This window comes from Colletes gigas, unplaced genomic scaffold (genome assembly GCF_013123115.1).
Source record: "Colletes gigas isolate AHSC1104 unplaced genomic scaffold, ASM1312311v1 Colletes_gigas_Sc00021, whole genome shotgun sequence".
Lineage (NCBI taxonomy): Eukaryota > Metazoa > Arthropoda > Insecta > Hymenoptera > Colletidae > Colletes > Colletes gigas.
The window spans coordinates 4,552,269-4,696,447 of NW_025106650.1; the positions used below are offsets into that span (position 1 = coordinate 4,552,269).

The 144,179-nt window shown below is 38.1% G+C and overlaps 1 protein-coding gene across 1 annotated transcript; it reads right to left on the bottom strand.

Moving 5' to 3' along the window:
- Positions 1 to 24,308: 24,308 nt before the first annotated feature.
- Positions 24,309 to 84,376, bottom strand: LOC122401006 (brain tumor protein-like). Its single transcript, XM_043402857.1, has 2 exons — positions 84,131 to 84,376; positions 24,309 to 27,459 (listed from the first exon to the last, which is right to left on the bottom strand). The coding sequence occupies exon 2, from the start codon at positions 27,438 to 27,440 to the stop codon at positions 25,047 to 25,049; it is 2,394 nt and encodes a 797-aa protein (XP_043258792.1). The 5' UTR covers positions 27,441 to 27,459; positions 84,131 to 84,376; the 3' UTR covers positions 24,309 to 25,046.
- Between the last annotated feature and the right edge of the window lie 59,803 nt (positions 84,377 to 144,179).

Here is a 144,179-nt window from a genome sequence, read left to right on the forward strand (position 1 = left end):
CGTCGCTGTTCGTTTCCTCGCCCGACGAACGCTTTTTGAGTATCCCCTCCCTCACTTTTCTTTTGTCTCATTTTTTTTTTTTTCTTCCTCCTTCTTGTCTCCCGCAAGCATGAAACAGCGCTTGGTCAATTAGAGCTTACAATTCAACGTACAAATATAATTAGAAAAATATAGTCGGTAGAAGAATATAGAGATAGAATAGAGTTAGAATTAATGGTTCTTTTTTGTTATCGATTTAATGTCAATATTTTTTTTTTCTTCCCCCACCCTTCCCCATACCCACATTTTCGCTGGAACGTCTAAGTGTCGCCTTAAAAAATCTCGTAACTACGTGGTAATTAAGTGTAGACATTAACACCTAACGCATTCACGCATTAAAATCTCTCTCACTCCAACGCACCGTTCGCGATTCTTCAATTTTTTCCTTCGTTCGTCGCACGTTGGATATTCTTTTCTCGTCTTTTGTCGTCTCGTGTGGGATACGTACAGTGTCCGTGCCTAATTCGACGGTTAACCGCCTTATCGAACGACCAAAATCCTCCTCGTCTAGCATTTCGATAAAAGCTAGCGCGCAACGCTCGCTCCCGTTCGTCCATTTCGTTTCAGCCTCGCTTTTCTATCGAGACTTTTTAAAAATATGTCGACGTGGTTATCGTTCGGTTATTTATTAAAATTAATATGTGGAAGAGTCAAAGAGGTTACGCGTTGGATCCTCTTTTCTTTCTTCGATCGTGAAACATTTCAATCTTTCGTTCGAACGATGCAGAGATCAATCGGGGCGTACGGGATCGTCCAATAAGTTCGCGCGTTTTTCATTTCGTAACAAATTCCGTCCATCGACGATGGCATTTTTTTTTTTTTGACTAACAGTAAAATCGTAGACTAAGGTAGCTCCAAATTTCCAATTTTTCGAATATAATTTTAAAAAATTACTAGACTATATTTATTGTTTAAAATATAATTCAAACACGAACTTACTCGACGACCCGATGTACCAAAGGAAAATAATTACGCGTCGCATGGGAATCTCGTTTTTCTTGAGTTTTTTAAGCATCGACAAATTATATAGCGATTTTTTCTGAATATGTGAAAATAAATTTCATTAACGATTCGCAGGATAAAAGTGAAATTCGAACAGCATAATTTGTTGTGGATGTTCGTTATTATTCGAGTTAAGAATCGGTGTATAAACGGAAGAACTTTCAACGAGTCGATTTTTCTTCGTTCCTCTATCCTACGTTTATGGTTGACGATTTTAAGGTGGGTGTACGTTCGTTTCTCCGAACGAACGAGGATCGTTGATAAATGGTCGACTCTTATTGTTCCTTGATCCGTATCGCGTCGTTGGCGTTACGTTTTCGGGGCGTTAGGCTGGTCTCTAACGCGTAAGAAACGATCGGGTCACGAATAAGTATCAATTTCACCGAATCTTTCCCTTATTTCCATTCAGTCTCGAACGAACGCTTATCGTTAGTCTCATTCTTTCTACAATCTCGTTAAATCGAGGGGGTTTATTAATGTTTCAAACTTCCGTGAAATTTCACTTCCTAACAGATTATAATACTCTTGTTATATTGTGAATGCACGATTCTTTTAAATACTAGAATAACAGATATGGAAATTAACAGTTATTTCTTTGTGGCGACAAGTATTACTTTAACGTGATTGTTCATGCGTGTTTCAGTATTGCCCGTTTTTTTTCATTTCTTTAGTAACAAACGGGGGAGAATACTGCAACGTAACAACGAAAATTTATCGAACGTTTCCTCGTGGCATTTATATAATTAAAATATAATAAACAATGGCGCAGTAACTGTAGTAACGTAGGTATATTCGAAAAAGGTGTCAATACATTGCATTGATTTTGATTTAACGATGAGCGACTGGTTTACTTTTTTTTTTTTTTGTACTGTGTTAACGGTTTTGTCGATTATACTGTTTCATTAAACATATTTGTACTATATACACAGATAAAAAATTTATTTTAACTAGAACTCATCCAATGTTCGTTTACACATTATTTGTATCACTGCATTTTTATTGTTAGACTAGAATTCATACGGTTCAAGGTGTTCCACTGTTTAAACTCATTCTGTGTAAATTTTCATTCGATTCCCTTCCAACCATCAATTACGTAATAATCATTGTAAACATCATCCTCCATTACATTTTTCCATCTCTCGTTATACTTTATTACTTTGTGCAAATTTTTAACAACGCTTAAAACGTTTACGTTTTCATATATTAAACATCAGGAAATATCAATAAAAAAGTTATTACTTAGAGCTACGATATTTCGAATCATCTTTCGCGAACTAAAATTAAACACTTCCTCCGTATAATTTTAATTGCGCCCTGGCTTCTATGGTTTCGATCGTATTTCTATTTCATTTCGTCGACAAGCGTTCGACATAACTGGAAGTAAAACGTCGAGGGGGAACACTTGCATCCCTAAATCCGTAACTTTACGGTTCGATTTAATAAAAGTGTCATTGTGCGTCGGATTGGGAAATTAAATATTACTGTTTCGGCGGTTTTTTTTTTTGGAGAATTTGCGATCTTTTGACAATGTGGTTCTTGACGAAAGGAAAAAAATAAATGTTAAACGATATCAGATCTCTCGTCTACGATCGAGAATCAGAGTCGCGAAATATACTCTTGCAAGCGTAACACGTGTCATTACATCTCAACGAAATTGCTTTTTCAATACGCTAACAACATTTTTCGTATACTGTTCGATCACCTCTTCTAAATCTCTGAAAAACTGCACGAGGAACGAGGGGAGTTTTATTTTCAATCTTTTGCTTTCCTTGTGCGCGGGTATACTATTTTTGTACAAAACAAAATTTCACTTTCAATTAACAGCTATATAATAATATGTACACGATTGATTGCGTTTCACTGTTTCAACGTGACAAACTTTCCCTGCTTTTTTTCATCCTGAACAACGCTCTGCAATAATAATGTACAGTCACGCATATTCTGCATCGGGTTGGAAAAGAATGTTTTCGAAACAATTTGAAAAAAGGTATTGCATTACGATCTACCATCGAAATTCGAACCAACTCAAGTATTTGACGCTTGAAAAGAATTTGCAATCGATGTTTTAGAATAATCCTGATCGTTCCAGACCTTACGAAAACTTGCTCAAACCTTGTCAAACTTCATTCTTTAAAGTGTAATATTATAAAACTAAGCAAGATTAGCTTAACTCGAACGTTCAAGTGCTTGATTTGGTTCGAACGATTCAAACAAACCTCATCAAACGCGTTGGCAAGTACCTTTTTCCCGTGTGTTTCTGAACGCTTGGAAATACAAGATTCGAAGGAGACTGGGACAAAATATTTCGATACTGAAAGTGGAATAATCTTCCAAGTCGAATAAATATTTGATTTTGGACAAGCCTCTCGAATAATTCGATATTCAACCGATCATATTCATTCCAACACGTAAACTCACAAGAATTATCCGAAAATCCTCACACTATTCAATGAACGAACAACGCGTCTCCCCTCTGAAAGAGAACGATCTATCGTGTAAATGACAACAAACAATCGACTAATACCCTATTCGTGAACCTCGATAATATTATCATTCTACCTGCTGAGAGTCTTTTCGACGAACGATATTCCGGGTCTCTTATCAACCTGGAAATTCAACAAATTCTCAAAATTTACGAGTATATAAGGCATACGTATTGCCCAATTTTTCATCTCTTATTCTTTATTCTATTCTTACAATTCTCTAGCTGCACAAAGCACGGGAAAGCTTATCTCTTTAAACTAGATCTGTTACGTGGTAAACGTAAATTTTTAAAGCAATTAAAATTATTACGCAAATTACAATCACTTGTAAATCATTTTGCATGGGTATGGATATATTGAGAGATCAAATGAATTTGAGAATCCAGTAAGATCTTACTTTTCTGAAAGTTCGATAATTTTTTGAATTTCCGTGGATCCGATCCCTTGTAAGTGTACCCAGATCCTTCTTATCCCAGTAAAAATGGCAATCGTGGCAACGACCAACGAGATAACGACCAAAAACGCAAATGGTGCATTAATGTGTAGTTAAATACTTTCTACGACAATCGATAATAATATCATCCAGTATCATAATATTTAAATCTCTTCAACCCTTCTCGTTTCACGATTAAGATTCATGCTGCGAGCGTTTCCGAATTAGTTTCAAATATATACGAGTGGAATCGTCGAATCCATTACTTTGGACAAGTAATAGACACGCCGGGGAGGGTTCTCAAGAATACGATCCTACACTATGACTCAACTATTGCTAATCTATACACGTGACCGTGATCGTCCTAAAGAACGAAACACGCCTAACATCTACCGTTAAGAAAGAATCGAACGATTAATAATCCCTTACGTCTCTAATCGGTTATAATTTTACTCGATTAGTTTGTCTAATTAACGTGGCTCTAGTTTAAAAGAGGTTCGTCGAATAATCGCGTCCGTAAATCGATCGAGACGCTCTATTTTTTTTTTTTTTAATATAACAATTTACTCACACTCGTATTCATGTATTACAATTGGTGATGTTTGGGAAGTAGTTTGTTTTTTAATTATTAACTGATAGAGAAATATAATTACAAACAGTACAACAATAATAAATTACCAATCAAGCGGTCACCACCCCCATCCTATACTGCACACGACCCAATGATGCTGCACCTCGATGATCGAATGAGGATTGGTGTTTCCAGGGTGAATACAATCGTTGATGAATTATGTATTTAATTTAAACCCTTAAATATCTCAATGTATGGAAAAATGGATTTATACCAGTTTCAAAAACAAGAAGGAAGCTTCCTTTTATTTATAGCGAATCAGCATTATAGTGTACGAATACGAGTGGGAGTAACTGTTTTTATCGACGACACAAAAGAATTCACCTCTTCGTTTCAGACGATTATCGCGGATTTAATTTTTTAACGGTTTCGACAAATTTCTGTTTAATTTTATTTCGAAATCTTCGAAGCCCTTCATGCCTAACGCGAACCTCTTTTAACAGATTCGTGGGTGCAATTTTGTGCAGTCGTGTAACATATGCAACGACCATCGTGAAATTTATTATCAATACAGCATCGTTTCCTTTATTTTTATCGTCTATCAAGCGAAGACGTCAACAATGGTGGCGATTTCAAGGTGCGGTCTGTGCGAAAAAGTGCATTTTTAAAAGGGAAACCTTCGAAAGCCATGCGCGCGAATTGTCCAAATATTCGAAATGTAAAAGCCGAAACGAGTTTCGTTAAATAACCACCTCTTCGATTAATCGTCGTGGAAAAATTATAAACGTACAAACTGCTAAGTACAGTTGTCCTTAAGTCGAAAAAAAATATTAAAAGATCAAACAAATGCAAGGTGTGTAATATTAAAATAGAATCGTCAGAAGACCGTCTTCGTTCTTCGAGTCCAAGTATCTCAGAAAATTAATCTTCCCAAAGTTTTCTCATCGCTGTGTAAACTCAGTTTTGTTTGGCTGATTGTAACAGCGGTTGTATACTAATAAGAAAAACCGCGTCGACAAAGATTTGCAAAGAAGAACAGCGCGCGATTCTCGCGAAAGACGCAATTATTAGACGTTCGTGCCGACATTAACGGTACAATTCATTTCATCGAACAATAATAATGATCGAGTCTTCCCCGTCCAATGAATCCCGAGAGATAAAAGCTATTGGTCTTACGAGTACACTCAACAAGACTTTACTATCATTACAATATTGGTGTTCAATTACAGTTCACGTTATTTCCGTTCGTTTTCGGCTGTCTTACTTTCTTTATATAGTTCAATTAAAATGGCAGACTAATTGGCCTCTTACGATTAACGCTAAAACACATCTCTACCGGTTACTATCGTATCGATATCGATTAATCGCGATATTTAAATCGAGATCTTTAACGACACAAGGATTGGCCGAAAGAAACGTCGAAAAGCCTATATAAATGGAGCTCGAGAGGTTGAGAGGCTATTTAGATTTTCTTTTCGCGGTGTTTCTTCGACGAACGATAAAAAAAAGAAATACTCGAACGAACCGTATAAAAATTTAAACGTTGAATCGTTCAAAATTTACTTAGCGTTCTCCCAGTGTCCGCTTTCTAAAAGAGAATCGAAACAGTCCGAAAGCAAACAGTCGAAGAATCTGACCTTGTTCGTCGTTAAAACTAAAAAAAAACGCTGGAAAAATAATCGTTATAGTACATTAATGTTTAACGCGTATCGAACCACCTATTTTGCGGTGGAAACCACGAATATAGGTGGTTTTACTTTCACTCCGATATTTACAACTGTATCTTTAATCCCTCGAATGATTCCACACTCGACTAAACGCTACTTATCGATTAACTGTTAAATTTCTTTGATCATGCGTGCGTCTGTGTACGTTTTTTTTTTTTTGTTTCATTATCGTTAGAATAGTCGTGTGCTTGTTTATATAAATATCATGCACGATAATATCCTATATGTGTGTATATAGAGACACGTAATATTCGAGTACAAAGCGAAGATACGATATTTAATATCTATAAACGATGGTTTAAATTACGCTTATCGATAACCGGTGTACGAAATAATCGTGAAAGTGTACGCGGAATTAGGCATGACGAATTTTTAATTAAAAGAGAAATTCCTTTTGTTTTTATTTCGAACGCAAGAAGCATTCTTCCCGTTCGGTTCGACGGTAGCTTTTAATTAATTAACTGTGCTCGCGAAGTCTTCTAAGAGAACAGGCGACAGATAGAGAGTTTAAAACCCGATCGACCAACTATAGAGCTCGCGAGCGAAGCAAATTGTCGATTCTGCTCCTATCGAACTTTACAAATGAGTTGCGTTCGAAGTTAGGCGTGCACGTAACGATACGATTGGTTCCTGTCGTTTCTTCGACTTCGATTGTTAACGATTTAAAAAATTTCATCGATCGATTAAACTGTTAAAACGCGCATGCATAATCGTCGGGTTTTATATTTATATGTAACATTAAATATAAATTATTGTACTTGCTGTTGTTACCGCTATTATTACTATCATTTAAATCTAACATTACACATAAATATAAGTCTATGTTAGATGTTTTAAGTATTCTACTCGGAGTACCTATTAATTAGAGTTTACAGTAGTGGCGTTTACAAATGCAAGCGAACGGTTCCGTGTTTCCTTGTTTCCCGTTTTCCGCGCGTTTAAATGAAAAATTTCTTCCGTTATTCTCTTATAGGCATTTTTTATTTATTTATTTGTCTCGTCACATATTAGTCCTTAATTGTGCTTTATTGTGTCGGTTGGCTGTCCATTAGTCGGTTCTAGCTTCGTGATTGCACGTGATATTGACGAAAGAATCATGGTAAATGGAAAATTAATTGCTCTTCTTGCTCATTCACGTAGAATGTTAAACTGCGATTTGCAAATCTCGTATTCTAGCCACAAATAAATTAATACAGTTGGGGTAAAGATTTTCAACGTTTAGTTAAATACATTTGTGTTTAAATCCACGTATCTAATAGTATTTCTTATCTTCTTATTCGTGTATTTATCATTGAACCGAACGAACGAAATTCGTTTTATTGCTCTGCACAAATCAATCGATTTTACTCGAAGCAACTTCGACACGTGAACGAAGAACTTTACAGGGTAATTAAATAGAAATTAAGCGGAGCACAAGATTTTTAACGTCGTTCCTGCTCGCAAAATGCCCGCAATTAGGAAAGAAACTTCGACAGCAAAGAACCTCGTCGAATCGATTTTCGTTCATCGATGAAAAATTACTCCGGCCATTTCGACAGAACGAAAGAGATAGAAAGTAATTATTAAGTAATTAGAATCCTCGCGTTTCCCTTTCAAAGACGTAATCCTACAGGAAAAAATTTGCTTTCAATTTGGTGAATTCGTGTAAAACACAAATTGTCGTTCTACGTTTTTATTAATAATATTTGTAACATCTCAGTCACACGCGTAACGTTACAAGTTTCTCGCAGATTGTTGGGGACAACGATAGAACTCTGCTTTTGTTGTTTTAGGTTTTCTCAAGGCCTTCCGTAAGCGTTTGGAGCAGAACCCCTAAACAGGGAACGTTTCTTTTGAAAAGAAGAGATATAACATTTGTTTGAAACGTGTCTTCTTTGCTTATAATTTAGGAGATATTTCGTGTTGACAGAAGCACGAAAGAAGGTTTTCCTATTCCTAACAAAACAGTTTTCATTTTCTCGTATATACGATATAAACGTATCGATTCGATCGATACTTGCCACTTTAATACGCGTTTCGAAGTTATCTTGTCTGAAACTAATTAATTCAAGCCCGCTTTAATGAATTAATAAATCAAATAAACATCTATGCTTCGAGTTACTTGTCTACCAAATCACATCACGATTTATGTTTTTCACTGTTACAAGTATTTTAATTCCCAAGCATTTGCAATGGTAATTTTTGTAATTGATGCTGTCGATTCATCCGGTCATCGATATTAATATTCACCAAAAAGATAATTTAACACAATTTTTTTACAGTCTTTTGTAGACTCGGTTGGGTAATGGTTATATGCTCAAACTGACCGTTTGAAAATGTTTGAGCACGTTTTCCCGCGCTATGAGGATACTAAAGCAAAGCACTGCGAGCAAGAGAAATAATTAGTATCGTACAGAAGAGATCATATTAGTTAAAAATTACTCTATTGAAAATATCTGAATTCTTGAGACGCAGATCGCGAACAAATACGATAATTTTGGGAAACTTCTTCCTGAAAACGTACAAACGATAACGTTTATTCAAGATTCTCGTTCCCTTAAAGAAAAAAAATGATCAAACAACGTCGAAATAATGTCTAATAAAGTATTGTAAACTGCACGCAAAAGACAGAAGACTTTCGACGAACATTGTCAAATCTCTCGCGACCAGATTCACGAAGCAACGACCGACGACAGCTCGTCGTTGGATCGACAAAGTATTTATCGAAGATGGCCGACGTTTTCGAGTTTCCACGTCGACCCTACGAGCGTGATCGAAAAGATTTCAAACGAAAAAGATACTCATCGCCTTGTCTAATTCTCGTCTCTCGCACGCGTACACATACACGCAAACTCTAAACACTTTCTTTCGTCTGCCAAGAAGAAGCAGAAGCGGTGGACGAATGATTTCTTAAGTGGATGCACGTTAGAAAGTACGTTTTTTTAAGTGGTAGAAAAAACACGCCCGGAATAAAAGGTTTCCTTAGTGGTGCAAAGGTATTTTAAGGTGTTACCCTTGTCTTTGATGTTCCCTAGAGTAATTGACATGAAGATACTTATGCTTTACATATTACCTCCCTCCTAGCAAGCCTCGAAAACCTCCCATTTTATCAAAGTTTCATTGTAAAACAAACAAGTAAGCCGAGAAGAGATCCTTAACAGCAATCGTTCTTCCAGCCTCGCAGAAAAAGAAGGAAAAACGCGTCGATTCTATCGTAATAATCGCCATTGTAGCTTATCGTCCGAAAGATACGTCGTCGTCGTCGTGTTTGCGGAACGTCCACCGATAAACGAAACAGGTGTCCTTCACTTTGGAACAAAATCGGAGTCGTGGAAACTTTATTCGCGAACAATCAAGAAAAATTTAAGCAAGTTCTAATCCGTTAACAGATTTTTCAAATTCAGAACAGAAGTTTCACGAATCGATTTATCGTTCGCTAATAAAATTTGCTCGACTCTAGTCCACGATGGCGCACAAATTATGGCAGTTAGATGTTAACGCGTCCTCACGCTTTGCCCATCGGTTTGCTCGAACGTCGTTTCACGTAGGAACTAGGTGCAAGAACGATAAATCTTGAGAAAAAAGTTATGCAAAAACCTAATTAAATGTGGAACGATTCGACGAAAGGTAGCCCGAATCGAAGGAATCGCACGCTGCACAAAACGCAAAGTAAAAAAGAATACAAAAAAATGAACGAACGAAATCCTGATTTTCAATGTTTATTCAATTTGCGCACAATTCGGCTGTATTAATAATAGCGGTTATAAAAATACCAATATTCTATAAAAAAAATAATACTAGTCGTAAAAAGTACACCGGTGGTGATAAAGTTGCGCTGTGTATCGACGATTATCAAACAACGATTATCGTGCGTCGCGAACGCGGTTTACCGGCGTACTTTTACACCCTGAAATATAATGTAGCTTACTTTCTATAAAACCTGCTTACTTCTTTAACAGTCGTAAAACGAACGAAACTTGCTATAACACAATGTCGGTTGCGTGTTCATCGATTTCCCGCTACGAATAAATTTGTCGAGTCTCGTTAACAGCGTCCCCGCGAAAACGGGGAAATCATTACATTACACACGACGACGATACGCGTATTGTGCACAGTTGGAAAGACGGCCAGTCTTCGGGCCGCCCCCCATTCGTCGCCATTGGGTGCTCGACGGTCCGTTACGGCCAATAACAAACGACGACCGATAGTATCTGTGCGTGTAGAGGCGTGACTGATCCGCCAAGGCCAATCGTATCCGCGCTCCTTTCACTTGTCGTCTTTCCAGCTCCGCGCGATACATCGAGCTAGTCGAGTCGGAACAACGATCGAGCGCGAAACACGCAACAGCAAGTTTTAGCATTCCTATCACTTGCCGTGAGCAGCATGGTACAACCAATTACAATAACGTTATTAGTATTCTTTTTGAAATATTCGTAATACGCTCGCGGCAAGCCCTATCCTCGAATCGTTATTGCTTCACTTGGACAAACGGAACGTTGGTCGTTAAACGACAGGGAACACGATCGACTAGCTTCGTTCCGGAGACGGGCAAAAATAAAGACGATTCTCGATTCGTTGTTTGGTAAATTGAAAACTACCGTCTGAATTTAAAAAAATTAGTCGATTTATTGGGTTGAACTTTTTCCCCGTCTCTGGTCTTATATTAATTGGTATACTCGTCCGAATATTTAAACAATGCAACGAATAAATTCGAGGATAGATTCGTGTGCATGCACTATGTAATAATTTATAAATTTACCGTAGTACCTTAAAAACGAAGCGTTTTTTTGTAGTTTCAACATGGCCAACGATATATCGTGTTTGTCAATTGGGATAACAACAAATTAGATGCACGCGATAAAAGGGTGTTCGTATCATCTACTCTTTTCATTTACATTTTCACCAATGCGACGTATTTTACGGAAGATCGACGACGAATTCTTTGAATTTATGGCTCGATAAATAACAACGATAATAGTACAAATAACGAACCGGAGATAACTAATCGTGTGTGCTGTCAAGGTATTATTTTTTTTTTTTGGTCCATCCCGTCGATTTTTGGTCCAATCGTTCTCTACGAGCGAAAATCGAAAAGCAATCGAGATATAACACCGGGTAAAAAAGTAATTAACCGAATTAATTAACCATTTGTGGACGTGTGCCAGGGTATTCTCGACCGTTTGTTAACTTAATTCGATTTCAGTTAGATAATCTCCAAATTCCTGTCCAATTAAGGGTCGTAACGATTCAACATGGCCGCGTCGCAACTTTCTTCGAACAGAAAAGTTAACGAAAAATTTCGAATAGTTTCGGCTCGAGCTCCGAGTTAAAATGTCCGCAAACGGTTGAAAATATCGTCTAGGGGAAAAGTCGTTAACCATGGGCAATTTATGCACAGTGTGCGCGTGAGAACGTTTTGGCACATGAAACGAAAAAAATAAATAAAGAGGATTAAGTACAAAGTTGTTCTCGAATTGACTGGCGTTAATAAACATCGGTATGGAAAAGCGTAGGTTGGCTTGATTCGTCGACGAACGCGTGTTAAGTACAACGTCCACGAGCGTGGACAGGTTTCGAGGTGCATCATCATCGGTGGACGTTACGGAGACGGCGGAAGAACGTCGAGGATCGTGCGATCGATCGATCGATCGTTCCGCGGTTAAAATGAACATCGTCGGTACCCCCGGCGAATTGTTCGGTAATAATGGCAACAGCGACGATATACGAGAATCAATAATGTTAATAAATAGTAAGTATAACCTACAAAATAGATTTCTGTTCCCAGGTTTTATTTATTTTCTTTTTTTTTTTTAAATCGTCGCGCCCCCACCCCCCCTTCTCCCTGTGCTATCAAGCTCGCACACGATACGCGCAGAGGTCTTGGTTGCTTGTCTCGTCGTTTTTTTTTTTTATTCCGTGTTATACCGTTAAAATTTAAAAAAATACATATATATTCTCAACCGGACCGCGGGTAGCGACCTAACTATTTTTATTTTGCATCATCGCTCTCCCTTTTCGCCATTTTTTGGTATTTCGTTTTTTTTTCTGTTTTCATGTAACTTGTCATAATAATAATAATAATAATAGATAATAATAATAATAAGAATAATAATAATAATGGTAATGACAATGATAATGACGATGTTAATAATAATACAATAATAGCAATGTCAATCATCAGATAATGATCGTAATAATAGATAATATAATATTTATATATATGTACACATAAATATATATAAATATATATATTAATTTAATATATATGCTCATGTACATACGCGCGTACATACATGTACATATATAAATATAAATACGCGCGCGCGGATTACATGTTGCGTTACATCGATTAGCAATTAGATATGAGTAGAAACTTTATGCGTAATATAATAGCGACATTAATAAGAATTACGAATTGCGATGACTGAATTGGCAACCCTTGCCGATCACAATAATGAGTAATAATAATAATAATAATAATAATAATAATTAATAATAATAATGATAATAGTAATAATGACAATAGCAATTGGGAATAATAATCATAATATAATTGCGATCGTTCAATAATAAATATAAATTACTATCTGCGATAAGTACTTACAGCAACGAGGTATCGAGGGATACCGACGATTAATCTAATAAATAGAAAAATTTTTTATAAATATCGACAATAATAGTAATAATACTCAATGCTCGCGAATGGCGACAAAATTCTTAATAGAGAGAATGATTAATAATAATGTTCAATAATAAAATGATATTTGGCAAAGTATCATTGCTGACCGATCGTGACAATCGTCAATTCGATAAATACGAGATTGTTCAATCAGAATAATTAAATAATAAATAAATAATAATAGCGATACAATGATCGATGAGGTTCGAGAACGTACACGAGGAAACACGAAACGAGAAGCTCTAAATATATAAAAAAAAAAAAAAAATAAAACGTTTCTCCCGTCGTTCTGTTCGTGCACGTAATACACGGTCGTTTCGCGTACGCGTCGCGTGTGTGTTCGTGTGAACGTCCTCGCTCGATGACTTAGATGATTCGATAAAATCGCGCCTCGCGACTCCATGCTCGACCGTGGTACGTTCAATCGTTGCACGGGTCCGCAAAGTAATGAATTACAAAGAGAGGCCATGACTAGACATTCAATCTTATAAGACGGTACATTCCTCTATCAAGACTCACGGGTTACAATAAATAACAAGATGGCGAGCGAGGCGACCAGAAAAATTGACCGACAAAGGGACGCTCGACGCGCGATATCCGGTCGGTCATTGTTCGGTTTCGACACCCAAGTTTTTTTTTTTTTTTTAACTTTCGATTGGGATCCCCGCGAAAAATGAAACCGACTCTCTCGTTTCTCTCGACGAAAAATTAATAAATCGAAGGTAGAGTGGTAGAGGGGGGGATAAGTGATCCGCGATCACGATTACAAACATCATGGAAATACTGGAAACTGTTTTAACCGCTACCGTACATATCGTATTAACGCGTTTCTCTCCTTCATTCGTCGTATCTCGGATTACATACGGCTCCCCAAATGTACTCGCGAGCACGTTTACATTATCTCGCCATTTTCGCCCATTAGTAAAAGCTACGGTCTTAAAAACGAACGACACCTAATCCTATGAAATGTGTACCTTAACTTTAACGACACACACCGTACTACGTGGCTGGTACAATCAACGGATTCTACGACAACCTACTCTCGGCTTCCACCCATCTCCTCGCTCTTCTCCCTCGGATACGTATCGGTTTCCGCGTTCTTCCGACCGCCATTACTATCGAAAGAAACAAATCGTCGCGTCTCGTTATATCCATCGAACCCGGGGAAACGAACGAGTCCCGATCTCACGGATAAATCCTCCATGACACAGCTTGGTTTTCGAAACGCCATCTACCTTTTTTTACCCAACGTCCGCCCACCGGCCCTCGAATAAAAAATACACGTTACCGTGATTTTCGAAAATTCCACGCCCACGATAGTCTTACCCTACTTATCACTCGCGCCACTATCGGGGCTTACCATCGTTCACCAACGATTCTTACGATCGTGTAAAGGGTCAGGGATATAATGTACACGAACAATACGAAGAATGCAGAGGAATTCGATACACTCTACGCTGCCACGAAATACAAGAATAATTTTCTACCTCGTTATCCTTGATAATCTAGATATTAAAAAATATTTCCTTCAAAGTTTCAAAATCGTGCTCGATCCTCTTGGAGGGGCGCGGTGACAAATTCCCGATGTAAAATCTTAAAATGACAGCAGTCGCCGATAAGAAGAAGGAGAAGGTATACGCTCTGTGCTCGAGAAAGCCTTGTAGTCTCGAACAACGTCGGAGACGTTTTCGCCTTTCGTCTTCGACGAACGATTTTTCTCTCTCGGTTGTGTTCCTTCGACCCAACGATCCCGACGGTGGGGAAAAAAACGCTCCGGAAAACGAACACGTTGAATACCTCGCGACACACAATGGTGGACAAACGCTGCTAATTACCGAACAAATTGCTTGGAACGATCTTTCTTGCATGCATGTTTGTATACAAGAATTCGTGTCGTCAAAATATAGAATGACGGAGAAAGAAAAATGTTCCAAAGAAAAATTCGAAATAGTCTTTTCTACTATCAAAATGGGTGGCGACCCACTATGGAAACGAAATTTAAAACAATTACAATTTGCGATAGAATCGAATGAACAAATAGCAGCGTGGGGAAATGACACAGAAACGAGTATAAAAGATTTGTAAACAGGCGTGTAGGATAATTGATCGTTACTCCTCGATGTTGATAAAAATTAAATAAGGCGTTGTAAATAAATGTGAATGCACCAGAAATCGATGCGAGCAATTGTTTCGGTAGTTACGTGCGTTTGTGTGCGGAATTCTGTCCGCCATTGCAGAGTAGCGCCTCGACAGTAGACAGTAGAAATTTAGTGGAAAGGTCAGAAATTTTCCACGGTAAATATTATTTTCGAAACAAACAGCGTTCGAATCTCGTACTTCCGGTACCATCGAGGCGTTACCGTGGCCTCGTAAGAAAATGGCGCTTATTTTCAACGAAACTTGAAATACTTCCGAATAACGATGATTTAATTGTAGTATTGTTATCTTGCTGATACACCTTGATCGAAACGATCGATGCACCAGGAAGGTTCTATTTGGTCCAGCTTCTTTTTTTTTCTATTATTAACACCGTCTCTCGTATCGAAAGAAAATTCCAAAAATTGTCGTTCTCGAGGTTTCTTACGTGGTCGTCGATTATTATCGGTAATCGAGAAGGATGAAATCGAAAGACACCGTCCGCAACCACAGACTGCTTTAACAGTTCGATTAGAACAAGCAAGAAAAAACCCAGACCGATAATTTTGGAAACTCCGAGCCCCTCTTCGATCTCTTCTCAGTGCATTGTTTTATTATCGACCGCCGACTGATACGTGTCGCGTGTACTTATACACCATCGTAGTAATCGTAATAATAATAATAATAATAATGATCGTAATGATATACGTGTACAGTAATAATTAATACGTGTATACCGCTTACGGTCTAAGGACACGATCGAACGTGAAACGCGTATGGTTTCGTTCTCTCCGCCCGATCGGTTTTTCTTTTTTAATCGTTAAGTTTCGTTCCAATCGTGTAATATTTCACCAGTGTTAAAATGTCGTTTTCTCGACTATAATACGATAACTAGGCATGCAACAATATCGGGAGTAATTATTTTTTTTTTTTGTTCGAGTTAAAAATAGTGCTCTCAATCGTACTACCTGTCTTTCTTTGGTATTCTCTCTCACCCACGCCCGTTATGCATTCGTTTCTTCTCTCCCTCTCGCACACACACAGACACACAACACTCTCACTTTCTCTCTCTCTCTTTCACTCGCTCGCGTCTCTTTCGCGTCATCTCACTTTAGTCGTCTCTCTGTTTTTCGTTTCATTTTCATAAAGTAACATTAGTTGGGCCCGGGGGAGAGTTTAACGTTTAGTTTTCAATGTTTTTCTCTCTTAATTACGCACAGAGTCGTCGCACGCCGCTATCAAATTCTTGTCCGAGTGAAATGTTTTCTTCGCTAATGTCGATGATTGTTCTTTTATCTTTTTTCGTTTTTCGATCTTTTTAATTTTTCTTTTCGTTTTCGTTACGCTCCGTAACACGTTTCTTCTCGTTTTGGAGCCGAAGCGATCCGTGAGGAACCACCTCGAACGAATGTTTCCTTTTCATTTTTTATTTTTTTTAAATTTTCGGTAATCCGTATCACGTTTGCTCGGCATTTTCGAATGCCCGGAAGAGAACGAATATTCGTTTCTTTCCCCTCTGTCGTGACCCTTTCTCTCCCTCTCTCTCTCTCTCTCTCTCTCTCTCTCTCTCGCTCTCTCTCCCACACGATCTCTTTCTCTCGTTGCAGCTTCTGTCGCGATTCTCGACGATGCTCGACGGCACTCGCCGCAAATACGCACACTGCGAACGTACAAAAATATATATTACGCGACATCTATGATCCCGCTGTAGATTTCTAAAAACACGTTTTTTTTTTTTCTTTTTTCCTCGCCGTTATTCATCCATTGGCGATAAACGCCGCCGAGCATCGCGAAACTTTGCGCCTCGACTTACAATTCTCGCTCGCGAACGCGAGATTCCGTTTCTTCTTTCGCGGTTCAAAAATCGATGGGATAGAGGCAATTTTTGTTCGATATTTCCTTTCCACGTGGATCACAGAGGCAAAGAAAAACGTCTGACCGTCGAGGTATTACGTTTCGAAATAAACAAAAATGGCGATGAGATTTAAAATAAGCTTACTAGGATTTATCGTCAATATTACTGTGATAGATACAAAGCTTGAGAGCTCAAATCAATAACAAATTAAAATAAATATATAATTGCTAATCTCTTTTGCAAATATATCGATTATTTTTAAAACTGAGATTTATGTACTGTGTTCCAAGTTATTTTGCAAAATTGTCGTTATTGAATATCTATGAAGTAAGACGATGTTAAAAACTTATTAACCGGTTTTAATATAAATGTTAATCGATACCGTCGGAGAATACTGCACGTTTCGAAAGCTCGATTTATTAAGCGATAGCCGCGTCGAAAGAGAATTTCAAACGCGACGATCTACGATCGTCTGCCATCGTTTCGAAACCAATTGCATTCCCCTGCAATACCATGCTGGGGTTTTTTCGATGCAAAAACCATGCACGTTCGCGGTCGATGTCGTGGTCATTGTCGAATTAGCTCAAAAAGCGCGCCGTCGCGCGAAAAAAAGTAATCCAAAGTCTAGACTAGGCTGAATTATAGTTTTGTTTCCACGAATGGCGCAAAAGCACCGGAGAGCCTCATTGTTTCGCAACTCGTAAAACTGAAAATACTTAATACGCTACCGTATTATTATTTATAATACACTTTTCGGCCTCCTGTTTAATTCTTCTTCAAGTAATTACAAACGCCAGTACATCAATACAATAAGTGGTTTAAAAAATGTTTTGTTAATTATAAATAATAATAAGTTTGTACTAACTGCTTACGCTTTGGTCTTTTAATTGTGCAAACATTAGCTGGATAATTCTAAGCACTTAAACCGACGAGTGATTTTAAAATAATACAAAGTAAATTTACACTTTATTTGCATTATTTTTTCGTCCTTGTAAAATTTCTGTATTTGAAATTTGAACAAATTGAACGCGATGGCGGATAATAATATAATAATAATTGTAGGGTACGAGCAGCTTTTCTTCCCCGAAACCAAAATGGCGTGGCTGGACGAATGAAAGGTTAACGTCGCGTCGAATATTCGTCACGTGGAAGGGAAATAAAGGGACAATTATCCGGCGAAGTTGTAGCAAGGAAACGTCTTGTAAAAGGGTCTCGGTTTACGGAATCGTTTTCGTTTTTAGCGTTGCCAGTTCAGTGGCTACGCCATTGTTTTCGTTCGCAACGAGCGTTTCCTACCCTCGAAAAGGACTGACCAACGTTAACCAAGCATGAAATAAGACTGGCTGCGAGAGAGCTCCACGATCCGTCCGTTTTAAATTCTACAGGGCCTTTTAGTATCGCGCTGAACGTCGAAAAAGACCCTTCGCCTTTCTCACGGTCACGACTGTATTCTGGCTTTCGACCTCGTTTCGAGAACCTCACGAAATTCGATGCTTTCCCGCAAAAATTCGATGCATTGTTTTCTGGCAAAGTTGCGCGTAACGTTTACGTTATATATATATATATATGTTACGCAAAAAAAGAAAAATAGGATGAGTACAAAAACAGAGCAACGCCAACGATTCGACCAGAAACTCTCGGTCTTTGAAACGAAAACGCGTTTCAAAAAGCATGTCCATACGCTATTATTAATTACCAAGCTGTACAAAAAAAAAAAAAAAAAGACAGAAAAGAACACAGTAATTAACTAATACATCGCTAAAATGGAATGTTTGTTTTGGGATCGACGAGGAATGTTTTCGAATGTTTGATCCAGGCTGGAGCAACGAAGCACGAAACGAGTATAAAAGTTTAAACATCTGTGACCCGTACGAAGATTGTTCGAATAAGAGATTAGCTATCGTGATGTGGTAAACGAAGGTGCAACAATTTTATTTAAATTGATATTTGCGCGATTTGCTCGAGCTTAGAAACGAGGAAAAGGATTGTTCGTGGGGGGTGGGGGGGGGACAAATATGGCGTCGGAGTATTATTTATCGTACTAGAGTGAGAGAAAAAAATAAAGTGAGACCAAAACCAACCGGTGTCGTGTAATGTGAACTGAAAATATTATTAAAAAGCATTTTACAACAAAATATAACTAAAAAAACAAACAAAAATACGATTTACATTTAAATTAAGAACAATTGGGTTGTATCGTCTAAAAATAATAACATAACAAACCAGTACAAAAAAAAGAGAGAGAGTCGCATGTTCGTTTCTTCTTGTGTTGCGTTATTCATATTTCTGGATGCAAGGGGCGCGCGCGCAAACAGAAAACGCACGCACGCACACACGCACAGAGACACGCAGACTCGCACACAGTCACACACGTCTAAACTTCGTTTCTTACTTTGGGAATAATGCGTATCAAAGTAGTTATGTTGTTTCTTTTCTTTTCTTTTTTTTTTTCTTCTCTTTTCACTTTTCTTTCCCTTTTCGTTCGTGCGTCTCTCGAGAAAGACGGGAGTGGCGAGGAAAGAAAGAAAAAAAAAGAAAAAAAAAAAAAGAAAGAAAAAGAAAATTGTTGGTGGTAGTGACGGCTAGCTGGCAAGGTGGCATTGTTTCTTTTCGACTTTCACATGTTTTCCGGGTATAGAATCGTCATAAACGTAATAATATTAATACAGTAACTAATAATTAATAATAATAATAATAAAAAATAATAATAATACGAGTAATAATATTAAGATTAACTACGAATTAACACAGGCATACGCGATTTAAATACTAATGGACAGATACGTCGTAATGCGATCTCAATGGAATAAACACTATAATGTATCGTTTCCAGAGGAGAGGGCTTCATTATTACTTGGACGTTCTTTCAACAAAAAAGACTTCTTCGACAGACGTGGAAAAACAACTTCGTCAGAATCGCATCAGTTAGAAGAAAGTAACTTTTAAATAGGAACTAAACAAATATTAAATATCGTCTTTTGGTGGCATGATTTAACAGAATAACGTTAAAATTTCAATACGTTTTCACCAGAGTTTGAAACCTCCTCAGAAACCACTGTTTCGAACAGTTAATACGACGGCCCTTGATCAAACAGTTACGAATAATAATTATTTGGAACAATCGTCGCGGAGAACCAAAAAATAGGAACGTATCGATTTCGATCGTGACTCTATTATCGACTCTTTAAATCGAAACGTGCATAGAAATCTCTGTATCGATATTATAATCGTTCCTAGCATCGATTCCCTAAACAGACTGTACAAAAATCGAACCCTGCGCGTACCATTAGTACGATGTTTCTCCATAATTTCTTTATAAACAATTAATTTCATTTATGAACAAATAAATAAATTTTTGCTAAATGTACAAATTTTTTAAACACTCCTCGTAGATTTCTCATAAACGAACGAATGGATGTACAAATTTATAAATATTTTCGTCAGTTTTTCTTTCCAAAGACGCCATCGATCGGCTCCGATAGCTCTTTAAACGTCGATCGAGAAAAAAATCATCGATGGATATAAAAACAAAATGGTAAAACAAAGTCATAGTAGCGTAAAAGATTTTGCAAAAAATTTATAAAGAATTTATATAGAATTTATAAATTGATGTGCGTATAAAAAATGTATAAAAAGTTTACGAGTCTACTTGTTTACAAAAAAAATGTATAAAAAGTTTCTACACAATTTACAAAAACTATAAAATTATTTATAAATCTGTTGAAACGTTGCGTATGTGGATGTTTGTGGTGATAATTTTACCGGACTATCGGACATGCATCGATGGAAACAAAAGCTGACGAAAAGCTTTATTTTATAAATCTATTCAAGTTTAAAGGGGTACTCTACATTGAACCTTTGAAACAATCGATTTTTCTTCTTTTTAATTTCCTTAAACGTATTTGTGGGTTCCTAAAAATAATGAAATTATACTTGTTCGAAGCTATACTAAACTTTATACGCGTTTTTCTCGAAACTACGTTTCTCAGGATGGCGTCCAAGATGACCAATTGCAACCAAATTTCGCACGAACATAGAATCGTTTCCATTTTGTTTAACTCCATAGACAAAAAAAAAAAAATGTGACAAAAATCGATAACGAAACTTCAAAGAGCTGCCATTTTTGTAATTATCAATACTTCTCGTTCGTTCTGGTTCATCAATGACAACTATTTCTAATTTTTCGTGGATACATATAAGAAAAAATACTTAAACGCTTATTGCAAGAAGTTTTACAATTTTATTGCCAAAATATCCCAAAAATAAATAGTAAAAAAAATCGCGTGTTACCGTAGAACACCCCCTTAAGTTAACCTACCATTCCACGCAGGATAGACTGTTTGAAACAGTTTCATAACTTCGTAAGAAATCGGTGGTACGACTATAATAATCGATAGACGATATCAGAATCGAAGTTCTCTTTGTTCGATTCTCGGCCTGACGGTTTCCAAAGACCGCTAACGATACTCGAATATGTTTTCAATCCCTGGTTTTAACCGGCGATCCCTTTCCTCGTTCGATCTTTTTACATTCCCTCAAAACACGATCTTTTTGCCTATGGTTCTTATTCGTCTGTCGAGCATGCGTCGCTTGAAAACTGGCTAGAATACTGCAAACGTGTAACTGCTACCGATCACCGCGAGATTTCGACCGGCGTTCCTCAACGGTCCGGCATAAATCGACGAACCCGACCATTTTGTTATTTTTTCCTTCGACGCGACGAACGAACGAACAGACTGAACGGTGCTGTCGTCCATCCAAAACGTAAAATCAACGTGTCGAGAAAAAGAAAAGAAAACAAAACAAAGTAACGAAATTGTCCGGTTGCGTCGTCTCGCAGTTTCGAACGAATAAGCAAGAGATCACCACGATCCACGACTCAGCCGAGTAAAGTTTATGACTAAAGCGCATCCGACGTTAAAAATATTGGTAAACGCGTGCAAGCAAGAACCTCGATTCCGCATAATCAGCGATCGTTGACGCCACGACGACAAATTACCGAGGATCTTCTTCTCGGTTCGTTTCTCTTCCTTCAGCGACCGTGCTTTCGAAATGTTTTTAACGGTTCAAAACGTCCACAAAACTAGAAATTATTTCACAGCGCAGAAAAATATACGACTAACAATTTTCACTTATTAGAATAATTTTTCTATTTCCTTTCTAGGGTCTCGCGACTTTGAACGTAAATCTGAAACTGTACGATTCGAACGAACGACGACGTATCGTTGAAGTTTCGCTCTATCCAGTTTACGGAAAGATTCGATTCTTAATAATCGTAGAAATGGTAGCGTTCGAGGGAATGGAAGATAATAACGTCAAAAATTGTACAACTGTTTTTGTGAAGCACAGAGCCAGCGACTGTCGCTGTCTGCGCGTGGCTCGAAAATTCTGGACCGGCTCGTTCGAGGCTTTCCAGAATTTTCGAGCGTTACAAAAAAAAAAAAAGGAACACGGCCTGGTACAAAGTTTGGATACATTGTTTTGCAAGATCCTCGTAGTTCGTGGTGTTTCTTTGTATTTTTGTTTAAACCTTTCGAGATCGAGGAACTCAACGGCGCCAGCTAGCCTCGTTACATACCAAAACACGGCGCTTCGCGAGAGAATGATTTAGGTATTTTGCATCAGAGATATGCTTAAAAAATCGTAACACTTTCTTCGGCCCCTGGCAACGAGGCACTTAAATAATGAATAGATAAAAATAAAAAATCGTAATAATACAATAATAATACATACATACAATAATATTAATAATAATGTTGTTGATGATGATAATAATAATAATAATAATAATAATAATAAAAAAAAATAATATTGTAATAGTAAACATGCATGAGGTCGCGTCGTAGAACCCCGTGAGGCTCCTGTCATTGTCGACTCATCCAACAAAATATATTAATACTATACATTCGAATTCAGAACACTATCGCAAAATCGTTTTTTTTACTGGTCATACTAAAGAAAGAATGATCGTGTTTGGAACAAGGAAGTGGTCGATGGTGGGCGGTGAATGATCGTGACGGTGGTTGGTACGGTTGACGACGCGGGTAGTCATTCGGGTGGTGGTTTGTGCGTTTGAACGGGGGGTTATCGAGGATAAAAAGAAATCAATTGTACAAAACGCGATGGAAGAAAGTAGCAACGAAACCGGTGCGGTAAAGGAATGGAAAGAGCAAACGGGGATACAGCAAAGAAATTAATTTTTTCACTTACGTCGTTGCTAAAACTCGCTAAGACTACTCACTACGTTAACACCACTACGATTAAAGTAATGTCAGATCGAGAGAGAAGAATGAGAAAAGAAGAACGTTCGCGTATTTTCGAACGTTTAATGGGATCCACGGACCCCCGCGGAACCGATCGATCGAGGAAGACGAGAAAGAATTCCGACAAAGACGTACCGTGCTCCTCGTCCTTCTTTCGCGCATTCTCCCTGAACGCTCATCTTCCCTCGCGACGATCGATCGTCAAAAAGGGGGGAAAAAAACAAAATTACGGACAGCACAGGGAGGGGGAGAAGAAACACAAATTTACGCAACGATCTACGTTCGCAAAGGTGAAAACAAAAAGCAAGCATTATTCGTGGATAAAAAGAAAAACATAATCAGAGAAAATAAGAAGAATAGATTGTGAAAAGACAGCGCTAGGACTGGTCGGGTCCACTGTCGGTATTTTAAATGCACCTTGTGGGTGAATCTCCGTCGAAGTTGTCGTTGATTCTTAAAAAAAAAAAGTAAAAAAAAAAAACAAAAAGAAAACTCGTGTTCGTGTGCGTGTACATATATAAATATAAAAGTCATCTGCTTAACCACCTAGAAAAAAAAAGGAAAAAAAAAACACGCAAGGACGAGGAAGGGTTCAGGAAGAAGGACATCGATGCAGCGTTGATCTGTCCCTTAATCGCAAAAGTCGTTTTTTTAAGCGAAGGGTATATATAACGGACGTTCCTAGCAACCGTGCCGATCGTCATATGGCCCTTCGAACGATTGATCGTTAACTTTTTTTCGGTACTATTCGGGCACGTGAGGAAGAGAGAGCAAAGATTCAAGCTCAATTACCTCGCGAACTCTGTTCTCGTTCGCCTCGAGTCTTTAATGTCCGCCGAGCATCAATTAAGCCGAGTTTTAAGTCCCAAAGCGAATTGGAAGGATCGACAATCAGAAGAATCGTGTTAGATGCGGACGGGGCACACATTCGTTTGCACAACCCAAGGAAAAAATGCGTGTAGAAACGTGATACATTCGAGGTGTTTACGAAACAAACGTCCCTCGCGGGCTTTCGATCGAGAAGATGGCGAAAAGGTGGTGGACAGGAACGAGGACAAAGGGGGAAATTTAAGAATAGATTCGCACGGAAGAAGGAGAAAGTAATAGACGATGGGTCGAAGGTTTTTGGGGGAAGGGGGGAAGTGGAGTGACTAGCGGCGGCGAGCTCTACAACTAAACAACAACAACAGTATTTTCAGTTATAACAACATTAACAAGTAAGTTTTCCGCATATATGCGCTTACACGTCTCGTGTGTCTTTCCATGTTTTAACGCGTGCGCGTGTACGTTGCGCACGCGACAAAATCGGGCGTTTTCCGAGGTCGCCTGTGATTTTTTTCATTTTCTTTTTTTTTTTCTCTTTTATCATTTTCGTTCATAATACGAGCGTATCGCACGCGCGCGCGTATCGCGCCTCGAAGAGAATCGTACGCGCGACGAGTCACGCGAGCGTGTGTGTGTGTGTGTCGTCCCTCGCGTTTTTCATTTTTCGTATAGTTCCGTACCTCGTGTTTCGTTCGTTTAGAAAATGTGTTCGTCCGTTCCCGAATCCGGACGCGAAACGAAACGAGCGTTCGACCATTGGATTCTCGACGACTCTCGATCGACGTTGCGCGATCGCTCGCGTTTGGTATCTCGCGATCGGCGTCTCGTAAACGGGAGTGAGGTGGGTCGAGCGGGCGAAGGTGGATAGGCGAAGTGAGCACGAGCAGTGGTAGTAGGTGGGCGAAGAAGAAGATAGGCGAGTGTAAGTAAAAAAAGATCGATGAGATCCAGGCCGTTGGCCGGCCGTCGAAACAATGGCGGGAAAAGAAACAACGACAACGATGATCACAACGATGATCGTGGATCATTGTCGGCGTCGCGGCGCGTCGTTGCTCTACATTCCGATCGGCGGTACTTGTACGTAACGATAAATGTAGAGTCGGTAATCCTTGCTGGCCAACACGACCGATCCGTCGTCCATCAGCGCCACGTCGAAGCACTGCGCGTGCTTCACTTTGCTCTCAAGAGCCGACACCAGCTGACCGTCCTGCGTGAAAATCGTCAGATTGAAGTTATTGTGATTGTCCGCAATCAGTATCTCGCCCACGGCGTTGATCCCCACACCGATCGGGTAGTTCGTGATCCCCTCGCCGCCGATCTGACGCAGATACGCCCCCTCGTAATTGAACACCTTCACGCAATGGGCGCGATTGTCGCTAATGAATATCTCCTGCTTGTCGTTCACCACCACCCCGTTCGGGAACTCCAGATGCTTCGAGCAACCGAACTTCTGCAGAACGTTGCCAGCCTGATCGAATATGATCACCCGCATCACTTTACACTCGACCACCACGATGCGTCCCTTCGAGTCGACGGTCACGCCGCGCGGATGCTGCAGTATGTTCGCCCCGAATTTACGCACGAATTGACCGTACTGGTTGTAGATCTGTATCTGATGGGTCGGCGAACGCTCGGTCACGATTATGTCGCCCGACGTCTTCACCACGGCCACCCGGTTCGGATAGAGCAACTGGCCGTCCCGTTTTCCGCACTCGCCGAATTGAAACTTGAACCTGCCCTCCTTGTCGAATATCTGTATACGATGATTGTTCGTGTCGGCGACGATTATGTCGTTCTGCGCGTTCACCGCCACGCCCGACGGTTCGGTGAACTGGCCCTCCATCACCCCGAACTCGCCGAATTTGCAGTGATAGATCATCTTCTGTCGCTTGATCTGCGACTTGGGCGGGAATATCGCCGCCGCGGACATCAATTTCGAGGTCAGGTCGAGGACAGAGTCGCCGGACGCGGCGTTCGCCGCCACGACCACGGACGCCGGCATCGAGAAATGATCGTTCGTGGTGACCACCGGGTACGCGTCGTTTCCGCCGTTACTCCACTTCTCGTACGGGTTCGCGTTTATTCCGTTCAAGTTCAAATCGCTGATCGTCGTCGAGAACGGACCCAGGCTGTTGGCCGAGCTGAAACGTTTCGTAATCACGCTGTTGTTGGCGTCGAACGACGATGGCGAGGTAGACGAGGTGCAGTTCGAGGTAGAAGATATCAGGCCGTTGCTGTAAGGACGATCCAATAGTAGACCGCCGAGGGATCCGGCGCTTCCTGGGCCGTTGTTGACGTTGCTGCCGTTGTTACCGTTGCCCGAGAGGGCCGTTGGTCGCGCGATAGGCGGTTGCTTACCGATCGGTCCGGCGTTGCTCTCGTTGTTGCTTCGAACGTAACCGAACGTGTTTCGCACGCCTACCTGAATCGCCTGATAATTGCTGACAAACTCGAGATCGACCGTCTGATTGCCCACGTCCGGCGTATAGTTCAGCAACAACTGAAGCTTCGTGTCGAACAGCTTCTTGACCATCAATACTTCGGTGACGGTGGTGTACTTGGTCAATCGTTCGACCAACTCGCAGGTCTGAAGCATCTTGTCGGCCATCTCGTTCTCCTTTTGCGTGAGAATCCCGAGGGATATCTGTTTGGTGGAGAACACCGACTCCAGCTCCTTCAGCAGCTCTTGCTTCCGTTCCTCGAGCATCGATCTGTAGAATTGGAAAGTGTCGTTGATCTCGTTCTGTGCTTTGTGGTACTGTACTTGTAGACGCGCCGCGCCGTGATCGGCAGCCTTCACCGCGGCCTTCACGTCCGCCACCTTGGCTCTGCACTCCTGCACCACTCTCGTCATCGCCTCAAGCTGCTGGGTGCCGACCTCGGAGATGTGCGCACAATCGTGCAACGACCCGGGATGATCGGTGATGGTGCACTCCTTGCAGACCAGCACGGTGCAGGTGCGACAGAAATACTTCAACAGTTCTTGCTTGTGACGGCGACAGAACCACACCTTCTCACCGTTTCCGTTGCCGCCGTTCGCCACCTGGCTGTTCTTTGCGATTTCGGTGCCAGCCGAGTTAGTAACGGTCTCGAGCTTCGAGTCGTCGAGATTCAGGACACGGTGTCCCTCGAAGCAGTGCATGAATTGATGCGCCATCACGCAGTTCGGGCAAAGGAAATTCGCGCAGTCGAAGCAACGAGCCACAGCGTCGGACTCGGTGGATTTGCAGCCGGTACAGCGTACGCCGCCGGCGCCTCCTAATCGACACCGCGGGCAGGGCGCCTCTCCAGGTTTCTGTGCGTCGAGACAAAGGTCGCAGCTGTCGACGTCGCAGATCGCTGAGTCACTCGCAGGCGGAGAACTGCCGCTCACTGTAAGCGGGGACAGCGAGGCCAGGGACCCGATGGAATTCGCGCGCGATTCCAGCGAGAGTGTCGGCGAGGCCATCTTCAGTCAACCGGCATCCCTGTTGACAGAAAAATGCTTCATTTAATCTAATACTTCGTCATCCGCGCGTGTACAGCAGGGTGGGGACCTTAGTTATGCACTTGGTGAACATATTATCTGCGATTTTTTGGGGGAATTTGATGATTGAAAAATAAGGTCCACCCTAGTGTACAGTCACTTCCACTCGTACGTTCGTACACCTTAACGCTGGAACTATCAAACTGGTCAAAATGATATAAATATTGTACAAAATTTACTCGACTGGATTTTTGCAAATTTTCAGTGGTTTTGTATAAAAGAATGGATAAATATTTATTTCCATTATATTACACGTTTCTTCAACTATCTATCGTTTTAATTTCTTTCGTACAAATAAATACACCATAAGTGGTGATCCTTCTAATGTTAATAGCGATTAACTATAATATAAATAGAAAAAAAATTTGTTTCTTACGAATTGAGTCGTTGCTTTTGAAACTAGAATAAGTTTGAATAAATTCAAAAGGAAACTCGTCAGCAGTTCGTGTGTGATCACTGAAGTTAACTTCGTTGGGCGAAACACACTGCGTATTTGTTGATTTGTGTACTGTTTATATTATTTATATCTCTCTATCAGTTTTGTAATTGGGCGTTACTTGCTTGTTATTGTTTAAAACAAAAACAAAACATTTGATAAAAATAAATGGAAAGAATTCATAAGGAAGCAAGTTTTCATTTATAATGAATCGCCATTATAGTGTATGAATACAAGTGAGAGTAGCTGTATGTGTTAACTTTAGACTACACTAGAATATCCCCTCAAGAAAATTTATAACTCTGGTTGTAACAGTGTTCCGACCAGTGTTAACGAGTACTCCAAGGGTTAAGATTCAAAGATTTGTGATTAAAAACTTAATATGATATTGCTTTGGTATTTGGTTCGATAAATGGTAACGGTACAGTAATGATTCGTAAAATGAACGTTGCTTTGGGGTGTTGGCCTGTCCATCTTTCATATAGCGAACGTGAAATTCAACATCTTTTGGAAGGGATATAAATGTTCAATTTACGAATCACGTGTTGATTTTAAGAATCATTACTGTAATAGTCAATTGGTCATCTGTTTAAATATTCACTCACGGTTTTCGGGACAAAGATGACATAAATATATAAACAAAGATATGTTGTCAAGAAAAACAAACATACCGATTTGATTAAAGTTTTGTTCCTAAATAAGAACGTTTTTGGGTAGAAAAAGACCAGAAGAGCGACTGAGGGTCGAAGATGATTTGACTATATTTTCTACTATGGAACTAGAAAAATTAAGTTTCAAGTTGAGACGTTGAGGAAAATAAATTTGGGTTCTTTAGATTAGAAGATCTGTCTTTAAAATATATAATCCAAATTTTATAGTATCTTTATTGCTCTGTTATCTTTAATTCCATTCTCACGCGTAATGGCGGCGAATTTAATAAGCTGAGGATTCCTGATATTACCATTCTCTTAAATATATAATATGCTAATAAACACACCACGAATTTTAATTCCCAAAAAATTATAGAATGTACTTAATATGCAAAGTATAGGAAATACTTAAAGTAAGGTATTATTATATTTATGGGTTAAGACAATCCTCTATAAAGTTCTCATTTCATTAATTCTATTAATAAAAATCTGAATTTGCATAAAGATCCGCAGTCTACTAATAAATAAATCTTCCAATATATGTTAATAATAAAAAAGGTATCATTCAAGCATTTAACCCCGAGCGTCAAGGGGTTAACGTACTAAATTCGTAATTGGACGTTCCACGGAGAGCGTCGAAGGAAGAAAGTTAATTTCCTTGGGAAACCCGTGCCGCGGCAATCCCCCGTAATTGTTCGACGAGGCCAATGGAAGAAGCACGGACGCAAAAGCGCGCCGATCATTGGTCCCCGGCTCGGTTGGCATTCGTTGACACTTCACCCACGGCGTTACAAGCCGGAAGCTGTTTCGGTCTCGATGCCGTCTGCGTCTTCGCCGGAGGCTCTCGACTCCCACGCGCTCCCACGCCCGTGGATCCGTTCCCGCGAACGATTTAACGATGAAAGGATACTCTCTGTCCCTCTCTAATTAAATCTGACCGAACGAACGGTCATGTTTCACCTGAGTGCTCGTGGGTAGATGGACAGATAGAGCGAGAGGAGCCTGGCTGGAAGGAAATCGCCACGGCGGTGAAAAAAGGACGGAGATCGGTAGCCCGAGAGAGTCCCAAGGTCACCGATGCGAAGGTTATCGCACTTGCGCCGCCTCGCCGGGAGGCAGAATCCGCGCGGCGCTGCATTTCGCGCAATGACACGTTCGCATTTCCGAGCCGACGACGAATAACGCCGCGCGATCCAGAGAAAAAGATTAAACAGAAAAAGAAAATTAAAAGAACCAGACGGCGCAGAACGATCGAACGAGCGGAACAAAGACCGTCTCGACGCTCCAGGAAATACTCGCGATGTCGGGCCGCGGCGCTCTTCCCGCCGCGACGAGGAGATGCATTCGTGCAAGAATTTCGATCGAGTCCTGAGATAAAAGGCGAATGCTCCTGCGGGAAGTACCCCGTCGGACCCGAGGTCGCCGGAAAGCTACATTTAGCATACCGAATGTGGAGGAACGTATACTCTTCCAGCGGCAACGGAACACGCAGTATTTACAACGATCGCGTTCTTTCGCGTACAACCGAGCATATTTCGAATACCGATGTTACCCAGCGTTATCAGATTCGCGAAACAACAGGGGGGAGTATCGAAAAGTTTAATTCGAAATTGAAAATGTATTTTAAGAATAAGACGCAGGTGTATCAGCTGGAATAGTTTGCGTGGTTGCTCGATGTATGTAACTCGAGTTTGACTTCCGGTACGTTTGTCCACCATGTAACGCGACGACCGCGTGTTTTTACGTTGTTTTGTTTTACGTTCATTTATATTATGTTCGGCCACCTTTGGGGAAAATTTTAATGGAAGATTTTAGAGAGCAAAAGAATACCAATTTGTTGATCGAGGCTTTGTTAAGAAGTTACTAACGTTTAAAGTTCCGCCTGTGAAACGGCAATCTGCGAACAGCTGCTAGTGGTTCTCACTCAGAAAACTGTAAGGCTGTCGATACGTCAGTAGGCAGAGTTTATCATGCTGTATGAGAACCACTATCATGCACACGCAGCTGTTCTACAGGCCAAATTTTAAACGTTAATAACTTTCTAACGAGACCTCGATCAACAAATTGGTATTTTTCATTTTCGTCTTATTTTGGCCTCTAAAATCTCTCATTAAAATTTCTCCCAGGGGTAGCTGGGCACCCTGTATAGTATATGTACTAAGATATCAATATTGCAGATTTAATTTGCAATGTAACTTAACTAAACACATAAAGAATAAATTGAAACTTAACGACTATGTCGAGTAATTTTATCTGTAATCCTGATAGGGAGAATTGTCTGCACGTTCATTGTCAAATATGAACATTGACACGCAAAGAAACTGAAAGAAAGGGTGTTTGAACAAACAAAATCGAGTCACGAAGAATATCTTGAACCGCGAAAAAATTGAAACGGGCAACGTTGGGAAAACGTCGACAAGGTGGAAGAGAGGAAATGATAGGGGAGTGGTGGGAGAACGACGAGAGAGAAAGAGAGAGAGAGGAGAGGCGGGCAGGCAGGGTGCGTACACCCCGATCGATGAACGTCGTTCAGGGGTCACGTTGCTCCCCTCTCGCCCCTTGCCAACTGCTGGAGCCCTGAAGTGTATCAACTCTCTACTCCCCATCACGTTTCTCATCCACAGGCTGCCAGTTCAAATAGAAGCCGCGCGCGCGCGCGCGTGTGCAAAAAGCGTACGTATAGCTTGTCTGCCACGATCTACGACCTTGGATAAGAAAAGTCTGGAATCAGCCTCGTAAGTAACGGAAAAATTTCCTTACTCATAGACGGTAGTAACGGCCGCGCACCGCGCCTAATACGGTATACGCCAGCGACGATGAATCGTCGCGCGACAAAAGGATAATGATTCTTTGCGAAATTAACTATACCGTCTTTCGTTAAATTACAATCTGGCGAACACTGTTGCGAGAATATTCTTTCCGTATATTAGTAATCCTCGCAAGAATGTGAAAGGAACGTCAACTCCTCCTCGAGGGAACATCCAATATGGCCGCCGATGTTCCCGAAGCGTTTGATCGCTTGCTGTGCGTACGGTTTCTAACATAACCTATCTAAAGTTAAATTATTCGAATTATTGAAATCTATAGATTTTTCGAGATCTGAGAGAAGAGTAAGAAATATTACGAGTATAATTTTTACATACGAGGACATCTCTGGATAATATGGCCGCCGATATTCCCGAAACGTTTGATTGTTTATTGTATGTAGGGTGACAATTTCTAAATTAACCCAGCTGAAGTTAAATTACTCGAGTTTCCTACAGAATGGAATTATTGAAATCTAGATTTTTCGGGGTCTGAGAGAAGCGTAAGAAATATTACGAATATAATTTGTATAAACGTCAAGGGCATCTCAAGACACGGAAAGCTGACGGTGTCTAATTCGTGTAAAACGGAGGGAAGAAATTTTGCATCGACTGGAAGAAAAGAGGAAGGAAACACGAGAATTTAAAGTTACTACCGCGAGATCCTCGATTCAGTGAATAGGTACCCGAAGGTGAAACGACTGAAATCATTTATCGTTTCTCGTTAATAGAATAACCAGTTGTTGGTAATGCAGACGGTGCAAGATCCCGAGAGCGGTAGACATCGCTAGTCGGGTTTCTTCCTTTTCTTCTTTGCTTCCGAGGAAGAAGATAGCCCCGTGTATCCTGGGCCCGCGCGTTTTTTATAACAACGCGGACCCAGCGTCTATGTACACGGCAACGGCATTAATTCTACTGGCTGTCTAGGCGATCGGATCTTCTCGGGAGGAACACTCAAGGGCGGACCATAAATCTTGTCGTCCCTCGCCGGGTCACCTTTGTAAGCTGGTACCTAGCAATCGCGCCTAAGTGCATCGAGAAAATCACGAGAAGCGACAAGATGCTTTGCACGGCCGTGTATCCTTTTGCGCATAATTGCGCGACCCTCGGTGCAACATCATAAACTGACGTCAACGTATAATTACTTTCGGTGACGAGTACGACGGACGACGTTCATTCTATCCAAAAGAACGCAAACAACCGACCTTTTTCTTTGACAATACTTGCTTCTTGATAGACAAAAAATTGTACAACTTTTTTTGTCGAAATTCCTCGCAAGAAATAAAATATTAACCCTTCGCGGATAGACGCCAAAGAAACTGGAATATAACATAGACGATTATCTTTGAGCTTAATTTTTCAAATTCAATCTGATAAGGATTTAGGAGCCTCTATTATTTTATGAAACTAATAAAACCCTCTGTACAAACAGGTGGAGCTTTAAACCTTGGAAAAGATGATTATTTTTAGCGAAGGTAGTATGCATTACGTTTTCGGATTGCTATCCAAACAAAGGACTAAACATTAATCTGCAAACATTTGTCGAGCCTTTGACCTTGTTCTGCGCGATTCTTTTCTACCCCAGAGGTACACGACACGCGTGAAACGAACTGTATTTGTTTAACTCTGTTCGACACAGTTTTACTTTTCCCTGGACACACACGTTGTAAATAAACACGATTGCGCGAACGTAAACAAATGGAAATGGAACCCATATTGTATATTTCATTAATCCCGTTGTATATTTAGGATATTGCGTTCCAGACGCGCGGCGATCCTCCCACGCTTTGGCGGGAATCTTTGCAACGTTGCATTTTTCCAAACGTTACTACCTTTTCTCGTTAAGCGTCATTTCACGACCTAATAAATGGAGAAGGGTTAACGACGGAGTATACGTCTTGAGGTGGTTTTTCCAACTCGTAAAAAAGAAAGTAAAGTTCGTAGGAAATTATTTATCGAGGCGAAATTTTCGCGAATACCTTAATCGAGAAAAATAATCTTAAGCCTTCGAGAGAGAGTCGGGGGACGAGACAGGGGGTGGCAGATCATCGAGAAGATGACTACTGTTGCCGGGGAATAGCGGCAGGTTTTCAAGCGAAGACAGCAACCCTCGGTTGAATGCACTGTAGAAAGGGGTGGCGGACGGCGCGTCTGGTTTCTATGGAAACACTGCATCGACCATCCCAACCCTTCGACCGGGGTTCCAACGAGGGTCGAGTCCGTCACCGTTGGTGGTGGAACCGACGGGGAAGGGGTAACCGCCCCTAGAGAACGGTAACTGCCGGTGCATCGCCCTTCGACGCAACGCGGCAATGCGTATTTCTAGTTTATAGGGTGATCAAAAAGTATCACGGAGTATAATAAGCCTTCCATTCGATCCCTCGCGGTTTCATAGCTACGAAACCCATCAAACACACGATCGATATTTTAAAAATCATCTTTTATTACTTTCAAAAAGATCTTGCGTTACTAACCCTTTACACTCCAACGGACGCTGTTACGGCGACATACATAGAATACGCCACAACTCGATTCAGGGTTTACGTATAGTAACACGAATTAAAAAAACAAATCAAGAAATTTTAAGTTACAAACATTTTTATATTTCCCGGGGGAAGAAAGACAATTTTAATATTAGTTAAAATGGCGCAATATTTCTGTATTTCAATTGCCATCTTTTACACCCCTCGATTCAGCTAAAAGAAGATTTATTCAACGTCATTGACAGCCGAAAACCCGGCAATTAATTTGCAGACGGGCTAATAATAAATCGAACGTCTCGGACACCCCGATAATAATAGTTAAAAACGGATCGTTCGTTCAGATAACTCGTTATTCGCTCGCGAGGAACAACGAAAATTTACTTTGACGCGCGTCAGCAATTTCGATGCAACCGAATCGCGTCCACGATGGTTCTAATAATAAAACACCGGCGTCGCGATATTCCGTGTTCGTTTGTTTTTCGTACGCTTCGTTAACGCGATTTACCAAGCAAGATTCGCGAATCGACGATCGATGGACAATCCACTCCGGCACCGGCGTTCGAAGGGTGAAACAAGATGGAACCGGACGGGGGAGAATATCAGACCGTTTCCTGCTGTTCGCCGCAATTGCGTTCGCAGAGATCGGTGGCAAACAAGCTTTCGCGTCTGTGCGATGTTTCAAAGCGGGAAGGAGGGGCACGAATAATGGAACGAAATAAAAATGGAACGAAGGGGGACAGGATATACCGCCGTCTGCACGCGGACGCGGTTGCAGAAATAAATTGCACGGCTTTACACGGTACCGTAGTTAGGGCAAAAATTATACGAAGCTACGTGTGCATGCGTTCGGTAGCCATATCGATCGCGTCTGCAGGTCGTGTCTGGATGGAAGCGGAAATAATCGCGGAAATCACTTAACCCCCACCAAACCGCCCCGGGATCGTATCCATCGGCGTCTTTAGTTCCACATTCTCGGAAATAAATTTGCATTACACGATCACCGGCGCATCGGTGTCACGATTCTATTCCTTTCTCTTCGTTAGGCCAATCTCTACAGGTTACTCCATCAACTGTACAACCGGAATACCGGAAGTCAGTCGGAGTATCGGAGCAAGTTTCGACCATCTTCTTGGCCAGACATCGACTTCGACTTCTACAGAGGAGTGTGACAAATAATTCGATAAACTGTCAGCGACATCCTCGATCTCGTACATTCCATTTTACGTGGGCAAAATGTCGCGCTATAATGGAACTTACAATATACTTTGAATCGAACGTTTGTATAAATAGACTGTTGGGTTCGACTTCTTTCCATCGAGGAAATCATTTGCTTCAAAGAGATTTAATTTTTAAAAACATTTCACAACTTTAAATATATGTACTTTCGAAAAATGAAAAGCAAAAGAAAGAATCCCATTAAGCAGAAATTTTCGTCGTGGTGGAGTGGTATTGGTTATCGGTGGGAATATCTGTGCGATTAGGTGAACGAGTGAAACGCATCCCGGGGAGACGTAACTATTTTCGCTGGACGATAGGCGAAATGGGTAAGATGGTAATGGAAGATATCGATCCGTCGTGAAACCAGATCCACGTGAACTCTTTTAACCGTAACCGATAGGATCTGTCCGTAGCCAGTACTCCCGGCGTGTTTTAGATATTTCGAAATTAATCGTCGGTAACCTGAAAACATTTCTTGACCGTGAGAACCGTCCAAGATAAGATCGCAGGGTTCGGTGCACGCTTTCCGCGTCGTCGAACTCGCGCGAGCATGACGCCGTGCCGCGCACGAGAGCGAGAGCACAGCTTTCCGGAAGTGGCGCTCGTTCCGCCGTAGAATGGTTTACGAGCGGCGATGTTACGACGCCAAGCACCGCCTGTGCGCTCAATGTACCCAGGGGTCACTGTACCCGGCGAACTTTGCGATGCCGGAAGGTCGCTGTAACGCCACGCGATACGGAAAATCGATTCTAGCTAGAATCCCGATCCTCTCTCGATAACTCGCAATCTACCTTCTCCGTGCACGACTGGTCGCCGCGCTTCGATACCGTTTCGCGTCCCGGACTCCCATCATCATCGCGGTAAACATAGCCACATCACTCATACATGGACGACAGGGATTTACCATTATGAGACTAGACAAATTAATCATCGAGTCGAAAGAAACAAACTTAAATAGGATTTGTGAATCTTGGCTGGGTTCTAAAACTATGTACTGAAACAAATTTTAGGTTATGCAGTTTTCACTCATATATAGGGTGTTCGGCCACCCCTGGGATAATTTTTAATGGGACATTCTAAAGCACAAAATAAGACGAAAATCAAGAATATCAATTTCTTGACTGAGGCTTCGTTAAAAAGTTATTAAAAAATTAAATTAAAAAATTTCAAATCATTCTGAAAAAATTATTTTTGCTTGCGGCGGTCAATTGCAATCATTTTTGGTGAATGCATATAATCCCGAAATCCTATCCACTTTCGAGAAAAAAATTCAGGAAGATATTAAATTTGTCGACGACAAAAACAATTTCAAATCGTTCTGGAAAAATTATTTTCGTTTGCGGAGGTCAATTACAATCATTTTTGGTGAATAGACATACCCTCGAAATCCTACCCGCTTCCGAGAAAAAATCCAGTACTGGCGGAACTTTAAATGTTAATAACTTTCTAACGAAACGTCCATCAACAAATTGGTATTCTTGATTTTCGTTCTATTTTGGCCTTTAGAATCTCACACTACAATTTTTCCCCAGGGGTGGCCGAACACCCTGTATACTCATGTAAGTGTAATAATATCTACCACTATGGAACTAGACGAATAAATGTTCAAATTGAAACGTCGAGAGAAACAAGTTTGAATAGGATTTGTGAATATTAGCTAGGTCACGAAAATAAGAACTGAAACAAATGTTAGGTTATGTAGTTTGCACTCATATATGAGTCACAGTATCTACCACTACGTGACTAGAGAAATAGATCTTCAAATTGAAACATCAAGGGGAACAAATGAAAACGAATCCAATAGGGAAACCGGAAAACTGATCATTTTTTGTAGCACATTAGGTCACCAAAATGAAAGCGTTAACCCTTTGCTTGTGACTCCTCAAACATCTGCTAATTATTTTACCTGTATGTTTAATATAATTAATATTAAATCGATTGGGGTTCGTATTACACCGAAAATCGTCAACGTTTGAACGAAAGCTCGAACGTAATTATTCCCCACGCTCGAGAGAATATAAAGATCGTACGGTGTATTTAGTAAGATATACGAGTGTTAAAAGACACCGATGGAAATTCAAATACTGACGTAACTCCATCGACTGCGACCTCGTCGTCGTGCTAGCTCCGAACGAACACGTTCGTTGTAGTTTCCGCTACCCTCGAAGTGGGCAATAAAAGAGGGAAGCGGGAAGTTAATTTTTTTTATTAGCCGCTACGTGAAACAGAAGTACATAGTATATACTAGGTATATCTCTTCTTGCCACGTTAGACTTCTCTCTCTTGTTCGTCGGATCGAAACTTTAAAAAGATAGAGCGGCAAGAAAAAGAGAACGAGAGGGGATCGAAGAGAGATGCAACCATTGAGAGGACAAGATAAAGAGAAGAAAGGTTCAAGCACCATTTAACCGATATCTGAATCATCGCGAAGCGACCGTTACACGACGATTCGTTAAATCATACCGTAATGTCCGTGGGTCAAATTATTGTAATGGTTGTTCGTAGAAATTGTGTCTACGGCGAATTCCCATGACGAGAGAATTAATTCTTTGAAGATACGAGGCCTTAAACTCCTCGTATGATTGTCTAAAGAAATCTAACATTTCTGTTTACAATATCTCAGCCCCCCTCCCTCCTCGAGCTGTTCTAGATCGCCATTGATCGTACTTAGGGCATACATTGACCTTTCTAGCAACAAATTGTATCGGTTCGAGCAAACAAAAGTTGTAATTAATATCGACCCGCGACATCGATCAATTTTGCGAGGGTGTTTGCGTTATATCATTGAGAAATTTAATTATGAGTATAATTTTAGCGATACGCGCGAATGTAGACATAGAGTAAAGGACTCGTTTACCGCCACCCTAGATTGTATCATTCAAGGGGTCACACCACGATGGAAATGAAAAAACAATCGAATTTTTTCTTATTTCCCACTCTTTCGTGAATTTTAATAATCACGAACTACAATTTTAAATTCGTTTTCCTCGAAATTACATTTTTCAAACTGCTGGAGCCAATAGCTTCAGGGATTTTAATCCGATTGACTTCAAACTTTCATAAAATTTGTGTGATTAGGTTATCTAGCCATGCACGCAGGGGTTTCGCGATACGTTAAAAACTTTTTCTGTTGAAAATATTTTTATACGCAATTTTTTTTTGTCAAAAGTCGACATTTCATTTTCAACCGTACCATTTCTACAAAAATGAATATTAAAAAAAATTCCACGTACTCGGCTGGCAAATTTCATGTAGAATCGGAAAAATTTTAGTTTTTCCACCGGTAGAGAGGATTACATGAAAAGGTGCAGCAACGAATTCAACATCACAATTTTATATTTAGAAAAAAAGAAGAAAAAAATACGCACATATTTTTTAATAGTTTATAGAATACAGGCCCATCATGAAATTCTTCGTGCTATATGATTTCAAAATACCGAATAAACCCTCCAGGATAATTATTTATCATTTTGGAAGTGTGTAATCGTTTATCTAAGAGTTGCACGTTTAAGTGCAGAAGGCTTATGAAACTCATACTTTCTATTATTTTTTGGTGCATAATACGAGTCACGATAATTAAAGAGCACGTAATAAAGTTGTTACGAGTCAGTTACAGTAAAGCAAATGTTAATTAATATACGTAACAAGTTAGTAATAAGTAATAATCAAGTCGTTGTTCGGATACTTTCCAGTACACGTGTAGATAGAACTTGTTAGGGTACTTGCACGCGCAAGAAGTCTTGTATTGTGTAATGCCTCCTGTCGTATCGATTGCGCGGTCTATAAAGATGAGTGTCAATGGGACGCCTATAGATACAACAGGGAGAAGAACGGAAATGACTAATCTTAGAAACGAGCTCGGAATTGCTTGCTCGAGTAGAATTTCAATTAAGACTCGTCAACTAATTAATGAGTTCCGTCGAAACTGATTAATCATTTTTTATTTGTCTCCTCCCTTCCAAACGCATTTTTAGAAGACAAGCTGCTTCATCCGTCGTCTTTTCAACTCGTATTTAGAGTCGAGTAAAATTTATTCCTAACAGATACAAATTCTAGATGCGTCGATCAGCTTTCGTTGGTTTAAAAAAAATCCGTTTTAATTTACGAAACACCAACAAAAGTTGTATCGTGAACGTTTATACGAATCGAGTTTGACATGGTAGACTTCGTGGAAGGGGTTAATGGAAATAAATTGTTAGATCGTCGTTTCACGCGTAAGATCAGTGTTACTGCTGTATTCAGCGGCCACGAACGAAAGCCTAAAACGAATGTTGCGGTATCGAATTTTCTGGCTCGAGCAGTGTGAAAAGGATCGTCAGAAGACATGCCGCCGTTCGTCGTTCTCTAGCCGCGGCCACAAAGGGGTTGTAGGATAGGTTGGAGCGGAGCAAACGAAGGGATGGAAAGCTTTACAAGAGGCTTCGACGAAAAGCGCACACCTGTGGCGCGCCTAACGATTATATACCGACAAAGAAGGTTTTGTTGTAAGAAAACTCTGTATGTGCTTCCACGGCTACGCGACTGTCATTCCTTTGCTACAAAATAACGTTTAAAGCAAACTTTTACAGGGAAATTCAATTTGAAAATCTATCGAGCACAAACTGAAATTTATTTAAATCAAATAACTTGCCTATATTTGGCGACAGAAACAAATGTGTTAAACAAATATTACAACAAGTATTTCAATCGACAACGATAAATACTATTTTTGACAAAGGTTGTACGTCAAGTTATTTTCATCCTGAAAAACGATTAACAACACGAACGACGAGCATACAAATTTTAAATTTCGTTCGTGAATAAATTCGATTTCGTTCGTCAGCAGTATGAATTATAATACAAATCACATTTAGATGACGTAAATGAAACACGACAAGAATGAATTCTAACGGCCTAATGCATGTAATTAACGTCACGTATGTTCCCGTATTTCATTAATTTGTGATATACTGCGTATGAAATATTTTGCATAATCAGATACTCTAGTTGGTTAATTTCTGCAGAACATTTGATGCGTTTAACAAGCTGTCTGAATATCATGATTGTTAAGTGAACGCAGCCATATATAATTATATTACCCGCTCGAAGGAAGAGACGTGTTTTAAATATTTTTAAATTACATATTATCGCGGCTCGTTAAGAAATTTTATTAATTCTTTCATACCACTAAAAATATACGAATATTTTTTGGAAAAGGGGGTTGTAGGATACTTGATTATTACAAAAGGTAGTCATGATTCGAGAAGGGTTGAAAAATACTGCTCCGAAGTATTCTTTTAGTTCGTTATGGATCATATAGAGATTTCATTTTGATTTTAGTGACAAAATTAACGGCCATATGAGTTCTATGATTTTAGAAATTTATGTACGAATAATATTCAAATTAATTCCAACGAATTTCCATTAAAAAAACATTTGAATTTGTATTAAAACGATACCCAACATGACGCAACGCGATTAACCAGAGCTTCGAGAGTCTATTGCTCGTAAAAATGTTATAAAAGATTCCTTCGATTCGCGTTCAGACTTTTCTTAGACTTGAACTTACGCAAGTCAGCTAAATAGAATGCCGACGAAGAATTGCAAATACGTTTCCAACGGACTTTTCTCCGTCTCATTCTTTTCATCTTTGACGCGTTGCACCTGTTCGCCTTTGTCCGGGACCTTCATTTTCTTAAAACGCGCTCCAACCAGCGCAAGGGAAAATCTCGAACAGTTATTCGCGGTCCTAACGTGCGCATTGTGTTTTTAAACAGCTTGGAAGCTGCAAATAATAATCGCCAAAGAAAGAAACGATTTTAAGAAACGAAAGATACCGAATATTATACGTTTGATTCCGTATTGTTGTTGTTTTATTTCATAAATACATATTTATTTAAAGAGAAAAACTTAATATAAATCAAAGTACAGATGTTTAGTATCTCGTCTCTCGACACTCGATATTCGATTGTTCTCGATCATCGTTGCCAACCTTGAAACAACAAATCACCGCTTAACGCGTCACAGAAGAATTCCCCAATAATTCATACATTTGAATTTAGGAATTTTTAAAAAGCTTGTAAACTGCATTCCTATTTACTATGTATTTTGCACATAGATCAAAGCAAGAAAGCGGACGTGTACGCCAACCATAAAGCCTCTTTCCAAAACCACGAACATGTTCCCCTGGCGGATCGCTAATAAGCAGTTTTAGAATCAGAATAACTCTCTTCGTTGTTCGAATCATGAAACAACAAGTATTCAAAGTTCTCAAACACTAAATTGATACACCCCCTAGCCAATCATGGAATAGTTTGATAAGAAATATTCTCAACTTTCTTAACGTTAGCACTTATTTTTTTAACATCTGAAATTTCCAACGTACGCCCTCGATCCAGGGAGCTAATTTAATTATAATAACTCGATGCTTCCTGGGGGAACTCAATGTTTTTCGAGGAAGGGGCAGGTTCCCGAAGTCGAAGTCGAAGTCGAAGTCGGTGCAGATTGCTTCCATAAACTGTTCTTGTCCGTGGCTGGTCGATCGATACTTTCCTACTTGGCGTAAAGGACGCGTTGGCGCATAAGATGCACCCACGCACCTTTTCGAAACGATCGGGATTATCCAGTCGCGACACGACTGGCCGGAAGATATCAGAGAACGCGGCATAAATCATCGCCTCGGAGGAACGTTTCATCGATTAACCGGTGTTCGAGTTGCCTGGAAGGGCTCGATGAGTCGGGATCGTCGTGGCCGTCCCTAGGAACCGTCCCACAAAGGGTCTTGGGAGTATCTGCCACCCCTATGTTCGTGCTCTACGGAACGAAAAAAAAAATAAAAAAAGGGGGAAGAGAACACGGCGAGCACCGACCTCCTTAACGGCGAGAGAAACGTAATACGGAAATATGAGGGAACATTGTTGGATCACCCGCATGCGTGTCCTCCTTACGCACAAGCCTCTGTGTGCGTGCTTGTTCACGCGTATGCGGTCTTTAACGTCGATATTTACATGCGAAGCGTGAAGGTAACGCGACAAAGGGACGCGATAAAAGGAGCTGCTCAAGGGGAAGAGATACGAGAAGACTTCGAGGGGTGGAAAGAAAAGAGGAGCTCCTTTTTCATCTAGTTGCCATTCGTCGTTTTATATTTAGCACTAATGGCGCGCGAAACGATAGTCTGTGGCACCAGGAAATCGAACAATTCCGTAAACAGGACTCCGACAACTTTAAATAAGTTCCTTCCTTCGACTATGAAACGATACTTTACTCGGGCATTCTATACTTTTCGATACAACGGGGGAAACGATGCCACTTAACCCTTCGACGATCCCACAAAGTTACGCGTCAGCGAACAGAGAATAAGTTCTTTCTTTTCGAAAATTTCGTCCATAGTTTGGGAAAGAATATTTTGGCCCAAAGGGAAGATGTGATTTTACTCTGAGAAACGTTTCAAATTCATACGGCTCCTGAAAGTTTGAAACATTTTTCACGGAAACGAAACTGCCATACGCTTCAAGATTAAACCTCCCTTTCGCCTACGACCCCCATAAAAGTTGTGCAATTTCCCCCCCCTCGTAAAATAAATAATTCTCAGGTTGTCAACGCGGAAGGAAATAAATTTGTTACGAAGCTAAGTAAAATCGGAATTTGTGAAATCAAAAGTCGCCGAGGAACGTTTCGGGTGGGAATATTATTGGGGAACGAGTCTCGTTTATGGTTTTCTTGCAGCGTGAGTCTAATCATTTACGCGTTGGCAACCGAACGATAGGGAATGGCGCGAGAAGATTGAACAAGTAATAGTGGCGAAAATAAAGGAAGATATATGAGGAAGGTAACGCGACGAGTAGAAGATATTTCACCCAGTTACAGGAGCGTAGCGGGAAATGAACTCTCGGAGTGAACTCTGGTGCCGTCGGCGAATCAGTGATGTCATCCTCCGCAACACATCGACACTCTATCCTTTCTAGGGACTTTCAAGCTATTGTTCTTCTTTTACCGGTTCCATCTCGCGACAAAAACCACTGCGGGCGTGACAGCGTTCTTTAACCTCCTATTTCGACGAGCTCGATTTTGCTATTCACAACTAATGCACGGTTAACTTTCCTAAGATTTGTAATCAAAGTTAGAACCGATGTATTCGTTACGTTCTTCTGATTAAAAACAGTCCAAACACGACGCGAATTAGACTACTTTTGATTCGTGCAATATATGCGTAATGAGGGGGAAAAATCATACAGAATTTTACATTCCGTATTTTTCGTGTTATCTTTCTGGAAAATACTGTCAAAGTGTTCTTCAGATACTTCTGATTAAAATGAGTATAAACACTACGCGAATTGTATACGTGTTGAATAATATATGGTGTATTTATCTTTTACAGCATTCCTAATTAAAACAGTACTATTTGCAATTCTATAAATATTAGGGTTCTTCCATTTCGTGATATTAAGTTTGTAGTACCGGTCATCGGTGATCGTCGTGGAAGCATAAGGGATTAAATATTCAATTAGTCAATTATTCTTTACCAAATATGTATCGCTGCATTTTGAAAACAAGCTCCAATGGGTGCAGCCAATATTTTGTATACTCGATTAAACCGATATGCACAAATACGTTATAAATATTTAATACGTCGGAATGTGCAATATCTATTATATTGCACGCCGGTTCGATTCTGCATTTGTAATTAAACGAATAACAATTTGTGTTCTGGATTCATAATGGATTATAAGCTCAAATGTCGCAAAGTCGTCGACGGAAAAATGTTATTTCGTAGCAATTCGTGAAATTCGTCGCGCGCGGGTTAGGTGTTTTGGAATGTTTCGACTGCAGAGTGTCGAGTGATCGATGGCATAGTAATTCCGGGCATCCACGTCATACCTAAACTCGCTAGACGTTCATTGAAATTGTCTAAATAACCACTATATCGCGTTAAAAAAAAAGAAAGAAAGTAATCGCATAATAAAGAATTTTAATTTTAATTCGAAGCTAATTTGTTCCTTTGCTATAACGACGAAATTACACCTGTTCTTCTACCTTTTTTTTTTTAGCTTTGAGAATAGGATAATTATACGAAATTCCAAGAGTTTTTCCAATCGGTGTTAGAAAGGTAACTATACTGTTTCGTTGCAAGTACACGGCGTAATCGGATCTAATAATTGTCTTTAAACAATACTGCTCTTCTCGTGAGCATTAATATTAATGTATTCGCGAACACCTAGCAGCTGTCTCATGTTGTCATTTCCGTCGTGGTTAATGATCTGCTTTGAAGAGCCGCACTTTTTCAGGACAACGGACTCGCGTTTGCTCCGACTTTACGACTCCTTCGCTCATTATCATCCCTAATTAACGTACACATCTATTACCAATGCTAATTGCTAATTGTAATTAAATTCGTCATAAGAATCGTTTCTTGCCGCGGTGTTGTAAAAAACATAATAAAGAGGATTCCAAGTGCATTGTGCTCCGTAAACGCAGCAGGTCTCTCCTTACAAGAAAACGCGATTAAATGGAATTAAAATTCAGCTATCAATTACGGCGGTTGGTCAATTTTTCTGTTTATATTTTTCAGTCACTTACGTGGACAAAATATTATTATGAAACATACGCTTGTTTAAAAGTTTACTGACTGTGATTAGAATTAAAATATTTATAATGGGGTCAACTAATCTCATAGACTTATATTATGTCACTAACAACTTATTTTAGTCCTACTGCAATGACTCGATGTTAAAATATATGTTTCATTGTTATAAAATTATTAATACGACGGGTCTATAACGAACAAGATTCAAAGAAACGACGAACGATCGTTTGAAATAAATTTTCCAAGGACGAAGGACGACTCGCGGAAGTAAATCACAATGTGAGAAATAAAGAGGAGATGCGTTGGTAAGCATGTAAAAATGCAAGGTGCCTTGCAGGAAGCAACGTTACTTTTTCCTCGCCGAAGTGCCATACATTTCAAACGTAGAGAAGGAAATATAACACCCGGCGGGCCGTAGGTGAAAATTCTAGGTTAAACCTATAGGATAAGATCGTGATAAATCTTTCAGTCCGATGGTTACTCGAAAATTTATTTTCCAACCAACGGCACGGAGTATGTACACTGGTCGTCAAGAGTGCCTCTAAAAATCGAAATTACTGCCCCGGCCACATAAACAGGGGATGAATTCTTAATCTGCTCGAACGTATCCGATAATGTTTCCCCACGTTGCTCGAAAACCACCGCGGTTGTTATTATTTTACTTATATAAAATGCAAACATTAATAGCTGGTATCTCGACAAGTTATTCGAATATTACTTGCTACTCGTCGAATTATTGCGCGTTATCCCAAACAGTAAACATCGTTCAATCTCAAAAAACAGATTTTATCCTCGACATTCAATTTTCAGTAACTTCTCCTTTATACTCCTTTGTATTTTTATTGGTACATTTTAAATTTTGAGAAATTCATTTTTAAAGTGGTTACTTTCATCCATCATGGTTTTAAATAAATCTTCTGCTTTCATATTATTTTATCTTTTTCATAAAATTTTGTGCAATGTTTCAACAGAGATTCGTTATTTGCATGCTTTATTTCCCAAAGTAACAGACTTCGTTGTACCGAAAAAAAAATGTTCCCAGGGAGCAGAGAAAAATACACACGCGATTTTGGAAAACACCAGGAACGCTGATTTCCATCGAGCGCTAAAATAATTCTACCCAAGCTGTGCAATTTATTTTTAACGCCGGAGTAGCAATCTGTCGAGAGACAACGGGTCAGAAAATTTCCATTTCTACGCCGTATTTTTGAAGCTGAGGTCGTGGAGTTGAACGAGTTCGTAACGAAGCGGAAGTACTATTACTAATACTAATTTTAGAATATCATAAACGTCGAAACTTCTAAAAATCACGTGGCACCGTTTACCTTCGACTACTCGGATAAAACGAACAAATTACTGATTCGATGATAATCGAAACAACGATTCGCAAATAACGATTACTAAATTAATCGTTTGATTACAACGACCGTGATTGCATTCGATCGGGGATCAGTAATCGTTGTTAATAGCGGGATTTTACTTTAATCGGACTACGTTCGTCCCGACTCTGATCTTCGGTGTTAACTCCCCGAGTTTCTAAGGTTTGAAACTTGCCCTCCGAGACGAAAGTACGGAGCTTCGTCGACTTCATTAGCGCGGGTAGGTACATTCTATGAAACGAAGCCTCGTAAAGGTAGTAAAAAAAAACGACTGTCGACCATTCTCGATTATCCTATCGCGACAATAGAGGGGTCGACTGGCAAATGGGTAATTTTACGATCGGCTATTCGCTCGGTATATTTAGAAACGTGTACAATAGAAAATCGTTCCTCACGAAATTTTCACCGCCCTAACAACACGACGTCACCCCGTGCACCTGTCTCCGTTTCAAGATTGTTCGAAACCACCGTCCCCAGCCTTTTTGCCGATTTTAACTCGCTGTTATAAAACGACTGGCGACGGTTCGTTGCGCTGTCCAACGTTCAGTTTCGTCGTTTCATTATTTGCTTTGCTTTTATGGGCCCGTTGGCAGCCAGATATTAGTTTCTTTCTCGAATGTTTTTCCTAAACGGGACGCCTATATTTTCGTCGGTTTCCGTTCTTTTTTCAGCGAATCCTATATCGTGTCATCCTTTTGTTTCGGTACCGCGTATTTGCATTGTTGTACGGACTCGGTGAACCGCGTTATGACACGAAAATTAAGAAATAATCAAGAAACAAAAAAAAAATCAAATACTAATCTACGACAAAATCCTTTTATTTTTATTATGGACGAACTTTTTATAGGAACTTTTTATAGTCTATTAAATTACCGTATAAGTTATAAAAATTGTGGCGTCGCCTCCCATGCTCGCCACCAGAGGGGTCGCGCTCTCACAAGCGCTCGACCAACCCCTCGGTTGCTATATATACACTCCTCGAACGACTTCCCAATATCTCAGTCGTCTAAGGCAGGGCCTGCTAGAAAGCCTTACTGATGAGTCCACTGGCAGGCCCTGACGAAACGCGCCCCCTCCTTTCCTTTTCTGCCCTCCTACGGAATTCTCACGAGATCCTCTACCCGCAGCGAAGCAGCGCCACAAAATGATAAGTATCATATTAATTTTATATATTGAATAAATATCGCAAAAGAAATTTACTATCTTGCAGAAAATCCTAAAAAGGGACCTGCGCGAAATATATAATTTTAATACGTTTCCCGAAAGCCAAACGATCGTTCATTTGATGATCGATTTTTATTTGCAGGAGATCGAGAAGATACAAGATGGATCGCGTGTAGAAATTCGATTATTTGCTTTCTCAAGAAGTCAATTTAAATTCGAACAGAAAACGAAATATTTGAATTCGTCGATCCATTTTCGATTCGAATAAGAAATAAGCGAGAAAATTGTTGCGTTTAAATCCAATTGGTGCGATTGATAAATTACGTAATATTCAAAGAAAGAAAGCCAAAGAACGTGAGGTAATTTTTAACGCCAAGAACGTCACCATTTTATTTCGCAGACTCCCTCGAAGGAAGTTCAATTTGTTCTTACTTTTAGGCGAAATGAATTTCCAAGATCTCTTCAAATAACTCTGTAAACGAGTGTCTTGTTCCTTTTTACTTTGCTAGGTAGAAAGTTTAACGGGATTCGAACTAACTTCCCTCGGATAACTTCCGTAAAACTTTCTTATTTCGCTTAAAATCTCTTCGACGTTTAAATTGACATTGACTAAATTAAACCTAGTAAATTTTACTTCGTTTTCTTGACTGATAGCTTAACGAACTGTTATACTTGCGACTCGCGATGGTGTCTCAAGACTTTCCAGGATACACTTATTTAAAGTAACAAAATCTACAACGAACTGGAATATTAATTTATTTGTGAATATAGCTAATCGTTACAGCGACGCAAATTTAATATTAGCGAAGGAAACTTTTAATTTTGAAACATTTTTATTTTGAATTTAAAACATTTGAATGAAATATTTGAAAGGGTGGCTTCGAGGGCCATTTTGGCGGTTTTTCGTAATTTCGAGGAAGGAGAGCGCAAAAGAGTAACTTCGTGAGAATATATTTAACAAAACAGAGAGCGTTCGTCGAGGCAGGAATATTCGAGACTGCTCATAAATTTTCATGGATCTTTTCGACCGTATGTGCTGTGTCCTCGATGTTAAAGACCACCCTCTTTCCAGCGTGAAGGAGGCCTGAACGTTCTCCTCTTACCAGGAGACCTCTTCTACGGATGACCCTCGTATCACCCTTTTCCGTGTCGTGCAATTTTTTTCGAGCAACGTCAATGTATTTTTAACCCGTGCTTCCATGCATTGAGAACAACGGCTCCCGTGTTTCATGGGAGAGAAACGCTCGGGTAAAATTTATGCCCTTAAACGGTCGTTCCCAGCTACAAGTAATTTGTTCCGCGAACGAGAAACAAACGAGTAGCTTGCTTAATAACGAACATCCGAAAACCAGGCTCTTACGAAAGTACATTAAACCTATTGCGAAAACTAAGTTTATGCAAATACCAAAATGCTTCTTTCTACGACATTCTATAGAGACAAATATTATAAAATAATATTTCATCAAAGAGACGTCCTTTTATGGCCAATTGTTATTTAATAATTTTGTCGTCTAGAATTAAATCTAATACTTTAAAGATTGATCAAACAAGTGAACCGTAATATTTTAGAGCAAGAAACAACTAAATTGGACCCGGGAACAAAAATGTTAACCTACATGAAAATGAAATGTAATTATTTTGTAAAATGTGAAAACTGCGCGTGTTTCGCAAACAATGGTTTGGTTGTAGCAAAGAGTTCGAGACTCGCGACGGCAACCAGTTGGAAAAAGAAAATGGAAAAAGTTAAAACGCTGGAAAATGCGCTACTAGACGTTCCTGGGAGTTCTTGTAATTTTTTCGAACATGGTTAACAATCCCAGGACATGAAAAGTAAGACCCCATTATGGTTTTTTTCGGTCAGAGGCGGTTCGAAATGTCTGCTTTCAACGTCATTATTCGCGCGTGTTTTCACCGCAAAACACGAACCAAGAATCAAAGCAGTCGAGACTCTCAAAAGATTTGTAGAACTTTAGACAAATGTAACAATTTTTTAAAATAAAGTCACTGTTTGTAGGTTTTCGTTATTTATTTCTTACCGGTCGTACGGTATTTGTGAAAAGAAAATCACAGGAATCATTAAGATGGTTCCTTTGCTATTTTTATGTGTTTCTTATAGGATTGTATAATATTGTATGTTGTGCAATTATTTTAGAATCTTAGTTCGCGTCCTCCAAAGATGGCTAGAAAATAGCGAAGACTCCAGGTTGTTTAGATGATTTTATTATGGAGTTATATCGTGAAAATGTTAAGAACAGACCACTTCAGACAGAGAAGGGTCCTCTGGCGTCATGAAAGATGATGATTCGAAAAGTGCTGTCGAGGTATATACGTAAGTATCACGAAAAGTGCTTGGAATAAAGGTCGATACAGGTGAGGAAGCAGATCGTAAACGTTTACATCGCCTAGGAAAGGTGTAGATATAAGATCGTAGCACCTCCTCGATTTAAGTCACTAATTCCAACTCCTTTGGAGACTTTTAACGAGTATGGTAGATAATTTTACTCTAGAATTCAAGTTTCTTGCCACGATCCTAGCCCAAACACTGTCCAAAGGTGGGGCAAATTTCATTCCAACGAAATTGCAATCTGATTTAAATTACATCCCACGTCGAATAAATAAACAATAAGGGTAGCGTACTACACAACCAATAATGGATCGTTTCACTTGGCAACAAATCTTTCTCAAATAAAAAGGTACAAGAAAAATAAATAAGACGAATTTTTAATAAATAAATTGGCAATTTCAACATGTTTTATCAATCGTGTAGAATTTGATTAATATTTACCAGAGATCTAGCAACAATATCGAACCTTGTTCGCAATTTGAACGAAATAAATTCTTATTAAATCGTACGAGAATTGTATTTTTATAAAAGTGATTAATCTTCGAGTATTCTCGAGATTAAAAGGAGGCATAAAGTCGAAAGAAAAAATCTGCTCCGCGTTCGATAATTACGAATAAAGACATAGCACCGCGAGAGTTCTGTGGCTTACAAGTAATTAAATGATATTAGTTTTTTTCATTTTTCTTTTTTTTTCCTCTTTCGACGGACGTCTCGACGACTGGCGCCGCACGCCGACGTTCCACACGAGGCATGCGAACGATGCCGTGCAAATGGGGAGAGAAAAAAAAAGACAAAATCGTCGACGATTCCCGCCCACGTGGTATTTCGCGCAACTGACAAACATGCAACCAGCTCCTGCATAGCGGAGACAAACTTTTTCGAAATAATTGATATAATTGTAGTTCGAAACAACACCGTAATTCCGAGGTTTCGATCGATTCGCAAAATGTCGATGAATCTTTAACAGGGTGCTAACTATATTTTTCTTAGCTTTTAGCAAAGCTACCATTCTCGACCAAAGAAAAAAAATTCTCTATTAAAGGTGCCTCCTACCACAAAGAAATGACTTTTTATGCTCGCGTTGAGAACTGCTCGAACATTTTGGCAAAATTTCGAAGCAAAATTAAAAATCAGAACCTTATCTTCGAAGCGATAAATCGTCGGTTGCAATATTGACAAAAATTCTAAAAGCGTAAGGCGTCGTAAAATACGGTCGTTTTTAATAACACGACGCCACCCGGATAGATTTGTTGCAGCTTAATGACGTTTACCGGTGCTCGTTCGGCGGTCACGTTTATCAGATAAAACGATTCGTACGGTTATCGGAGCAAAACAGACTCGTATTTTATTTAATCAACGTACAGATATTTTCTGCCAAGATCTTATCTCCACGGGCAGAGCGTATTAAAGACATTTCTTGGCACGGGAATGACTCGAGCGTGCTTAGCATACTTGCATACGTGCGTCAGAGTTCAGCGTCAACTGTGACCGCGAGAACGGGTTTCCTCTCCGTCCGTTTGATTCAACTCGTTGCCATCGGTGTGTGCAATCATCGGATAACTCTACTTCTATTTAGTTTTTGCGTCCCTACCAACCCCTTTCTCGACGCGCACAAAGTCCATCGTCCTCGCAGCCCCAATAACAACCTGACGTATTACGCTATCATCTACTTGTACGTACAGTCTGCGTCACGCTCGATAATTGCGACCACGATAACAGCCACTCTCTATGGATAACCTAACCCGTGATACAATCGACAAAGAACAACTATAGCAAGGGTAAACAGTACAGTTGGTGGCAGTGGCCGAAATGACTCCGAAAATAACTGTTTCGAACTACTATTCGGGAGACGAAATTAGTTCAAAGTTTTGTAAAACATCCTTTTCGAATAATTATCTTTCGATTTTAGTGGTTTCGAAAAGCTTCGAAAGGCTTCTGAAAATATTCCAAATTTCCAGGATCGAGGCAGATATTTAGGATAACGATCGTTGCTGGACTAACACTGTTGAAATAAATCGCAGTAGGAATGTCGAAGCATGTTTGCAACAGAAAATTGCTGCAAGGGAAATTTTCACAAGGAACATATTTTTCTAGTAATTATCTACCGATTTTAATGGTTGCAAAAAGCTTCAAAAGGCTTCTGAAAATATTCCAAATTTCTAGAATCGAGCCAGTTATTTCGTATAGCAAACGTTGCTGAGCATTGTTCAGATAAATTGGCGTAAAAATGTTGAAACGTATTTGCAGCAGAAAGTTGCTGCAACCGTACGTTTACCTTTACAAAAACAATGGCCACCTTTCGCTGTTGAATGGAAGTTAGCCTCACGATTGAGCAGTAAACTCTTGTGCACTAGTCTCTGTCCACCCTCGAGCGTTTACCACCCGCACCCACAATTCCATTCCATTGTAAACCAGCAGGCTGTACAACGCGTCACGCGTTTCCGGACCGACTCGGACACGTTCGAACCATTCCCATGTAAAACACTAGCGTAAATGCATGCTCGTCAGGCGAGGGGATAATTTTATTTCTAACCTCAAACACCGCGTCGCCCAAAGTCTTTAACAACGCATGATTTATTTATTTTATACAAAATCTCATTTTTTAACAGTTGGAGACTTTCAGTATCTAGCACAATACGAAATATTGGGAGAAACAGTGGCTTAGAAGCCTCAAAATCATGTTTGTTGCCTCGACTCAAAAATGTTGAGCCAAACAAACTTGAAACTATTAGAACAAGTAGGGGAGTTGTTACAAATGATTTGAAAACTTTTTTCTTTAATTAATGTATATCACATAAAGGTTACTGCGTATGCCCAACATTTAACACTTTCAATAAGAAAATGTAATTGTAATTTATTCTGACGAAAAATCCAACGAAGGCACGCGAACTAAAATTATCATACTTGAACGAACTAACTTCTTTAGCTATAAACACCTAACAGTTAATTGAGCACACCCTAAACTGCCACGAACTTACAATTTATAAATTATGATGTCAATTGGGGTTGGTTGTTACGTAAGAATTTAATTTATTCATTAATTTATTAACGCAACGTCTTGTAGAAAAGTCTACATCTACATTTATGGAAGTATTTCTTGCAACAACTAACGAAGCCATAAAAAATAAATTTTCGATACAACTTAAAAGTCCTTTTTATGTGTGCATAAATTGCATCGAAGAGCAAAATACTACAACTTGATACATTCTGATGTAAGTCGTCTGTGACTCGTAGCAATTACTATACATTTGGGGCACATCGATGCAGAATTATTTTTTCAAAGTCGTACTTCTTGCTCAGATAAACGTAATCGTGGTCATTAATAGTAAAACGCGTATCCTTTAAACGAGTATCTTATCGAAAACAGACTACAAAACGAACGAGAAGTAGGAAACCACCGATCGTAACGACCCACCCCACTCGCCCCTACTCGGAGATCAACGATGTTTATGACCTCTGCTGTAGTATCGCTAAAAGATGAATTCTTGAAACTTCCGATCGCCCGTTCGCGCAGAATCCATTACAGTTTCGGTCGTCATATTTGTATTTCGTGATAGACGATGGCGCATCGCTCGCAGTTTAAAATAAACACGTATTTTTAGAATACCCATATGCATCTCGAAGGTGATGCTTTATCTCGTTGCATGCGACGCGTCTCGAGGTATATTCACCTCGCCAACGACCTTCGAGCTTCCTTAGTCTGTCCACCTACGAACACCTTTTCGTGTTTCGCCAAGCGATAGTCGCAGAGAGACCCCTCGTATCGTTTCACTTCGATTTCAAACGAGAGCTTGGCCGTTCTATCAATTTATGCAACTATTCTAACAAAATACGTGTCGACTGTTGGGTGTCCGTGCACAATTTCCTGCCGGTTCGAGGTGAACAACACTTGCGTTTCGTGCACGATGTCGGACGCTGTTTGATCAAACCACATCGATAGCGCAATTTGTCCGCGGATAGTTTCGAACTAAATTGTATTTATGTCATGTGACGCGATATCGAGTATCTGTAACTGCACGTTGGCATGCGATTCGTTTGTGGCAACGGAACGATATGCATGATATGCAAAGGTAAGCGTAATACGTAGAAAAGTGGCCAACTAGGCGGAAAGAAGAGCACAGGGAACCAAATACTGTATCTATAATTCCAGGTAGATAAAACTTTAACGACTAGAACGTTTCGCTGATTCCTACCATTTTTTCTTCCCCCCCTTCTCATTATTCTAAAACAGTATGATTTAGTTTCTACGGTCGAACGACGGTCGAGAATATCACCAGACACACGGAGAGTCTGCGACGTAGTTAAACTTCGATCACTTGGTCGTACGACGAACAATATGGAATGAAATACAGTTAGAAGAATCCGAAACAAGAAGATCAACGCAAGTAACTTACAACGTAAAATGCGGTTTAATTGCTCCGCGCTGGTCAACGATAAGAGAAAGAGAAGTTCTCGGTGCGGTTTAGTTGTAAGATAGAAAACAGGTTTCGAAGCGGAACGATAGAACCCACGTATCTGTAACCATGACTCACTAAATATAGAATTTATACGTAGACAAGTTGTCTATAGGCACGACTGTTTCACACTCGTGTCAAGTAACGGTGATTTAAATATTCCAACGATTCTATATAGTAAACATTATTACGTTTCGCGACTGTAAATACGAATAATCAGGCGATTCCCGCGAGAACGGAATGAAATATTGAAATTTACGTGTTTATTTTTTTTTTCGTCCCCGGTCCAATGGCGTATCTACCTATCCGTGCGTGCATCTTTTAGTTCGTTGACAATAAACATTGACAATTGCGGTTGATCCGAGACTTTTCGATACTTTTACGCAAATTAAAAGTCATCGAGTCAAATTAATTTTATAAGTATATTTTTAAACGTTTTGATATAATCAAAGAGATTATTCAAATATAAATAAATATCGATAGCATGTTATTTCAATTTCTAAAGAGACGTTTTCGAGTAAACAATCTTGTAATTCTGCAAGCAACGAACCAATATAATACAGACAGTAATTAATGATTTGGCTATTTTGCAGTAGTTCGTAGTCGTTTTGCGTTATCGTCGCGGCCGTGTAACGTGCAAAATGAAAGACAAAAGCATAGCAAGTGACGCGATAAAAGATATTAAACTGACTTCACATCGTCCATCACCGGTTCGTTTGGCAGTCCCTTTGACGAATGTGCACACGGACGATTGTTCGATGTCACAGTGAATTCAACTTTAACATTTAATCGAGCTTTATAACCGTATCGTAAACAAATATCCCTAGACAGGGATATCCTCGACATTTGTTCAAATTACAGCGTGAAAAATAGAAATATCGGATAATTGAATACCCTAATAACAGTGTCTTGGAGCAAATACTCGAGGACGTTATAGAACGAGTTATATGGAAAGATGTTGTATATATAAATAAGGTGGAATCAACGACGTTGCCTTTGGAAGCTCCAATTTATAACAAAGTTACTTTTACTACATCGATGCAACGCACCATTGCGATTTATGTACCAATTTTACATATAAATTAACAAATCGATGTAGATAACTTGTAACCTTGTTGCCAATTAATTTAATCGCGAAATGAATTGCACGCATGTAGCGTACTACGAGAAGTTATGATCCTGTTTTGATACTCGGAAGGAATTGGACAATAAACAACATCGTTACAGACTATAAAAATAATCAATTGCACGAAATGTTTGCGTACGATCGATTCATTTAATCGATACGGTTAAAATATAATTTGTATAAAATACTAGAAGCAGAGTTAGAAATTTATATTATTAATAAAATCGAATATCTGAATTTTATTATGGTAATAATTTAAGCTAGCGATACATCGGCCGGCAAAACAAACATTATAAACAACTATGAATCGTTCGATCTAAATAAACTGGTACGTGACATTTTGAGTAACGCTCTAACGAGAAATAATAACGGTTATTTAGTTTAAATTGATGCAACGGATGGAAAACGATGACAAAACGTTACAAAGTCGGCAATAAACAAGTCGAGCAGAAAGACGGAACAAGACAAGCTAATCTAGAAGAAAATTAAGATAAACGAGACTTATACTCCAGCGGAATAAACGACCGCTTATGAAACACAAGCGGACATATTTATACGTTTCCTGCTGTTGGAGGACAATCCACACGTAAACGTATTTTTACGTTTCCGGGGGCACCAGAATCCGTTAATACAGGATTTAAAACAATTTCGGCGACCGTGGTAAAAAGAATTAACGAACCAGTTTAAAGAGACGCGGTTTAGAACGCTAAAAAATAGAGGCTTTTTCGTGAAATTTTCACTGGGACGCTTTTGACGCTCTTTCAGACTTTGTACGTTTGTTTATACATATTTTTCTTCGCGAACAAATACTCATTTATCGAAACAATACGTAAAGGGAAGGGTTCTGGTAAAATTTTTGTGAAAAAATTGTCGAGTTTCTGATTTTTTTAACCCTGGTTCGTCGTTCGGGCGAAGGAACAAAACGATTGGATAAAAATCGATCCGCTTTTGGGAAGGTGGGTCTAATCTTTGCGAGACAAGACGTACAACAGATCGGGTTCAAAAGTCTCTAACCTCGAAAAAGGATCGTGCGCCGACTCCGCGTATTCAAGGCTCGGGGAATGCAAAAAGTTGAAAAAGAAGGTGACGGAGGGTTCGCAGGGCAACAACCATGCTACCATGAAGCAGAGAAGACGAAGAAAGCGACGAACAAGAAGGAGAAGCCGAAGAAAGAGGAAAGAAGGAAAACTATGGCCGGGGTACAGTGATGTACGAGAGCTAACAGCGTCTCGAGAGACCGAATGCATCCACTAAATCGAAATCCTGTTGCTTCGAAAGATGCTTCATCGAAACATACACGATCAAACGTATTTCCAATTGGAGACACACAGACATCTTTGCAATTTTATCCTTTTGAATTTCCAGGCAATAATTCCAAATCCTACCTAATTTTGCTGAATCTTGCTTTTCTTTTAATTTAACATTTTCTTTAATTCTGGAAAAACGTCAGAGTAAAAGGAATAATAATTAAAATTACAGTCTCAACGTTTCAAGTTCATATGTCATTTACGACTTGTAATTATTTATACGCTACGTTTATGTTTGCGTAAGAGTCGACGTCTTTCCTCTGCTAAAAATATTCAGCAATTAACCAGGAATTGAAACACTCGTCGTATTCTATTCTTCCTTTTCAGATTACGCTAACAAAAACCGTCCAAAGAAGTAACCGCTGCTTCTCTTACAACCATTCTTTTTATTATTCTTTGCCGCGTCTTTTCTTTGTTTTTGCTTAATTATCCAGGTCTCCCCGTGTATTGCAGTAACAATCGCTCCGTTTTCCTTTCCCCGAGGGGTCGCACAATAATTTTCCATGGCTCGAAACTCGTCGATAGAAACAGTACCGGAGCTTTACATTCATATATGCAAAATAAAATTCCACATGTCGGGCATCGTCGTCGGATTTCCAATTTTATCAGAAATATTTACGAATCGACGAAAGTTAAAATTCCCGGGATACCATTTCCGAACATTTATTCGTATATAAATGTATAAACGAACAACAAATACATAGATTTAAGATTTTATAATATTAGGGAAGAGGATCGAATAGTCTTAAAAACAAATTTCGCGCGCGTATCTTAACGAGTCCCGACGGATTTTTGACGCGTCGAACGTTTTGACGCAAAAACATTTGCATGAAATTCTTTACTCCGAATGGAATTGCTTTCACCAAGACGCATAAAACGCTATAAAAAGGCTTTAACGATCAATGTTTATCCCGTGCAAGAGTTTACGAGTGGCATAAAATGTTTGGTGAATGCAGAGAAGCCATGGAAATTGAACCTTGTTCTGGAAGGCCATCAACATCAACGGGATGAGTATCGCATCGAAGATGCAAAGAATTTTTTGCTCGTTGATCGTTCGATTGAATGTCAAAGAGATCGCCGAGCGGGTTAAAGTATCTGTCGGTTCTTGTCATTCGTTTCTAAGTGGTACTTTTCAAATGAAACACGTTGCTGCGCGATTCCGTTCGAGAGAATTCAATTTTCAGCGAAAACAATTTCGAGCTAAGTTTTATGGGACGATTCCGAGCAAATGACAGTACAAAGTTGATGAAATTTAGTATTTTAAAATATTCCACCATCCGATATACGCCCCTGAGTGCCTACATCTGTATATATAAATTTATAATTTACGACAGCCATCGGTACTATACTAAACGTAGGCTTGTAATTGAAATATGAGGTGCTTGGCGGTACGACGTTTTGTATGTCTATAATATCAAAAGAAACTTTGCCTACCTTCGTTTCCTCGTGAAGTACTTCTATAAGGGCTTCACATACCTGAGGAATAATCGACAAAATACTCTAGATTTAAAATAAGAAATAACAAACTCGTACAGGAATCCTCGGCTAGCTAAAATTTTAAATGTTAGTTTTTTTTTTTTTATAATTTGTGACATTTCAAATTGGATTATATGACTCTAGTTTTACGAACATTCGTTGTCCATTATTAATATAATAAAACACACGCTTGTTACGATCGTCTCTTTCCGTTGATAATACCGTGGAAAACATAGTCAAAACATATTCATACGACCATGCACGATCGTTGACTGTATACTCGTGTTCGTTCATGCTCGTTTGCGTTCATCTTTGGTCCGAACATACTCGAGGCGAGCATTACAAACGAGCACAAACGCTCATCGTTCGGTGTTGGACTATTTTATAAAAAAAAAATAGAAAATCGTCCAGTTTCATGGGACGCTACCAATAAAATTAAGATCGATAAAGAGTTAAAAAATTTGAAATTTCGTTGAAGCTAAAAAATGGTGGCTTTCGTTACAGGTAAATAATGTTGCAATTTCCTGAAAGAATAAAAAAACAATTATGATCGTTACATAGTATGAACAATTCTTTTAAGAATTCTTGGCAAAATATTCTCGCTGACAAGATCGTAAAAGATGTTGGAAGGAGCCTCGTTGATTAGAATATTCGTGTTTGGCGTTGTTTGTTCGCGGTGGTCAAGATCGCGAGCAACCGTGGAGTGGAAAAGGAAAGACGTTCACGGGTCGATTAATTTGAACAGCAGCGTCGAAAGCGAGCTCGCGTTGTGATGCGGCATTAATTGCGAGATTGATCGATCCCCGTGTCCGTTTATGGCGGCGCGGCGGGGCCGTGGTGTGCGCAAACCAACGGCGATTAAACGGCGCGGCGTGTCGAGCAAGGCCGTAAAATCTTCACCAGGTGCACTGACCTGCCTTACGGTGATTAAGGTGAATAAGAAGCGCTCGCGGCGAGAAATGCGGGCGTAGAGTGCACCGCGCATCGAATAATTGATGGTAAGCTCGGTTGCAAAACTGAGACGCGTCCACGCGATACGCGATCTATGCCACGCACGTATTCCTCACCTAATAAAACCTCCGTCGTCCATCGCTTTTTTACATACAGTGACGAACAAAAGTATTGGCACAGACCGTATTTTCAAATAAAATGTTATGTAGCTGTGAATAAAGCACAATGTCTTCTTTATTTTTGGTATAAAATATAAGTTTGAGGTTTGAACTTTAAGTATCTCGCGAAATAAAGCAATTACTATATTAATTAATAATTTCATAATAATGAAAAATAGTAACAAATACACAGAGGACAGTTTTCGACGAAACAAAAGTATTGGCACACTTGTAAATTTAATATTTCTATGAAACACTTATGTAAATATTTATAATATTGGCATGATTGTTGTATCCAGGGAAGTCCCGAGATTCAATTTGATATTCATTTGTTATTTCTTACTAAGTTTGCCTGTAATAAAGTGAATAACACAACAATGTATCGAAAAGCACGAGAAACAACAATTTCAGAGAGAAAAATTATATTAAAATTATCAAAAGAGGGAAATTCATATTCTACGATAGCTAAAATAGTAAATAGAAATCGTTTCACCGTAAGAAATATCATTAAACGGTTTCCTGATGAACAAAATGTAAAAACTCTTCCGCGAAGTGGTCGTCCACAGAAATGATCAGAACGAGATAAACGAAAAATTACCAAGATTGTAAAAAAAAATCCTAAAGTTGCCTCTACAGAAATAGCGGCACAAACGAAAAGTGAAAATAAGGTAAATGTACATCCTATAACTATCCGGAGAGTTCTTAAAAGTGCAGGGTACAATTCAAGAGTGGCTAGAAGAAAACCATTGATCAGCAAAATTAATCGAAAAAACAGATTAGAGTTTGCAGAAATGTATGTACACAAAAATTTAGAATTTTGGGATAGAATACTCTTCTCTGACGAAAGTAAATTTAATATTTTTAAATCTGATGGTCAAATAAGAATATGGCGAAAGCGTAATACCGAGTTGGATTCGCATAACATAGTCTCAACTGTTAATTACGGGGGTGGTAGTGTATTAGTATGGGGTTGTATGAGTTCCTCCGGACTTGGAGAACTAGTTTTTATAGACGGTATTATGGATAAATTTGTATATTTAAATATTTTGAAACAAAACTTTAAAAAAAGCGTGGAAAAATTAAATCTTGGAGAAAACTACTATTTCCAACAAGATCATGATCCCAAGCATACTGCTTATATTGTCCGCCAATGGATCGTTTTTAATACACCCTATACATTGCCAACCCCTCCTCAATCGCCGGATTTAAATCCGATTGAACACATATGGAATGAGTTAGAAAGAAGGATCCGAAAACACCTTATTCGGACAAAGGAGTAATTAAAAGATGCACTTATGAAGGAATGGAACGAAATAGGTTTAGAAGTAACACAAAATTTAGTACATTCGATGCCTAATCGGTTACAAAGTGTAATAAGACAAAAAGGATTACAAACAAAATATTAATTTGAATATTGTATTATAAAATAGTAAGTGTGCCAATACTTTCGTTTCGTCGAAAACTGCCCTGTATGTGTTTGTTATTATTTTTTATTATTAAAGGCCTACTTAATCGCTTTGTTTCGCGAGATACTTAAAGTTCAAACCTCAAACTTATATTTTATACCAAAAATAAGGAAGATATTATGCTTTGTTCACAGTTACATAACATTTTATTTGAAAATACGCTCTGTGCCAATACTTTTCTTCGGCACTGTAGCTAAATATGCGACTAGGCGAGAACTCTACGTTGCGTGCCCGATCGAGCGAAAAACAATGCGTTATTGTCCGGGGATGCAAATAAGGACCTAACGTTGGTCGTCCATGAGGATACACGCCTTTCCTCAAACCTTTATCAACCTCATTATCTCATTAGTAGACTGTGGATGTTTATACATTTATGGGAAATTTTAATTCTCAAGAAATTACATAATGTAATTGATATACAAAAATACAAAAACTACTCAACACTTTGACTGCTACGTCATCCATATATGGGTGATAGGATTAATCACTATGATACTAAAATAGTTAATTCTCGAGTTAGGACGTCGAGGGAAATAAATTTGGATAGAATTTGTGAATTATAACAAGGTTGCAAAAATAAGTACTTTTGCAGAATATTGTATACCGTTTTGATCTGGCAGTGAACGTGTTAAAGTGATATACGAATTATTATATTTGGGGGTTGAGAACTCTATAAAGTTCCCATTTCATTAATTCTATTAATGAAAATATGAATTTGCACACAGATCCGTAGTCTACTCATTATTTGTTGTCATTAAGTCTCAATTCTACTTTGTTCAGTGTGTATTTCTATATTGTGTAATATATATTGTTTATCTGTAAACAACTGTGAAAATATCATTATATTTTCACTTGTACACTAATAAGTTTTTACTTATATAATAAATGAATAAATAAATTACTCTGTTGTGGCGATTAACAAAATAGGGGTGAGTGGGGTAAATCGGTACAAAGTATTTAAAAATTTTCCTGCTTAATGTATCAGTTTGAAGCGAGAATGATTGATGCATGTCAACTAAAGGTTACTGTGTATGAGTTTTCTTTTATCGCTAATCGAAGCGTTTCCAGCGCAACATTTTATGACTACGATAAGGAAAAATAATTTTAACTTATTCTGGCGAAAAATATATTGAACGCTAAACTAAAATTATCGTACTTGAATCAAGGACCATACAAAATTTAAAGGAACTTTAAATTGGAACACTATAGATAGAATATTATACACACATATCCATAAAGGTCAACGAATCAATATTCTGGTGCATTTTCAATATATGAATATATATTGAAACAAAAGCTATACTTTACCCTCGATGCGTAATCCTTGCAACCCTTGCAATCGATTGTCGGAGATTTATCGTTTCGAAGCAGCGCCTCTCGAGAATAGCAATGAACTCACCTGAAATAAAAAGAAACATTTGTCTTTAGCTGTTCAAACTTCTACGATAGTAGAAATCAAACGTAGAAAAAACTTTTCCACTATTCCACAGGTACGTTTTTAAATATCTTCTAGAGAGTCAAACGTAATCAAACAACGATCGTGTTATTCATCGAACGTTAGCTGAATTTCAATATGGATGAGGGAAAAAGAATAATTATGTAAAGAATGCAAACCGGACACCAGCGAATTTAATCTGTCGTCGTATGACACAGGAAGTAGCGTAATATATTTCACTCATCAACTATGACTAACAACGTACTTAAACGAGGATCAACGACCAATTAAAATGAAATTACTTAACACCGGGGTCTTGGAAGATTTATATTCAAACAAGTCACAACATATAGGCCGGCTTGTATTTCCACGAATATAATTTCTCGGTAAAGACGACGGCCCTTGACAAAGAAGATGACATTTTCCACGAGTGACTGAAAATAGAGCGTCCGTACATTATGCTGTCGCCAGAGGCGCATCTATAAAAGCTCAAAGGGTAGATGGGGGCAGGCTGGGGATAACGAAAAATCGCGAAAAATATTCGAGAAACTTTCAGAAATTAGGAATAGAAATATTACGCTCCTTCGAACGATAAATTCTTTTAATTGATGGGAGGGGTTGCAACCTCCTGCAAATCCCCACACTTTTGTATCCCGCCATTAGCTGTCAAGCTTCGATAAAAGAAAATAGTCGAAGGAATTAGAACGAAACACTGGTTGGTCGCTACTTCGCAAAAATGAAGTACAATAACTTTATGTACGGTTGTTTCTAGACGCATTTATGTTCGTTCCATCATGAGAGATTAAAAAAAAAAAAAAAATAAAAAAAAAAAAAGAGTAAGATTTTAAAGCGAGTCAAGGACGCGAGCTCGTAAAACGTGCAGGTGCGCGAGGAAAAACTTTGGAAAGAAAAGCGCGCGTACGAACTAACGAGCCATCAAATCGTCGAACCGACGAGCACACTGAGAGACTGTAAAAGTTCAAAAAAATAATAAACGAGAAAACGCTGGACCATTTTTCATATATTTCTTTTTATTTTTTTTTTTTACGTTCGTTACAGTAAAACCAATAAAATTGTATGGATTTGTATGTCTTTGATTAAGCCTTACCAAAACAATGGAACTAAAAATACTACTGAAATTGTTTTTAGATATTACAAAATATCCATTTTTAGTTCGTGTTTTAGAAAGCCAATATTTACGTTTTATTTTCGTAAACCATAACAAAGAAATTGATCGCTTATCAACGTCGATATACAAGGTGAAAAGAAAAAAGGAAACAAAGCCCGAGCAGCAACAGCTGTCGCCGAAAGGACACGACGATAAGGACTAAACGGAAACGTGACGAAAATAATATCACGCTGACAGAAAATAATATAACAGAAAGAATAGAAATTGGAGGATAGAAAGTTGATGGCGTCGCGGAAGGGTTCCCAAGGTCCGAGCTATCGCTGTTTATTGTCTTGCATCCGTCCATCTGCTTCCTTTTCATTTGCATTACGCCTTCTGTCATTGTTTCCTGCTGTGTTGCAATTACCTGTCAAGATCGCGTGTTTCGATGCAACGATTTCTAGAGAATGCGAACGAATGTTCCCAAGATGGAAGCGTCACGCTACGTTTTAACGTTAACGCACCAGAATTGAAATTAAATTACAAATTATCCTCTTTTTCGGTATTTAATTTTCGCGACTGTTTGGTACACGAATTCCTTTATTAATACAAATAATATGCACGTTGTTGGGAACCAGGGCCGAGCAGATGCGAAGCAGAGGATTTTTATTATTAGAATTTTGTGAACGAACCGGTGGCTCGAGGGTCGTGGACGAACCGATATACACACCATGAGCCACTCGGATGGAAATGGTTTTCCTGGACGAACCGATATATGGCCAACACCGAGAACCACTAGAATAGATTGTCGTGGAGGAACCCATGTGTAGCTAACACCGAGAACCACCTACGATGGAATAAGCCTCATAAGTTTATAACATCGCGTACACTGGCGGCCATTAGTACTACGAGTTTTCAGCATTTGGAATATTGCAGCTCCGAGAAAGTCGTATATACCAAGATGAATTTCTTTCGTCTTACAACACAAACTAAAATAAAATAAAATTTACTCCATTTTTCGTTCGTCTCGATTATTCTCAAGCCAGTTTTCCAACGATCCACGTAACTCGTTTCGAAGTTAATCTAACCGGCTCTTACTCTTAACATGTTATTTCCTGAGGGTATAATCTGCATTCGTGTGAGTTAGTACTAATTAACAAGGCTAAGGATTATTCGCCGGGTCGGTATTTAAGGATTTAATTTTAATTTTTTAAAGAGTGCTCGGATCGAGCCCAGATCTAGCCTAATCTTCCGAAGATATAATCTTATTGGATAGTTAAAAGAGCTGTGTAATCGAAAGACTGTATCAGATTTTCTCGTTTAAATAATCGAGTCGAAGTGCGTGCTCGACTTATATACGCGGTGCCTTATCGTACACTAGCCCCTGTTTCCTAGCTCCAATTATAGTTCTCCTAATGACACACCGAGGCAAACCGTTCGCAGGAATTTGCAAAACACACTGTCGCTGGAATCAAATATTTAACGGATCTGTGCTAATTTTATTACAACCAGAAACGAAAATAACTATTTCGAATAATATTTCATTCCATTCTAATCAAGGTATCGATTTGTTTGAAACGATAGCTATTCAACAAAGCTATTTCATCGTTTGAAATATTATTATAAACTTCGAAAAAATTGACTCTAACTTTATTATCCTTAAAATTGCAGAATACTTTTCATTTATACGAGCCATTACCACAACATCGTGTATTTAAAATTATAAATGTATTTCATCATTTCCAACCTAGAATTATTATTCAGTTATTTCATGAAACGAGATAATGTGAGTATATTAAAAAAAAATAAAACAACCGCGGAACAAGGTAGTGTGTTATTTGAAGTAATATTTCCAACGTTATATCAAGAGTATTTTAACGAAACTCGTGTTTTAACTTCAAACAAATATCATTTACTTGCTTCCTAATATGTACTTCTGAAAATCTATACTGGTTTGAAAATGTTTGATAACGATTCTCTTGATAAAATAACGAACCTATCGAAATATTTATAATTTCGTTCGCCAGTGTGCTTTACAAGCGAGTGTTTGGAAAAAGTGCACCTTTCAAGGAACTCTCGAGTCTGAATTTGTACAGATAGAGCCGCAGCTGTGATAGGGAATGCAAGAGGATTGATGTCATTCGTCGAACAAAAAGATTCAGATGTAATACCAACGTACTTGTCCTTTTGCACAAAGAGATATTAGTCAGCAAAAGCATTGTTGTAATTTGAAGTTGGTTCTAGGTTGGGCTGCGCGCATTGTGAACTTCGTCAAAGCAAAACCTCTAAAGGCAAGGTTATACGCCAACTCGGCAACTACATGAAATTAGAACGACGCGTCGCGTCGGTGCCTAATTCTACCTAATGTTTGGACAAGCTAGTTATCGGGCAGAAAGGTTCAAATTGGATTTTCGTGTCAACAACAGGATTATTAAAAACAGGAGAACACGTTCTACGGTACTTCCCGCATAACTGAAACGATTCTACCCGAATAACTGAAGCAGAAGTCGGATACTGTAACTTCAAAGCGACGCTGCTGCGCTCGGTAAAGATACAAATTTTGTTTTCTTTATTGTTTATCAGTAGACTGCGGATGTTTATGCATTTATGGGAAATTTTAATCCTCAAAAAACTACAGAATGCATTTAATATGCAAAAATATAAGAAATACTTAAAGTAAGATACAAATTATTATATTTAGGGGTTGAGACAGCCCTCTGCGAAGCTTCCGTTTCATTAATTCTATTAATAAAAATGTGAATTTGCATAAAGATCCGCAGTCTATTTATCAGTCTTGCATTCGAGGTACCTTTATCAATATTCGTAATATTTAAGCCTAAATTTTGTCTGTACAAGTGATATGACTTTTCACCGAGAAGCTCAACAAAATTAGTTCTCAAGATTTAATGTTAAAGGAAATAAATCTAGATGGGATTCTTTAATTGTAAGGGGACTGTAAAAATATAAATGACAAATTGTGAGTGTGCTAATTTCCTATTGTCCAAGAATAATGTTTCGATTTCGTGGACGATTTGAGGGGTTGGTCTGAGCTTTGGCAGTCAAAGACTTTGAAGACTATTGAATAGAAAATCAGATAAAATTGGAGGAATAGTAATACGATGTATGATGGAAAATAACCATCGTAAGAAGCTATTGCAGACTTTTATTGTCAAGAATGGCAGAGCACATACCAGCAAATACATTAGATACGCGTACGCATAATGAGTAACAGAGCCCTCGCAACCATGGTTGGAGAATCAATACCGAAGGAGCCATTAACGTTCTTGTATGTACTAATCCTCCTCGAGGCTGTGGATCCTGTTCTATTATCAGAATCCAATCAAACAACGGAACGCAACGCGGTCGTAGGGCTACGAAAAGCAGAAATTAGATCGTGATTGGTAATTGTAAATCCGGGCCCGACACTTTGAAACGTTCGCGAGAGGAAATACGTGAAATTTTCAACCGCACGCTTCCCCCTGGATATGTGAGTACACGCTTCCACGTTATAGTTTCAATTTGGCACCATTCCAGTCTACCGATTCTCAACACTGCCCACCACCTTATATCCAAAGCTTAAACGAATTTAAGAGCAATTCTCTAGGTCGTTAACTAGATTTAAACGTAAGTCGATGACCGAGCTAAGTCTCAATTAATGGGCCACTTCTCCATTCGTACGCATATATTATTTCTTAACAATGCTTTGGCAAATTATCTGGCAACGTCCACCGATCGGGCAAAAATCTGTCTACGAATCGACAATTTTATTATTTCGTATTCGTTCATTTTGAAAATGGGTTTAGATGGAAGTAATAAGGATTCCAATGTACACTCGTGCCCAACCTCTCATAATTTCCCAAATATTTAATATACCCAACCTTGATATATTTCATTGTTCTTTAATCTAAAATAAAGAAACACTTGTTTTGGTGCACGAGAGATACGACAGATAGGCAGTTTTAAAGGGGGATAAGGAAAAGATTAATGGCATGCCTTAGTTGCGTGGCAAACAAGAGCAGTACTTGTTCACGGAGAAATGGGAATAAAGCTTTCGTTGTCGTCTACGTTAGAAATTCCGCAGGAAAATTCTGTCAAATTGCTGTATCTAACGACAGAAATTAACGCTTGACAACGATAAAGGCTCCACATCTTCGGTTAATAAAAAGCAAAACAGTAAAGATATCGTTTCCCTTGGAATGGAAAATTTTTCATGACGAATATTGGACAAACTCGGTTATATTTTGATGTTAACGTTCGTGCATGATACGAGTAATAAGTTCGAACGATAAACGTCGCGTTTCACAAATTTATTCAACCAGTGTTAAGTATAATAAACGTGCAAGGTTTGATATATTATTATACACGACGTCCTTGTCGGATGATAGAACAATTCAAGCAAAGGAAAACAAACGTCAACTCCATTTCAGAAACGATTTTAAACACCGTGTACCGCGGACGCGCCATCTGGAACGAAGACACGATTATTTCAAAGAAGTAAGTGACATCACGTCGACGGAATCGTCGAATTCCATCCTAGTTGCTGATTCATAAATGACCGTAAACGACACTGCCAACGATATCTCGTCTTATTTTGCACACTTAACAATGCGTTACTTTATCGCAAATCTGTCAGCCGGCTCTGCTCGACGATACAAAAGACGGGAAACCATTTGCACAAAATCGCTCGTTGGATCTACGTTTAATAAAAGAATAAGAGGCTCGTTATTACTTTTTTTAACAAGCTAACAACACCTTTTACCGGTCTCGTGTAAGCAAACATTTGTAATACATAGACTATTTTATCCAAATATAATCGAGGAAACACTACAAAATAATACAGAGAGTTCGTGTAAAATTTTTCCTTTTTAATTTTGAAAAAGGGTTTACGTTTAATAAAAGAATAAGAGGCTCGTTATTACTTTTTTTTTAACAAGCTAATAACACCTTCTACCGGTCTCATGTAAGCAAACATTTGTAATAAATAGACTTGAAAAAGCTAAATGCATCTAATTGCCACCGCCTGCAATATTGCGTGAACATGATAGTAACATTTGTTGGTAATGAACCGAACCGAACCGATGGTCAAGTATGCGTAGAAAGTCATACTATTATTTCAACATCGTAAAACGAGTCATCAAAATTTATTGAATCGTGAAAATTTCACATAGTATCGAGCGTCTGATTAATTATGTGGTAGAAGAATTTAATCGACACTAACAATTTTATTGATAGAAACTCTGTTCTTCTTTGTCCTGGCTAAAGTGTATCGAAGACGTTTGAACACTTTCGAAGAATGACGTATAGTTATACATATACAGGTTGTTCGGACACCCCTGGGGAAAATTTTAATGGGAGATTCTAGGGACCAAAATAAGACGAAATTCAAGAATACCAATTTGTTGATTGAGGCTTCGTTAAAAAGTTATTAACGTTTAATGTTCCGCCCGTACTGAATTTTTTTCTCCAAAATGCGCAAGATTTCGGGTGTATGTCTATTCACCAAAAATGATTGTAATTGACCCCTGCAACCGAAAATAATTTTTCCAAAACGATTTGAAACTTTTTTTTTCCGTCGAAAAATTTCACACCTTCTCGATTTTTTTCTAGAAAGTGGGTACAATTTCGAGGGTATGTCTATTCACCAAAAATGATTGTAATTGACCCCTGCAACCGAAAATAATTTTTCCAGAACGATTTGAAATTTTTTAATTTAATTATTAATAACTTTTTAACGAAGCCTCCGCCAACAAATTGGTATTCTTGATTTTCGTCTTATTTTGGCCTCTAGAACCCCTCATTAAAATTTTTCCCATGGGTGGCCGAACACCCTGTATACGAATAAATAATGTAAAATACTGTACGAAGTTAGAAGCAACTCGGATGTAGCAAAACAACAAGCATTCTAGTTACGTGCGTGGCCTAATTGATAATAACATAGCAAGGACTTGGGAACGGTGGAGGCCACTTCCTGTGATAATGTCGCCCGAATACGTGCATGTTCCCGATCATAGGCGACTTCTTTCGCAAACTTACGCCTCCACGTCTTTTCGAAACTGTGATAAACGTTATTGTACAAAATCGTGTAAAAAATTTGTACGAAGCAACAGTTTTAAGACGCGTCATTAACGCGAAAAATGGACGTTGCACGACAGAATGGTCCATTGTAAAATTATTTCTCAAGTGGAAACGATAAGAATAGCCCAAAGGCTACTGATGCTTTTTTTTTTTTATGGGACCTGCGTTTTATTTCGAGACACTTTTTGCACTTCGTTTGTTTATAGGGATATAAAATTAGCGCCTTAGAAATTTCATGTTCGAGTAACGGGAGTCAAACGTGATTCAGAGGTGGCAGAAATAGCTTCCAAAATTATTCTTAAATTATGGAATTGATAAATATGAATAGATTTTAAGAGTTGCTGTATTGCTTTTTCAAATTAAAGACGTTGTGTAACAACGAATAAGTTTTGATCTGCATTTCCATAAGAGAAAAAAAAGAAAATATTAGAAAGTTAATAGCACAACGTCAAAGTTAAAATAGAGATGTAAAAAAACTGTACTCGTTGTGTCACGAAGTTTATCTCCGCCACTTCCTGGAACGGTTGGCTCGTAGCGAACCTTGACGTTATCGCCGACGAACCACGATTGTCTCAGGTTATGAATGAATTATCGAAGCAGAAAACTACAAGTATGCATAGTTTATATTGCGTTGCTGTAAAGCTGCTTTGAATCTGCGAATAATTTCAAGTCAGGAAGTACAAGTTCTCCGGTAATATCCAAATATATTAGAGCGTAAGGAAACGTTAAAATTAAAGAAAAAAAAAAAAAAGATTGTGAAATCGTTCGGAGAAATCCATCATGATTATCGATACACGGCAGATCATGTATCACAGTCGACCGTGGTCTATTAACAATTCAGTATATTGAACTGGAATTTCCGGTGTATGCCGAACAGTAATCGCTGTTTCGATTTACATCACACACGTGCCTATTTGCAGTAAGGAAACGACGTGAAACGAAACGCTCGAATGCAAAACGTTACGAAAACAGTGTCGTGATAGCAAGCCAAATACTAACGACATGCATGAATAATGGCTTCTCCGATTGTATTACGCTCCAACTCTGCACAAACTTCGCGGGTAAACGAAGCGATATGCTTTAAATTACTATTTTTTACGCATACTTGATCGTCCGAGAATATTTGTAACAGTTAAAACACCGCACAACGAATTCCATTGCAGATGGAAAGAAAATAATAAGAGATTTTTTATTTATTTTCTTTTCATTTTAAAATTCTACTGTCTCACCGTGTCTCGTATTTTTATAACCAGTTTAACGACATCGCGCGCATAAAACTTTCTGCAAGTCCATTTACGATAACGGTACGTTCAACGCGAATTATACAAGCCCAAATTCACGATATGAAAGCGTACGAACGCGAACAATAATCGTTACGCAAACGAACGTATTCAAAATACTCGTAACACGACCAAAGAGAACGTTTGCAAAGCCTTTGAAGCCTTAAAGCTTTATCAGGACAGCAACTATATTCGAGTCACGGTGAAAGCTGTTAACAGTATTCTTCGAACGTATCGTAAAAGCTTTTTAAATCGTTCGTTCAGAAATTTAAGGACTGTAAAGATCCTCCGATACGTAATGAAGATTTCGTTCTTAAAGGCGCTTCGCTTAATTATCAGTGATTTAACGAACGAGTGTAATTATTTTGTCGCCACTCGAAACAATTTAATCTCTCCTAATAATATATCGTATCGATCGATAGAATATTCGTTCGATTTATTTGTTATTTACGAATACCGAGCGGTTATTTAATAAATAACGATAAAAGTACGACGCGCGTTGTGTGCTAAGGTCGTGCAACGCGAAAAGAACGAAGATAAAGAAGGGAAAGCGTGTCAAGGTCGTGAATTTGGACACGCAGGTTGACAAAGCGTTACGAGGATAAATGGTTGAACGATCGGATCGATCGATGGAAACGATAGTAAACCTTCGATCAACCATTTTGTTACGCCATGCGCCATCGAATCTATCTTTGCTCTAGAAGCAGATTCCTTGCTAGTGAAAAATAAGTCTAGATGATTTTTCAGCTCTTTTTCTCGAAGAAACAGGTGGAAATTGCGAGGCAGAGAAGTTTCGACTTGGAAAATTTTGAAGGAAAGGGGAAAATCAGCTCGGACGAGCCTCCGCTCCGTGTGGAAGATAAGGCCAATTCAATTTCCCTTCCATCCCTGTCTAAGGGCCGTTATCCGGACCCGAATCTACGTCAGGATTGACTGTACATCCTTCCTCGTTCGAGCACACTTGTATCTGGAATGCTTCCGTGTTTCGAACTCTCGTTACAAGATCGCTTCAATAGTTAAACTCATGTTCGGAATGTCTTCGTGCGAGGAATTCTCTCCTACTTTATCGCAAACTCTCGCTTATACGATACAACTAAACTGCAGTTGAAAAGCTGTTTCTTGAATTACGTATGTTCGAACGCGACTGTCGGTGGAAATTGAAAATTCCAGGGCACTTCAAACAGTAAACAACTCGAACGAAGATTAGATAAACTTTGTCGACCTGTACTCGTACCCTAGAACGGTAGTTCTTTTCGGACTAGGACAAATATAAAGTAATCTAACGATCGTTGAAATTGTAGAATTCCGATATTTCAAACAGTAAACATGATCAAAGATTAAAATTACCTGTCGTGAGAAATATCTTCGATCGGCTGTGGGATTGAATTTTGTTAAGTTTCTGCCGCTTACCTGAAACAAAAAGGAAAGATCGAGTTAGCGACGAAGTTAAGGGTTGTTTGCGTGGAAAGACACGTTCCGTTCGTAATAGATACGAGTGAAAAAGACTACGTTGAAAAGCAACCGCGGAACGAAATGACACGTTATTAGAAATGGTATTTGAAAAGTGGTCAGGGTCGTTTTTGATAACGTACCGTGGCGCTTTTGTTACATATCTGTCTATTGGGAACACGTAGTCGCATACTGGGTACGTGATTCGTGGTAATGGCGTGGTAATAGCTATGGCAAACGTACGCACGCACCAACGCACACGCGTCTAATGTTCTTTACTTTCTTCTGTGCTCGACGTGTCGTCGCCACAGGCCGTCCGATTAAAAAGGACCGGTTCGTATTAATCGATCGACTACGACTCCGATGCGGTGTCCTTAACCCGTTCCCGTCACCATTACCTATAAAATCACCCCCCCCCCGGGGTCAAAATGGTATAAAACGTTAGAGGACGCGACCACGAGGATACGGAAACTGGTTAATCCGTAATACTTTCACATTTTAACGGTGGCGAGCGTCTCTTTACGCCGAATTCCAAGATTACGTGAACAGGAAGAAATGAAAGTTTGAGCAAACGCGTCGGGTATCGTGCAAACGTTCGTAGAAATTTGTCGGGAAAAAGTCGTTCCGCTCGTTTCTCGACCATCCTAGTCCAAACCAAACATCAAACTTCAATTTGCTAAAACCTAGCGCAATGGTTTTCAAAATTTCATTTAGAAATCTTTTATCTATTAACGTCGAGAGTGTTAAAACGTGCAAATTGAAAAGCTACTCGTCGTAGAGTGTTTTCGGATCGCGTTCCAATTCGATCTTCCGGAGTCGCGATCGCGCGCCATTTCCCACGTAAAAGATCAAATAGCACTCTGCAAACAAGGACTCTCGCGCGTGATATTGATTTACACGTTATCAATGTGTTATTCGTCCGCGAATCTAAGTCCACGCACCGGTTTTAAATCGATGCGCCGCGGTATAGTTGCACAGTTTTTTTTTTTTTCCTCGGTAATAATACACGCGGAAATTTCTTTGGGAACGAGTCGATTTATGATGCAACAGCCACGCGGAAGCGCGAAAGAAATTGTCGCATATGACATACCCGTGACGTTTTCACACGTAATACTTTTCGTGTCGGGGGAAGAGAAAATGGCAGGCCACGTTGTGCGTTACTGGAGTGAAGAGTCGCCGTATTTGCTACGCTTTACACGCGTTATGTAGGCCGATGGACGAACTGTATGTATAGTGTACACGAATTACGAAGATAACTCTATCGATATCCTACGATTTTCAACGCGACGATTGATTGCACAGTCCAGCGCAACGATAAGAAAACGAGTCGATGATTCGCGAGAAGTATCTTATTGCAAAAACTTGCTTTCGAATACGTTTACTGGACAATCTTTGGTTTTAATCAGGTTTATTACGATACAATAAACAGTCTTTCGCAATTATATTGCAAATGTATTTATTTTATTTGATGATCAATTAATTATATCAACGTTTACCATAGCAATCGGCTAAGAAATTGTTAAAAGTGACCATTCTGGTGTACGCATAATCTTGTTCTTATCGCCATTCGTACGATTAATGTATCGATTGGTCCGTATATAAATACCGCGGGACAGTACGATTGATATAAAGCAAGTCACGGTACTGGCAATGTTTATAAATACGAATAGTATAGCAATTCTTATCGCAAAACTTGAGCAACAGAGAAATCGGTCAGTTATGTACACGTATATCGAATAAAAGTTCGAAGAAATTTAAATCGAAACTGTACTGCGTTCTGGCTAAACTAGTTTTACACATTTTTTATTAATCGTAAGCTCTGTCGCTGCATTTATTTAATTATCGGTAAAACTTTGAGGCCGTTTTTCGAAATTTGTTGATAGTACGATCGCCGGGAGGAGGTTCGATTCGAAACCGCGTTACGAGCAACGGCACAACTTATGAGGTAACAGCACGCATGGGAAGACATACCCTTTCACTTTAGCATTTCACTCTCGCGAGACAGAGTCTACTCGGAAGGCACAGGCGAATGTATAAAAAGCGGTTGCGGAACGCAAACTGTCGCCAACCACCTTAACGCTTTCAGCCTATTCAAACGGACGATCTGGGACGACGAAAAGCTCGGAAAAATTGAAAACTTCAAAAGAAAAATATCTTCTACCGGTGGTGCTTGACCCTTCCTTTACTTTCTATGCAATTTTCCTCGGGATAACGTTCTTAACTCTGCTGTGCGTTTTTCGATTCAACAGTTCATACACGAAAGTAGTTTTTTCAATTTTGCACTATAGCCTAAAGAAATCAATTATTCTGTCGTCTCTTTTTATTTTCGTCCACCTTATTGGGATTCTGTTCCACCGTGAAAACGATTATTTAAAATTGCCTTTTTTTTTAAGTTTAACGGAAATTAGAAATATATATTAGAAGTCCTCTAATCGTAAGCTCAATCTTTCTAATCGTAGTCGTAATTGCATATTATTCTAAATTTTCTCAAATTAAATAACTTAATACATTCACTGCCCATGACCCGTATTGTCAACTAGCGAAATTATAAATTTAGTAGTACAGTAGCTGCCACACTTGTATTTGTACACTATACAATAGTGAATCACTATAAATGTTTATAATTGTTTTGACCAAATATTGTTTTTCTTAGAACTGTGTTACTTCTATTTACGAAGTAGTTTGAAGAGGTATAATTTAACAAATAATATAAACAGTACGCAATAATATAAACAGTACGCCAACAAAGCGGTCACCCATCCCAAAATACTGTACTTGACCACGCCCAACGTCTCTTAACTTCGCTGATCACACGAGAACCGTGTGTTTTCAGTTTGTGACACGTCGACAAGTTCTGTTTTCATTCGTCGACGGTTAACGTTAACGAAGTAGCCTCGTTGGACGAAGTTTAAGGCGAGAATATAGAAAGTACGGGGCGGAAGTCCGCGTAGGCTGGTAAATCGGATGCAATCTGGCGGTAACGCGTTTTCGAGAAGCGTCAAAGACACCCAGCGCGTGTAACCGCAATAACTTTCCCACAGTCGGATCGAATCGCGATTAATTTAACCGGAGCTAGCGCGAGGTAACTCAATGATCCAGCGCGTGTAGAACGAAACGTAATTGCCTTTCTTACCGCTACGCGGTTATGTAAGACACGAGCGGAGCCGGTAAGTGGCATGTAGTTGTGGCGTTTTGAAGTTCGATCGCAAGACACTTTCGTCTCCACGGGCCGATAAGCCGAAGCAACAACTCCGACGGTGACAGCCGTTTACTTTCGCTGTTTAAGGCTCGTACACACGACGCACGATCCTAAATAAGGTACGATAGGTAGAGAAACGGGTTTCGTGCAAGGTAATCTCGTTAATTAGAAACGTAATGGCTCGAATCTAGACGCTGGAACTGTGTTATTCGTGCGTTCCCACTCTTTTTCGTTCCACATTTTTCTCATATAACCGGACAAGACACGCGAAATCGATGAATTTCTGCCACGTTTACGCACCATTACGTAATTCGATATCGATTGTCTCTATCAATCACTAATATCTTTTTATCGCGTTTTTAACATCGAATCTAAACAGTTCTAAAGCTATACTATACAGAGTGTTCGGCCACCCCTGGGAAAAATTTTAATGGGAGATTTTAAAAGCCAAAATAAGACGAAAATTAAGGATACTAATTTCTTAATTGATGCTTCGTTAAAAAAGCTATAGAAACATTACCGGCCACACAGTATATTTTCGATGAAGAATTTTTGTCTCGAAACTACGTAGGATTTCAGGGATATGTGTATTCACCAAAAATGATTGTAATTGACCCCCGCAACTAAAAATAATTTTTCCAGAAAGATTTGAAATTTTTTAACTTTGTCGACATATTTGTCCACCTACTCGAATTTTTTTCTGGAAAGAGCGTAGGATTTCGGGGGTATGTATATTGACCAAAAATGATTGTAATTGACCCCTACAACAAAAAATAATTTTTTTAGAACGATTTGAAATTTTTTAATTTTGTCGAAAAATTTCACACATACTCGAATTTTTTTTTCGAAACTGGCTAGGATTTAGGGGGTATGCGTATTGAACAAAAATTATTGTAATTGACCCCTGCAACTGAAAATATTTTTTTAGAACGATTAAGCACCCCCTGTCAATTTTTCTTAAAAATTCGTTTTTGATTTTTAATAATTCTGTTTGTCGTCCGACAAAGAAGGTTGTCTAATACTTATTTGTAGGTACCCATGACCTCTAGTTCAGAAACAAGTTTTATTGAAATATATTCACTATTGTGGGAGTTATGGCTGTTTGAAAATTGGACCATTTTTATGGGGTTTTTCTCAGTTTACGGGGTTAAGGAACAACTTTTCGAATATTTATGGAATATCTACATATTCTTCACCAAAATACGCGACGTTTGCATTTTGAAACATTAAAATCATCCAATCCGTTCAGGAGTTATGATGTTTTAAAGATAAGCATGAAAAATCAGGAAACCATTTCTGGCCAGAAATTAAATTTTCGGTAATGAATTTTTTTTTCGAAAGTGGCTAGAAATTCGGGGGTATGTCTAGTCACCAAAAATGTTTCTAATTGACCCCCGCAACCGAAAATAATTTTTCCGTGAATGATTTGGAATTTTTAAATTTAATTTTTTAATAACTTTTTAACGAACCCTCAATCAACAGATTGATATTCTTGATTTTCGTCTTATTTTGGCCTCTAGAATCTCCCATTAAAATTTTTCCCAGAGGTGGCCGAACACCCTGTATAATAAAATTAAGAATGAAAATAAACGATTTTAATTATATGCTTGTGGTATAAATCTGTGATAGGGAGAACTTCTGTGCCCAGCCATTCTCACGATTTTGTGAAATATTAAAAAAAGAAAATATGTCTAATTCAATTTTTATTGCGTTTTTAACATCGAATCTAAACACTACGAAGGTTATACCATGTATTAAAATTTCAAATAAAAATACAAGAATTAAATTATGCTTGTCGAATAAATCGGTGATAGAGAGAACTTCTGTGCCCAGCCGTTCTCACGATTTTCTGAAATATTAAAAAAGAAGTAACAAAATCGTACAGATTTATCGATAAAAATTTAATTATGCGATCAACGATTTTCAACAATATTTGATCGATCTATAAGATGGCAAACGTTTGAGAAATAAGAAGAACGATACGGGGCGAGGAAAAGAATTCAGCTTTCGAAGCGCGTTGTGCACTCTGGAAAATCAACCATTCGATTCCGGGAAAACCGGTTTTCCTCGGAACAGGAAAAGCCTGGAGACGCTTAGGCCCGAATATTCTGCGTGTCATCCAGGAATGCGAGTGCTTCCCCGAAGGAAAAGGTCTAGAAAAAGACGGGAGGGACTCTCACAAAAGGTCCCTACCAAACATTTCCAAAGAAAATAAACGGAAGGCCGTTACGAACCATTCTCAGGTTCAACATAAGCTACTGTCGCAGTCCTAAATTTAACTCAACGAACACGTTCCGACTGTGGAGGTCCTTTTCCGGAATTTAACTGCACGAATATTATTATTTATTGAAAATGAAAATTCATACCAGGAAGGAGTACTTGCTGCTTCGTTTATTACAATGTTTTCGACTATGAAATTCTATTTCTTCCCGGAAGAAATACACGTATCTACGCTGAATATCTACATCAGTGTTTAACTGTACAAGAAGATGAACCAGACTTTACATAAAAAATTGAATATGCATGCGAGCGATCCCGTCAGAAGATAAAAACACGAAACCATCGAAAGTATGTCTAATTCGATCAAACGTGTATAACACCATCGATAAACAAATATACGATATATTTTTATATCGAATAGAAACGTGAATCGACGATCGAAAAAACGTTAATAAAAACAAACGGTGCTCGATTATCCGATAATTAACTAGATTGTTTCGTTTCCTGCACGTGCAATACTTGCTATATATAGGATCGTAAAATTATTTCCGCGAACGACAATGGTACACTGCGAATAAGATCGATTCGCACTGTTGACAGAGAAACATTACAGGTCAATGTTAAAATGTACATGAATGCCCGATACACGTGAACGATTTAATCAGCTGGCAAAACAAGATACAGTCGATCGATGTGTAATTAGTGGCTCGCGCATACGCTAGATGAATTAATTATTCTAACTACTTCATAAACTTCCATCGAACAGATACGTGACTCGAGAAAACTGCATGAAAAATTACAAATTCAAACGCTGTAAGAAACGAACGCCGATCAATTTCTGTGCAACTTCCATCGAGCTCAAAATAAATGATTTAAACAAAAGATGCGACAATGTTTTGCAATCTGCACTATTTTCGTGAGATAAGTAACACGATATTTAACTAACCAGATTCGATATTCCAAATCCTTTGCGTTCGTGCACCATTAAAACCGCATATTTTGCAGAAATTAATTTTCACGTTGCATAAAGCACGATTTGGTTTCCAAATAAATACAACAAATTACGTTATTGCGTGTACCGGATTCTTTAAAGCGAACGATAATTTGAACGGGAAGGCAATGCTAATTTTTATTGCGATTCGGTAAAAAGGAAATACCGGTATTCCAGCTCCGACAGATTCGTTGATCGATTAGACGTTCCCTCGATTAGCGGTTCAAAGATTCTCCAATGCAACGGAAACTGATTAAACGCGATTACATAACGTGTTAACAACGACACATTAATCGCAACGACACGCAAAGAAACAACGCCGCGCGCATTGCATTTAACTGCATGTAATTTTAAGCATGCACCGGTGAAACGCGTGTAATTCCAACGATCGTTACACAAAAGACTATGTTTATCCTGTATTAAAAGAAAAATTCGTTTCCCCTCCACGCGTGGAAAATTTATTTGCAATTCAACCGCGATGACAATAATGCGAACCAACGATTCGTAACACGCAATTTCCAATTGCAGTATACAGGGTGTGTTTATCCGCGAATGGTAAATAGCTTAGGGGAGTAATTATACAGGCAAAAATAAAACGAAAATCAAGAATGAAGCTGAACAAACGTAAATTTGGTCGCGTTTCAACTAATAAAAAGAAATTGATTCGATAGAATGTATATTTCCATACGATTTCCACTAAATTACTGGATGTTGAAAACAAATCGTGTAAAATAATGAATTTTAAGAGAAGTCTCGCGAATGTTAGCGGTGTCAACTGATATTCAGGAAGCAGATCGTTTGTACGACTCGAGCATCACGCGATCGTTTCCAATTGCCTGGCAAGAAAAATCATACAACTTTCCATGTAACGTTAAACACGAAACGCTCGGACATTACCGACTAAATTGTATTTACACGGAATCACGTACTACAAGTGACTCATTATTCTGTCGCGTAGCATATATCCTCGTGTTATGAATGAAACGATTCTATAGGCTCGACTGCTACTTATCAGGAATTCTGATCCATTTTACATGAACCTACAGTAACGGACAAAAGTTTAAGGCGACTACGGTTTTGATGCATTGTTGCATAATAATACAGATACTAAATAGTAAACAATTCGTAATTGGTCTTACGGGCGCCGACACGCGTCGATCTAACGTTTCGAAATGCTAAACAGTAGTTGGAATTGCGATAAGGAAATCTTTCGATCGCTCCGTTCGCTGCGGACACGACTGTCGGACCAAGACTTTGACTTTAAACAAATGTAAACTATTACCATATGTTTAAACACTTATTCTTGTAAAATTCATGAACCCCATTCAAATTTCTTTCCTTTAACGTTTCAACTTGGGAATGAAATGTTTTCGTTACACGGTGAAAAGTACTGCGTATATAAATTAATAGAATTTCTAGAAAAAATTTGTAATTCATAATGAAAAAAATAAAAAAAATATTAAAGTTAATATATTGGAGTATTGTACTTTATTTTTGCTATGTGAACAGTGTATAATTTAAATACGGTGGAGCTAATAATAAATTCAATTAACAGAATGTATTGCATGTATAATAAAAAAAAAAAGAATATAAAGAGAATCACTATGGAAGAAGAAAGAAATATTATTGAAAAATGGCTGGTAGTGCCCTGCAATACTATTTGTGAAATCTGCGCTATAAATGATTTGGACATTAGTGTAAGAAGAATCGTACAACTTACACTCGATTATCCCGGAATGAATTTTGCGTGGGGTTCGATCGTTATTGCAAAACACTCTTTGCAAGAGTGTTCGTTAGTCGTACGCGTGCTAAATAAGATTCTTAACGTAACATTAAGTAATATAATTAAGTAATCTTTGCGTAATCCGCGTAATGATCGGATATCTCGTTACGAAACGACGGCAAGGAACCGAAAAGAATGTTCGCGTGGGCGAGGAAAATGATAAAAATCGAGGTAATTCGCTTTCTAAAACGGATTTTTGTCCAACGAAATTTTAACCGTATACTCGTTTGCGCGGGAATTAACGTTGTCCAAGGTTTTCGTTCCCCTCTACCCTTTCCTTTCGTTTCGTTCTATCCGCCTAATCTTTCTCAACGAGCTGCCGTTCACCGACACGAACCACGTTGCGAGAGAAATCAATGCGCGACCTCCGTCTACGAACGCACATTATTCCACTCGAAAATGAATCATCGAGGCTAGTGGAAGATACTCGACAGTATACGTAGAAAACCAGCTCGTTTCGCAAAATCCTCTCCATCTCGATCAATTTCGATCGTCAATTCTCTCGAGTACTCGTACAATCTTGTGTCGATCGAAAAATTCTTTCCCTTTTACGCTCAGAGAACCGAGATACCATTGCAATTTATAACAGATTCTGCTTCTGTTCGCAGTTCTCTTCCATTTCATTACAATCTTCCATCGATTTAACGTTCGATCGATTTTAGTTTCTTCGCGACTCGTATCTTCTTAGAATTATTATTTACGCGCCAATAAATCGAAGAACACGGGACACCACGAGTTACGTTTGCCCATTAATCAATAACGCGAAGCTCAAATGTTACAGGTATATTTTAAAAATTTATTAGTACCGTTCTGGCGAGGGACGAGATAAAAGAATAAGCAATAAAAATGTCGAGCGTCCTAAATAAGCACGGCCGGGCCCAGCCAGGCAATTTCAGGTAAAATGGAGGCGTGCGAGACCCTGAGAATGTCGGGTCGGGTCAGGAATTTTTCTCGGTATCGGCTCGAGATCGGAAAATAACTGTGAAAACTCTCGACTTTTACAAGCAAATTAAATTTCAACGTAAAATATTAACAGGAAAGAAACGATTTAAAAGTTAACGATTTCGTTCGATGCCTTCTTGTCTTCGTTGGTTTGAAACATTTCAGTGATTTATTAAATCGGCACTGAAATGTATTAAGTACTCGAGACTTCTAAGATAAGATAAACGTTAAGATAGGCACAATCTGCAGCGTACTGTTTATAAACACTTCCAAACCCTTGGTCGTAATCAGCAAACTACGTACCCCGAAGTTTATTTCGCGTACCTGGAATTTCTGAAATCCCGATATTCCCACACCACGAAGTATAATTCTTTGGGGATTTTAACACGACCTGGCCTAAGGCTCGGTATACCCAAGATATCATGTTCCCGCGCACCTTCGTTGCAGAAGCTATTAAAGTCGATTGCATCCATTGCCCGAAGGTGTTCTAAAAGATCGATTACGTACCAGTGGATAAAGAGAAAAAAAAATTATGGTCGGACAGAAGGACTATTTTATTATACCGTTCAAAGCGACCAGAAGTGCAGTAAAAATTCAAGAATCCCGATTGTTCGGGGATTCGGTAGCTTCGAATTTTCCGGCAATATTTTTAAAATTCAAATTTAACACGTCTAGTGACATTTTAATGAAAAAACACAAAAGTTTTTTCTTATTTCTCGCAAAACAAAAACCTGTAAATAAAAATACACGTTTCCATAAATATAACATCGAATACACTAAACAAATGAAAGACATATGGCATGGTGTATTATTTCCTCCTTGAACGAAATTTTTGTATCGAACACCGCTTCTCTCGAAAAAGAGTCCCTTTCGAGTGAACGCGTCCGTTAAATGAATCTCTTCTTTTTGTGAGAGTTGCGCGTATGCACAAATTTAAATAAAATAAAATAATATACGTTTGAAACTTGTTACGAAATCGTACAACACGGGGTTAAAGTTCCAAGTCGTGAGAATTGTCGAAAAAACAAGACTAAAAACGCGTAGATATTTCTTTTTCTTATTTTGATTCGAGCAACGTGACAATACGAACGACTGGTTTTTTATTCGTCGACGAGGAAAAGATTTCTTTGAAATGACATCGATCGCCCGTACGTTTCGATTTACAAATCTAAATCCAAAGATCGCGTTTCGATAGCTAACCGTAAAAGTTTATTAAACTCAATGGAAGCTTTACAACTCTGAGATTCTCACACGTGCGGATACAAGCGTAACCGATATGATAACATAAACACAGCACTTAATTTACTCAACAATTACCATTAACCTGCCTTATCGTCATTCAGATTCAAATTGGTACAAGCGTGATACACAAAGCTATTTATAATGTCGGAATATCATCAGCAAAAATGTATAATTTATGATCCGTCAATCCGAGAATACTCGACACTTAGATATCACGCGGATCGTTTGAAATTACAATGAAAGTCCATCGATGTAAATGACGCGTTATTGTCGCCGTGATATGTAAAATCAAAGGAACAACCACGAAAGACCGACATAAATATTAATAATATACATAGAAGACAATGATTCAGGTATAATGTTAATGCCCGTTGCGCAGTTTAGTTTCTTTATAAACAATACAGTTGTTAAACAAAGTGTTAAGGTTAATGGGTTGTGGAAAAGAAATGTATTACGGTATATGTACCTTTTATAAAATATCTTTCATTTCATATGGAGGAAATTAATGTAAAACGTGTAGATAAAATGATATCATCGACACACACGAACCATTATCTACCCTTTAGATACTACAATGGAAAATATAATTAATAGATAATCGACAACGATATTTCCACTACAGGTATAAAGAGCAATAGATTAAAAGTATCGAAAATTTAATTTAGCTCAAGTTATAATTAATTTATTATCAATTAAAGATTTTAATAAGAAGATAGCTATGGTATATATGCCATGTAAAAATAAATCAGTAATACTGTTGCAGTTGTAAGGATATTGTTGTATGATAAAAATAACTATCAATTTAACTACTAAGTTTTTCGTTATCAGGTTGAACGAATCGCAAAATGACACGAAATTTCACATTACCACATCAAAGAGTATAATTAACAGCCGCGCTTTTAAGTAATTATCTGCTGTCACCGACAGCCGGTAAACGTCACGTATTCTCGAATCACTTGAACGACGTCTAATTAACTTCTCCTTGCAACAGAATAAACGCAACCATCGGCGTGTATGGTTTCAAACCGCTATCGTGCTAACGAGAATGTGATTTTTACAAATCATGTGCATTTTACAAACGTACCACACATAGTAAGACAAGTTCTAACTGAATTTGTCTTTGTCTTTCCATTCACCTGGTGCATCGCAGGTGTTTTAAAATTCTCAACATTTGTTCAAATGAACGAAGCTAGGTCTTGCAAACAGTTATTTTATATTCATTGACAAATGAAAAGCATTTAAATTAATACCATTTGATAAGCAAAGTATACGTTTTTTTTTAAATGTGCATAAATAAATTTGTAATGTTTTAAAAAGCTGTATCGTTTCAACAAAATATTCACAAAGAAATGCCATTTCAGAGCACTCCGAGTTTAATCAAAACCACAAGTATTCCTGATGTATAAATAGAATAAAGATTAATGTTGCAAACGTTATTTATATAAAATCAGCAGCATGTAAATACGTATCGCGAATAATTCAGAACAGTATTATTTGCTCAAGCTTTGATTATCAATCATTATCATCAAGTTAGAGATATTGTATGTAAAAAGAACAAAAAAAAAAAATCAGACTTTTGTCATTGACGCAGGAAACATAAGAAGAACAATAAACAGAGCCATTTGCACCGTGTACTTTCCGAGATAAGTTACGATTTTCTGAAATAATCGCATACTATAGCAGAACGTTCTGGAATGTTCGAAACCTGCGTTTTTATAGAGTTCATTCGAGACAAATCAACACGAACGTGAAAAATCTAATGTGGGAATTTTAAGTACACGCTAATAGAAGTCGTACTCGTTTTGTGTTCAACGATCTGCACAGTGTATATTTGCCGCCTTTAATACAGAGTCGATTTCGGAGCCAGCGTTGGCAATCCTTTTATAGCCATCGGAAAAACGTAAACTTACCGTAAATACGAGGATAATCCGTAGGTAGTAGAACGGAAGAACACTGCTTTTTGGTCAAAGAATCTTCTAGTTTTCAAACGTGCACCGTGTTTCTGTGGCACATGTCACACAAAATCGTACCGTGGAGCGAAAACAAAGGCGTCGGTCTCGTACGCCGGCCAGCAAATTGGTAAAATGGTATATTCTAGTCACTTTAGTCTTTATTTGGATTCTATGTTATTGTACTTTGGAAGTTCACTAGCACTTTAAAGCAACACGTAAAGATGGGTTTAATGCGTACGCGCAATGATAATCGTTGGTTATTGCGCGTTACTCCTCGGGAGAACGAACGGTCGTTAGGTTAGGTTACCGGCACGTCGCGCGCACACGAACGCACGCACGCATAAAATTGCTAATAAAAAAATCCGTCTTGGGTCCGTTGGTCTCTAAAACTTGCCTCGATCCACGGAGTGACTTGAACACGGGGACGAAAGCACCTTAGAAAGCACACACACGTAAGAAGCGCTTCCTCGGCATCCAACAACTTCGCTGGTAACGTGCGTACACAACACAACTTTCAACGACACGATACGCGAAGACAATATCGAACGTACTGTACACAACTCGGATCCGATTGTACCGGAACCGGTGGAAAATTTCGTTAGGAATGGGAAATTTTCGTCGCTTTGCAACGCGACCCGTATTGATTCAACGACTTTTAGTATAACTTATCCGAATAAAATTCCATAAAAAGCACGATAATATACTTCCTCGGTGCACTTTTTTTCCTTTCTTCTGTCTTGACCGGTTCGCCGGTTCCACAGACTCACGCTTCCTTTCGTTCTCTTCGCCGCTCTCTTTCCGATCCTTCCGTTCTTTGTCCGTACGGCTCGGCCGCTGCTACGTGACTAACCGTGTTGTACACACTCGTGCCGCACGAGGCGCGGCGAAGCTAACGAAGGGGGACCAACGGTTCGTCGATCGGAATCGACCCTCGGCTGAGGGAGCCTTTCTTTGTTCAAGCGAGACTGTGTGGTATGGCTCGTACGGGTCCCTCTCTCTCTCCCTCTTTTTCTCTCTCGCTTAACACGCTCTTATCCTTCCCTGCTTCTCCTTCTCGTACATACACAGCAGCTTACTCTCTCTCTCCCCCTCTCGCTTTCTCTCTCTCGCTCTAGCTTCACTCACTTCACAAAGTTCCCGATGTGAACGATCGCGCGGTCTGTTGGTAACTGAGACGGCGGCGACGATGGAAGGTGAATTCACACACGGCGTCCCGGCGTCGGTGGCGGCGGCGGCGACGGTGGTGTGGTGGTGGTAGTGTGGCGGCGGCTGTCCCTCCTCGTCACGACGAACTTGGTGGGGGGCATGCGAACGCAACCACCACCGGGTTACTGTTCCCCTCGTATCTCCCTCGCTTCAGGATGCCGTACGACATCCCCCACATCCCCTACACCCCCACACCCCGCAATATTCTGCACACGCACATCGCCCAGCCACCAATTGGCGCCCGTCATAACGGATGTACGAATGCAAAGAAATCGCTTTAAAGTTAATCATCGTACGGCGATTGGTCGCTTTTATGCAACCCACTAAATGTCATTCATCGAGTTTATAGGTGTCTATGATTATGCGTCGAGCGACATACGCTGGACGAAATTTTTATAAGTACGCCATGATTTACAAGCCGAGAGTTCATTTATTCTATAAATATATGTTGGTAACGTGCGAAAACATTATGCATACACCGGTATCATTACCGTGAAATAGCGCATGTAAACAGCGAGTTCTCGCTTTACAAATAAAAATATTAAAGTCCTGATCGTGGTTGGGACAAAATTCGTACGAAAACAGTACGGAAATGAAACAGTTTTTTAATTTTCTTGTTTCGTTTGAAGCTATCATGATTCTTTCGATTAATTTCTTCTATCGTCGAATATAAAGGACAAATTAAGTTGGACTAAATAAATAAAGCTCTGTAGGCACATATAACGGAATCGATAATGTCTCTATATTATTACAGCATCGACGCGGTTATTTGTTCTTAATATATACAAATACGTGTATTTAGCGAAGGATCGACAAATAAATACTGTATAATTTTATAAACAAATATACAAACAAAATAAAATACTACTCGATTGACAGAAAAATATTTATTTTTCAAATTTTGTTTATGGTTTTATATAATTCTGTCCTTTTGTAAACGGAATAAAATATATTTTTCTGAATAGTGTTTGTGCTCGATTCTCTGACGTTTCCTTATTTAATAAATCACAATAAATGCTGCGCACTTTCCAAATATCGGCCAGCTACTACATAACAGCTTTCAGAGACACAATTTTCTTCGTGAAAAGTCCAACACCCACGCCACTTTATAGTATAACCACAGCATCGCTGATATTTCATTTCACCTTCTTTATCAGTAATATAATGGGCAGCATTTTCAATGCCGAGAAAAGCACACGGAGGAAGATCGGTTTTCGTGGCTCTGAACTTGAATGCGAAATTTATTTAGTATAATATCCGTCGCATTGGCCAAAGTGAGAAAAATTCAAGGTAAATTACTAGTATCGGAAAACTGGGGAATCGTGAAAACATCTACGTAAAAAGATTACGGATAATAGAAATTAAATTAAGAGGGCGGTCTTGAGAAGAAGAACATGAACATGGCAGCTCGAATTTCTAATAAATAATTGTAGTTTGACGTTCGTGAGAACCTGTACGTGGTTTCCAATTTGATGTGAAATTGTTCCCTTCCCATTTTCTTCTTTCCCCTAACCACGACTGTTATAGCCTTGCATAGTGACCCTTCGTTTCTTGTAATATCTCGCAACTCTTACAATTCAAAGCATATGTTTATGCCATTATGGTAGTATTTTTAAACTGAACTTTGTATTTCTGTGAAATAAGCGAAGCTCTTATTTCTTAACACTATTTCTACTCCGGTTTTATGCACACCTATTTCGTATCCTCCACCACCTTTGCATTTAGATGGAAATCATCGTTAAAAAATAATTTTAAGCTACGGTTTACAAAGGTGTCTCTTAAAGTAGAAAAGAAAAAAGTTTTTTTTTTAACACATCGAATATTGCATTACAGGATAAATCTAGAAACTGGGTCAAGCTATAGTTCCTTTCTAAGTGAAGATAGATAAGTCGATCTTTTAAGCCATTTAACTGTCCGCACTCTTCTTCAGAGTTATTTTTAGTATTCGAATAAACTTTTTCATAATAGTTTACTTATATCGTTCACAATTGCGCCACGATATTCAATTGGTTAAATAATAATATTGGCATGACAATATGAAGCTGGAAACGCATTTTTTACAAATAAATTATATATGAAAAAGGTTATTCAACCGCATTATTTATACAGATCTCTTTTATGCCGTCTGTAAATGTTTAATTCCACTCCTTACATACGTACGCCTACTAACCTATGTTTTATACGCTTCACCTTTACGCATTTTCCAATATCTAGACAGGCCTCCCTATTCTCTACTCCACTTACTCAACTATAACAGAACTCGATGAAGAGTAGTTACCCCCAACCACCGGTGTTATTTTCCTCCGCAAATCGCCATTACCTTTACTCCATTTTACAGCACTTTACGTCTATGCGTGTTTCCAATATTTATGAACCCTACATCACCCTAATTAACGACAGCGTATATTTTTGCTCCGGTATACTATGCGTACATCCCACGTATCGCTAACTTCTTCAGAATTACTAACGAACATTATGAAACGGATATTCGTAATTATATTTTCCACCGATGTAACACGGTAAAACGTTACAATATTTATAGATATTATATAAGCCAATACCAGTTTAATTTTCTGTTTATTTTGAATGAAATAATTCGCCTCTAAAGAGAGTAAACTGAAACTACACAGTTTAATGACTAGAAACTCCTATTTCAAGTGTACACGTGAACTTCTCGTTGCGCGCAATCAAACATGTGGTATTATTTGTCACGTGTTTACACACGTGTACGCGCATACAGATTTGCTGTAACTTAACCGGAGGTTGGACTAATTTTATTTTCGAATAACGAATATAAATTTTAGGTTCATTCAAAACTTCAATTCATTTACGTTTCATCCGTTAACTCAGAAACACGTTAGAAGCCATTAATGAATTTTCTTTGACTAACACTAGTTAAAATTTTTATTTATTATTCGGAAGTAAAATTTACTCTACTATCAAGAGACTTGGTTGTACATTTAATTTAACAAATGTCATGATTTCCCAAAATTAAGTTTGTGTTCTCTGCTTCCCAATTTTGATTAATGCGAAATGACTGTGACTTACTTGAATGTTCCTATAAAAATTGCTATTGCGAGTCTTTGTGTAATCGTATTTTAAAGCCAAAGGGTTACTATCGTCCCTGGTCTCCCCTATCTGTTTCGAGCAAAGTTGTCTTTTGATACATTTGGTGGGAATAATGTTAAATTTCAGTTGTTCCTTGCTTGCTCGACACGCAAATGAGAACCCCTGGCCCTTGTATTCGCTTGCCCGGAACGAGTCGGAACATAACTGGCCAGAGAAAATGCATAGGGCATGCTCGTTGCTGGTAACGTCTCTTGGTCTCGGAGCAGGTGCTCCTTATTGGTCGGTTGTGGTTCAGGGCCGAACCATTTCCTTCGTCAACCGTAAAAACTCGGTGGGCACCTCGTCACTCGATTGTAGGATAATTTAGGGAGAAATACGTTAGTAATATAGCCTCCGACCTTGTACTCCCCGCGACAATACTTAAGACTTCACATAAAACATCATAAATTCGTGATTTAACACTAAACCTTCCACGACCGGTCAAACGACCGTTTCTCATTTTTCAATACTCGCTTGGCTCCCTTCTTTTCTTTCTCCGAGTATGAGAAATATACGTGCCGCTGATAATGAACGTAAGTCAATGAATAAAAAGAAACGTGACTTAAAACCGTGTAAATTTCTCTTATTAAATGTGATTGTAACTTGAAGCATTTTCAAGATATATGCTTGGACACTGTATCAAAAATTTGTGTTACTATCTATTATACACTTTAAGCTAGAAATAGTGTTAACAACTAGCCCATCGATCTCCACGGTAGGAAGGTGTGTACACGCACGTACACGCGCTTAAATCACCAATTTGACAATGTTCGATGAAATTATTTAAAATGACAACGCAGACATTTTTAGCACGAACATGTGTCCCCAAGCATTTATTGACATTGTCCGATAAGAAAAGCGAATGACGCAAGTACTTGCTATCGGAAAATTACAATCCAGCCAGCATCGCGTTTCCAAAAAGTATTAAATTTATTCTGTCGTCGAAATGTTTCAGCATCTTGTTAACGAACGTTAATCGAAGCCTCGATGAATTTTATTAAAGTTATATTATCGACCATATGTCTTCTATTTAATGTTCTTGGTCGTCAAAGATTTTATGGAAATTCGTACGACTGTGAAATTCCGTCTGTCATGTACAAATGTTTTTTGTCAGGCACAGACTTCTCAAACGGAACACTGTTTGCGGAACAATCTATGCAAACGAAAATGAAATTTAAAAATAAAATGGTTTACCAGATATTTATGTATCGTAAATAAAAAATGACATACCGCATCCTTAACTATGTGTTTGCTTAACATTGTACACCCAAAGTTAAAAATTTTAACATTAACATACTATATTTTACACCGATATTCAAGAAGTTTTATATTAACTACATATATTGGATGTTGAAATTTCGTAGGTGAAAGTTGAATTTTTATACCGTGAGTATATGGCCGCCATTGTATGTCTCTACTTTTTCCTTAACGATATCTTATCCATATTATCGATGTTTATCGATATCCGTTATCAATAGTTTCACGCGAGGGCCCGAAGTCTTATTAGCTTCGCGGTGGATCCGCCCCTGTTATTGACGATAAATTATTATAGTCTCGTTCTTCGTAAATATTACGGTACGCAACCGCTTCTGGCATGTGTGTCAGGAAACAGCTGATTTTTCAAGAAAGCGGCAGCTGGAAGTCGCTTAGCTATTTACTGAACAAAGTCGACTGTGTTTTCGTAGCAGGACCGACGCCATGGTCCTCCATTATGATTCATAGCGGCTACCATCTTGACGAAATAAATCATAAGATCAATCACGAAGCTTCGTCACTCGATCTACCGACGCACAGTGGGGGGTCATTTATCCCCCAAAAACGGGGAAATCTCAGTTTACAGAAACATCCCCACAATGGAAAAATTATTTGATAGTTACAGGGAAAAACAGGGAAGTTCCACTAATCGAAGAACTTAAAACCGACCTCACCCTTATCAAACATAAAAACACACACAAAATTAAAAAAAAACCGCTGAAATATAATTAATAATATATGTGAAGATACTATTTGAATAAAAAAAAAACCGTTTTTTTCATCGCGTTTTCGGGGTAAATGGCCCACTGTGTCGGCGATTCCCCCTCTTTATTGGTCGGTTTCTTCGTCAACGGTGCTCCGGCTGCTTATGGTTGCCGACTTTCTCGTCAATCGAGATATTTGGAGGCGAGCAATCGTGTTGGCGTGTGCCATGCCGGAAAACAGCTGACTTGTACTTTTTCGTTAGAACAGCAGCTGGCCTCCCAGTCCGTAGGCCAAGAGCCGTCTGCGTTCCTTATACCGGGTGTTTCCTCCGTTTACGGTCCGCCACGATTAATCACTCACACACCTTTCGCAAGGTACTCAAAAGCAATTTATCGATGTTTCACAATTTCAGCCGTTTTTATACACGTTGCAACCGATTTTCAGTCGAAAAGTTGCATAGACATTATCGTGACGGAAGATTAATAATTCTGTATAAATATTAGGTCGTGCAATAAGTCCATTCTTGACAAAAATATTAAGGATAAACATTCCTTCACATTTTCTGAAATTACTGGAACTTAATATCGCATATTGTATAAGTTATGCTAGAAAACAAAAATACACCACTCGATTGGGGAGGTTTTGAGATGCGTTTACAAACATACATAGCAAGCGTGTTTCTACTAATTTTATAAAACTTGTAATCAAGGGCAATATAACAAACTTATATTGCTAGTTTCATTTGGATTCTTCTAGTTTATTTCGAACTTAGACTACTTGATCTCAAAGTTTGATGAACTATGAAAAAGCGATACGCCATCCTACTGTTAAAAATCATAGATACGATCTTCTCGATAAGGTCGACACGATTTAGCAACCACCAATGAACAGATCGATTTTAAACTTAATCTACGTGTAAAACAGATATCTCTTTATCACCAGAGCAATGGAGAATGCGGTATCTTAAAACGAAGTTATTTTTCAAAGCGTCAAGATGGCAAATTTGTATAAAATGATCGATACATCGACTTCAGAACGCTCTCAGTTTATCAATTTTCTAGTATTTTCTCAAGATATACAGTGAGTGTAAAAAGTATTCGTACACTAGTCAATATGAACAAAAACTTTGCAGAACTTTGTTTATTACAAAAGTATGTTAACAAAAACATGCATACATATTCTTAGAAATCTCTGGAACAAATGTCATTAACAACAAATTATTTATTTATATTTATTATGAAAATATTAACAAATTTCCAGAAATTGACCTAAAATATACGTGTAATAAGTATTCGTACAGTCTTTGATTCGTAACATTCCACATAGAACGATTACAAGATCATCCATGATATGTAAACATACTTAGCATCAGTATGTCTGGAGACGCTGTCGGTATAGGTAGTATCCTGAATTCAAACATTATCAACGAAATTATCAGTAAAATGGGATGAAAACGCAAGGAAACCTCTGAAGAAGAAAGGAAAATTGTTATAAATTTACATAATAAGTGTAAAACACTGAGTGAAATTTCTAAAGTTTTAAATAGACCGAGGTCCACGATTCAAGGAATCATTGACAGATATGGCGATCGAAAAACTGTAAAAAATAATCCAAGAAACGGACGTAAACGAATAATAAATGAGTATACCGGCCGATGGATAATTCGAAAAATAAAGCAAAATCCAAAGATAAGTGCGGTGAAAATCACAGCTGAACTTAAAAATGATCTGGACATTAATGTATGCAGTAGCATAGTGCGTAATTTTTTACGGGATAGAGGATATCACGGCAGAGTAACTCGTAACAAATATTTCGTAAATGAAATTAATAGAAAGAAACGATTGCAATTCGCGAAAGAGTACGTTAATGTTCCTATGGAGCACTGGAACCGTATTATATTTACTGATTTTAACATATTTGGGTCAGATGGACGATGTACAGTATGGCGGGAAAAAAATACCGAGTAGGAATAAAGAAATTTGAAGCCGACCGTAAAGCATGGAGGAGGATCAGTCACAGTTTGGCAGTTAGGCTCTATGAGTGCGAGCGGGGTTGGATCCCTCCATTTTATCGATGGTATCATGGATCAGAAAATGTACATCGATATTCTAAAAGAGCATCTTCAGGTTAGTGCAAATAAAATGCAGTTACAGGGCAATTATATATTTTTACAAGATAATGATCCAAAACATAATGCTTATAATACACGTCAGTGGATCCTATATAATGTGCCGCAGCAATTAAAAATCCCTCCACAGTCTCCAGACGTAAATGTGATAAAGCACTTATGGAGTCATCTTGAAGAAAAAATTCGAGACCATCATATTTCTTCGAAACAAGATTTAAAAAATGCACTTTTAGAGGAATGGAACAAAATTTCTAGTACTATAACCAAAAATTTAGTAAATTCAATGCCGCAAAGGCTTAAAGCGATTATACAATCTAAAGAAAATCCCACTAGATACTAAAATAGCAAATAGACTGATTTTTGTTACGTTTATGTGCTAAAATTTACAGTTTTTGTTGTAAAATTACAAGTGTACGAATACTTATTACACGTATATTTCACGCCAATTTCTGGAAATTTGTTAATATTTTCATAATTAATATAAATAAATAATTTGTTGTTAATGACATTTGTTCCAGAGATTTCTAAGAATATGTATGCATGTTTTTGTTAACATACTTTTGTAATAAACAAAGTTCTGCAAAGTTTTTGTTCAAATTGACTAGTGTACGAATACTTTTTACACTCACTATATATAAATAACGTAGTTAAGTATCGAATCAATATTTCACACAGTTTTTCTTTTATAAAATTCCAAAAATGTTCTCGCTTTTCTATGTTTAGACAATATTCCCTTAAACGGTGAATGATCTATTTATTATCTTCTGTACGGCTACGTTATCTTTTGTTTAAATTTGATGAGCTTTAATAATAATAATCAATGACGCTCTGACCTGGTTTTCGTCGGTAGTTTTGAACATCGAGTCGCGTACGCAATACGCTCTCATTGAACCCACGTTCACTTCAACCGTGATACGGTTTCGCCCCATTTTCTGGCTACTTAACCGAGCATTGTTAACGCGTAGTAATACCTACATATACAGGCTGAGCAACGTAAAACGAGTCGAGTGAATATTTTCCAAAATATTGGCTATACCAGAACATATTATCGCGCAAAGTTCAAGTATTTTTTAGAGTGGGGAAAAATTTAATTTTCAGATTTAATTTGTTTGTTTATATAATCCTTAAATTTGTAACAAATATTACTTGCAGAAATATACGCGACACTTCAAGCTTCCAAAGAAATAGGAATTTAAACGAATAAATTAACAGTCAGAAAATTATGAATTATAAACGCGTGAAATTAAAAGGTTTATAAATTCAATCAACCTTAACTTTCAGTATTTTTCGACATAATACGTTTTATCTCAGTTTCCAATACGATGTTGTCAGAATCAGTCGAAGATGGAGCGAAAAATAACTGAACTTTCCGCAACAGAAAGAAGCTCGATCTGCGAATGGCATAAAGAAGGGAAATATTCAGAAAATGCAAATTTAATAAATAGGAGCAAGTCTGCGGAAGAGAATTTAATAGATGCAATTAAATGGTTCCTTGATAAACGAACTACCTAAAAGGCCAACAAGATAATTACCGACGAATATAGAACTGCTGCGAGAGATATTTTTGAAAATCTAACATTCATCCAAAATTAGCAATTGCTTAGCAACCATATAAAATTAAAAGACTGATCGAACACGTACTTCGATATCTCTTCACGACGATGTAGGAATTTTAATCGTTCGTCTACAATTGGAAATGCATTTCCCTAAGTTTTCTGCTTCAAAGTTGGATAAGTTTGTTCATCTAACTTGAAAGTGATCTTGCGAATAGGAACTGCTTCTAAAGAAGGTTGATTTCATCCTTGCAACTTTCAATAATGTTTCGTTGCATGTACCAAGTAAAAAGGAAAGTAGAATCGATATTTGAACGAACTAATCTGCAATTCGCGAAGCTACTTAAAGAAGTTACACGCTCGATTTGTTAACTGTTTCTCGATAAATATCGATCGTTCCCACGAAAGTTCAAATTTTTTTAGGTGATTGCTCCACGTTCGCAAAATATTTACAACTACACGATCGAAATGCGAAATTACGAAAGGAATTTCCTATCTTTCGATCTACGGTCGATTTGAAACTTTACTCGATCGATTCGATAAAACTCAGATTGTTTTCAATCTAAGAGTTTAATAAACATTGTATGCTTTGATTTGATAGTGACAAGCCTGCTAATGCGTTGATGCTCGCGATTGATATACACTGATGACATCGTGTAGATCGATAATACCAAGTGTGAACAATGAAAAGGATACCAGAGATTTGCGATAAGAAAACGATTACTAAACAAGATATACGTACGTACTTATGCTCGCTCGACACGGTACAATAGTGCTTATTTTGGTACTTATTAATCGTTACCTCTATTTGAACTTAACAAGGACACTATCCTGGCCAACCAACAGAAAATGTTTAAAAATATCGTATTTATTTTCGGTACTACGTTAAAGGTTTGGTAAAAATGTTAGGAATTTGCAAAGTGAATCCGGAATGAGATTCCTCGATACGAAAGCATACGTAAACACTATACAGCTGAATTTGATTATAGTAAATGTTTATGTATGTGGACGGAACCTCTCTTTCTCCACCCCTATTAATCTATAATCTATCCTTGAATCAAAATGGTCATTTAATAGATAAATCGTTAATATGCTGTAATGAATGTTTTAAAACAAATTGTGTTGTATCCGTGATCGCTGTAAAATACATTGAAAAGTCTTTATTTACTTTTAACAACGTTCACAGAGGTGTTTACGATCGAGAAATTACACGGTCTACAGGATACACAAACAATTAAGCCATAATCGGAAAGTGCCTACATCAGCGTTCATAAATAATGAGTTAAGCCACCGTCGCTAATTAATACCGAATTATTCAAAGACTATATTTAAATTTTACGGAATAAAAAGATCCACGATAGTTTGTTAGTGTTACTATATTGCTCATCGTCAGAAAAATGCACAAAATAAAGAAACCAAGATACGAATGTAACGTAATAAAATACACGGCAAAGAAGATTCGAAGAGGGGAAAATCGATATTTTCCATTGAAAAGGGATACATATTTATAACGACATTTACGGCCATGTTTGCTCGAAGAAATATTGCAATAGCCCCCTCCCCCCCTCTCAAGAAAATATTAAACGACCTTTAATGTTATACGCGAATGATACTAAAAGCTAGGTACAATTAATTTATTCTGGCACGCTGGGCGTATTTTCTATTTAATTCGCGGAATCTTGTTAACGGTGCTCTTCGCTATTTATTTTCTAACGCGCGAGGCCATCGTGTATGTAACGCAAACATAAATTGCAAGCGACACAGTGCGCCACGGAGAAAATGATGTTAATGTAGCATTCAGGTGGCGAAGATGAACGGGAGGACCAAACTTGGAAAATTGAAAAGAACCTGCTTTTTGAAAGGGACAGCTGTAAACGAGAAGACTAAAAAGTACGCAAATTTCACACATCCGGTGTGCTCGTCTAAGAGAACTGAAAGGGAATTTCTTCTTCTTTTTTTTTTTCTTTCTATTTCGTTTACGACAGAAGGGACTTGGCATTTACCGAGGACCGAGAAAGGGGGGAGGGGGGGGGGACAAACGTAGGCGGGATATCCACGGCTGAGGGAAAGAAATTACTGTCTTGCCTTGACAAGAAATCGTCACCTGGATGAACGAAGAACGAGACGATAATGATACATTAAACGGCTGTGTGCAGCGAAATAAACGGTGTTAACGCGCGTGGGTGCCGCGAAAAATATGCGGGGACGGACGTTCGACGCAATTATCTCTAATGCAACATAATACGACAGTACACATTGCAACATATTAAAATAATTTCAACTCATCGCAATAGCGTGTACGTTCCACCTAAGGCAAACGTACAGTTACTCACAAAATTGAGCGTACACCTATGTAGTTAATAAAAACTTGTGGGAAAATGAACATAAACAGGCATATTTAAAAGTAAAAACGCATTATACATTTTACTTGTACATTTCGGCAGATAATGCGTGAAGAAATTTTTAAACAATATTGATAGTTCATCTATGTTTAACAAAAACTTCAAATGTATGCTTATTTTATCGTCACAAAATTGAGCGTACAGTTTATTAGTAACTACAAAACTAACTTTTGTAAAACTTCTCATGGTTTACAATTCATTCGATTGTATCTAGTAACATAGTTCCGTTGCTATGATACGTTTGATTTTCATTTGTCATTATTTATTAGCGAAAATTTGCACTATGGCTTCACAAAGATCAGAAATTGATATTTCTGTGCGAAAATTAGTTGTTAAATTGTATTGTCAAGGTAAATCTCTAAAGCAAATTGGCAAAATAATAGCTAGAGCCCACTCTACTGTACAAAAAATTATTAACAATTACAAATACAATGGTACACTGCATAATCAGCCAGAACGCGGAAGGAAAAAAATTCTGACTGGAACCGACGAGCGGTACATAATACGATAAATTAAAATTAATCCAAAAAGTAGTGTACCAAAATTAACAACAGATGTTTCATCGAGGATTAGAAAATCGATATCGACAGAAACTGTTCGTAGGGTGCTACACGATAAAGGCTATCACGGTAGGGTAGCAAGGAAGAAGCCTTATATTTCTACGGTGAATACAATCAAGCGTTTGGAATTTACAAAAAAATATGTAAGTTGTGATATAAAGTTTTGGAAGAACGTAATATTTTCCGACGAAGTTAAAATTAATTTATTTAATTCGGATGGAAAAATAATAGTATGGAGACAACCGAATTCAGAGTTCGATCAAAAGAATACGGTTCCTACTGTAAAACACGGCGGAGGTTCAATAATGCTGTGGGGATGTATGGCAGCAAGTGGAGTTGGTAATAGCGAATTTATTGAAACAACTATGGACAAACTAAAATATCTTGATATTTTGAAAAAAAATTTGAAATCGTCAGCTCTAAAATTAAACATGCCAGCCATATATTATTTCCAACAGGACAATGATCCTAAACATACATCGTATATTGTTAAAGAGTGGCTGCTATATAACGTGCCAAGATTATTACACACTTCACCACAATCGCCGGATATTAATCCCATTGAGAATTTGTGGAGAGAATTAAAATTAAAATTAAATAATTGTAGTGTTAGTAATAAAACAGATGCTAAACGCAAAATTGTAGAAATATGGAATAGTATTCCGTGTTCGACTACAAAAAAGTTAGTCGAGTCTATGCCAAAACGTTTGAGATCAGTTATAGATACAAAAGGATTTGCAACAAAATATTAAAATAAAATCTGTTAGTTACTTTTGTTTAATTTGATCTGCTGTATGCTCAATTTTATGACAGTAAAACAAGAACAGTTTTGTTGCTTTTGCTAAATAGAAATGAATAATTAATTTTATTTAAGACTTTTTCCACTAATTGTCCGTCAAAATATATGAACAAAATAAATATTATGTTTTTACTTTTAAATATGTCCGTTTATGTTCATTTTCCCACCAGTTTTTATTAACTACATAGGTGTACGCTCAATTTTGTTAGTAACTGTACCTATAATCGCTCACCTTAAAACACCAGGGCAGTATATTATAAAACTTGCGTTTGTTCCAAGTTTCTTGGACACAACAAGTATACCGTACTATTTTTTATCGAAAGAAATCTCTATTTCCGTTGTACCGGTAACTCTGAAATACCTTGTATTACTAGAAACTTGTAATAACGGAAGAATTAAAAAAATGGTTTGGTCTCTGCAATTACCAGATTCGGCCATCGCGGACACCTTTCATTGAAACAAATTTAATGGCTCTAGTAGACTATACGTAAAGCATGTCAACCGTGCAAGGACGAACTGGGAGGTCGAGTTTCAGAGAATCGAATGTTTTTGCCTTTGGTCATGTACGCGAGGCCAAAAGCTGCTGAGAATAACGAGAGGAACGTTTATCGCTCCGATCCGTCACCTCCGGCGCACATACTGAAGAAATTAAAATTTTTTGCCCATTTCCTCGAACGAACGACCAGTCACCATCTGCAGCAGACCGCCGTGGGATCCCGGAGAGAAAAAAAAAAAAGGAAAACGAGGAAACAAAGTAGCGTCTGACACCATCGCCAGGCGATACTTTCAGAAATTCGTTAGCAGTACATGTTCTACTTACATTTTGATTTCTTCCTGCTACTAGGATCTTCATTAATAGAGAAAACATTGTACGTACCTGAAATCAAAAGAAATCGTAAATTTATCGTCGAATTTTCATTATTTTGCAGCAGCTTTTCGAATCGAATAGGATATTTTCGATTATAAATAAAGATGGAGAATACACATAACATTAACAGATCATAATCCTTACTATAATCTAGTTTTTTGTGATTTAACTATCACAAAAAGGGAGAAGAAATAGTACGATTTTTCGAAAAATAACATCTACGACATATTAATTCGCAGTTTGGTAAATAACGTAAGAAAAAATGTACTACGTTTAATCGAGTGTACACGATAAAATTAAACAAAGTTTACTCGTTTTGTCAATATCATCTCACCACGTGTAGATTATATCGACAGAAACGCATTTAACAAAATAAAATAGTCAATTGTTGCAAGAAGGATTTTTATATTGAAAAGATTCATTTACGTTTCACTTTTAAACGGGTTTAAATCCGTGCGGTGCACATACACGCACACACATTGTGCACTCCGCCAACCAAAGAACGAACAATGAAGCACGGTTTTCCCGTGAAATTGCAATTGACGTATTTCCGGCCGAAAACAGTCGCCAAATCACGCCTTAACCGTCGGTGCACTTCCGTTCTTCAATTATTCGATCATCAGGCTTCAACGAGATACGCGAATACGCGATTGTTTCGAGATTGGTGAAATTTACGCGGAACGAAACGCGTGTAGTTTTCTAATACGCAAACCTCGTATATTCGACAAACCGTGACACGGCTGCCTGTTGATTTTTCAGACATTACGAACCATCGTACGATCGTATTCTCAAATTCTTAATCTCAATAATTGTACGTAGAAAATATGTTTAATGACACGTTAATAAGTTATAACAAACGATCTGCTTCTCACCTCGTGTGCGTTGCAGCAATTGTCAAATAAGCCGTGAACCTTGAATGTGGAAACTTGAAGGTTAGGTTTTCGCCGGTTCGAATACACACCCGTATTTTACTATCAATTCGTGTTTTTCTGTTTCACTGTGCGTTACACGCTATTCTCTCGAATCATAACTAGCTCACAAACGATTTTACACGCGTATGATATTCAGATGAATCGTAAAAGTGTTTATTTGACTGGACTATTTCGTGCTCCGTGCGGCTCGACATTATTCGCACACTCTCGTGGCGGATTCGTGTAACTTCGCTAATTCTTGGCCAGGTACGTATCTCGGCGAATAGCACCCACAGTTCAAACATAGAATTTTCAATTCCTCAAAATTTTTCTTGTACTATAATTTAAATCTATTCGAGGTTTGAAAACTGTTATATTATAAGTTTAGGTTTTCGAAACAGTTATCAAGAACTTTTATTCTGAATAAATGTTGCGAAGAACATTTAGAACTACATCGAATTGTGAAAAGTGTATCGATAATCTTCAAGCAGGTGCAACAAGATCGCAAGTGGAATTTCATTGTTCAATGCAGAATGATCCCCTCCTGTGGAATGTAAAAAGTTTCGCGCTAAAGAAAACAAATAAATGAATTAAACAGTCAAACTGGGAGGGCTCGAATTTTTTTGCACTGGCTGCGACATTAAGGACTCCGAAAAGGAAAGAATACGGGCAGGTTGCAAAACTTTAAGCTCAAATTTGCTTATAATATTTGTTTATAATATTAACCCCTATACGTACAATTTAATTACGAATTATTCTTCAAATGTATACTATAGTAGAGGTTAGAATGTGTTCATTACAATTTCTACTATTTCCTGTATTATAATTGACTTTCTATATTAATATTAAAAATTTTAAATTACAGTACATACATTCATGTATACGGTATCAGGTTATTGATCATGTAATCGTAGCGGCTAAAAAAGTGTAGTAAAATTCGTTAGTGCCAATTAACGGCAGATGAAATTAACATAACGTTATATAAATTTACGCCTAATGTTAGGTAATATATTAGTCCATTGAATACCATGAAGTCGATTGTTTCCATTCAAGGACTCTTTGTCAAGATTGCGACGATTTAACGGTTGATTGAGTAGGCCACGATTCTTGCACTTTCTACACCTACTTTTTATACGTTCACGAACATACATTTCCATGTATAACCAATGTTATAAGTTCATAGGATATTAGCATAGCACGGACTTTTAGTTTTATGCATGGCACGCGACATTACGCATGCATATAAATACATACATATACATATGGCTGTCAATTTGTGTTTGCATACAATACTATTATCGTATATGATTTATCAACATTCGATTACCTTAAAATCTGAAGACATTATATTTAATAAAAGTAATAAAAATAATTAAATTTAAAATTAAATGAAACAAATTGGCAGCCCTGTCTAACTAAGACGTATGTATATATTCATCAGATTGAAGATCGACTTTTAATTGCTAGTTAATATGATGCGTTTGTTTAATTACTTTTTTATGCTTGGTCAGCTTCAAGCAAAAATGATTTGATTATTGAATTACCGTTAGAGTTAGTGAAATAAAAGATATAATGTTGCAGAATCGACATTCCTTATGTTCCAAATTTTACAAAACATTGTGATTTCTCATGTTTCGTTGCACTTTTCAAATATCCCTTGTGTGCCTTGTTTACTGTTAGTAATTGGTATGTTGATAACCTTGAGCTGACGTACCCACGTCATGCGTATTAAAAGTTGAATGTTAAGTTATCGTGTTAATAACTATTAGTAAATGTTATATGTTTGCAATTTGTGTGTCATTCGCGACATTCCTACCAGGAAACGTAATACGAGCAACAAGAGTGTTACAGAGTGAAACGAGATTTCAGAACACAAGTATGGTTGCTTAGTGTTGGTACCGCACATAATAAACGGGTTTTCCTTTCGCGCTCGGCGAGAGTAAGAGTAATCCTACAACTTTCATTTGCACTCGTTCAGCCTCGTGATGTCATAAATATAACTCTGTATCGTAATCCGAATCTGTGTGCTCGCGGTGAAAGGTTTCGATCGAGAAAAGAGGTTAACACCGCAGGATACGAAAATGAATCCATATCGATGCGAGGAAAGATAATACAGTGTTTCAAACAAAGGTATCAATTGATCGCAAATATGCAAAATATTCTTTACGATCATGATTATTCGTTCAGAGAACGTTACATTGGGAGAAAAATAAATATTGTAAATTTTATAAGCTACCGATTCAATTTAACTTCTCACCATTATATGTTTGTACAGATCTACGTACGTAAATAAAATTGCAACTTTGTCTCCAATCGTACAATTTGTAGGTAATATCAATTTACACGTACAGTTTATTTGAACAAAATTTTCATCCGTCTGTCTGTTTGTATCGAATAATCTCAAAATCTACCGAACCGATTTTGATTAAACAATCGCCATTCTACATTACGAATTTACCAGGAAACAGGATATTTATTATTGCACTCTAACTTGACACGATATCTCGCTTATCCTTGCTTTTGCGGCTTTTATTGGGAATAAAATTTCGAAATTTTTCTATTCTATATAAATTTTCCTTAAACCCAGATTGTTGCCATTAATAACTTAAAGGAAGAAGTAGTATCGGAACCTAAATACTGTACTTCAATTTTTTCGTTTGGAAATCACTGTAACATTGAGTTTGCAATACCTTTTAAAATATTTGTACTTTGATTCGATAGAAATAAATTCGACGATGAGAGCGTATTTTTCGTTTTGTATAATTGATAACGTTAGCGAAACGTGCCCTCTTGTTCCAGGAGCTTGTTTCGAACACATAAGGCAGGCATATTCACGGTTATAGCCCCACACGTGTCTCGTTCCCCTTTCACGGGTCGTTGCCGAGAAACAAAGAAATCAACCAAGTCGCACATTCCCGCTCTTGTTAGTCATTTCGCTCGTAAAATAGAAGACGAGACACTAATTTTCGCGAGAGACGTTCGCGTCGTATCAGCTGGCGTCGTGGTGCCATACAAGAGGGACAGAGTAGGGGGAAAGTGCCTAAACTCTGGAGTTTACAAGCAAGTGTTCTTGACCCCCAAGTACTACGTAAGGACCCTAGGAATTCAGCGAACGTTTGTTTCCGGTAGTCCAAGAAGACGGGGAAAGCACATACACTAGGATTTCATGTATTTTCTCGTAAGAACTCGACGAACGAATATTTTCATATTTCCTCGATGGGCCCCCAAAATCTATTTTCCATTTTCCTTTTTGGCGTAGAATTATTACCATTTTCTTATTCTTTGCGATGAAAATGTATATGCTTCTGTTTTAAGTCACGATGATTGCAATTAGATAGAACCTTGATAATTGTTGCAATGATCGGAGTTTATATGGTAGCCAAGGTAAACGATCCAATGGGAAAGAGCCCCACTTATATAACAGATCTCCACTACCTATTACGATTACTATAACCAGTTACTTCCCTCTCCAACTTCATGTGTTGTTAAATGACCACCCCCTCCACTTGTCAACACAATGCAACGAACGAGACTTTCATGCAGTAATGGAGATTCTACAGTATGCAACTTCTCGTTTCTCGTTTCTCGTTTGATGCTATTATATTACGACTGTTTTAAATCATTAATTGATCATATCATACGCTTCTACCTTATTGAATCTACAGAGTACGTTATACAATTTTAATGGTCTATTGTTTTATCAAAGACAAATAAACGGAAAGGAAAACTAAATCTAATTATTCTGGATAATATTCTTTCAAATCCCAAGTATTAAATTCGTTCAAAGTAATAATTAATCCATCTGCGAGAATTACATTGCATACATATTACATATTAGTACCGTTTGTATATCGTTTAATTTGTATAATTCATGTCAATAATGCTTGTTACGCGATAACTGATCGTTCGAAAATCTATTTGAATAATAAACCATCACATATTATGAATCCACGTATTAACACTATCTCTGCCTCGGTTTCATGCACAACAATTTCAACAAAAAGGTGTCTTTTGACATTTTCGCGCGTGAAAAATGTTGATGCAAAATATGACAAATGTGGGACACGTGATACCTTTCTCTTAGAAAAATTGGTCGAAGTCTTGGCAGGGATGCGTCGACTTTAAGAATCTTGTACATTTAGAATCAAGGACCAATATATCAGCACCGTATCTGGGCCAAGTAAAACTAGTTATGGAAAAGCCCTACTTCGACGTCACTGCTTTTCTTTCGGAAGATGACCAAACTGGTTTCAACCTTGCTAGGAATCTATTCTTGGTGCAGATTCGCGATCTAACGTTTATTGCATTCTTCGCGCAAAGTAGTATGACACGTTTCGAACGATAAATGTAATTCAGTATCGTTTTGAAAACGTTTTTAAACGTAGCGTCTCGATCGCAGCTGCCACCAAACGATGCATTATTTAATAGGTGATAATGAAATTGAGTCGAAACGGGTCGGGTCAAAACGGACCCGGACCCCGTCGTTCGATCGAGGGTCGAAGCCTAGAAGCAATTATGCGATCGATTTTATAGAGGGGCGAAGAGACACGAGCCCACGTCCTCCTACGGAGTTCGTTATTGGATGCCAAGGAAAGGAAAGTCCTGGAAATACGCAAGGGGCACTGACACGTCCCGGAGGAGTCGAGGCCGACTCCTTTAGCAAGATTAAACGGCCTGCACCGTGATATACGATGGGCTGCCATATAAGGAGCACAATAATATGAAGTTAAGCCATAATACCGTCTGTGAGTTCAGGCCTGCATTCTGGGCTCTCCCGACCGGCCAAGAGAGCGGCGAAGAAGACCGCGGAGGTCCCGATTCGTGGAAGTATCGTACGGTTGCACTAGAAGAGCAACCGAGCTGTTCGTTTATTTTCCTTCTCCCCTTCAGAGTCCCTCCTGCTCTCTCAGCCAGCTACCGCCGCCTTCGCCGTCTCATTTTCCTTCTTCCTTTTCACCATTTTGCTCCCTTCTGTTTCCACTCGCGAATATTCTCTTTATTGGCTGTCCTCATCGCGCTAACCGTACAGATCCACGTTCCTCCTTTCTTTTCCTTCGTCCTCGGTTCTCGCCGATCCCTTTTCTCGTCTCGTTCCTTTTCCTTCTCTCTAGCGCCCCGTTCCCTATCCCTCTTTGGATCTTCCTTGCGTCGGCGATCACCGGTCAGCGGCGCATCCCTTCATTCCCTTCAGTTTCTTTCCCTTCTTCCGTGGACTTTGCTCCTTCTTCATCCTTCGCCCTTCTCTTTCGTATTTCTTGCGCGACCCGACTTTGCTGTTTCACCACAATGCATCTTCGCCGGTTGCAGTTCGGCCGAGCACGCAACGCTGCATCCACCGGTTGGCCGCATACCACTCGTCGCTCGGCGACGAACGCGTCGTCGACAAGCATTCGCCTTTCGAGGAACGAGGCTATATAGAAGAGACCTGGAACCCTTAGACGGAAATATTGTCGGGACGTCAAAGACCGACGGCTCATCAGTCGGACCGATTCGACGGGCTTCGAGGGGGCATATACACTACCGTCCATAAGTATTTCAACACTTGGCGGTACCAGAAACCAGAAGTTATATTGGTTTCACAAAATGTTCACTAAATAGTACACCAATTAGAGGAACAATATAATATACAACTAACTATAAGTACAAAAATGCATTCACATTAATTTCATTTAGGAATAATTGTGATAATTATTGTTCAAGTGCTTGTGATACCGATCGAGTATGATCAAGTTGTGATTTTCAAGTTTTTGAAAAACCGTAAATAAAAATTATAAAGTCTTAAAAAACAGTATGGTTGTAATACTATATTCTGTATGCAAATCAGTGTTAATATCTTTTGAAATTCTATAGAGTATAGATTACTTTCAGAACTTAAATCTAGCATATACAGTGAGTGTAAAAAGTATTCGTACACTAGTCAATTTGAACAAAACCTTTGCGGAACTTTGTTTATTACAAAAGTATGTTAACAAAAACATGCATACATATTCTTAGAAATCTCTGGAACAAATGTCATTAACAACAAATTATTTACTTATATTTATTATGAAAATATTAACAAATTTCGAGAAATTGACCTAAAATATACGTGTAATAAGTATTCGTACAGTCTTTGATTCGTAACATTCCACATAGAACGATTACAAGATAATCCATGATATGTAAACATACTTAGCATCAGTATGTCTGGAGATGCTGTCGGTATAGGTAGTATCCTGAATTCAAACATTATCAACGAAATTATCAGTAAAATGGGACGAAAACGCAAGGAAACCTCTGAAGAAGAAAGGAAAATTGTTATAAATTTACATAATAAGTGTAAAACACTGAGTGAAATTTCTAAAGTTTTAAATAGACCGAGGTCCACGATTCAAGGAGTCATCGACAGATATGCCGATCGAAAAACTGTAAAAACTAATCCAAGAAACGGACGTAAACGAATAATAAATGAGTATACCGGCCGATGGATAATTCGAAAAATAAAGCAAAATCCAAAGATAAGTGCGGTGAAAATCACAGCTGAACTTAAAAATGATCTGAACATTAATGTATGCAGTAGCATAGTGCGTAATTTTTTACGGGATAGAGGATATCACGGCAGAGTAGCTCGTAAGAAATATTTTGTAAATGAAATTAATAGAAAGAAACGATTGCAATTCGCGAAAGAGTACGTTAATGTTCCTATGGAGCGCTGGAACCGTATTATATTTACCGATGAGAGTAAATTTAACATATTTGGGTCAGATGGACGATGTACAGTATGGCGGAAAAAAATACCGAGTACGAAAAAAGAAATTTGAAGCCGACCGTAAAGCATGGAGGAGGATCAGTCACAGTTTGGCAGTTAGGCTCTATGAGTGCGAGCGGGGTTGGATCCCTCCATTTTATCGATGATATCATGGATCAGAAAATGTACATCGATATTCTAAAAGAGCATCTTCAGGTTAGTGCAAATAAAATGCAGTTACAGGGCAATTATATATTTTTGCAAGATAATGATCCAAAGCATAATGCTTATAATACACGTCAGTGGATCCTATATAATGTGCCGCAGCAATTAAAAATCCCTCCACAGTCTCCAGACGTAAATGTGATAGAGCACTTATGGAGTCATCTTGAAGAAAAAATTCGAGACCATCACATTTCTTCGAAACAAGATTTAAAAAATGCACTTTTAGAGGAATGGAACAAAATTTCTAGTACTATAACCAAAAATTTAGTAAATTCAATGCCGCAAAGGCTTAAAGCGATTATACAATCTAAAGAAAATCCCACTAGATACTAAAATAGCAAATAGACTGATTTTTGTTACGTTTATGTGCTAAAATTTACAGTTTTTGTTGTAAAATTACAAGTGTACGAATACTTATTACACGTATATTTCACTCCAATTTCTGAAAATTTGTTAATATTTTCATAATAAATATAAATAAATAATTTGTTGTTAATGACATTTGTTCCAGAGATTTCTAAGAATATGTATGTATGTTTTTGTTAACATACTTTTGTAATAAACAGAGTTCTGCAAAGTTTTTATTCAAATTGACTAGTGTACGAATACTTTTTACACTCACTGTATTTATTATTCAAAGTTTGAATAGTAGATTAATAGTGCATCTCCTAAACGTGCGGCCGGCATTCTTTTCTACCCCACGTGGAAACCGTTCCTTTTCGGTAATTCGTATTATGAACCGTGTCAATTGATGGTCGTAGTTGACACGTCGCGACACGAAATTATATGGGCGAACATTTTTCAAGATCCACGAAAAGCTCAATTAGTAACGTTCCCCATTCTAGCAAATGCCTGCCTTCTACGTTAATCCCCTCACGATACTCGAAAACAGCAATCCACCGAGCAACAATCCGCACAATGGTAACCATTAGTTTAATTCCCCCGTCGAATCCCATCGACTCCCCGTGGCGATCAATCGCAAGATCGTGAGATCGCGTTTCCCTCTTCGTCGCTGCATCCTGTACCCGCAGTTTGTCACAGAAAAGAAGGTAGCGACTCGAGGAAGGCTCCTCGAGGTTTTTTGAGGCACCGTGGCCGACCCAGTCCCCCGATTGGCATAATACGAGAGCACCGCTGACGGTGGGCCTTGGGGCCCCTTCTGATCGCTATTGGGGTCCCGTCACGGACAATAGAAGAGACCGTTAGACGTACCACGATACAGGGATAGAGGCTCGAACGAGCCATGGGAATCCCTGAACCGGGGGTAGACGCGACGGACCACGACTCGGACCAATCGTCCCGTGAGCAAGAAGAAACTGGTTTACCTGCCTCCTCCTTTCGTCTTCATCTCTGTTCTCGCCTTACCTCCAAGGATCCGCTGCGCATTGCTTAACACGTAATTTTTTGCTAGTAAGGACTGTACTTTGATTTTAGACCTGCCCGCCTACGGAAATATTTCCAACGTTCTGGTCGTCGGTACAGTTTAGAAAGTGCACCGAAACAGGTTCTTCCTGAAACGAATCGATACAATAATAATACGATATTAATACGAATAATACACCACGCTATTTACCAACATCGTCCCGGATACGTTTGTGGGCGAATCATCACCTAAAAGAATTAACTTTTAACGAAAGATCAACATAGAGGTAAGTATGTGTTAATATTGACAAAACATTCACCGGAACGCATCAATTGATACAAAAAACATACTGTGATAATTGTTCGTCTCGTACGCAGGTTTACGACTGGCATAAATGGCTTAAGGGGGGATCGGGTGACGTTAACGACGATAATTGCCCGCATCGTCCGAGAACGGGAATCACCAAAGAAAACACCAAACGAGTACTCGAGGCAACAAAAATTCAGCCAGAGTAATTGGTACGATTATTGGAAAATGAGCCGGGATTATCAAATGACACCACTTATCGTGTTTCAACCTATCGTTTAAAACTTCATAAAATTTCTCTGCTTTTTATTTTCTCTTTAAAGTTCCATCAATTATTCATGCTATTAGCGACTACATACATTCTGACTTAATTGTAATTTCTAAGCTGAATTAAGATATGTCAAGAATTTTTACGAGATACCAGATTGTATAATACATCATTGAATCTTTTCAAACCAAATAAAACAAAAAATCCTCGTCAAGCAATTTCATATCCACTAGAATTTATGCAACAATATACTTCAACCTAGACCGGAATAAGTCCATCTTAATTTCTATATCTAAACCTAACAAAGACCATAATCTCCTAACTACAGTCCTATAGACCTTACATCTACAATATACAGGGTGTTCGGCCACTCCGGGGAAAAATGTTAATGAGAGATTCTAGAGGTCAAATTAAGACGAAAATCAAGAATATCAATTTCTTGACTGAGGCGTCGTTAAAAAGTTATTAAAAAATTAAATTAAAAAATTTCAAATCATTCTGAAAAAATTACTTTTGGTTGCGGGGCTCAGTTACAATCATTTTTGGTGAATGCACATACCCCTGAAATCCTACCCACTTTCGAGAAAAAAATTCTTTACCGAAAATCTAATGAGAGGCCAAAATGCTCCCCAGAAATTTCTTGAGAATCTTTAAAATGTCATAACTCCTGAACGGATTGGACAATTTTAATGTTTCAGAAGGCAAAGAACGCGTATTTAGGTGAAGAATATGTAAAAATCGCAAAAATATTCGAAAAATCGATTATTGACCCCGTAAAATAAGAAAAACCCCATAAAAATGGTCCAATTTTCAAACGACCATAACTCCTACAATAGTGAATATATTTCAATGAAACTTTTTTCTGAAGTAGAGCTCATAAGTACTTACAAAAAAGTATTAGACAATTTTTCTGTAGGGTGTCAAAAAAAATTACTGAAAATCAAGACCGAATTTTCAAGAAAAATCGACACAGGGTTGCTGAAATTTTCCGGCGAAAAAAAAAATTTCAAATTGTTCTGAAAAAATTATTTTCAGTTGCGGGGGTCGATTACACTAATTTTTGGTCAATACACATACCCTCGAAATCCTGCGCATTTTAGAGAAAAAAAGTCGAATATGTGGACAAATATTTCGACAAAATTAAAAAATTTCAAATCGTTCTGGAAAAATTATTTTCGTTTGCAACGGTCAATTACAATCATTTTTGGTAAATAGACATACCCTCGAAATCCTGCGCATTTTAGAGAAAAAAAGTCGAATATGTGGACAAATATTTCGACAAAATTAAAAAATTTCAAATCGTACTGGAAAAATTATTTTCGTTTGTAAGGGTCAATTACAATCATTTTTGGTCAATACACATACCCTCGAAATCCGGCGCATTTTAGAGAAAAAAAGTTGAATATGTGGACAAATATTTCGACAAAATTAAAAAATTTCAAATCGTTCTGGAAAAATTATTTTCGTTTGTAAGGATCAATTACAATCATTTTTGGTCAATAGACATACCCCCGAAATCCTGCGCATTTTCGAGAAAAAATATTCAGTACGGGCAGAACTTTAAACGTTAATAACTTTTTTAACGAAGCCTCTAGAATCTCCCATTAAAATTTTTCCCAGGGATGGCCGAACACCCTCTATAAACTAACAGAAAAAGTGGAAAATAAAATAATGTGGTATTTAGAAACTTCAAAATTCCTTTAGAAAAATGAAGAATACACCGGTTTGGGGATACAGCCATTTCGTGCACAACAATCTAATAATGGTCCAGCATAAATTTTTTATTTTCACTTGAAGCCAATTTTTAACACTCTCGTTTGTCCGAACACCGTGAATGAAAACGAACGAAAAACTTTCGAATTTCGTGGCTACAAGAGCGTCAGCTGTGTGCCGCCGCCAATCAGGCGTGCACGATTTTTCGAGTGTCTTCGAGTCCCGGTTTCGTCAATGGGACAGACGCCCAGCGTCGCGTCGACAGTTCTGGGTTTCGGATTTCCGTGTAATACGAAACACGCGCGGCATGCGAGATAGCCAGGCGCATAACAAACGATACCATTCGTCGTGCTGTAATAATTAACAGTCCTCCGACGAAGGTGGGTCAATTCCGACACGTATTCTACCTTTGTCATTATACGATTACGTTGAAGATCTAGGTTAAAAAATCAGACTCTAAGAAACTAGACTACACTTAGGTAGATTACGAAAATTATAATGAGCCCGAACGTAGTCATTTTTAATTTCTAGAAGGAATCGAGAAGCTGCAAAATATAATATAATACATATAATTGTGTTTGAATAAAATTTCATTAATATTTTACGAATAAAATTAAAAATAAAATGTTATGTAAATATGGGCTCTTAAATGTTTGATCGGAAAATAGATATGCAATCATCTATAGAGACTGTTTTTTTTTTTGTCTAGTAATCTCTTGATGTTTTGTCATTCATCGGGTTTTATATAATCGACGGCCACAATAAGAATCGAGATATCGATATTCCTTTGACGATGCACCCGCGTAGGTTTACAAATACGCATCATAGAAGCGAACATGGCCACTGTGTATGGTGATGTCCTTGCCCATAAAATGCATCTCATGTTTATATGCATAGCCACTACTCGAATTTACCTTTTACGCTTATATATTTTTTTGCGCGAACACGACTATTTCTTTGTCAGACAGAATGACAAGGTATCGATGTTTAACGCCATTGTCGGATATTTATACCGTCGATTTATTACGAATTTCCCGGCGAACGAACAAAGTTGTTTGGAAAATTCAATAATCTTATATTGCACGAGACTAACGCGTGCATATTTTAAAATTAATCCGTCTATTTTTATCGAATCTAAATATAGTAAAAAAACAAACTTTTCGTGTCTCTAAAACGTGATCGCCGGAATAACATTTCCTCTATGGCTGTTTGCCACTTTCGAACAGTTTCATTTTGCTTTGAATATTTCATTCGTGTGTTCATAAGCAAGGAAGACATTATGTATTCCTGTTTTAATGATCCATTCTGTATATGTTGCCTCCTATTCGTTATTGTTTGTTCTCCATAAATGTACGATTAAATCAGAAAGCTGATACTAAATTCACGCGCAATTCTTAAAGACCATATTTTTCCTTCTTTAGAAAACGGATCTATGAAAAATTATTTTCCCAAATGAAATCGTAGTTCAAGATAAGGATATTACTATAAGAACTAAGACTGTGCCTATTACACAATCAAACTATCAGACAAAGAAATAAAACATTCTTAGGTAAATAAATTACAACGTTCAAAATGTTTAGAATTTTACTACCTTTTACGTAAATCACACTGATTGCAAATTCGTACTTTCTCATTAGCTAATTGTTGCACTTGCATAACGGAATTTATTGTAAGTTGTAGTATTCTTGAAAGCCCATTTTCCTTTTTGTTATATCTTAACAAATGTTATTGCACTGTATTTCTTCTACTTCTATGTAAAACAGTATTTAATATTCTTCTAAAAAAACACGAGCACATTTATAACATAACCTAACACTTTTCGTACCAACGTTGTTATGGAGATGCGCGTTAGCACACGCGCAGACGCGAAAAAGAATGCGCGAAGCAGTTGCGTATGGGGTACCATAGAGAAGACGACAATCGCGCCATAACCATGCACGTCGATTGTAAGATTATTAGTTTAATAAACTATTATTGATAAGTATTCGTGAAGTTTAGTTCCACTCGTAAGCATCCCCACGGCGTGTGTACATAACAAACGTGTTCGTGTTAATTTCAAATATTGTCCCAACGAGCCGAAACGAGCCTTAAAGAAAACAGGATAACTAGCACGACGCCGAGAATTGTGTGACAAAGAGAAAAGCAATTTCCTGTGAGTTCGATCGTGACTTTCCTCGCAGATCCGGCGAATAAAAAGGAAGCGGCTTGGCAGGGACTTCGAAACTAAAGTATTGAATTACGTTCGATTCTGACCGTGCGGAGCAAACCTCTCCATCACATGTAGCCATTTCCTGCGGTTGCGGTTAAGCCGAACCTATTGCTCCAAACGCGTTCTCGCTTCCTTTTCGCAGGAAAGACTTTGAAAAATCCTGTCGGCACCTCCGGTCTCGCCGGGTTTCTCACTAGCATCGTCTTTCATTCCTGCAGCTTCCATCCACTTGGAATTTCATGGTCACATTTCTCTAATTGCATTTCCTGTGGCCTCGTTCGACTTACCAGCCCAGCTCCTTCCGTTCTTCGTGTTGTCTCGGGTATGAAAATTTCAATTTCAATACTTCCTCTTAAAATTCTCGAAATTTTGTTACTATTAAAATTTTCTTAACACATTCACTGCCGAAACCAAACTAATAAAATTTTTTACGAGGCCAAAATATTGTTTTTAGACAATTGGAAAACAGTTTGACACTACATAACCTCCAACTTTAATACAAATGTATTTCGTAAAATAGAGAAAAATACTGCTATATTATTAACAATTTAATATTCGAAATTTTATAAAAGTTGTTTATATTTTTGTTGTCAGTGGTGAAATATTCAATCTAGCGTTATGGTTACATAATATAATCATTATTTTTGTTTATAAATGGATATATACGTATATCTACTTATACTTACTGATTGTTTATTTTGATTTGTTATTAGGCAATATGTATTCCGTCCATCGAGCCTAAATTAACTAGATGGTTAAACTAGATGGTTTGCAGCAGAAATCGTGACTTGGTTGATTAAAAATAAACTTCTCCAGGATGATACAAGAAAAAGTAAGTGACAGCATTGTTCTAAAAAATTTCAATAAAAGGAAATATTTTTATATATTATTATATTTGTTACGGATGCAACACATGTTAATTAATTGTAAGAAACAAAATTTGTATATGAGACAAGATAATGCTAAAGCAAAAACAAAGAGAAATTAAGTTTAAAGAAAGATTTAACATAGAAATTCGAGATAAGAGATTTAAGTTTAGTTAATAATATATTAGGAATTAGAGTGCATAAAGAAAAGGGGTAGCTAAAGGTAGGCAGCCTGAATTTTGTCTTAAATTGTGCAAGACAATTTCCCATACCGTACGTTACTTGGGTGAACAATAATCACATTGAGCATTGGCGAGAGGGGGTGTATTGTAAAAGTCCTTTGTGAAATACCGAAACAAGGAATTTCCATCGCCAAATTCCAACGGAACGTATCGTGAAATAATATTGCACCTGGAGTGTCGAGTTCCTTGTGCCGCTTTAACGTCAAAGCGATGGCAGAAAGGGGCAAATGTTCCGCCAAATGGATCTTGGAAAGAGATTCCGGGAGAAAGTAGCAACTAAGCCCGAGAGATGAGAAATCTTTGATGGCCCCCACAGGCCGACTCTGCCGTTCCGCGAGGGAATTTCAAGCATCTCGGAGTATCATCATTTACCCTAGCTGCTCTGCTTCGCGGAAACTTCTATGAGATGTCAACTGTTGCGCAACGCCTAGTCAGTTTCGTAGATTCAGTTAGGGAAGACGAAGCCCTTCGGGGCGGCCTAAAGCTTTGCCGCCAAAGCGCTGTGTTTAGCAAGGAAATAGTGTCGGTTTTAATCAGAGGCCAGAAATAACTGTTGTCCTAAAAATTTGAGAAAGAAAATCATTAACAAAGAGTCGCTTCTAGAAATTGGACTTAAAAAAGAATGACTGTTACAAACATTTACGATTTATTATATCGTACTTAAAAAGTAGCTGTAAATGATAATTATATGATTCCTGAAATTTAATAAGATTCCTTAATATTTGACGAATTTCACGAGCGACTCTGTCGAATCGAAAAGAACGTTTAGAAGGTTCTGCTTAACAAGCTCGCGAAGGATGTCAAGTGTTTCAATGCGTTCTAGTAAATGTAAAATTTCCCTGGTATGGAAACTCTACTAATTACCAGAGTTCCTGTTCGTTAGTGACAATGCATGACATCATGCGTCCTGGTGAACAGCGACAGCTGCGCGAACACGCTACGAGGGCATTGTAAACAGGAAGAACCATGGAAAAACGTTAAGAGTACAAATGAACGAAGAAATAAAATAAACGATTGTACTAAGTAACTGAAAACCAAAACGCGAACCTGAAAACATAAGCAGAGACCCTGACTATTACGATCAGAATAAAGAAAACTTGGAGGTAATTAGGTAATTTGATTCGGCCAATATGTATTACTGTACAGACAAAGTTAGTTTTATTTATAAAGATTCACTCGTGGCTTTCGCTCACGGTTGGCAATCAACGTGTCGAAATCGTTAGGTCATCCGTTTTAGAATCTAGAAATGTTAATGTTTTCACGTGTGCGCCCGACACAGTCATAGGATTGTGCATCGACTGTGTCCGATACGCGGTACCACTTAGTTTGAAAACTGTAGAGCATCTGCTCCTCTGACCTAAGCTAGGCTGGGTCAGTTTATGTTCAACGTCGGCTCCAGGTTATGCCCAGGCATATGCAACAGTTCGCACATACCAAAATCACATTCCCACATATAAGCACAATACCGAACATAAGTTTACACGCGCCAAACACGAAACAAAACAATAATATTTATCAGCAGCCTGTGTTTGTAGTTTCGAATATTGTAATACCTGCAGCAACGTTTCGCCAATAATAATCCACGGAACACTAATGTTTCGTGAGAAATTGCAATTAATGATTACTACAGTAAAATAGACATGGGTTAATAACACATTTATGTGCGTCCCACACGCTTATTATTACATGTTTATGAAAAGAATTGTCTAAAGATTTGCTCGTAATTTTAATATCATACAAATTGCTGCAAAATGTTTGTACGATATTAATATAATCTCTGGTATTTTAAAAAGCTCTCCCAAGTTGTGTCGAAATGCAAAAAAGGTTGGGAAGCACTGACTTAGTGGCTCGGCGGTTCACCCAAATCTGGCCGGATTCTTAGAGAAGCTGACTTTGACTGATTATGCTACACAGTTTTCGAATGGCAGCAGCCATTTTCACGGAAAATTGGCTGCGACACGGCGTGATTCTAAAGCAGGAAAAATAGGACAGGCGGGAAATCATGGAAATTAACTTTTTTGCGGCAAAGTAAAATCGTGAAAAACGGTTTAAAATGTGTACATTATTTTTAATTCGAAAGACCTCGCTAATAATCAAACGCAGCTATAACGAAAAATGCAACAGTTTTAACTTTCATTGGTAGATGACTGTTCCCAAGAATCAGAGTCGGGCATCGATCGAGTCATTAATCGATTGCTTAATTAAAAATTCAATCGCGACTACTGTTCGTCGATGACTGACTTTAATCGCTCGCGACGATCGACTGCTGAATTAATTGTCAATTGCGATGATTGACGATTTAATTAATCGTAAATTGCTCTCGATGACTGATGACGAAATTAATTCGTTAATGGCTCGCGACGATTGACGATTGAATTAATCGCAAATCTTTCACGACGATTGTCGGTTAATGTATGTACATCTAATGTTCGTTTGGACGCGAATCGTCAGAAAATTTCTGAAATGGGTCGTAGAAGTAGCAGAATAAAGCAATTAATTCGTAACAACAGACGTAGATTAAAACTGTGCCGCAATTGTAACTCGTTTCATACGATATCGACGCGAGGGTGAAGTATTTATCTTTTGCGCGCGATTCAATTATCGAGCAGATTATGACCGCGTGTAGATTTCGATACACTTTTCCTGAAACGGTGTGCATTGCAAATCTATTTATAAATGTTCAATGCGGGCGAACGTTTTATTACGCCTCTAACTCCGCTAGCATTTCCTCCGCGACAGTCTCACATGTTACGCAATAAATCTCCGATATTGAACAGAAAGTCGCAGAAAGTTAAGCGAATGTTCGAGATATCAAAGTATGAAAGTGGCATCCTATAAAGCGTTAGCACCACAAATATTCGAATGGAACTGCAGCGGAATAACTCGAGACTCACGGCGGCAGCCAAAAGAAAGTTTAAAAATCGCATTTGTTCATATCGGTGTCAGTAACTTCCATACTAAACATTTTATATCATTTTGCTACCCTCCAAATTGTGGAGGAAAGTGTAACTCCATCGGCCAATCGTATAATAAATATTTCCAAACAACAAATATATAAAACACACAATTCAATGCCTGAATATCTTCAAGTTTTTAAAGCGAGATATTCTGCTCTTTGTTATTCGTTCTGTGGAAAACTGTATGATTTAAATAAATACGTCTCGTATCGTCCAGAGGAAAATTAAAATTATTTATTTTCTAATAGCATATTTTGGGGTGTAAAAATACCTCACGATTCGTTCGCTATAATGCAGCCGTGTACGTGGACAGAATTGCATAAAAAGGGTAAATAAATCCGCGTATAACTGTTCTTTATAATATGTAAATTAAAATTTTTTTACTGAAACTAATTTAACTGTGCCTATATTATCCAGAGTTCCCCTACACGCTGGTATAAATTCTTGTCAAAGACATAAGATGTTAATTAAACGCAAACATTGCAGCCAGTTAATTAAATATAACATTACCATAGGGTGCGCGAAACTTTCGTCCTTGAAGCGCATCATGGGATGTATTCTGATTTGATGGCTAGGTTTACGAGGGTTGCTAACGCGAAAAGCATTGAAATCCTATTACGTCTTATCACCGCCGTGAAAAGTATAGGCATCCTTTCCGAATGGACCATAAATTTGTTGTCTCTTCAAAACAAACGCGTTCTCCCAAATAAAAAGAAAATAAAACAGGAGAGTTGTCAATAATACGTGCAATAGTTTTGAATATGTATTATTAATTTTTAAATGCATCGTGTTCCTAATATTCCAATATTCGCTAACGTAGCAGAAAAATAATGAATAATGTATTCGTGCTATCAATGCACGAAGTATTGACGTAAACGTACGTTCGCGTACATGTTGCTTTTAGTTTTATTACCTTCGCGTTTATAACTCGATAAAAATTTCGAACAAAAGGTGAACGACTATTTATCCGTTAAATTCGATTAATAGTTTGCTCGTCTCTGTCATAATAGAAACTAGTGAGGATTACGACAATGCGGATAACAAGACTTTTACGAGAGAAAGCAATTTTTATGGAGAAATTGTCTTACGACACAGGAAATACGTCCAAGTCGATGTTTAGAACACCAATCGACAACTTGAAAGTCGTATAATAGCGGCTGCTTTTTTCGTTTAGGCCTATTTCAACTTTTCTGTGCCAATTGCATAGCTCCATTAGAAGACGAGAATGTAGAACAGTATATAAATCAGCGGACAAATTACAATGTTTAATTTTACAAAAGAGAAAAGGAAATACTTCCAAAGATATTGCAAGATAATAAATTCATTAGAAACTGATGAACGTTAATAATAATCGACTCGATCGAAATACGGTTTCTCCTCTTAACATTTTTCCCACAGATGCGTTGTTTTCGAGATATTTAGATGCAAAGTTTTCAAGAAGAAACTCTGTATAGTATCGTAAAGGTAATATTTCTTATTACGCGAGATCATAAATTTGAAATTGAAAGTACGTACGAACATTTTGCAAGCGATGGAAAGTAATACTACTTATCTCTTTTCTCGTTAACTGTAAAGCAGCTTCTTGTTTCTCGCGTTTCCAGTTTATTATATGCTTTCTGATTTATGTTTATTATATTGCCCGGAATTTATGCTTTCAATAAAAACGCAACTATGAGAAAAGCAAAGATTTTTCAAGCGCGTAATATCGAAAAATTCGATAATAATGAATCGTAATAATTTATGGTCTATTCGGTGGCAAAGTTTATGTTTCATTCGGTAGCGTTGTAAAGAATTTTAATTTCTTCCCTTTGATGCTCATTACTATGCAAAATTCTTCGTTAGTAAACGTAAATTAATGTTTTATTGCTCTTAAACGTTTTAGTAAATGGTATGGTATATCTTGATTAACTGTCGTATAATAGAAAACGATTTCTTTTATGAGGTAAACACGTACGTTTTTACCATCTCTATATTTGATGTAACTTTTCAAGCAGCTGCAGCGTTTTGCATGCTATGTATAAATTGGTGCGCAGGCAAAACAGTCGCGGGATCAAACTTTACGAAGAATATTTGGTATGAATGAATTAACAAAGAAGCTGCCCCCGAGCTTCGAAATATGTATTCTCACTTCGTGGTCCTCGATTTTGCTCTCGAGAAAAGAATTTATGAAATAAGGTCAGTTTACTGTTTCCTTGAGAAGGTAATTTCAGAATACTTGCCGCTCTTTTCTCACGATGCACTCGCATTTACTCTTCAAGGACCGTTTACAACAACGAAGCCTTATTACGCATCCCGCAAAACGATGAGTAGAGCGACTACAAACGCGTAAAAAACTGTTTTAATTATTATTCCACGCATAAACTTTTCAGAGGTAAATTTCTTTTGGTCATTTATACAGCCATTACAGAGTTACAAATATCAAAAATCTTAAATATATATGACGGGGAATAAAATTTCTATTAATCTTATTGTTTCCTGTTGTGTATTATTACACGAGTCTACCATTTTCAGTTCTTCTATGTACTTAATATTTATTAATCACCTGAAAAGGAAGTTGGTATTTCTCTGAACTTAAATATTCGTCGCAGCAAACGTCGGCCATGTTTGTACGACGTCAACCCCATTTTAGTGGGAGTTCAAATTCCTGTACTTCAATTTAACGTTCGTACGAATATCGTTTTATATTTAGTAGCTTTCATTCGAATAATCGTTATTAAATAATCCCAAGTATCAAACGTTTAAAAAAGTTTTCCTTTTCAATTACAAATAAGGATTTGAAATATGTAGATTTCCCTAGGATATCGTACAGTTTTATTCGTTTCCACCTTCCGGCCGTAACTTTTTATCGCTGTCGAAAAAATTTCTTCCACCTAATCGCGCGATAAAACCGCGAGAATATTATAAACTGATTGTACGGGGATTTTATTTCCAATGTCGCGCATTTTATAGCGGGGTGCGGGGGTTGGCCGTGTGTCAAATAGGTTAGCAGAGTAAACGCGTGCAAATTATTGTTGTCACAGAGCGGAGGCAGTTCCTTCCTCACAATACGGCTGCTTTTACTTCGGAAGGACCGCTCGCAAGCGTAACAGCGAAATCTTATTACGTTCTATAAGAGAACGTGGCGGCGTGCAGCACAAGCTCCGAGGTGAGGCGCACTCTCTCGCACTTATGCCATGATTCATCCGGCTTTCATGAGAAAATGCAATTTTTACAGCGATGCCTGGCACGGCCTTATGTCACGCGCTATAACAGCTGCTATTACGACTAGCCCGCTAGACATCGCTGAGACAAAGCTAACCGGTTGCTCTTTCTCGGATGCACCGACCACTTGCGAAATCAACGGAATATATACTCGAATGAGCATTGCATTCCCCCGAGTCTGTTACCTGAAATTCCAACCTGGGAATTCTGTTTTGCGCCAAGAACCGAGGACGTTTCGCAGCCTTTTCGATCCGCTATCTAGACAAGACCTTATCGACGATGGCCGCCATATTGTGAAAGCTTAGATAGACTTAACCCTTTGTCAGTGGCCAGAGCTATCGCTTTTATGCATTCACATTGACAAAATCACACTTTAAGAACGTGAAAATATCGAAACAATCATCCAGTTGTTTAATTTTCGATAAGTATATCAATTCAGATTTTTTTCAAAGTCCAGAACCGTAAAATAAAAGACCCAGGTTGGCCAATGCGTTCGAGAAAACCATTGCTCCCAGAGGATTGTTATAAACGAAGCAGTAACTTACGAAAATACGTTTTACGCGTTATTCTTAATTTAACATTTGTCATTTGTCGTGCCTTTCTGTTTTTCTTGCGTGGTACAATTATGTTCCATCGCGTTGGGAAAACAGAGAAAACGACGAGACAGTGGTTCGCCAGCCTGTCGCGTGCAGCAACGAGTTTAATTGCTCGCGTTAACTTTAGGTGACAGAAAGAAAATATTCAGTTTGGTATTCAAATTATTCCATTTCCTTTCATGGACTCTGCTGTTGGAGATGTATGTGACTCCATTGAAAAACACTTTCGCGAGGATGGTCCATCCTCGGAAACGGAGCTGATAGCTCTTGAAAGCAAATTTACATCGAGAGGCGTTGCGGAGACTATACCATCTGAAAGCAACAATTGGTCTCTCGTTCCTGAAGATAAATATCCGATCCTGGTTCATGTCGCGCTACGTGTGAAGCTTTCGAAACGGGAAAAACAAATGTACAGCCGGGCTTACAAATGATAGATAAGAAAACGAAATTTTCACGAATAAAATAAATCGAAGTCTGATTCAAAATTAATTTGGGCATAATTACAATCAAACAAATAATATAATATTATTTTGAAAAATTTTGATTAGGTGAACCGCGTATAACGAACGGTGTGGTTCGTCTAAAGTAACTATAGGTGACGCCGAGTTCAAGACTTTAATTGAATCCGACGAGACATCTCGGAGAAACGTGTATAATTCAAGTTTCCTATCATCTAGGGTTAATTGGAAAACTAAGGAAATTGGATAAATAGGTTTGGCACGAATTAACGGAAGCGGGTCACTGTCGAAGCACAATTTTGGATTTTACTGAAATTTAGATAAATATGTTGTCATTTTTAAAGTTCAATCCAACCTTCTGTAGAGGAATACTGATCTGTACTTGGTACATTTGAACGTCTCGTCACTGAATAGTTTAAACATATTTGTTCAATTTACTTTGTTTTTCATCATCTTTAAAGGAACTACATATTTCCCAGTTTTAGCGAACGTCTCGTGCAATACGATGCATTCTGATGATTCCAGAACATTTTGATTGATTAGATATTGAACGTCACACGTTTCGTGCGTGAAATGTTAATGCTTGTAGGATGGAAGATCCTTTCTAATCGACACTCATAAGGCTCAGAATGCAGATGAGTTTCTGAAATGGCTCCGTGGCTCGGAAAATGGCTGCTCATAAATACTTAAATTTTCCTACGCGACAGCAATTTTGCCGAAGAATCTCGATTTTACAAATTTATTAATGGTTAGAAGAAAAATTATTAGCACAGAAAACGATTCGACAGAAATACGTAAATTAAAAGGATTAATATTTTTTAATTAGACCTTATCTTATAAAGATATCCTCGATATCGATTCTGTATGTTACAATTACTATTCGAATTAACTCGATTGCCTTTTCTTACACTAAAGAATCTAAAATTGAAGTACCAATACTCTTTTTCAGTAGCCACTTCTCTGAAGATTCTTTTAATTGCTCGTTCTATGCTGATTCCAAGCTATTCAGGAGCAATTACAACCCTGGTAATCGAATTCTTGTTGAAATTTTAATATTTCCGTTTCCTTTAAATCCGTGTAATGATCAAACTAATATTATTATACATTCTTCGTTGTATCATAAGAACGTTCAACTTTCAAGAATCGTCAATAATCACCAACGTTTCGTTTTACGATATCACTACTGTTTTTCTTTGTTTTCGTTATAATAGGGTCGTTGATTAAAATAGTATTGTATGTAAGGTGACATGGTGGAAAATGGAGGAAACCCTCTTTGTATTATTATTTAGTTAAATGCGAACGGAATTATACGACGATACAATCAATAAAACCACACCTGCTCGTATGAATATCAACAATCAAGGACGATTCTAGAAATTAGCCTTTTTTAATTAGAAAAGACTCCATACAGTCTGTGTAGAACCATCACGAGCAAAACGCGTCATCATACTCATGCGTAATCGCAAATATTGGTCATCGATAATTGAAACGGTTACCCAATATTAATTTGGCGGGTGACAGTCAAATTAGTTTATTAAACGCGTCCACGAAGGTCAATCTTGGGCCGTACAACTCTAAGAACACTTTATTACAATCCACGCGATATAGTTTGGTCCTTCGAGTCGAACGGTGACGTACGGTCTTTCAAACATCGATTTATTCGTTCGATCCATGGAATCCATCGGAGCAAGCTCGATTTACCCCCCAGTTTCAAACGAAATTCATTAAAAGTAGAAATTACCAAATACATCCACGAAGCAACGAGACTGGCTTCGCCTGAGAACCGAACGGGAGGCATTTAAAAAAATATCACGCAGTTTAAATAACTACACTTTCTGGAAAAAGTATTTAAGCAACACGTCGAAAAGTAACGAAGCTTCTGTTAATTTCCAGCATTCTTGGGACGAGAGATTTACATGGAAATGGAAATTGGCGTATCGCGTAATGCTCGGGGAACGGTGTTCGGTGAACAGTCGTGATCTGTACGATCTGACTAATGCATGTGCGAATGTTCGCGTCGCGTGTGTGGGTGGACGTGTGTACACGCTCGCAAGAAAGAGTTGCAGACGTCGTAAGGCCAACTTTCTCCTCCGGCGAGCAATAAGGCGGCATTACGCAACCATTGCTCTCTGTGCCTTTTACTGTGTTGCGAACGCGGAGAGCCGTTGGTCAGACCCGTTTCTATCGTCCGAGAAACGTACGCACGAAACGTTTCGTTCGAACGTATAGCGAAATTCCTCGGGAACTTCGTCTTCCCGACCTCACGCTAGACCCCATGGCGTACCAACGTTGTTGCTAACGCGATCACCAGGGATTAAGTTCAATATGCACTCGAGAGTCCGACTCGATTCCAATACCCTACTCTCGCTTCCGGAGTTTCGAATAATACAACCCTTTCGTCGAATCCGGAAACTAAGTTCGGAAATACTACCGCTGGAATCGCAATTATGCGCGCCGTCTGCCGATGATCCCTTTGTTTATTGGCAGTTAGCGTTGCTTCTATCGACGCCTGGCGTATCTTGAATTTATGGCCTATAACCATCTGATCCGAAGATCAGAAGCATTTAACGCACCTCCTGACCACTACACAGCAAGGGATAAACACCCACAATTATTAGCCTAATTGCAAGCTAATAATCCTCGTCTCTCTCAGTGTTGCAACTTAGTTTTCTCATGGGTCTATCCCAAGAGTGTTTTAACCTTTTAACAATATCGATACGAATCAGAATTTCACGAGGTATCTTATTCCCGCGAGTTTATTGACGTTCTTAAAGTGGCAAACTTATGCTGAAACGACCGACACGCGTTTGATGTACGATCATGCCAACGGAAATGAAAGCGAAGTACGTAGATTCTACCAGGAACACTTTCCGCGGCGAAGAATTCCGGGATCGTAGAATGTTTCCAGCCATTGATAGATGAGTTCGAGAAACTTGGTACATTCAAGATGCGAGCATACGTCCACGAGTGGCCAAAAAAAGAGTATCCACGGTCCCGAAGAGAAAATCCTCGGCGAAATGGTTGCAACTCCGGCGACAGGCAGCCAGGAGGATATCCTCGGCTCGTAATGTTTCTCAATCCACACTGTGGCGAATACTAAATAAGTAGCAACTTTATCCGTACCATCTGAAACACGTACGAGGCTTTGAACGAGCAGAATTACGTTCGAAGGAGAACATTCCTCGCGAGGACTCAAATCGTAAGTGGGCATTTTAATTAGTTGGAAAGAGTCTCCTCGTTTAATTTAAAACCTCGAAAAATATATGCGAGAGAAACGTTTCAGCGTCGAGAATTGTTCTGGAAATAAACGAATATCGAATTTTGTACTAAATAAAACGCATTATCTTCCGTGGTAGATTACGAAAAGTAAAATGAAATATGTGTTTATTTAATTTGTCTGGCCTCGTATTTTAATATCAATATTTTTCGTTTAATATCGTGTTACAATCGTTAATGTTGTAACACGATCGTTTGTCTCGAAAATGAAACAGTCTGAAATTTCGTTTTATTTTGGCACCTAGTTCTTTGTTTGTACGAATCCAGGTGCGTTTGCCTCCACCAGTGGTTTTTCTATTTTTTTTAAGATACATGGTGTACGTATTCTAAACGTTGATTTTTCGTACAAGTTTCAAAATCAATTTGGGGGTTCCGCGAATGTTTTACCCTCGGTGTAGTGGTAAAATCTAGGTTCGGATTCGTGGTTACGCAGCCAGGGCGATGTGTGTAATGTTACGGCTCAATATTCGATTCGCTCTACATGTATTCTGTTACGAGTGGGATGTAGATAAATGGAACTGGCGTGACGTCAAGTTAGATTTTCACTATGTAATTGCTACTTTATTGATTTTTACCAGGTCTATTACCAGTCTATGACATTTTCGGTCTTATAGGAAAAGGGAATCGATAACTATGCGTTTACTCGTAGTTTATTTTGTCGCCAAGGTAATGCACAACCAGAATTACGATTTGAAAATAAATATAGAACCCAGTAATAAAAGTTATTTAAATTTAAATTTAATTAGAATTTTTCGAACATGTTTAATTTTGTTTAAACTTAGTCGTCGCAAAAGAGACCAAGGAGTTGAATAAAAAAAAGAATTGGACTATTTGATGAAGGGAATTTGAGATATAGCGATGAAAATAAGGTTCGGTTGGTGATTCACCGTATTTCCGTTAACCATGCGTACGTACAGCTCGAACTTGTAAACACACCGTGTCCTGAAATAGAGTTTACATATTAATAGCTCGTCTCAAGATGCATCTGGACGAAAGTAGCCGAACTGCAAGAAGGGGCAACTTGCGTCGAATTGGAAACCGTACGTAACGAGCACGTTTCCTGCCTCGACGTACTCTTTGGAGCTTATGTTACAAGTACCAATTGGCCTTGAGTAGTTTGATAGCCTGCAGGAAGTACAACAAGTGCTTCAAAGGACGAGTGGCTTCGGAGAGACGTCTGAAACTCTTGGGTCTGCGCATTGTCTCGACTTTAAACCAAATTTAATTTCGTTATTAAACCTTACATATTCAGCCATTTTGTACGAAGCGAAACAGTCTGAAACTTTGAAGATGCTGTGCAAGGGATTCGGTGAAACGATACGGCATTCAAGCGACAGTTTAATAACGGGTACGATGGAATATTTAATAAAATGCAAAAATACACGTTGTTGGGTTAAACGAAACTTAAAAAGCTAAACTGCACGACAAACTTTCGTACTATACTGCACACGCCTCACAGTGTACTATCATGATAAACTTGGTTCATTCAGGTGATAATTTTTATTGGAACTCGCACAGATATCTTCTGCGGGGTCATTGTTTCAATTACTGATACTCCATTTCTGTTTCTTCCTTTCAGAACAGCTGGATCGATTGTTATCAATGTTGCTTATTTTTTAACGATTATAGCAAACAGAGAACAACTAAACGTAACACCTGCATCTGTAACAACACGTGTAACTGTCTCGCTAACGTGCAGGGTGGATATTAACAAACGAAACGTGAAATTGGCGACGTCCACACGTAGTTAAGCAAGCGATACCGCCAAATGGCGCCATTCGCGATATATTTACGTTGCGTGTCGTGATTTTAAACTCCATTATTGTACCAAAGTTCTCTGCACGTTTACGTTATTCTACGTGCACAAATCACACCGAAACATTATCCAATAAATCTTAACGTGATCACGAAGGGTTTCGTATTTTAGAAAATTGTAAACAATGCAAGTTCGAAGGGAACGATCAATATATTCGAAATAAAATCACGAAACAAATTGGGCACGATTCGATCATATTGCAGAATTTCGTTTCTAATTAAAAAAGTTTATAAAATTTCGATAAAGTATTCACAACGAAAGCTGTTAAAGCGACGTTTCTCGCCTTCAACCATCTCGGTTCGCGAGCTTTAATGCTGCTCAACGCGTTTAATGGGTTTTCGTGACATTTCAAATCTGCGAATAAGACCAATCAGGCTCGTTGTAAATATTCGCGAAGAACGTTACGCGGTAAAATTTAATCGTGAATGAACCGAATCAATTCGAACCGATGAAAATCACGCGTTCACTTTCGCGTATGTTTCTCGCGGTTTCTTAGATCATCGAGGACAATAGAAAAGTTAGAAGATCGATCGGATATCAGGCCGACCTTGAACTTGCTTACCTTGGCCGGGCCATGCGAGACGTTCGTTCTTCGCCACGTGACGATAGTCCAAAGAATCGGAAAAAACGCGAATCGAGAACCACGAACGTTCCAAACGCAGAGACGATTGCACGAGAGAACAACCGGAAGCACTAGGAAAATATTCAACGAAACAGGAGGCACTGAACCGTTTAACGGTGACGTCGAAATTTAAAAAAATAACTTCTCTCGAACTCGCGGTAGGATAGTTTAAGATTCTTAGTCCGATTCGCTCGATCCGTTCGAGGAGGAATTCGTCAACCAGTCGCCATTTTGATTCCGCACTCTTTTCGTCCGGTTTTCTTGAACGAACGATTTTTTTTACGAATCGTCACGATCGGGTCGACGACGATGCTGAGGACGCCAGTCGACGAAGCGCGGATGCACAGCAGGGTTAGAGGACTCTGAGGAGGGTGAAGGAGGGTACGGTGCTGACGCTGGAAAGGGGGTGGGGGAGTGAAGTGAACCTGAGCGCAGGTTTGCGCGCTCGCAAGTACTTACAAGTATACTTGCCTATCGAATCTATTGTACTTCGATGCGTAACGCGAATATTCCCAACGACAGAAACAACTTCCGTTATTAACCCTTTGCCAGTATTCCGTCGATTCCAACACTGTGATTTAACTTATATTCTTTATTTTGTCCACTACAGAATGGAAGAAACTATTGGCTCTACAAATTCATTCTACGTCCTTGCGTTGTGAATCACATTTATTCAAATTGAACTTCTTTTTTACGCCCTGTTTCATCCTGAAACCATTTTGAAGTGTTCTCAGTTCCAAAGTGTAGTTAAAATACTTCGTATCGTTCTGACTTACAAAGGGAATAATTTTCAATTTTAACATACTGTCCATTCTTTTTCCCGCCGTGTTGGTGTTAGAAAGTACCCAAGGAATATGAATTTAGAATTACAATACTCGACTCTGCGACCGACGTAAAATAAAAGAAAGGAGCAGCATTTCAATTGGGGGGAAAAATGTCATCGAAGCAAAGAAATTGGTTGGTTCGATTTTAAGGAAAGTAGTTAAAATTATGTACTGAAGATTTTGATAGATTAAATAGATATTTGTTTAAAGATCGAGGTGTATTGATGTTGGTTAACAATATCCCTGTCAGGTCATCGAAATAATAGCAAATTCGGTCGAGCATCGTCGTTGGTGCTGTTTACATTCCATCCCCCCTCCCTTTTTCCTCCCTCATGTTATTTGCAGTACGTCCAAACCATAGAGGCATCGAGTATATTGTTTTTCTGGTTCTGAGTTCGTTATCGTCGGCTTGTATTTGTAAATAATGTTATAAAATCTGGAATCAACTACCCCACTAAACAATTTAATTTTTATTTACCATCACGTGATCTTAGAAGTCGGCCATTTCTTGTAATTTAACCCTATCAAACTAGATGTAGATCTTTTCACTAATTTTCTAGATTTTCGTATTCTTCTTTTAATTATGGAAGCTTTATTATATATATATACTATATGTTCGCCATATTTCTTTCGTTAAAATCTGGATTACCGTGACCAGATGCTCTCATATATTTCCAAACCATAGAACCACCACTGAACTTGATTGGAGCGATATTTTTCACATTTAATTATAATATTAGCATACATTACCATATATATTAAACCCTCTTCCATAAAAATCGCACTTCTTCGAAAGGAAAAGTCCATATTCGTATGTTTTCGAGCACATTTTATTCTACCTTCGTGCCATTCGGCCATGATAACGGTTTTTTCCTGCCATTCGAATAATTTTCAGGCGAAATTCTTCCTATAAATACTTTTCTACATTTTCAGTTCTCCTGTGATCTAATATAATATCTAATAAAATGTACGTCACGGTTAAAATTGTCTTCTTTGTTCTTTTCATTCTTACAATGTGCAATTTATTTCTTATCCGAAATTTGTATTTCTGTAAAGTATTGTTCTCCGACCCAGGTGGATGGCAGATCGATACGAAAAAGATACGATAGTATTGTACTTTTATTTGATAAACTGAATGCTGCATTGTATAAAGACTCGACTCGCCGATAAGAAGTCACAATTTCCTCAAAGGTCTTGAATAGAAGATTTTGCAGCGAAAATATCCATCTGTACAGAGTGATTCTAGAAACTAGGCCAAGTTGCAGCCCTCTTCTAAGCGAAAATACGAAATAGTGATTCGGGGAAATGTCGAATACCATAATGGGAACTATTTTTTCAAGTCGTATCGAGATAACTCTAGTACGCGATTCTAATTCGATGATCAGTGACTAAAATATAACGAAAAAAAATCTTTATTTATATTATAATCGTATGCAGAAAAATCTAAACCCGAAGCGTGCGTGAATTCTATTAAATTTTAATAGAAATATGTATATATGTACTTTGGAGCGTCGTGGTCCACTGGTGAATTATATCGGGCGGTTAGCTGTGCGCGGCTTCCAATTAATTTCCAGCACAGGTGGTTACTCGTACTAATCCATGACAATATCATAATCTGAGTGAATATTTCAAAGGGCGTTTAATGTGAGTAACAAACGAATAAAGCATTGATTCGCACCGTGAAAATTAAATTCCATTCGTAAAAGTTTCAATTTAAAAGGTCTTTGAGAAACGTGTATTTTTCTCCGTTTCGGGAACGGATTCATTTTACCCGTAATTTACCATTGAAAGCAAATGAGGCATCCTCCGAACGCAACACGCTCGAAAATAACCGTCTATTTAATCATTTCCGTGGGCGCGCGTACAGCGGCGGGCAAAAGTTTAAGACGATGAATCGCACTTTGGATTTTAATTCAATTTTCTTCTCTTTCGCCAGTCTTGAGTAACGAATCATTTAATATTATTTGCTATTATTCATTTTATTTAATCCCTGCCTAATAGGCTTGGGATGATTTTTTACTTTTTCTATCTAGCGAGTTATAATTCCTTTCTTTACTCTATCCATTATTTACTGTGTAATCTATGATCTAGTAAAAATAGCTTTTAGTAGAGATATGTTATTATTATTTATAAACGAGAAGAATAGTATAGATGTAGACAAGTTTTAGCGATAAAACTTTTAAAATCTTTAAATCGAAATTGCATATCCGCGGTTTTAAGAAGGACAGTGAATAATACAGAGATCTATTTCGTCGGGCGACGAATAATTTATATTTTTCGCTGTAATTTGGAAACGAGGAGTTTGGAAAATTTTTGACGGCCAGGTTGGAGATCAGTTCGAGAGGGAAGATCGAGTAGGAAGAAAACGGAAGATTGACGAGCATATCCGGGGTGTTTTGTAGGCGTGTAAAATACGTCGGGCGAAGGTAGCGGTGGCGTCGGTGGAAGGTTGTGTGTAGCCGTCGCGTCGCGTCGGAGCGCCTGCGCCTGGTTTGGCACGGGGCTGCACCGGAGAGGTCGTTTTCGGAGGGTGGTCGGCGAATATTGACGCGCCGCAGGCGAGCCAGGGGTTAGCAGGTGGAAGGAGCTTTTCCGAGGCCAAGGGCTCCTGGGCCGACCGAGGCCGAGGGATGGAAACACGGCGCAAGGAAGCTGTGCTCCTTCTTCTCGACGAGGTTAAATTTCCTTTCATCTAGACGAATAGAGTCGGCTCGAGATCGTTAGGCAATCTGCTCGTTCCACGGAGTATCGTTCCTCTTTTAATTATGGAGAGTTAGTCGTTTTTCCAGTTACGCCAACGCCGCTCCAACGACCGGAGACAACTGTGTATTTTCAGCCACGTAAGATTCTGTTTTATCATCCTCGAGGATAATGCTTCGCTGGAATTATTCGAGCCACGGATCCCCAGAAAATTCTATTTTTCGTACAGTTTCGAAGTAGTATTATTACGTTATACAGTTAGTTGAGTCCGAACAAGAGTTGGAACCTCGATTATTGCAGGAAACCGGGATTGAAAGTTCCTGCAATAATCGAAGTAACCAATCCGATGAGCAGTAACTCCACAGAGCTTATCCCCGCCATTGGCTCAACCTTACTTGTTGCTTAGCGACCACCCCCACCCCGCCTGTCGACACCATGCGACGAACGAGGCTCTAATGCAATAATCGAGGTTCTACCGCAGTCTCTTTTCGTTTCAATTAAAAGTACAATTGGCGATGCGTGGTGTTAGAGTTACCCTTATTTCCTGTTTGAAGAGACTACCGACACCTGTTACGGTGTACCAAACTATTTTAAATTAACTTACAAGTACAATATTGTAAGTATTCCCAAAATGTAATTTGTTTCACCGAAGCAACTGCAAACTTAATTAACTTGTGGAGTCTTTAAGTAAGTTTGGAAGTGAATTTAATATATACGAATCTGCGGGACAAGAAAAAGAATTTGTTGTACCGAAAAGTGATCGTCGTAACGGGCGTTGCTGTCAACTTGCACTTTGTTTTGCGTCAGAGAGCAAAACAAGTTCTCAAAGTTGAATTCGGGCCACGTCCCTGAGGATCGATGATACCCTCCATCGTGGTATACGTTATTATACGGTGAATTCGGTACCAACCTGTCGGTTGATTACTTAGACGCGAGTGCAAATTTGAATGGAACGCTTATCATACAACGGTCTTAAACGCTCTCCATATAACTCCTGAAACGATCTTGCACGTTTCTAATATCTACATTCAAGCTTGAACTAACGTTGAATTTCGGAAATGTTCAATCTCTGAAAACTGTATAAACTTCTAAGCTTTCTGTTAAATGGCTCACGGGAATTACAACAATTTCTCTCCGCGCAATCGTCTCTGAAAATTTCTTTGAACATTCGAGACAGACAAGGCGTAACAATTTGCAAGTCGATGAATCCTTGAAGTTTACTTTCAACATTTTGCAAAACTTTGTTAGAGAAGACACGGGGAAATATTCCTTTCCTGTAGAGTATTGTTGTTGAGAGTGAATCCAAAAGACAGAGTTAACTTACTCGACAACGAAAATTTGCAATCCACTTTGGTAGAAGGAAAGAAAAGGAAACAATTAAAAGTTCTGTGTCGATTATTGATCAATTATTTTGTCGTTTCCTTACTTTCCTTCTATTTAGAGTTCCGTATCATTCCGTACCAGTTCTCTGACGCGCAAACAATTCTTAACAAGTTTTTGTTCTGCGAATCATTAGTCCCGCAGTAGTCGTGGACTACGTTTTCACGCCATGAATTACGAGCAAAGTTATCGATGGTACAACTCGAATTTGATTAATGGCTCTGACGTTAATTATTTTCCGTATTTCTTCAAAATTAGACTATAGTACCGTACTATAACGTTGCAAAAATTTGAAGGCCTTAAAAGCACTGGTTATCAATATTATAATTTTTCTGCTTTCTGCAATAATTTAATATTCCTGTGCAAATTTCTATTGAACCGTTATATGTCGTTCCGAATATTTGTTTTTTGCTTGAAATTTTTCCATCGTTTCCCAACTTTCATTGTATTAGTAAAGGCTTTTGCTGTCGGCAACGAAAAGATAGTGTTAGAGAAATTTCGTGCACTGTGTTGGTATCTGGCGTGCGTAGGTTGGTTGCAAGTTGCAATGGGGGCAGGCTGATAATTTCACCCTTGCGTCGCCTCGGTCAAGGTCATTGCCTCGAAAAGATCGTCACGGAGAGATCTGACGACCTTGCAGCGCTTGGTGCCTGCTCCGACGAAGGTTCGATGCTCTCCCCTTCTTGACCTACGTCATGCAGGTACGCGTGCGCGACGCTCACCCATGCACCGTACAATTATCGTGAATTGAGCTAATTAAACTGTCGCGCCAACATTGTTTCTGAATTCGAACGCTTTCTCTAACCAAAACTCGCTCCTTTTTCTCTTTCCACAGCTGCGTCTTCAAATCCAGCCTATAAATCTTATTATTTATTCTAGGCATACTTTCATACTTTCATTCTTTAATATTTGTTAATCGAATGAAAAACCTTCCTTACGAACTATGTAAAATTTTGTCCAAATTAAATTTCCCAGTAGAGATTCTACACACGTCTCACGCAAGCTCGTTAGGCACCAGAATTTCTATCTCGATACTACAATATTTGTTGAACAAATGGAAAAAAAACTCCAAAGTCACAGTATTCGAAGCAGAAATTGAACTGTGTAAAATTTTCTGCAAATTAGATTTTCCATAATTTCCCAGTAGAGATTCTACACACACCTCGCACAAGCTCGTTAGGTATCAGAATTTCTGTCTCAGTACCACGATATTTGTTAAAAAAAACTCCCCAGGACGAAGTTACAATATTCGAAGTAGAAATTGACCCGTGTAAAATTTTGTTCAAATTAGATTTCCCAGAATTTCCAGGCCGAGATTCCGGGTACATCTCACAGAGGTTTCTTCTCGTCTGAGAAACGGATAGATTACACTTCTCCAGCCCCCCCCCCTCGCCAACCCCGTGACTGTTCCCTTTTTTCTTTTCGTCGACGACCTTCTCGTTCTTTCGATTTCTTTCTACCTATGGTTCCTTTTTCTTCCCGGAAAAAGAGAAGACGAACGTCTAATGGATTTAACTCCCTACGGAGAGCAGCGGGGTTGGTTTTGAAAGGAAAGAGGATTCTGTTCGACGCCGGGATCGTCGACCGTGCTACACGATTGAAAAGTGAATAAGTAAAATCGTGGGAAATACTTCGCGACCCGAAGCTATCCGACTGATATGCTGATAGAACAGCCTGAGGCATCAACGACAACAATTCCTCTTCCGGCTGTCCCCCGAGTTTCGCGTTACCCGGTTCGAAATATAGGCTTTTCCAATAACAGAATTTCACCAGAGTCCTAGGATCCGCGCTATTATTTCTTTTTCAGCATTCTTAACCCTCGACCAGCGGAGTCTGGGTCTATTCAGACCCACGAAAACTATTTATTTCAGAGTCGCAAAGTTCTGGTTGAATAAGTAAAGAATTTACAATGAAAAAGTGGCCTAGAGTCCACCATTCGATGGTTAGAGGGTTAAAGAGGGTGAAATTTTCGTTTAGATAACTTTTAATCCGTTAGTTTTTCGATATAACGTACGATTTAAACGACAAAGCGGTATCGTATTTCATATTAAACGAGTGAGCGCTTATTTGACTAACTTTTCAATGGAACAAACGTTGGGAATAAATCGATATTCGGTGTTTTTATTCATCGTCAGTTATTCGATTAAATCGGGGAATTTCGAACGAGTTGATACGATCGACTTGGAAGTGGTGCTATCGCTCGGAAGAGCATCGACGCTTGATGGAATTTGTAACTTGGGCCTTCGAGTTTTAAAATACTTGTCTCACATCGTTTAAATACACAAAGTAGTTCATTAAACGTACTATGTGCGTTAATTTCATAAGTCGTTCTTCGATAAATACCCTAGCTATAAATTATCAATCGTACAGAAACCGAACAGTTTAAGTACCTTCCATTTCCTTGAACTCGAGCATTCGGAATAATATTGTTGGGTTCGTCCGGAAATGATACGCAAATAAATGATTAATCGGCGCAAAGTGAATGTTGTAAAATAACATTGGAATAAAATGCTTGTTGTTCTGTGTACCATCGATGATAGGCGCGGTAAAAGTGATTGATGAAACTACACGGAACATCAGTGAAATTTAGAGAAAGTTCTGTAATGTTCTCGATGGTCTAATAAAAAAGTATTTCGTTATAAAGTGAATGTTAAACTTTGACGAAGGTACTACGTTGAAAAAGATTGCGTGAGCGACGTAAAAAAAAAAAAGTGTTGCTGTAACCAACGACGATCGATATTCGATAAAGCAATTAGACGTACCGCGGGGTTGTATCAAACAACGTCGACTCCCAAGAGATCGAAGATTCGAGTTCGTTGGGGTGGCTTATCGAATTTTAGCGACCATACCCCTAGGAACATGTCAGGATCGAATTCACCCTCCTGCACGTACTGGGTGGGTCGAGAAACGCGGTACAAACGAATCATATAGAAAATATATTTTTACGTTAATATCAATTTTTACTGCGATCGGAAATTATTAAAAAATCTTTTCAGTACGAATTTTGTTCGTTTGGATGGTCTTTGATTCGATTGTTATTTCGTAAGTTAATTATAATCCATCGATGGATTTGTAAACTGATATTCGGGACAATTGACGTTTTGATTATTGAATTAATACTTTGGGTAATAATGATCACGATAATCCTTTGACAAAACCTTTATTTCATTTTAATTATTTCGCTTTGCTCTAGAAATCGAATTCTGTTACCACGTTCCGTTCATGTTTATTCTTGCATTTGTTTATTTGGGGAATATAATATCCAGTATCGAACGCCCACACGATAACAATATCGATATCGACGCGTACCTGTGCCAATAATTTCTCGACTCGCTGTATTTTAGACACATTCTAGACCCTTTCCTACAGTGTCTGAAAGCTAGATTCTTCGATTCGCTAGATCATTTTTACCTATATTTAGTTATTGACCAATTTTTAATATATTCTCGAGTAGCACTCTTCTCGTATTTGACGCATTTTCGTGGCGTAAAATCTTACGAGAAATAGGGGAAGAAGCTGTAAACAGAACATGAAATTTTCTATCTCTTCCGCTGTCACTGCTGGGTGAAACAGACTCCTATAAGATATTACATCGAGCTAGCAGAAATGGAATTTCTCACGATGAGATTGTCATAGTTAATTGAATTCGGTACCGTTTAGTTCGTAACCTTTCTTGCAATTCTATAATTGCTTCGTCAGAAATAATGTACACATCTATAAAGATTGTCCTAATTTGTGTATTTCATACATTATTTGTATCCCACTAGCACAGACGAAAGGTGTAGGACATACGATCCTGTGAATGTTATTTGAATGTTTTACATAAATTAGATTTCGTTAAAACGAAAGACCCGAACATCAACGCAAGTAGAAATAGCAAGCAATAGACAGACGCGTCACGTAAATTGCAATCAATTTCCAACTCCAATGTATCTCGAAAACGAGGCATTGCACGAACAAATTTTATTTTATATATTTTACTTATTTTTCACGTAGATAAAATAGAAGTATATACTTTTCAACCCTTCTTTGCACTATTATATTTATGACTATTTCTTTTTTTACATAAGTGCATACTCGAAAACATTTATAGAACGTAATATAAAATGGCTAATAAATATATTCATTTAAAATTGTATTATTCTGGGAGAACGGGCGATAGACTTCACTGCGAGTGAAAAATGTAAATTAATGGGTAACCTGGTTCCGTATTAATGGAATTCCGAATCAAGGCGAGTCGACGAAATTATATACTTTTACGGTAGAATAAACATAAAAATTAATTTAATTTTTAAACGTAACGTAATTTTCAATTTGATTTTTAATATTTCATTCATGTAAATTTGCCTGTCTATACCGACATCCACTCGGGAAATCGAAGCGTGAAATTTATGAAATTTATGAAACGTAACTAGGTTAAGTTATAATCCGGGTATCGACGTTTCTATAAAACATCGAGATTTATTCAAAATATAATACATTCCTATGTCGAAAAATTTTTCGAAATCTTTCGTTTCGCCAATTGACCTAAATGCCTGGATAAGAACACAACGCATTAATTGGTGCTTCGGATTGAACAGACGAAATTTCACTGGTTTATTACCTCTGCGGGTGAATTTTTGATTATGCGTCTGTTTATTAAAGGCGAACCATACAAGGACGTTACATAAGCATACGTAGCTTCTATAATAATCATTACTTTCGTATGAAAAAATTACTTTGTATTCATGAAACATTATCAAATGTATGTACAAAAACTTAGAACCATACAATCTACTAATTTGAAGCAAAAAATTTTCAAAGAAGGCAAAGAAAATGACCCTCTGGACCAGAAGATCAGGACCTCGATCTAGGAATATTAATATTCTAATGTTTATATTCGATTGTTCCCAAAAATTGCTAACCAGATACTGTTAACGTTTTGCAGTTTATTCATACTCAATAATATTTACAAACGTAATATGGATCCGTAATATGGAGCTTAGTTTTCCAGATATTGTTGCAAATGTATTAAAATTCATATTTAAATGTATGCAAAGCGCAAAGGAAATTAAATATAAAATAATTTGGCATTGTTTACGAATGTTTGCGATCAAAAGAATATATTCGCGTCGAAACATCTTATCGTACGGAGCGAGAAATTCTGGGTATTCCCGTTGCTCAAATTAATGTAGAAGTGACCAGTATTCTTCGCTATTATAGAGATATAACCGGCACCATTGAAACTGCTGTGAAACCTGCCGATTTCGTTCATTCAAATAATATAACATGACAGCTGTATGGTCAGCCGCGCGCGAGTGTCGCGTCGGTTCCCTGAAACGAGCTGCACCGCGGCAGTTAACAGCCCATTATGATGTCAATTATGAAACACCCAGCCTAGAACTAACCTTATTTCGTCGAGGATGCTTCGAAAAGAAAAATTCATCCATACTCTGTTGAATTTTTATATTAACATTGCCATTTAAAATTTTCCAAATAAGACTGATCGCAAAAGTTTCATCCACGTTGTAAACGTCAAAGGCCACAACCATATACAATTACTCCCACTCGTATTCGTATAATGATTCACTATAAAAGGTTGTTTTCGAAACTGGTATAAGTATATTTTTTCATACATTGAGATATTTAAGGTTTTATGTTTGAATTAAATGATTGTGTTGATTTATATTCTGTTTACATTATTTATATCTTTCTATCAGTTTTGTAATTGGGCATTACTTGCACGTGTTAATATAATAAAAAATCCACTTTGAAAGTAACTACAATTGTTGTATTCTACGGGATAAAACGATCATTGTACCGACTTGTCAAACGTCGTTTTTCTTGAAAACATAAAGGACCTGTCGTTCGATAAATCTTACTAAGAAATAATACACTTGACCGTGGGAAGAGGTGCAACTGGCCGTTGAACACCCATGCACGATTCAGCATGTCGTTCATCAAACCCGTGGAATGTCAAGTTTTATGGCAGTGCTATCATCCAACACGAATGCGACTTGCGACACGTCGTATTACAATTATCCTTCCCACAATCCTATCACAGAGAAGGTATACGAGTAGATCTTACATCCAATGTATCTTTTCCCACCCATTTTCCTGGAGTTTTTCTCACTTTACGACGTTAAGAAACAACTTTTCGAACATTCCTAGAATTTCTACATACTCCACACTAAAATACGCGTTGTTTGTATTTCGGAACATTAAAATCCTTGAATTCGTCTAGAAGTTATGATTTTTTAAACATACGCATGAAATTTCAAGGGAATCATTTCCGGTCAGATATTAAATTTTCGGTAAGGAATTTTTTTCTCGAATGTGCGTAGAATTTCGGGGATATGTCTATTCACCAAAAATAATTGTAATTGACCCCCGCAACCAAGAATAATTTTTTCAGAACGATATGAAATTTTTTAATTTTGTCGAAAAATTTCAAACCTACTTAAATTTTTTTCTCGAGAACGGGTAGAATTTCGGGGATATGTTTAATCACCAAAAATGATTGTAATTGACCCCCGCAACCGAGAATAATTTTTTCAGAACGATGTGAAATTTTTTAATTTTGTCGAAAAATTTAGTCACCTACCTCTGTCAAGTTTTCTTATAAATTCGTTTATGATTTTGAATTTTGTTTGGCACTCTAAATGTCTCTGCTCGTACACCTCTTCTGTGGTCCTATCGCTTCTGATCCCTGCATCATCCCCTTCGTTTACAGCACTTAGGCCACTCCCTCAAGGTTTTGTTCTAAGACAATCGATTGAAAAAGAAAAATGCGTTGAACACGGCTCACGCTTCCCCAAATTAAATATCTTAAAACATTTATAGCGTTCGAAGTATATACTTTTGCTCTCGATATTCGAAGTATTTAATTTCCGTTTTCGTATGTGGCAACCATTACGTTTCAATTTGATTTATGGTTACGCTTAATATCTCGACGGTGAAAACGTTGTAGTTAATAAATTATTAACCTTACGCTTCCGTGATTACTCGACAGAATAAACAAGAAATGTGTACGACTCTAAGCGGTTCGTACTAGCTGCTGTAAAATGGTAATTGGCTAAGTTTAATGAGCGATAGAAATTGGTATTTGCTGAGATCCCGTGCGTTTGAGTGGCACGGGTGAATATAAAACGCGAGATAGGACAGAAATTGTATATTTTAGTTTTTACCAACGTCGGGATCCGTATCCTGACACATTTCTTGTCGGACGGGCTCCTGCGCTGAATCACTCGTGAAATTGAATTATAACGCAGCCCGTGCAAAACGAGAGCATCGAAGATTCGCAATTACCCAACGAAATTTCATTTGATTCCCATCGGCGTCACGAGAGCTCGCGAAAAATGCTGCAAATACTGCAATTTGAAAATCCCTCGGGTACCGATGGACGCTAATTAGATTCGCTCTGCTTCATCCTGGACATTTAGGTATTCGCCGGCTCATCGGAAATATAATTAACATGTTTAATTCCCTTTGAACGACAATGATTGTTTAGACGTTGATTGTAAAAGATATCGAAAATTGATGTCCGTCGAGGTATAGCGGAATTATAATTACGTACAAACAGAACTGTATCAATCAATAACCAAATAAATACGCGCTTTGGGCGTTCAGGGTAGGGGGGCAGCACTTTTTGACTTCCAAAGATCTGAAACAATCGAAATTGACTGTGACATTTCATTTACACATTCGTGGACGAGACGAGAATCAGAATTTCTTTTTTAAGACAAATCGATCGTGCATCGTTTAATAAACGTCGTGATCGTTGAAGGTAATCCCGACTATTTGTCGAATATTTAACGAAAACGTACCTCGTGTGCTTTTTCATCCGTTGGAAGGAATTCTCACCCTAGCCGGGTACAAGTCATTCGATTCAATTCGGTCTGACAATGAGTCGACTAAATTCGAAGGGTGGTCTGATTAAATTCCTTCAGGAATAAGAGCATGACAAGAGAACCAGAAAAGGGGAGTGGGAAATGGCCGACGAACCCTCCAAAACACCGTAGTCTCTTCGATTCGTGGCTCCATCGATCGATTCGCCCGCCACCAACGAATAAAGATCGCTTCCAGTTCGCGATCGTATGTTATCGACGCGGACGGTTCCCAACGTGTCGATTGTTGCCGAGAATTGGATAATTGTAGCCTCGTTACCGAAATTACACGCGCCCTTTACATTTTAATTCGTACGAAATTTGCAAGAATAATTACCCGTGACAACACAGGATCGAGACAAAAATTAAATCGACTATTTTGACTTTTTATTATTATTGAGTATATAATTTTGTTCACTAAATTACAACTCACTTTACTCATTAGTATTTGCTGAGAAAGCAGATCTGCAGAAAGCAAGAGTCTAACTTCAAGCGCAAAAAATATATACAGTGAGTGTAAAAAGTATTCATACACTAGACAATTTGAACAAAACCTTTGCAGAACTTTGTTTATTACAAAAGTATGTTAACAAAAACATGCATACATATTCTTAGAAATCTCTGGAACAAATGTCATTAACAACAAATTATTTATTTATATTTATTATGAAAATATTAACAAATTTCCAGGAATTGACCTAAAATATACGTGTAATAAGTATTCGTAACATTCCACATAGAACGATTACAAGATCATCCATGATATGTAAACATACTTAGCATCAGTATGTCTGGAGACGCTGTCGGTATAGGTAGTATCATGAATTCAAACATTATCAACGAAATTATCAGTAAAATGGGACGAAAACGCAAGGAAACCTCTGAAGAAGAAAGGAAAATTGTTATAAATTTACATAATAAGTGTAAAACACTGAGTGAAATTTCTAAAGTTTTAAATGGACCGAGGTCCACGATTCAAGGAATCATTAACAGATATGGCGATCGAAAAACTGTAAAAAATAATCCAAGAAACGGACGTAAACGAATAATAAATGAGTATACCGGCCGATGGATAATTCGAAAAATAAAGCAAAATCCAAAGATAAGTGTGGTGAAAATCACAGCTGAACTTAAAAATGATCTGGACATTAATGTATGCAGTAGCACAGTGCGTAATTTTTTACGGGATAGAGGATATCACGGCAGAGTAGCTCGTAAGAAATATTTCGTAAATGAAATTAATAGAAAGAAACGATTGCAATTCGCGAAAGAGTACGTTAATGTTCCTATGGAGCACTGGAACCGTATTAGATTTACTGATGAGAGTAAATTTAACATATTTGGGTCAGATGGACGATGTACAGTATGGCGGAAAAAAAATACCGAGTACGAAAAAAGAAATTTGAAGCCGACCGTAAAGCATGGAGGAGGATCAGTCACACTTTGGCAGTTAGGCTCTATGAGTGCGAGCGGGGTTGGATCCCTCCATTTTATCGATGGTATCATGGATCACAAAATGTACATCGATATTCTAAAAGAGCATCTTCAGGTTAGTGCAAATAAGATGCAGTTACAGGGCAATTATATATTTTTCCAAGATAATGATCCAAAGCATAATGCTTATAATACACGTCAGTGGATCCTATATAATGTGGCGCAGCAATTAAAAATCCCTCCACAGTCTCCAGACGTAAATGTGATAGAGCACTTATGGAGTCATCTTGAAGAAAAAATTCGAGACCATCACATTTCTTCGAAACAAGATTTAAAAAATGTACTTTTAGAGGAATGGAACAAAATTTCTAGTACTATAACCAAAAATTTAGTAAATTCAATGCCGCAAAGGCTTAAAGCGATTATACAATCTAAAGAAAATCCCACTAGATACTAAAATAACAAATAGACTGATTTTTGTTACGTTTATGTGCTAAAATTTACAGTTTTTGTTGTAAAATTTCAAGTGTACGAATACATATTACACGTATATTTCACGCCAATTTCTGGAAATTTGTTAATATTTTCATAATAAATATAAATAAATAATTTGTTGTTAATGACATTTGTTCCAGAGATTTCTAAGAATATGTATGCATGTTTTTGTTAACATACTTTTGTAATAAACAAAGTTCTGCAAAGTTTTTGTTCAAATTGACTAGTGTACGAATACTTTTTACACTCTCTGTAATTAAGCCTCGAAGTACGAAACGTTAATTAAAAGTATTATTGTTACTGCCTTGTATTGTAAAATTGCACAGACCATGAATATTAATGCTAAATAGACCGTTCGATGGACGGAAATTGAATTTTCCACGGTAGAAATATTTTTTTATATCCAATGCGCAAATGTAAAACGAGATTTACCGATCGGATCAAATATCGCCATTTCTATCATTTTGATTAACGTTACAAAATACTGAGTTTTTGATAATGGCGGAAATCACGTTTCCGTATAACTAATTATACGGTGGAAAATATTTAAAAAATTGTACGTTTGAATAACCATTACTTTGACGAATTGAATTTTCACTCGAGCATATAATAAATCGTGAAAGTTGAATATTTGCATACTTTGGTCGAATAAAATTATTCGTGGTTTTTTGTTAAAAATATTTTACATAGTGCCACATTCAAAAACTACCAGGAAGCCAAACATTATCTTTAATTAGCGATGCTGTTCATTAGTGCTAGGTAAACAATAATACGTTGCTGTTGTTTCGTTGACTTTTCTCTTTCAAACACGATGTACCTCTTGCGTTGACGTACACGATCCAATTATCTCTGGAACTTTGTCTAGAACACTGGAGCTGTCTACCAACTAAACGGTACGTTACTCTGACACGATTTCAATTAACTTCAAATTACCACCTCGACTGTTTCCATCTGTCATTCGTCTTGATGAAACTTCGTTTTTTTTTATGAATTTTCGATATTTCGCGTGCTTCCATATTTCAACAATTCCAAAGATCACATCCACGTTTTAATTGGACGGAAATTTCCATTGGAATTCCGATTATTTATAAATTATTTTCCGAATAATTCTTGGAAAATATTTCTTTCGAAAACATTTGATAACTTGGATATTTTTCCAAATTTCAAAGTAAACTTTCAAGAATAAGAAATGTAAATAAAATTTCGACTTCTCCAACATCTTGGTTTTCCTTAAAGTTTCAAGACTTCGAATTAGTGCTTAATAAATATTGTGGCTTCTGTAATTTTTCGTTTACGGATATAAAATTGAAAGGAAAAATAATATTTTTGTTTCCTACTGCCGAATTTACAACCATCGACGGAAACACGTTGGTAAAAGTCATGGATTACGTGATGGAGAAAGCCAAGGCTTCGCGAAGAAGTTAATGTTGGCCATTTGCACGCCACCGTTTGTCACACTTAGATGTCGAAGAACTTTCCATCGATTAAATAGATTATTTCGATTCACCGAATCAACATTTCCGTCGAATTTGTTGTTAAAGAAAAAATTATTGAAGGGTGACACTCTTCGGGAACATTTGGCCTATCTTAAACACATTCTGCTCTTAACTTTCGCACAACGGACTCCATTTTGATCCATGGAAACTGTATGTAACTTGTCAAAATAAACGATAGTAATAATTATTATAAAATATACAATGATGCAGAAATGCCATTAGAACCTTTATACGGGAATATGAATTAACGGAATTTAGATTTGGATCAGTATTTGAAGCCCGCTGCAAATTTTGACCTACTTCCATCGCCTAATACAATTAAAAGTATTCGTTTGATGTTGTACTCGTGTTTGTGGTTGTTATTGAAAAGTTACTCTGCGTACTCTAATGACGGAGGTTGGTTATGCATTAAAGCTTAGTAATTTAACGATATTATTACCTGCGTATAAATTAATAACGTAATAAAATAAAAGTACGAGAATATAATAACCATAAACATATCGAGGTTATATCGTGCTTGTTCGCGGTGACTGAATATTTTAACGTTTTTATTAGAAGATAAAAGTTAATAATCATTCGGCGAGGCTCGTGATAAAACGCTACGAGGTTCCATATTCAGCAGGTATACATTTATTAGCCACTCGTGTTAAAAAAGAGATAGCAAATAAAACAATCGCTTCTATTTATTTATTATAAAGCATCGTACTACGTTTTCCCCTTTGTAAAACGAGCCCTCGTTATTCTAAACAATGCATTCAAAGCAAAAATCAGAAATGTAGGTTATATCGAACGAATTGCAGTTCTTCCTGCAGTGCAACGATAACTATGTAAATTCATGTATACAAATGAATGCAATCATTCAGAATGCTTGTCAAATGAATTCCTGATATTAAACGCTCCACGGGTACTGCTCTTTCTGGCAAAACCGATACTTCTTTTCTATTTACAGAATCGAAGGTAACTCTGATTCAAAACCATTTATATTTTTCCATTGGCGTTTAAATTAAAAAAATAAAAATATACTTCAACTGTTGGACACTCTTTATGTTTGAAAATTTAATTCAAACAGCTATTATTTGAAATGATAAAACGAAACAACTTTACTATGTGAAATAACTAAAATTATTTTAGTTGTTTGTGTCGAATAACAAAATTATTTTAGTTGTTTCATATAACGTTCCGTGAAACGAAAGACTGAAATGGCTTTTCCTAGTTTTGATTTCAAACGAAATTTGTCCCGGTCTGAATGAAATTGCTTCTATAATTAATTACGTTGTGTAGCAGAAAGGAATATCGATACAGACGTTCTTCAAGGAATCCTCGAAGGTTTGCAAGTAGCAAAAATTGTTGCTTTAACAAGAAGCACGCAACTTCATTTCTACGCCATCGCGTGAAAGCAACCTCGCATTGAAACTCACTGAACTTTATCCGAGTGCCTATTTTAAGAAAAATAAATTTATTTCATTTGGAAAGG

Coding starts and splice junctions, on each gene's coding strand:
- LOC122401006 (XM_043402857.1), bottom strand. CDS start 27,440: ATGGCCTCGCCGACACTCTCGCTGGAATCGCGCGCGAATTCCATCGGG.